We start from the raw sequence: 132500 nt of genomic DNA, 5'->3' as shown, positions 1-132500 counted from the left end.
AATAGCTAGCTTGTTATTAAAGTGATAAATGATTCTTTTGGTGTCTTGTGCTGACCACATATTGAGAGAGAATATTCAGTAGAAGCCTAGACTTGTTTCTGCTTTGACTTGTTTTGTTTTGTTGGTTGTTCGGTTTGTTTGTATCTCTGTCAGTATCTTTTTTTATTTTTTATTATATCTATACATGCTACTGTTATAGTATTAATCACTACAAAAATGAATGCAGTGTCATTGATAACCTGTATTATGTTTACTTTGATTTTCAGATGAAGGACTGCTTAATCGAATCATCTGGAACCATTGCATGGAGAATAGACAAGGTCAGAGTCCAGATTGTCCTTTACATGGTATTAATTTTGTTCAGCTTGAATGAAAACACAAATATAAAATACTGATAAGTGTCATGAGGTTGTACATGTGCTTTTTATAGTGTGTCAAAATGTGTACATGTATTGTTCTGTTTGTAGTGCACATGGGTCATCGTTCAATGCCAGTGGGTGCAAATGACTGGATGGTGAAGCTGTCTCCACAGGAGAGACTTGCCGTTTATGACTACTGTGTTGACCAACTGAAAGCACAAGGGAAGATGGCAAACGTGGAGCAAGATGAAGTACTGACGACTGACTGGGAAAGGATTATCAAGAAGAGTAAGAATTTGTGGAGGGAGAGACTTATGAGGGAGGAAAAGAAACAAGATAGTTTTATTCTAAAGCATGTACTCCCTGTAAAGGGGACACAACAATCTGTTCCTTGCCCTCATTTCCCTTGCTTTTCTTACATATTTATTTTGATTTGCATCATATTTAGATGACCTACACTTTCCTCACTCTGTTCAGCTAATGGACATGGACTCATCAACACTGTTCATTTCTAAACAAAAGTCTTCCACAATGTGCAAGTATGTATAATGCATAAACATGCTCATGCTTAACAATTTTAATTTGCTATTAGATCCATGAATTTCATTTTTTACACAGTGACATTGACATTATCGTGTGTATGCCTTGTTCATTAGAACGGAGGGCAAACACCAATAGTTGTAAGTAATGGATGACAATTGAGCTCTCTGAAGCCCTAGTGTCTTCAATGGAGATGAGATCCAGATATTTGGTGCTAATTTCTCCTCATTTGACATTTGAACATGTTTCAACAGATCTTCTCGAGCAAGGGGGACAAAAGCCCAAGTCCAAGGTTGAGTTACTGGCCATGCTGAGAGACCAGAAACGACGTCGCCAGTCTTATCGAGCCAAAAATGTCCACGTCACTAAAAAATCTTACACAGAGGTAAGCTGGACAGTGTATGAGATTGAGAGTAAAGTATGCATTCTTGCAGGTGCATACACACATGTGAACAAATAAACACACACTTAAACACGTGTATGAAAATGCACACACACACACACACACACACACACACACACACACACACACACAAACAGGCTCACACGCACACATTGCATCACATCACACACACAGAATATGTGGACTGCTTTTCCATTTTGAAACCCTTGGAATGAAAGTATTGCTGTGTTTTTTCACTTTCTTCTCCTTCTTCTGTTAGGTATGTATGTATGTGTGTAGTCCATTCTATTCACTAGACTGTTTTGTTAATTTGCAGATCATCCGAGAGGTGATTCTGAACCAGATTGAGATCATGATGCCCTCCAGTGAGACAGAACAGACATCAAGGTTCGTGGGAGATAGTGCTTTTTCTTCCACTATAGACAAATAAAAGGACAATTCTTGTATTTTTTGTTTGTTTTGTCTTTCACCAAAGACATGTGTGTGACATTTATTTCTCAATTATTAAGCAAGTAACAAAAGTGGAAACTGAGTGTGCAAGTCTTGTAAGTGGAAGAGTAGATGGCTTCTACTACCTGTCAGCATGAGAGCACATCAAAAGATTCATATTACTGAAATTTGTTGTTTGTTCATTAATTGCATTTCATTGATATCTGTTTTTGTGGGATCTTTCTGTTACTGAGCGATATTGCAAGGCTAACAGGAAAATCTAGTTGTCTGAACAGCAGCAAGTTGTAAACTAGGTCAAGAAGGCTCTATACTTAAGTACCTGCTTTACAGCATCAACAAGTTGTTTATGACTTGTACTTGATAGCATCAACATGTTAATTGTGTGCATCCAATTTGTTTATTGTCAGGAATTGTAAATGCCCAAACAGGGTTTAAACTCACCCATCCAATGATGAACTGAGTATTCATAGATTCCTTCTCTTTTCAGGCAAGAGGAGACTCCAGAACATATCCCAGACAAACTGAGTGAAGCAAGCAGTCGTCATCACAGCCCTTCCTCCAGCAGGCATCAATCCCGCCACAGAACCAGAAGCCGCAGTCCTAAAAGAAAACGGAGCCGAAAAAGCAGAAGCCGCAGTCCACGCAGAAAGAAATCCAGAAGCCACAGCCCCAGAGTATCTTCAAGGCATGGAAGGGATGCTTCCGGTTCTCGTGAGACAGAAGATGCGAGAACTGAGAGGAGGTACTCCTGCTACACACAGTCTTCACGTCAAGAAGAAGACAAAGTCAAAGAGGAAGCAGAAGAGGGTGAGGTGGAGAGTGATGACAATGAACACCCTGAACGCCAGCGGAGCTCAAGGAAAAAAAGTTCCAAGCACAAGAAACACAAACACAAAAAGCACAAAAGAAAGTCTTCCCAAGACAATTTGGATGATGGGAACTAGAAAAACTGCGAATAAAGTTTACAGAAATGTTTGGTTCAGTGTCCATGTCTCCTTGCGTTACATTTGTATGTCTGTTTTGATCTGCATGTGTGGATGGCAGAGACTGTGTGAGAGTTGAGCTCTTCATACAAAATTCAAGGATGCAAGATTTTTTACACGCATACACACACAAAGACACATGCACTTGCAAAAAAAACCAATGAAACACACACACACACTCACCCCTGTAAAGCGGGCATCTTCAATATATAAAGTTACATGTACAACACAGCGTTTAGCCATCTTTATTGATTTTTCCCATGACGATGTGTTTTCTTCATTCCTTCAACAATACACCCTCAAGAGTTTCATAAAGATACCTTTCTTCCTGTGTAGAACATGTCAAACAATGTAGATCTGTCCAGGCTTTTATGTGAGATAAGAGAATCTTTCCATTTAGACATACACCAAAACAAAAAATCAGCTGCGCAGGTGAATTTTGTTGTTTTTGTTTTCCTGACTTAATTTCTAAATTCACAACTGACATATGCTATGTACAAAATCATTCTCACACTGTACAGGAAGCGGCCAGGCTTTTTACTTTTGGTATTTTTCCAAGTGAAGGGATGCTCTGATCCACAGGAGCTTGTATCCAACCACCGGTTGATAATTATTTACTCCTGCATGCTTATTATTTACTGCTGCATGCTTACCCTTACTACTACTACTTATTAGTAGTAAATAGTAGTAGTAAGGAGACTGTATGGAATAAGGAGTAAATATATGGAATAAGGAGTAAATAATGATCGACCGGGGATTGGATACAAGCTCCTGTGCTCTGATCCCATGTAAAAAGCCTGGACATATCGGTGGAGATGTACTAGATCGTTTACAGGGTTAAATCCCTGTCACACTAGGGCTGCGTCCTCACGGCATTCCTGTGGTATCCAAGAAAAATGAAGAACGCTGAGGTGCGCGCAGGAGGGTCTCCTACAGCGCCGAAGCAACGCTGTGGCATCTCCATTTGACGTGGTGGGGTTGCCAAGAACGCCATACAACGGCGCGCACTTTGAGCATGCACAAAGTACGCGCCGTCGCTCGGCGTTCTGATATACGCGTGGTAGGAACGGCGTAGAACAGCGTTCTCCATTTTTCTTGGACGTCGCGGAAATGCTGTGAGGATGCAGCCCTAGTGTGACAGGGGTTTAAGGCAGGAAGTTAAAGGTGCCAACCTCTTGACAGAAACAGGGCTGCTATATAGTGTGCTGGGTTGCGTTAGAGCAAGGCTGTCACAGTGCAAAGTGGTCACTGTACTTTGGTGACTGATCTGTGGTATTGATATGTCAGCTGCTAATAAAATCAAAGAGCCTGTGACTCAAACTTCACAACTTTGAAGTAGTTTTGACTGCAAGTTTACACTAAAACGCTTTGACTGTGTTTCAAGTTTGTCCTAAATTGCTCTCCTGCCTTTTTGTGCAAAGTGGTCGTTCTGTGTTTTTGTGACTGATCTGCATTTGTGCTCTATGAACTGCTAATGCTTATATAACCTGAACACATGTGTTTCCAACTTAGCAGCTTAGCAGCAAATTTGACAGCAACTTTGCACTTTCTTCTTCTTGTCGTTCACCTTTGCACTGAAACACACTGGCTTATCTCAAATTATTTTTAAAATGCTCTTGCACAGGTTTTTTTATTGAAGGGACGGCACCTGGGTACATCAGACTGTTGCTGAAGTTAGCTTCTTATCGTTTGGATGGGATCTAACCCTAACATGATATGAAGGCTAATTTAAAAGAAAGAAATACAAATTGTAAAGGAGAATTTAACCACAACACTGGTTTGGTCTTAAGGGCGGGGATATAGCTCAGTTGGTAGCGCGCTGGATTTGTATTCAGTTGGCCGCTGTCAGCGTGAGTTCGATCCCAGGTTAGGCGGAAATTTATTTCAGAGTCAACTTTGTGTGCAGACTCTCTTCGGTGTCCGAACCCTCCCCCCGTGTACACTACATTGGGTGTGCACGTTAAAGATCCCACGATTGACAAAAGGGTCTTTCCTGGCAAAATTGCTTAGGCACAGTTAATAATTGTCTACCTATACCCGTGTGACTTGGAATAATAGGCTGTGAAAGGTAAATATGCGCCGAAATGGCTGCAATCTACTGGCCGTATAAAATTTCATCTCACACGGCATCACTGCAGAGCGCCTAGAACTGTACCCACGGAATATGCGCGATATAAGCCTCATTGATTGATTGATTGATTAAGTTTTCAATTATGTGTTTGTGACACTACTTGATAACCGCCCTGATATGGCCCATCGTGGTCGGCTGGGCATTAAGCAAACAAACAAACAAACAAACAAACTACTTGATAGTTTGAAGTTGCTTGAGTGAGGTTTGCAACGATGTCTTTAACACCCTTGTTCGTGACAGTCATGCATGACTAATCAGCTAATCAACCTTTCTCCATGCATGAGATGTAATCTGGAATTCAAACAACATTTTGTTACTGTATTTTAGTCAAATGCATGGGTGAAACTGATCAGAAATGAAAATAAGGAAAATGAGGCCGGGGTCCAGGGGCCGCCCAGGCCCTGGTGGGGAGCAGGGGCAACGCCGTGCTAGGGGGCCCAGGGGGGCGAAGCCCCCCGGAAGAAAAAACAAGTCGCGTAAGGCGAAAATACAACATTTAGTCAAGTAGCTGTCGAACTCACAGAATGAAACTGAACGCAATGCAACGCAGCAAGACCGTATACTCGTAGCATCGTCAGTCCACCGCTCATGGCAAAGGCAGTGAAATTGACAAGAAGAGCGGTTTAGTAGTTGCGCTGAGAAGGATAGCACGCTTTTCTGTACCTCTCTTCGTTTTAACTTTCTGAGCGTGTTTTCAATCCAAACATATCATATCTATATGTTTTTGGAATCAGGAACCGACAAGGAATAAGATGAAAGTGTTTTTTAAATTGATTTCGAAAATTTAATTTTGATAATTTTTATATATTTAATTTTCAGAGCTTGTTTTTAATCCAAATATAACATATTTATATGTTTTTGGAATCAGCAAATGATGGAGAATAAGATGAACGTAAATTTGGATAGTTTTATAAAAAAAAAATTTTTTTACAATTTTCAGATTTTTAATGACCAAAGTCATTAATTAAATTTTAAGCCACCAAGCTGAAATGCAATACCGAAGTCCGGGCTTCGTCGAACATTACTTGACCAAAATTTGGTTGAAAAATGAGGGCGTGACAGTGCCGCCTCAACTTTCACGAAAAGCCGGATATGACGTCATCAAAGACATTTATCAAAAAAATGAAAAAAACGTATGGGGATATCATACCCAGGAACTCTCATGTCAAATTTCATAAAGATCGGTCCAGTAGTTTGGTCTGAATCACTCTACACGCACGCACACACACACACACACACACACACACATACACACACACACACACACATACACCACGACCCTCGTCTCGATTCCCCCCTCTATGTTAAAACATTTAGTCATAACTTGACTAAATGTAAAAACAGGCTTTTAAGGGGAAAAGTAGGCCTTTCCTGGTATCTCAAACACACAAATTTGCACATTAAGCAATGGTAACAAATGCCAAGCTGCAGTCCGATAATTCGCGCGCTCAGTGAAACAAAGACTCAGCGATGTCCAGTCACTGTGTCAGAGGAAATACCGATCAAATCGCCGGAGAAAAAAAAAAGAGAAAAAAAAGTGTTTTTTTGTTTTGTTTAAAGATTTTTAAAATAAGGAATTCCTTATTTGACCAATTTCATTTGGCGGATTTCCGCCTCAGCCATGCAAATGTCATGTTTTATTGGAGTTGCTAGTGCACGTTGAACTACAACATTCACGCACAGGCACCCCATATCACACACACACAGCATACACTTGCAAGTGAAAATACACTTAAATGCACACACACACGCACACATGCACCCACCCACAAACACCCACACACGCTGTTGGATATTTGATGCTGTCTTTATTTTTTAAACAATATTTTCTTCTGTACAATCCCATTTCCACTTGCATAAAATATATGTCAGGATATGATCATTGAGTACACAACTGTACACCACACGATAGATGTCGTACAAAAGCAATGTGCAAATGGAAAGTGCTTTGCTCTTCAGCAGTTTAGTCAATATCTACAGGCATTCGCAGGCTCATATACAATAAATCATCACTGAAATTTATGCTGAGAATTTACCTCGTGTTTCAGTCACTAAGCAGTATCAGTTTATTAAGACACTCTTCATCAAGTGATAATAACACCATCATAAATATGTTCGATATTCAGATAGATATAAAGCTATCACTTGAAGTGAAACAAAGGTTATGCACAGAATACACTGCCGTAGTGAGTAGTAAAGTTTACAAGATGCAAACGAAATGTGCCTTATTTAACCAGCAGATAAGCACACAATCCATGGATGAAGAACATATCTGGCTTTAAGCTGTAAAATAGGAGAAACAAATATTCACTGTTGAAGATGAAACAAGCAGCTAAAGAAAACTGACAACAATTTGGGAGTAAATAATATCTCTGAACATTTTTTCATCTTCTCAACCCACCAGTGAGATTTTTTTGCATATCTCGCTGTTTCAGTTAAAACACCATCAATGGGTCTGGGCAAAATCGTAAAAGCAAAACCCCATTCTGTAGTCAGAACAATGAGTATTACTGCTATCCCTCTTGTTTACCAATATAATTTTTCTTTTGACAATTTTCTTTCTGAACAAGACTTAATTAAAAAAAAAAGGAATGGAAGATAAACCTAGGCTTTAAAATATTGGAAGCATTCCTCAACAAATGAGATGATAAATTAAACAAAATAATAACATGATACTCTGGGAAAATGCTCAACACCTGGTATCAAGGTAACACGGGTGAGACAGTTAAAATCACTATGGATGTGTAAAACAGCTGGATAAGTGTAAAATCTTCACTCACAAAAAAGAAAGGGGGAATAAGAGCTAAATGCAAGCAGTTGCACACGTACAACTCATTGCAACAGCGTTTGTGAAACAGGACTACAGTGCTTTTCACATGCACAGCTCCAGGTAAATAGTTCAAAAGTTCATCACAGTTTAAATATGTTAACATCTCTGAACTTAGTGTTGCTATGCCGCCTTAACAAACACACAACTCAATAGACTCGTACACAGTGACTTCAAACCTTGCATGAAAAAAAGAGAGAATTTGTGGTCTAAAAGATACAGATATCAAACCATGTTTTCAAGAAAAGTTCAATGTATCCATTACAAAATCCCCCAGTCACAAGACAAATGCTCACGTGTTATTCCTTTCTCAAACATAAAAAAATATCCCTGTGTATACTCTAGCATATTTCATTCTTTGTAAAACTGCACTGTTCACTCTATCTGCTCGTTATTTTTCACAGTCGAACCTCTCGTTAATGATCACCTGCTCACAATGAAAACTTAAGATGTGTAAGTACATGCATTAAAACAAGAAACAGTTGTAAAAGTAAACAATATTGAATCATATCACATCAGCTGGGGAAGACATATGTAACTGGCAAACCTTTGTACAATTATCAAACAAAATCTGATCTTTTCCAAAAGTCTACATGATTATCTGTTTTGCTTACTAGTTAGCCTGCTACACTGGCATAAGCTAGATACATACTTTTAAGGATACTAAATAATTTATACCATTTTCTGTTGTGCACAATGCAATGCGTAACCTTGCAATATACATGGTTGACAGTGATTGTTCTTCTTTTACCAAGTTTCCTTAAATTTATTTCACAATTTCCATGCAACACAAATGATAGCCACTCACTTTAACTGCTTCAATGCAAGAACTACATGTAAACAGGAATGCTAGCCATGTAATATCAGTGAAGGGAGATGAACCCTATAAAACAAAAATCATCAAGACAATTCAACTTGATTTGAAATGCAAATGATTAAAAAAAAGTGACATTCTCCCGATTCTGACATTTAAGTGAATCTTGCATGTTGAAAAACACTGTATAGAATGCATAAATAAATAAATCTATTATTAAACAGAGAAATAAACGTATATAAGATCAAATAATTTGGAAACCCAAAGGTTGGGCAAAATTTAAAGAGTGATTTCTTAAAATGGAAAAGAAACAACGCAAAAGATCAGACAAAGCTGTCATGGGTGCAAGTCCAGTAATGAAATTGTACTTTAACCTCACTGACAAACTTTACGCAAATGTCACACGTCACTGTATGGGCATACCAAACCCATCAAAGCAATAATAATAATAATAATATCATCTGTCTAATGTCCCCTGCAGAAACCAAATGAAATGAAGATCTGATGTCACAAACACTTTCTCCTCATTTATTTTTGGTCATCAGAACACCTAGTGTGTATGTTTTGGTTCCCCAGTGTCTGTTCAGTATCTACAACATATTGTACACTTTCGCTACATGCTGCACAGGAATAATTATGGCTTGTAAAAAACGGAAACTTTGTACATCTTTTTATACAAACTCTATGTACACACATACAAGACTTGAACTTTTACACCTTACCATCGTTTCTGTTCAAATCTGCTTTCGGGATAGAAAACAGCAATGCTTTGGAAACTAGACAGAGCTTGGGAGAGGGGTGGGTTGGAGTGAAACCGACATAGCAATATACACAGCAGATTTGATACGTGTAATTAACAAGAAAATTCTACAAAAACTCAGAGCCAGAGATAATATAATACTTGTACAAAAATGTCCTGAGGTATATATTATTAATACAAGATAATGTGAATATCTTAACACCTTTTGTACAAAAGTAAGAAGCAGTCATTGTTACTACATGTACCTGACACTAAACAGCAGAACCGAACTCCTACATGCAACTTTCTTCTGCGTTTGTATCCCTCTTGTACGTCTTTGAACATTTGAAAAAGACCGAAGGCACAACAGGTCAGCAAAAATTCCCCTTAGACGTATATAATAAAAATAATTGCTGTAGGCAGCCGAATAAATGCTCTTTTTCGTTTTCAAAGGCAACTTGAACAGGTAAAACCAAAGTAAAAGACGAAACATGTAGACATGTGCTTCAAAACTTTGTTTAAAAGATTTCCTTAAGGCAAAGATAGGTGAACAAAGAGACGATCATTTTCTTCCAAACACATCAGTAGATACAGTATGTTTTCCTCTCTGCATGTTTTTAACAAACCTCTCATCTTCACACAAGTACAAAACTTTGGCAATAAGGGTGTGATGGTACAATGATGACACTTCATCCTGAACGAACATGGAGAAATGGCTTGGTGCCGCACATGTACACAGAGCAAAATTAGGCCAGCTTGGACACACCAGTATATCCTCGTGTCTGTGCTTCGGCTACAATCCCACAAACACCTGTCACCTCTGTTTATGTCTTCAAAACAGTGATGCATATACATGTATCATTAAATACCTTGTTTACTTCTTTGAAATTCCACACAGACTGCACTTTGTGGAACCATTCAGTGCCACCTATTTGAACAGTGACATCACAAACACATACATGCATACACACACACACACACACACACACACACTCACCTCTTTGATCTGACATGGTGATAATGTTTACAGGCATATATACCTGATATGCTTCAACGTGTCACAAATACAAAATATTCAAAGCTGAGAAATGTCGGCCTATAAATGATTCAGCGAATCGTTCCTTTACAAACAGTACACACTTTAGTCTTCAACTCTGGATTTATATACACTTGAGATTCCAAAATACACAAATCCATTCAGTCTTCATAGTACCACAATGTATGAGTACTTACTCTCAGTACACAACCCCTCTTGAAGAAAACCTGGCAGTCTTGAAATGCTGGTGTGCAGATTATTTGGAAGGCACTTAAACTGAACATTAGTTTTCAAGCCTGAAGCCTCAATACTCTCTAAAAATGCTTTCTTATTTTCAGATCATTTGCCTTATGCAACTGTTTGACCATACTACAGCGAAGAAAGAAAATATTTCACATCTACATAGTATAGTTATTTCTTTTGATCTGAAAGGGAAACCCCGAAAATAGTACAAAAAATTTGATGTACTACTTACGCCGTCTTTGTCTTAACAATTGGAAGACATAAAACTTATTCCTAAATGATTTTTTTGTCCAAAAACTATATTAGGCATGAAGAATGAAATATTCAGGTCTCTCGATTGTAACACACACTCGCACATAAAAGCAAAGCCTAACTATTTGGTCTCAAACACAAGTTGGTCCCTCAATTTCAAGAACAGTGGCACTGTGAAACATATGATTATAATCATGCTACCAAGTCATGTGAATTATGTTATACATGTCTTACTACTAGTGCAAAATTATGCAGTGCTAACATGTCGTCATCGGGTTTTCCCCCTCAAAAGATGGTACAAAAGCACACTAAAATTGACAATGTGTACCAATTTTGTGTACCGATAATCTGATGCAAACAGAACAATTCAAGTGGTCTGAGTGATCAAGCAAACCATCCTGCACAACAGAACAAAAGACTGAGAGGGGGGGGGGGGGGGGGGGGTGAGGGGAGGGGGATAATGAAAACAATATGGTTACCTTTCAAGGACAGCCAAATCTTTCAGTTTTCCATAACTATTGATATGGTTCAAGATATTAAAAAAAAAAGTAAACAAAACAAAAAGAAAGAAAATAGATGTTGATGCAATAATGACTAACAGCGAACCAAAGACAAGTCGTCCTGTACAATTTCTCTTTGATAAATCATGAATAACACGGTCGTACATAACATCGTATATCATGTTCTAAAATTTGGTACAATTCCGTATACACAAAACAAATCATACACAAGCAAGTACACAAACCAACATTGATATACAGAAACCAAAAGTTTGATTACGAAACACCTCAAACACAGATACACTTTGATTATGATCAGATGTTACACTTCAAAAATCGGAACAGCTACATTATGGAAATATGGTTTTCTGTGATTGAGACAATTATATAATATATATAATTTAGTTTCCAGGCTGGTGGAGGAAAAGGCAAGCAGCTGTTTCTTGTTGAAATATTAAGTACACAGACAGCGCTTTCATTAACACAGCAACTAAACCTGACCAAGCTTCAAGACAGAAGACCCTTTCATCTTTGCGCCGGCAGTGTCCAATGTATTTTTGCATGCAACAGCATTTTGTTCCTTTCTTCATCTTTTCACCCCCCCTCTCTCCTCCCAAAATTCCCTTCACTGCCATATCTTATCTAACATGATACACCAAGAGAAATAAACAATAAAGTAGATCAAGTACGTGTACCTTCAATGCCATTTTATGTACCCTTTTACTCACTTTTGATTCCATATTGAGACTGAACTTTCCGAATGTTTATCTACATTTTCCAGATCAAGTTCTCACTTTTCTGCACAGCTAAACTTCTTCCTATAAACCCAGCAGCTGTAACACTAAGGACATATGTAACTAATTCTGCCCTCACGCACCCTGACCCTGATTTATACAACTATCTCTTCCTGTCCTCTTGCCAATTCTAAAAGTTATACAGTTCAGCAGAAAATCTTTAACTTTGCTGACAAAGCCTTTGAAACTACATACAAAATGTAGTGATGCACTCAGACTCGGTGCTGAACAGTTGACTGTTGTCATAAGTGAACCCAGGCATCCATGTCTTCACTAAAGTACAATGATTACCCCATAATCTTTGAAAGGCATAAATGGCTGGATGAATAAACTAATTTGAACAAAATGTTACAAGCGTATAACTGTGTGTGCATGTGTCTAAGTGTGTCTGTATGCACTCCCACATCAGCATGTTCGCCTTAGTCAGTAACAGAACTGTAAGTGGTTAAACAGAGAATAACAAATAACTAGATCTAAGGAAATAGTAATGGGGTTGGGGTGGAAGGGATGTGGGGGGCAAAATCACAGTTGTATACAAATTCACCTAACTTATTCACAGTAAAAAATAACACCAAAAAAACAACAACAGAGGAATGTGTTTTACGTGACCTTGTGTCAACCCAAACAGCGTAGATTTGTGTGCATGCGTTAACTGTCATCCAAACTAATGCAGAAACTGCTGTTCCAAATTCAAATCAATTGGTCGGGGGCGGGGTGGCCGGTGCGAGACAAGGGGCTGGGTGGCGTCCTGCCTCTGACCCTCCACATCAATGTCCAGCAGCGTCCTCTGGTGCACGATGTGCGGCGGAGTGTTGCCCGGGGAGAGGTGGGATCGCGTGGAGCAGTAGGGCGTGTTGTCCTGGTTCCCTGTCGGAGTGTCTACCGGTGTGCGTGAAGCCGTGCCAGGGTTTGCGGTGGAGGCGGAGGCGGGAGCACGGCCATAGGGGGACTGGGACGGGTACTTGAGGTGTATGGGGCCCTGCTGCCCCACATCCAGCGTGGTGGGGCGTTGAGGGGTCGAGTCCCCTGCCCGTCGCCGTGCGGGAACGTTGGGCGGGGGGTACTTTCCACCGTACTGGTACCAGGCCTCTTGACCGTCACCGCTAGATGTGTTGTTGGGAGACTGTCTGTGGGAAGGGTAGGCTGTCGACCCCGACTTGTAATCCTGAGGATTGAATTCGTCTTCAAAAGTCACAGAGCGACGATGGGGGTTCTGGGAAGGCCTGTAGGGAGGGCTGACAGTGGAGGAGGAAGTGGGGGTCTCGTATGTGCTGCTGTCAGAGATCTGGCGCTTATATATAACTGTTTGTTCTGACGTGGGAGTGCCACCAGAGATCACAGAAGACTCGCTGTCCGCGTAGGAGGATCGGTGAGACGTTGTTCGGGGATTGAAACCTTGTGCCTGTTCTTCGGTTTGATCTGGGCTTGCGAGGTAGAAAGTGGTTCCACTGGGGCCCCCATCTATGTGGAGACTGGGGCGATGGCGGGTGGAGACCCCATGGTACGTGTGCCAGTAACCATGAGGAGTTGCATACTGGTACGACTGAAAATCGTTCTCTGGCTCTATGAAATTGTCTCGCACAGCACCTAAGTAGGCGTCACGTCGATTGAAAATAAACGAATCACGCTTCTTCCCCTTCTCCTCCCCTTCGCTGGAGTGGAGGTTGGGGTGCATGGCCACCGTGTTGGACAAACGAATGTCGAAGCCTGCACCCACGGCGGCCAGTATGGCTGTCATGCGCATCAGCGCCGACTCGTGTCTCTTGCGTTTGGTGCCGTCCCAATTGGGAGAGGTGGTGACCTGTGTGTTTGGAATGCTGCGAGATTTGGCTGTGGGGTAGCCGCCCTCTTCCAGTGATTCTGGTAACGTTTCATCATCCTTGTCTGGTGACAAAGAAAAAGCCTGACTGTTTGAGAAGTAAGAAAGTGAGGCAAAACACGCACAGAGCATATTGGGAGCAAGAAAGACAGGCAGAGCATCAAGCCACAGGGTAAAGTAAGCGTCAGAATGTAGAGCAAGTGAGAATGGTTGTGATTCAAGTTTACAAGAAAGAGACGTGTCAGCCCAATGTCAGTGATGTGCCATACTTTACGACCTACAAGACTATACAACGCATAAGCCTCATCCGTCATTTTTTTTAGATGGATTTGGCAGGGGTTTGACGGGATTAAAACAGATTCACACATGTCCACACTTCAGAAGTTCAAGAACAAACACACACACACACACACACATACAGTGACACACACACACACACACACACACACACACACACACACACACACACACACACACACACACATGTACAGATACACAAACACACACACTGGAGTTCATACTTACAGAGATCATTGAAAGCCCCAGAATTGGAATGTGCTCCTAAAGTGCGGAGCGATTTCTCCAAGTTTGGTGCGCTCTTGGACCAACGGCCGTCAGCAAAGATGATGGAAGATCTCTGGTGCCGATCCTTTTGCACAGAGCTTGGTCCCCATGTTTTGCCTTTCTTACCGTTCCCCACAGCATCTGCATATTGGTGAGTTGGGGTAGGAGGATCTGCAGAGATAAAATGGGTTGGCACAAATGTGAATACATGAGAAACATACAGTGAAAGAGAATATGCATAAATCAAATTAATGACTGGTGGAAATGCAAAATATAAAACTTACAGATTGTACAAATAAAATTACGGAGAATTTATCCGTGTTCACTTCTCTATAACCAAAACTATGACTATCTTGCATTTTACCACACACTGTTCATGTTGAGAAATTGTGTTAAAATGAGAATTTGATGACTTACATGCAATGGCCCTGAAGCGGGGTGGAGGCAAGGGCTGGGCGGGGGAGGCAGGGGGGCTGTCGGGACTGGAGGGATGGAAGCGCTTCTCAATGTCATACGCCATCAAGTCTTCCTTCTGGACAGTGATGTTGTGACGAAAATCTGGGCAACAAAACACAACACATCAATAAGCAGTGTTATATAGACTACAGAAGTGTCCTGCCAAAAGAAAGAGAAAAAAACACCCCTAACACTGTCTGAAGCACAGAGTTTGTTTAGTCACTTATTTCCAGTATTAGAAAGCATAACAGGCCACTTGCACCATTTCGTTTTTCCCAAATAAAAAGAAACTGTCGACTAATACCAATAATTCACGCAATAATAGTAATCATAATAATAACAAGAAGGGCAAAGCCCATACGACTCACATGCTTGACCTTGACCTTTACATGACCTTGACCTTCAGCTAAACCTAGCAATGACATCATACACTAAGAACTGCTTTACACATTTTTCCTACCAAAATACATGTAGGTCATCCAAGGTCATGCAACACAAAGCTGTTAATTCAAGACATAGGAAGTACAATGGTGCTTATTGGCTCTTTCTACCATGAGATATGGTCACTTTTAGTGGTTCACTACCTTATTTTGGTCACATTTCATAAGGGTCAAAGTGACCTTGACCTTGATCATATGTGACCAAATGTGTCTCATGATGAAAGCATAACATGTGCCCCACATAATTTTTAAGTTTGAAACAGTTATCTTCCATAGTTCAGGGTCAAGGTCACTTCAAAATATGTATACAATCCAACTTTGAAGAGCTCCTGTGACCTTGACCTTGAAGCAAGGTAAACCAAACTGGTATCAAAAGATGGGGCTTACTTTGCCCTATATATCATATATAGGTGAGGTATTAAATCTCAAAAACTTCAGAGAAAATGGGAAAAATGTGAAAAATAGCTGTTTTTTAGACAACATTTATGGCCCCTGCGACCTTGACCTTGAAGCAAGGTCAAGATGCTATGTATGTTTTTTGGGGCCTTGTCATCATACACCATCTTGCCAAATTTGGTACTGATAGACTGAATAGTGTCCAAGAAATATCCAACGTTAAAGTTTTCCGGACGGACGGACGGCCGGACGGACGGATGTCCGGACGGACGGACGGGGGGGACGGACGGACGGACGGACGACTCGGGTGAGTACATAGACTCACTTTTGCTTCGCATGTGAGCCAATAATACATGTATATAGTCCTTTCCTTACAGCACAATGAAAAACTATTCACAGTGAAAGAAATTTTTTTTAAAAATGCTCAAGACATCAAAGGTCCATGGACATACCTGAAGGTTCGCTGATGGCCTTGCCACCTGACCTGAGATGCTTCAAGCGAATCTTGCCCTTCTTACGCTTCTTGGGTGTGGGTTTGTGCATGACCTGCTGCAGGATCAAGATGTTCAGCTCGCGCTCCAGAAGGTCGATTTCACGAGACGCCAGCTCCTGCTCTCGCTTCTTCAGCACTTCCTCCTGGAGCTTCTGCTGCAAGGCTGCCTTCGTCAGCTCCTCTTCTCGACACCGCAGCTCCTGAAATGATTCGGTGCTCCGTGAATACCCACACAGACACAGTGGAACCCCATTTTAAGACCTCCAAAAATCGGAGAAAATCAGGTCTTAACTCTTTCCGCCCTGCACCCGACAGTTTGTCGGGCGCTCCTTAGCAGCTTTCAACACCTGCGCCCAACAAACTGTCGGGCGGTGACATGCATCTTCTCTGACCTTGTTTCTGATCTAAAAATAAAAGCAGGTAACGAGCAAGGGAGGTAAATCTGTTCCCACTTCCTTCTTCTTTGTTTGGCGCAATTTGGCGAACGAAAATCGTCCGATTGAGTGTTTTTTTAGCATTTTTCCTGCGAAATATGAGCAACCAACGCCGCTACTCGTTGAGGCAGGTTCTTGACGAGATTTTCCTCGACGATGACAGTGATTATGATCCCGAATGCAAAGTTTCTTCGTCTCAATCGAGTGAAACAAGTGGTGATTTGAGTGCACAAGACCTGTGCGCGGGCTTCGATGCAAATGTGAGACAGAAACATCCTGTGACTTATTGGAACAACTGTGACAGAGTGGTGTGTTTACATACTTTTTGGTGTTGTGTTTGTGACTTGGAAGAAGGATTTCTTTGAACTTTACACACTTCAGAAGGTACTGACTGCTACTCAACAGGTAAGAAGTTGTTTTGTTTTTCAAGTTTTAGTAAGTTTTGTCCATTTTCTGTGTTTGATGTTTTTTGCAACAGTGAATAACAACTAAAATGCTGTCATTTTTTGTATTTGTTTACTTTGTGGGATGAGTTGAGAGTGCAAAAAGGCATGAATGAACATGAAAAGTTACTACAAGTTAGAACATGCACTTATCATACAACACACAAAATTGTATGTGTCTACAACTATTAGTTGCAGAGTTAGAAGCGCTTTAGTGAAGTACCCATCAGATTTGCACTACAGTGCCAAAACCCTCCAGGCTGGAGAGGCTGCTGAGCCTGCACTGCAGTCAGGGCTGATAGGGTTAAAAGAGAGGGAGTCTTAAAATGGAGGTAAATTTACAGACGTTATCAACAGAAAATCTACAGGGTCTCAAAAGTTGTGGCGTTAAAAACGGTTTTTGAGTGATTATTTCTTCTTTTTATTTCTTTGAATATTTCTTTCTTGAAGATGATCATGAGCATTTAAAACCCCTTCATACATCCTGGATTAAATTTTTTTTAAATATCCAGAGAACAGTGCAGCAAGAGTCACCATGAGCAGATATGATTTTCGGTGGTTATGACACCTTACTATTTTCCTGATTAATATCTTATCTGCTCAAATTTCCCTTTAAACATTTCCCAGAAAAACAGTATGTTATCAAACAAAGCTAGTCTGAAGAATGCATTTGACACATATGAAACACTTTCACAGTTACTGCAGTTGGGCATTAGTGATTTCCATTATTATTCTATTTTCCAATACCACCAAGTCTACAAATGTAAAGAAATGCTGTCAACAACAGTTAGTTATTCAACTGACCTTCTCCCTACTCCTCAGCTCATCAAACATCTGCTCAATCTCCAGACGCCAGTCCTCTTGCATGGTGTGAAATGATTCCTGAGGCGTAGTAACAAAGGGAGAGGTACTGATCTCATCCAAGCGCTTGACGATGTTCTGGAATGTAGGCCGTGTATGAGGTTCCTGATCCCAGCAGTCTGCACACAGACAGAAAGAAAGATGCATGAAGTTTACACAATTACAATCTTAAACTTGCAATCTCATCCAAAGACTCCCTGCAACGTCTTTTTCAGCGTTCAACAAAACACAAAAGTTCATCTTGATTCTGCGTACACATTGTTGAGCATCATCCAGGAATTAAGCAGCCAAGAAAACCACAGCTTTGAAAAATATGGCTGGGTTGCAGTGTTCCGCAGAGGATTGAAGAGCAAAAGGCTATACATGTATGACTCATCTTTGCCACAACTGATATGAATCAGAAGCAAATTAACTGCTGCTTGAGCTCAATAAACATTCGATAAACATGATAATGTCCTACTTATCGACCCTACTGTGACCTTGAAATTTGACCTGGATCAGCCAGGCTTGGGTCATATGTAGAGATAATCAAAACCCAAAATTGTTCAAAGCTCTAGCATCAGAAACATTTAAGAAAATGACACTGCTTTCATTTCTTGTGCCCAAACTTGACCCTGCTGTGACCTTGAGGTTGACAAGGGTCAACGAGACCATAGGTCATCAACCCATGAGAGTGTGTGAGGTTTCAAAGCTCTAGCTTTAAAAAATGTCCCCCAAAATTACCATTTTGGTGTTTTTTTTAATTCTAACTCCACCCTGCCATGACCTCGACATTTGACTTTGACCTTGGACATACCTGGCAGTCACCCCACCCTCGGAGTGTGTGGAGTTCCAGAGCTCTGGCTTTAAAAACAGCCAAAAAAGGATACAAGGGAATTTTAAGACTAAGAGACTAAATTTGGCAATGAAAATGTAGAAGGAAGTGTGAAACCTGTGGTGTGATCATACCGTTAGCACAACAAACAACATTGTCATCATTTTCACGAGTTTTCATTCACAAACACCTGGTAAATAAATCTCATGTTCCCCATGCAATAACTCGAGGTGGTGAATAGGTTTGAGCTTTCATGTGAAACGTGGATTGTCAAAGTCAAAGCCAATCAGGCTGATTGTTTGATGTGTGGAACCATCGTGGCTTTGGATTTGTGTTTCCGAGGACAACGATTGTAAGCATTCACTCTCAAAGACCCAATCAATGTTGATAATTACCGCGGCGACTCAATGTCAATTGCAACTTATCTCTGTAATCGCAAAATCCACAACGAAAAGTCATAAACACTTAAAAGAAAAGAAATATGCTCAACATTTACTGAATTCACAGGTATGATCGCAGCTCTGTACATTTTCAGACTGGAAGAAAAGCGTCAACAAGCTACGTTTGACGTCACTTACAAGTTTGACGTGTTATCTCGTGCTACTGTGACGATGCTTTGTGGCCCGGAGTTGGATTCTAAAAATTCGTCTCCCTGTGGGTTATTGTGCATTTTGTTGCACAACCAAAATGATGACAAAAACGATGTTTGGTAGCTTGTTGTCAGACCAGCACTTTGTTGTTGGTCCTCGGGGAGCATATCGCCTTTTGTCTCATATTTATCAACCGCGGCCTTCGGCCTTGGTCGATAAAGATGAAACAAATGACGATATGGTCCCCTTGGACCAACAAAAAAGCTGGTCTGTCAACAAGCTACCAAACATCTTATAATGTACAGTTACTGAAAATGAGAATACCCTCATCCCTTTCATCTTTAACCCAAACTCTCCTTTGTACCATTTAAAAATGTTTACTTGCACAATGTAAAAAATATCTTTTCTCTACATAAATTCTCTCCTGCGCGCAGTGTAAACACAGAGTTCGTCTGCACCACTACCCCCACCCCACAAAAAAGGGTGTGGGGGTGTGCTGGGGAGAGGAGATGTTCAAAGAAGCCAAGACATTTATAGATCCTTCATTCCTTTGACTTTGGCATGCTCCGACCATCCAAATATAATACTGTAGCATTTAGCATGTGCTGCTAAGTCCTAAACAAACAGCTGAGTACACGGGCGGTAAAACCAGATTAAAAAATGACCTATTTGTTTTCAGCCGAGAGTGACAAAAGAGTACACTTTTAGCAAGTGGCAATCTGCACCAAAAAAAAGGGGGCTACAAATACCCAGTCGAGCATAAAAAAACTTGTCATTATTTTTTTATCACTATGTTTAACAGCCTTTCTCAGATTTCTCTAAATCTATGTTTAACAGCCTTTCTCAGATTTCTCTAAGTCAAAGTCTAACTCTAAGTCAATGACCAAAGGAATTGCCAAAATCATGAAACACTTGTCAACACACTTACCTTCTCTCTGCCCCTCCCCCCCCCCCCCCCCCCCCCTTGCCAAATCCCATTCCCATCCAATCCTTCCCACCCCACCCACCCCCATCTCACACACACACACACAAACACTGAGTCACAATCATAAACAGGCAGTCAGACGAACACTAACAGACAGACAAGTCATACACCTATAAATAAGAACATGCTCACAAACACAGTTTTAGAGAACTGGTTTAATAAAGATGTGACATCTTGTTTATATGTGTGTATGCATGTTTGTTTTACATTTACACACTGGTCAAAGAAAAAGGAGCTGGGAGTAGTGGGGGGTGGGGGGGGGGGGGGGGGGTTGGAGGTACACAAGGGGAAACAGAAAGAGTAAGAAAGGAGAGAACACCTGATACACACTTGAGAAAAAAAAGAGAGAAGAAAGTAGGTCAGCGAAAAGAGGCCATGCAAAGTGTCAACTGTTCTACAAAACCGCTAGTGCTCACATATGAACATGCCATACTAGGGGTACTTTCTGCAGATTTAATCCAGGAAAGAAAAAGGCTTGTGGTGGTTTAAAATAAACACTTGGTTGCTTTATTTTTTTTAGATGTTGCTCAGTTGGCTGTAATGAAACACAGCTACTCTCAATCTTTCTGACTATCAGTATCACGAAATAAGCAGCAAAAATTACCCACTTGGAATCTACTCATGCTGAAAACAGTATCAGATTTAGTAAAAGTATCAAGAATGTTTTAACATTAGAAACATTTAGTACAAGTAGTTTACACACTCTTCTTACAGACACACAAACAGATAACATTTTAAAGCTGATAACCTGGATGGCTTCTTCCTTGTTAAGGCATGACAAAAGCAAACAGAAAACAAAACAAGTCGCGTAAGGCGAAATTACTACATTTAGTCAAGCTGTGGAACTCACAGAATAAAACTAAACACACTGCATTTTTTCACAATGACCGTAGTCCGCCGCTCGTGCAAAAGGCAGTGAAATTAACGAGCCTGTTTAGCGCGGAAATGGCTGCGCTGTGCTGCATAGCACGCTTTTCTGTACTTATCTTCGTTTTAACTTTCTGAGCGTGTTTTTAATCCAAACATATCATATCTATATGTTTTTGGAATCAGGAACCAACAAGGAATAAGATGAAATTGTTTTTAAATCGATTTCGGAAATTTAATTTTAATCATAATTTTTATATTTTTAATTTTTAAAGCTTGTTTATAATCCGAATATAACATATTTATATGTTTTTGGAATCAGAAAATGATGACTAAATGTAAAAAGAAACAATCAAACAAAACGAAAATAATGACTGAAAGAAAAAACAAAGAAACACACACAAACCACAGCTAGATGGTTTCTTCCTTGACCGAACAAGGAAATAAACAAAAACCATTCAAAGCAAACTGACCAACACAGTTTCTTCCTGCGATCAGGTGCACGAGAAAGTTACCAACCCATTGGGTGCCAGCTGCAAGATCAGATTACAGTAAAACCTGCATCTAGCGGACCCTTATTTCGGCGGACACCTTAGCATAACGGACAATTCAAGTGAGGACGGATGTATTTTACTCTCAAAAACACCTTAAAAGAGCGAACACCTCAAAGGCGCGGACGCGGACACCCTTTTTTGGTCCCGATTGGGTTCGTTACTTGTCAACAACGGACAAACCCTTGAAGCAGACAGCTTTTAGCAGACGCTGGTCCGCCATCTTGGTTCTGCAAATACAATCTCGCTGGCGATGTGAACGCGCGAGAAGCTTATTTTGTACAGCACTTGAAAGAAGTTGATTTTTGTATGGTGCACGCTCATTGGTCGATGCCGTGAACTCACAAACATTTCGGGTTTCTACTTTCTGTACTGTGATGCATCTTCGTCTCATCCTTCGTCTTCGTCTCATCCTTCGTCTTCGTCTCATCATGCCAAAACGAAAAAATTTGACTTTAGAAGAGAGAGTCGATGTCATAAAGACCGTTCGAAAAGTTGCTGATGAGCTGAATTGAGGAAAAACTCAAATTTCCAACATAAAAGCTGATCGAACACAAATTCTCAGTCAGTGGGACTCCAGTGCCAGATCGACGGCAAAATGTGTTAAGAGAAGAAAAACAACCTATGACGAGTTGAACGAAGAACTCTTCGAGTGGTTTTCAACAGCTCGATCAAAGAATCTTCCAGTGAATGGCCCATTGCTTCAGATAAGAAACCGATTGCACCTCTCTCTCTCTCTCTCTGTCTCTCTCTCTCTCTCCTTTTCTTTGAACAAAAACAAAAAAACAAAAAAAACTTGAGGGCTTCAAAACTTTGAGTTTTAATAATCACTGTGGCAAAAAAGAATCAGTGACTGTTGGGTGTTTTTTTTCTCCAAAAAAATGTTGGCGCATTCATATTCATAAGAAAGGACACCTTGCTACAAAGGACAGTGGCAAGGCTCCCCAAGAGCGTCCTTTGCTCGCAGGTTTTACTGTAGTTAGTTGAAATAACAAACAATTTAAACCAATCAAAAACACTGTGGCTGGCTCACACCCGGTTGGTACATCAGCCCCGTACAAACAAGCTAACAAAAACAACAAACCCCCAAACCAACACCTTCGCTATGACAAGAAGCACCAGTGGAACTCACCTGACATGAGCTTGGAGAACATGTGAGGGCAGGTGGAGGGAATCGGCAGAGTGAGTTTGTTGATGGCTACTCCATACGCCACCCCCAGGGCATCAATGCCCTTGTAGGGGGTTTCTCCTGTCAGCAGTTCCCACAACACTACACCATAGCTGTAATAGAAACACACACACAAAATAAAATAAATAAAACTCATCTAAGTGTAGGGGGTTTCTCCTGTCAGCAGTTCCCACAACACTACACCATAGCTGTAATAGAAACACACGCACAAAATAAAATAAATAAATAAATAAAACTCATCTAAGTGTTAACTTAAAAACCAACACTGCTGGTGAAACTGTCGCACAGATTGAAAGATATGGGGGGGGAAAACCTACTTGATTGAGGTGAAGTAAAAAAACCAGAAATAGAATTAAAAAAATGCTACAGTTGCAAACTCCACCTTCAACCTTTTACGAAGTTCATGATCATGAACTGCTTATTGCCACAAATGTTTGGCCAGTAACATATTTTCCAACAATATCAATAACAAATGAAAAGGAAAGTTGAAAAATGAAAGGAAAAGGGAAATTTAAAAAACCCATTATGATTCAATATGAAATCTACAATTCTGTCTTAAAAATTGTAAGAGGGCAGTCACACACGCGATTCAATCGTGAGATTTACCCTGTCACACGGGCGACTGAGTCGTGGAAAATAGCTACGACAAGACTGCGACTCAGTCTCATGCGATTTCCTTGTAGCTTTGAGCTTTAGAACTTGTTCTATTCCTGCGACCCAGTCGTCAGTCAATCGCAGGGGCAGAGCCAATCAGAACGCGCCGTTGCGGCCTTCACGCTGTGACGTAAAATAATGGCGGACAGTGGCGGACAGCGTCTCTTCGTCGATTCAAAACTTTTTGGAAGAACAGTTTCTTACTCAGATATAAAGGAGACGTTTTAGGCGTGTACAGCGGTCGAGAAACATTAATTGCAACTGTCTGGAAACTTTATTTCTCGCAAAGGCGAAATGCTGAAAGGTATTTTTCAGAAAGGTAGAGCGATGTTCGAACATTAGCGTCTGCTCTCGCAAAGCGCGTTTGCCGTGTTCACTGTGACACGTCACTTCCGCCCCGCTCGCGTGGAGTTATTGTTCGTCAATCGTTCGTCTATCATTCATCGTGTGATGGGTCAATGGCCTACGATGTGATGTGCGATCGGCTCAAGATTGAATCGCGCGATTGAATCTCAACGATTGAATCGCGTGTGTGACTGAAGCTTAACCCATCTTTTGACATTTTTTCCCCATCAGAATCAGCAAAGCTGTGAAACTAAGCAATTTCAGTTACTTGTATCGAGAAGGGACTTATCTATAGGGTAAAGTATAACTATAATGTAAGTTATGCGTTTCATTTCCGCTTTAAAGAATTCAGATGGGAAAACAGCGATAATATAAAGGACAAATTTTTTTCTCTCTCTCTTTTGCTCTGCAAAGAGATCTTAAAGGAAAAGTCCAAGGTTTTTAAATATGCCCAAAAACTTGAAAATCGAATGCCAAATGTTACAAACATCTCTGGAAAAATATTTTAAAAATTGAAAAAAAATTGTTGTTGTTGTAGTTGAAGATTTAGTGTTGCGAGGCTAACCAAGACAAGTCGCCTGGGGTCAAGTAGTGGTCACGTGGTTTTCGGTGCACTGTGACGTCGGTGCACTGTGACGTCACAAGTTATTGTGTTGATTCTACCACTAGTACCAGCTTGATTTTCACACAGAAAAGTCACCACCGTATGCCCGAAACTCGTCAATGTCCCCAGGCATTTCATAGCACACTTTCCCTCATAAAACTCTGAGTCTCTTGTGGAAATGGAAGAGATGTGTGCAGCACAAGCGTGCAGATTTCAAAGTGTCGGGCACTTTCTGGACACAGATTTCGCCATTTTTCTGCAGCACAAAAGTTGGCGTTTCATCCCTGAAACAAATGTTTTGACCCCTTGCAGTGTCTTCCCTTCATAAAAGTACGGAGAGGGCATTATTACGACGAGCCATCGAAACTCCGAGGCGACATACGAACAGCGGATTATCTCACAAGAAGGAATGCGTTGAAGGTCAGAGTACATGCTTTTATTTTCATGCATACGTAAACATTGTTTTGCTGCGCAGCGAATACGAATTGGTGCAGAACAGTGTGTCTGGGTCCAGCTGATATTCGCTGGAGTACAGATGCGCCACAGGCTAGATCTACAGAGTTAGTTACAACTTACAGAACGGTCTGAGCTGAGCTAAGAGTAAAAAGTAGTCAGGGTTGAGTACACGTAAGACAATGAGTGTGTCACGTTATCTATTCTATTCAGTCGCAAACTATCCCCTGATATCAATTTATGAAATTGGCAGCGTTTGCTGGAATCATGGTTTAATGCTATTTTTACCAGATCTAAACTTTTTGTGGATGTGCAACCGGTAAGGTAAACAGACACCTGCATGCTAGAGACAAGAAGATTACGAATTGTGCAGGGAATTAATCTTTCTGCATTGACTTAGAGACGCAAAACCAGTCTAATTGCTACAACATGGATACACATCCAGACGACTTCCAGAGGGTGTCTAAATGTTCAGTGTACTGTATAGATCAGAAGCATACTTTCGAATTGATTTATGCTCACACTCATTTTCTCTCTTCTTTTACTTCCAGACCTTTCATCATCACTCACGGCCACTGGTCAGAACAGGTCACTTGACACTGACACCGTGACCATTCCAGATTTCCCGGTTCTCCGTGATCATAACGCAACTGTTGACCAGTCCTGTTCCTACCGTCCAGAATCACCACAGGAGAAAACCAACGTGCCATTCATCGTAAGATTTTTGTTTTGTTTTGAAAATTAGTGCCTTATTCTAGCTTTGCAAAAAAACGAGAAAGTGTCTTTGACAGATACCATCCAAATAATACATTATGAAAACAAGTACAAGTTCATTTCTACTCATGTTAATCGTTTATGCTTTCTGTGCAACCTGCAAAACTATATCTGTCGAAGTAGTTTCAAATAAAGCTAGTATGCTTCCGAATAAAAAAAATATAAACAAGAAGGGCAAAGCCCATACGACTCACATGCTTGACCTTGACCTTTACATGACCTTGACCTTCAGGGTCAAGGTCAAATAACTAAACCTAGCAATGACATCATACACTAAGAACTGCTTTACACATTTTTCCTACCAAAATACATGTGACCTTGACCCAAGGTCAAGGTCATCCAAGGTCATGCAACACAAAGCTGTTAATTCAAGACATAGGAAGTACAATGGTGCGTATTGGCTCTTTCTACCATGAGATATGGTCACTTTTAGTGGTTCACTACCTTATTTTGGTCACATTTCATAAGGGTCAAAGTGACCTTGACCTTGTTCATATGTGACTCATGATGAAAGCATAACATGTGCCCCACATAAGTTTTAAGTTTGAAACAGTTATCTTCCATAGTTCAGGGTCAAGGTCACTTCAAAATATGTATACAATCCAACTTTGAAGAGCTCCTGTGACCTTGACCTTGAAGCAAGGTAAACCAAACTGGTATTAAAAGATGGGGCTTACTTTGCCCTATATATCATATATAGGTGAGGTATTCAATCTCAAAAACTTCAGAGACAAGAAGGGCAAAGCCCATACGACTCACATGCTTGACCTTTACATGACCTTGACCTTCAGCTAAACCTAGCAATGACATCATACACTAAGAACTGCTTTACACATTTTTCCTACCAAAATACATGTGACAAGGTCAAGGTCATCCAAGGTCATGCAACACAAAGCTGTTAATTCAAGACATAGGAAGTACAATGGTGCTTATTGGCTCTTTCTACCATGAGATATGGTCACTTTTAGTGGTTCACTACCTTATTTTGGTCACATTTCATAAGGGTCAAAGTGACCTTGACCTTGATCATATGTGACCAAATGTGTCTCATGATGAAAGCATAACATGTGCCCCACATAATTTTTAAGTTTGAAACAGTTATCTTCCATAGTTCAGGGTCAAGGTCACTTCAAAATATGTATACAATCCAACTTTGAAGAGCTCCTGTGACCTTGACCTTAAAGCAAGGTAAACCAAACTGGTATCAAAAGATGGGGCTTACTTTGCCCTATATATCATATATAGGTGAGGTATTTAATCTCAAAAACTTAAGAGAAAATGGGAACAATGTGAAAAATAGCTGTTTTTTAGGCAACATTTATGGCCCCTGCGACCTTGACCTTGAAGCAAGGTCAAGATGCTATGTATGTTTTTTGGGGCCTTGTCATCATACACCATCTTGCCAAATTTGGTACTGATAGACTGAATAGTGTCCAAGAAATATCCAACGTTAAAGTTTTCCGGACGGACGTCCGGACGTCCGGACGGACGGACGGACGGACGGACGACTCGGGTGAGTACATAGACTCACTTTTGCTTCGCATGTGAGTCAAAAATGGGAAAAGTGTAAAAAATAGCTGTTTTTTAGGCAACATTTATGGCCCCTGCGACCTTGACCTTGAAGCAAGGTCAAGATGCTATGTATGTTTTTTGGGGCCTTGTCATCATACACCATCTTGCCAAATTTGGTACTGATAGACTGAATAGTGTCCAAGAAATATCCAACGTTAAAGTTTTCCGGACGGATGGACGGACGGACGGACGGACGACTCGGGTGAGTACATAGACTCACTTTTGCTTCGCATGTGAGTCAAAAAAGGGTATTTTCTGAAATTTTTAATTATAGACCAAAACAAAACATTCACGAGTATGTTGTTGACCTGATGGTCTTTATGGTAGACAGCAAGAGTTGCATGTTCAAGAAGTTTAAGCAGTACATTTGAAAGAGCAAGGTAATTTAAGGTGGTATAATTTTAATGGTAGGTTCCACTGTATAAAGGCGACATGGAGGGTATCTTTGACGGACTCATTCAACATTCATACCCATGCACATCACCTCAAACACATAAGCTTTGTTCTTGAGTCAAATTTATTGGCTTCATAAATATTGTGAATTTGTGTCCGTTTGCAGATTGGCTTATCTATGAATTTTTTCGAAAATATCTTGCGATCTACGTACGCATAATGTAACACGTGAAGAAGAACATAAAAAGTTCGTCAAAAGGAATCTAATTTGCATTTCAACCCATTTGCCTTCCTTGTTGTTAATTTTTTCTTCATAAAGACTACTTGAAATAAACAGAATGTTTAACCATTTCAAGGCCTCTGAACACGTTTAAAAAAAAATGCAGGTCTTTGCTCACTATATCAGATCTGCCAAGGCTCAGTTTACACAGGAAAAATCATCTGTCGACTTGAACACATACCAATAATCAACAGCCTCGCTGCTTCTTGGAGCTGGATTTTGTGTGTGGAATGAATTACACATGTGGCGTTTTAGAATATAATTCATAGAAGATGTACATTCGTGCAGAAAGGCTTTAATTTAATAATTAGGTCTTCGTGATGTTCTCTTAAAATAACTAACATGTGTTCCCTTTACCGGGCCTCTGAACCAGTTTTGTGAATATGCAGGTTAAACTCGTGCTTTTTCTGTGTTATCAGTGTATTTCTCATCCAGGCATGGATGCGTCCTCTTAAATGGACAGCCCTTCCCGTGTAAACGATTGAGTTCAAAATCTCAAATCTTACCAGGCTTTTACATGGGATATGGCCATCCTTCCGTTTTGAAAAATACCAGAACTGAACACTCTGTATGGGTACTCTCTTTGGGAATGTAGAATTTTATGACACACGTGTAAAACATTCCCTAAAAAAATCCCGGCAGCTTCAAAAACCAGTCAGGATGTTTATTCCTGGTATATGTTCAAGTCAAGAGATTTTTTTTTCTGTAAAAGTCTTCGCAGATCTGTGTAGTGAGCAATCCTGTTTTGAAAAAGGACGTGCCTTTAAGCCTGTATAGACGGTTTGATTGTTGAGATACCTGGTGGCAATGACCGCACGGGTGGCAAGAGGTAGTAATGCACAGATGACAACAAACCGACCTGCATTTAAAAAAAAAGTTAGGAGGCCTTGATAGGGGGAAACATTTTGTTAATTTTCAGAATCTTTATGAAGAAATAATGAACGAGAAGGAAGTCTGGCCTTGAAGTAAATGCAAATTAAACTATGTATACTTTTGACAAACTTTTTCTGTTCTTATTCACATGTTAAAATGTGTGCAGAGATCGTGAGTTACTTCCGAAAAACCATGTTTCAGGCAACAGGCAACAGGCAAACGGACAATACTGGACACAGGCTATGCTGACCGGCTCATGGACTGACTACCTGATGCAGGAGTAGACCAAACAGTGGAAAAAGTCTGGAACAAAATGTTGCAGAATGTGAACCATGTACTGTACCACGTGACAACCCAGTATCATCTTCAAACCATGCAGGAATCTGTTCAACACAGTCACACGATTTGTAAAAGTATATTTCAGCCTTCTGTAGCTCAGGGAGTTTGAACCCCACTCTTCATCCGTTTGGGAAAGTATTTCTGATTGTTTTGACTGCACAGGTTGGTAATGGTACTCTGATGCTTCTGCCGAGGAACCCCACTCGCTAGCGCACCAGCTGCCTGTTATGGGTAAGCGACGTGCCTGTATTTCCTGCAAAGCAAGACAGAATAAAACAGCAGCTTAGTTTGAGCTTTTAAGACATTCGTACCAGAGAAAACGTGTACGTGTTTGTTTGGAGAGGATGGATAGAATCATAAGACACGCTGTGTCTATGTGACGTAGAGCAGGTTTTCAAATTCATGCTGAAGCACTGTGTGATCGCTATTTTTGGGGGCATATATCTTACCTTGATTTCAGATAGACTGGGAACCGAAATGAGGATGTTTACATGAATAAACTATGCTGATATGTATGTGTTTAGAAATAAAGAATAGTTTTAATGATATATATGATGGTGTTTTGTTTTTAACCCAATGTGATATTTTTGTATTTGAAAACAAATTGTACACTCTGTTGTCAATTTTACTTTCAGATAAATAAATCTATCATAATGGAAATCATCTGTTTGTGTTGTGTTACTTACCCATTTTGATCAATGTTGAGTCGTCCATATTCCTGTGTGTACGCATAGTATGCAGTTTGAAGGTAGTAGATGTCCGAGCAAACATAGGAGGATGTGCTGTTAGGCTGTCTATCTCCTCATCCAGGTTTTCCAGATATTTGAATTTCGTTCCCTCTTGGAGTTTCTGCACTGACACCTGATAAGCAAAATACACGTATCACTCTGTGATCATGGCAACATGTATCATCTGTATGCCCCGTTCAAAAATTACTTTGAGATTCTAAGGTATACACAGAAATTGTACTGGATCACAAAAACAACACGAACAGTAGTACATGTAATGTATATATTCAGTTTAAAAATTCATGCAATGAGAGTCAATAACCCGATTTAACCCCAGGTAGATTCAGGGTCCCACTGACTGAATCTCATATGGTTGCTTTTCAGCACACACCACACATTTTTAATGGGACTGTGGGGTTTTGTTAATACAGTAAAATAATATAGTAGCAACGTACTGTCTGTTCGTGACGTTTGAGAATACCGATCTATGCACTAACGCATTGTCTTTTTGTAGTGTGACTGTCCGACATTGCGTACTCCTAAAAATCAATGATCAAAAAGTTTGAACTGCTGTAATCGTGTTTCAGCATATGTCTGACAGTGCTTATTTGCTTCCAAAACGGCTTGCGATATCACTAGCCATCAGCGTTTCGCCACTGCTCAGAAAATCTTATGATTTCAGATCTAGTTTGAGATCGGAAATCACGTGTGCTCGTTTAAAAAAACTAAATTCATTTATTACTTCCCTTTGACCGTTTCGCAAGAAAAATGTCAGCATCACTATTAGTATTAGCACATGAAAGCAGCCCACCGCCATTTCAAAAAAGTTTCACTGTTTAGTGGTGTCGATGTCATGTAGTGTTTTACTGTCGCAAATAAAAATACCAGGATAATTGCAGTTTTGTCCGCAAGAAACAGACTTTGCGCAATGTTAACTTGCTGTCTACATGTTTTGTTGTGTGACTGAAAAATTACTCAGAATTCCAAGAGAAAATAAGGATAGTCGCGTGTGAACATCACTGTGGAAACATTTATTCTAAACTGGGCAGTTCAAGGACGAAATCCTTGATTAAAGATAGGAAAATAAACAACACCAGATGCCTGAAATAATAGCATAAATCAATAATCTTTACATGCTTACAGATCTGTGGAAGCACATCAACTGATCTGTGAAAAACACAGCTGACTTCGATCTAGCATGCAAGAGGTAGCGACTACGGACTAGTAGATCTAGTGTGTCAACATCTGACACAACAAAGAGAATCACATACCATTTCGTATTGCCGCTTATGCTGGCTCTGTTTCAAGCAGTTCCTTGTGGCCTCGCCAGCATTTTGACGACGAAGAGGCTCAAACGGGCACGCTAAAACCTCAGGCTGGCTGAAAACCGGTCCGTATTCCACTTGTCTTCCTCACTGCTTGAGCCGGCCATGTTTGTTGTTCAAGGCTCGTGACGTAGCACACGTATGTGCACAAGGTCATGAGCCAAGACTGCGCGCGCGATGGAACGATTCAGAACAACCAAAAAACGAGTCAAAGTAAACTTTTTGGATTTCTGAGTTCATTTTTACACACGCATTTGTGGTTGATGAATTAAGAGGGTCAACATATCAAAAGTGACCCTAAACCTTGGACTTTTCCTTTAACAAATCTCAGTAGAAAGTCTCTGCTTCTTCTTCTTCTTCTGCGTTCGTGGGCTGAAACTCCCACGTACACTACGTGTATTTTTTGCACGAGTGGAATTTTACGTGTATGACCGTTTTTACCCCGCCATTTAGGCAGCCATACGCCGCTTTCGGGGGAAGCATGCTGGGTATTTTCGTGTTTCTATAACCCACCGAACTCTGACATGGATTACAGGATCTTTTTCGTGCGCACTTGGTCTTGTGCTTGCGTGTACACACAGGGGTGTTCGGACACCGAGGAGAGTCTGCACACAAAGTTGACTCTGAGAAATAAATCTCTCGCCGAACGTGGGGACGAACTCACGCTGACAGCGGCCAACTGGATACAAATCCAGTGCGCTACCGACTGAGCTATATCCCCGCCCCGAAAGTCTCTGCTGACTTTCAATTGTTTCTTTCACAACTTCTGATATTTTATATTATATACATGTAGACACGTCTGTATGCTTGTGTACATAATTATTATTATCTTTTTTACAGAACTTACCTCCAAACATCACTACTTTTGGAAAAGCGAGAGGACTTGATCACTTCTGGAGCCATCCAGGCGTAGGTTCCTGCTGCACTCATCCGTGTTGTCTTCTCCACTTCTCGCGCCAGACCAAAGTCTGTGATCTTCAGCGTCTTTTGGGTCAAGTTCCCATCGTCCACCAACTCTTTCAGTAAAACTGCACATAAATTAAAGAGAAATGACATTTGCTGTCACTGTAACAAAAAGATCATTCTAGCTTCCATTTCCAATAAACTTATTTTGTTACTGTTGTTGTTCCCAAACCAATGATTTTTCCAACAAAAATTGTCGAATGAAGGAACATTCTTAAGCCATCACATGTATTGTATGATAACTAATGTACTTAGCACACCATAATCCATAATTTCTTGTGCATGAATTGTGCTGTCTTTGTCTTCCTTTTGTTTGTTAGCATTGTTTGTCTCACCATAAGTCAAACTGTTTTGTTTTTTTAAGATATTGTCAAGTCTTTTGTTTTGCTAAAATAGTAAAATCTCTTCTAAGTTCTGGTGCTGTTCTCTTGTAATGTATGCTTATGCTAAATATGAAGTCATATCGCGCGCGTATCTCCAGACTCGGACTCAAGGCGCAGGGATCTAAAAGGGAGCACAGCTCTGTAAAATATACTAAAAATACATGTATGATTTGTATTTTGTTTTAAATAATTTCAAGTTTGAATCTTTGACATTATATACACTGTTCACAAAATTTATTTGCACTGTTTGCTTCAGGCTTTATGATCTTTGATAGTTTACTAACTGTGTCACTGTCAACAGTAACAACAATTAAGTTATTAACACCATATAATTATGTCTGTCAGCACTCAGTGTCATTCTCATTAATGTCAATTGTCCCTGCAAGTACAGTTTTACTTTTAGGGTGGGTAGTGTTTGCAAACATTGTTCAAGCCTTGTTACCTGAAAGACATTTTGATGCTAATATTAATGAAACATGTCAATGTTCAACAAAACACCACGCCCTCTTGATGATTTATAAGTCTTCAGTCGACCCAGCTTGTCATTTGCAACACTGCCACAAAGGTTTTTGTACAAAGTTCTGCAACTATTATTTCCACCTTACAGTTGCACTGACTTCGCCAGGCATTTGCCTGTCATTCAGTACAGAACAAGTGACATTGTCACATGTGGTGTGGTGATCTATCAACTCTTCCTAACCCTTCCCAGGACCCCACCCATTGTCCCCCTAACATTACAAAAGCAGTGTCCCTGCATTTCCACACTATCACAGTATTAGGTTGCATCATGAACAGTGAATCTTCCTTCTTTTGGTTTTCACTTTCTAAGTTCCATATTTTTGGGGCATTATGCATTCTTATTGAAGTTACTGTTGCAGTGTTAGACTTAGAGCGAGTAATAGCAGTTAGGGCCAATACTATTACTATAGTATAATCCTGTATTTCACCTTTTATTTTACAGACTTTACACTTACAGGTTATATATTATTCTCTGGTGGTCCAAATGTAGTAAAACACTCATAAAACTATAGTACGACTAGAAACTAAAAGTAGAATGCAAAAGAGTATCAGCAATATAATTCATAATAATGATTATCAATCATGCCATGGCCGTTATGTCAATTTTGGCTTTGCTCCCTTTTGTTTTGATAAAAACTACTCTACTGGTTCAGTCCTTGGCCTTAATAATGTGCAGCATTGGCTTAACCACCAAGTGAATCAAGTGACATGGCTCGCATTTGGGCAACCAGAAGTCTTTTGATACACACACATCTGTTTTCTAGACAAGAAATTTACTTGCACCTACAGTACTTCCAAAAACAACAGAACAACAGCAGTGGACATTCATCTGGACTTTTGTCACAGTTTGTGCCTGCAACTTCATGACTTATACAGTGGTCGCCGCTTAATAAAGCCACTTCGGGACCTACCAAAAATGGCTTTAATAAGCGGCGGATTTATTAACCGGCGGTCCAGGAATACGTCATTTTCGAAAGAAGAAAAAAATCTTCTCTTTTGTTTACGTCACCTAGTCACTTTCTTTCGTCATTTACACTTGTTTGAATCTAAACAAAACTTCACGAAGGATGTTGAACTTTTGTTTTAATTATGTACATGTACGTGTACTTTGATCACTTTGGTACATCAATAATTTCACTGTCACTGTCACGAATCATTACTCGGCAGAGAAGAACAATTTTATGAGTGTTTGTTGGTCGTCTTCCACATCAGTTCTCTCACTGAATCTGCGAATGGTTCAAATTTCTTGTAAATTTCCAGTTTCTCGTCTGTTGTCAAATCCTGGCGTTTTCTTTTCGGCATGTATGATTAAATACCTCTTGTTGCCAATCCGATAGAAAACAGTAAACTGATTTAATTTAGTCATGAACACAACACGCGATCAAAGCTACACAATTTATGAACTCAACACGTGCGGATTTTATTGACAGACATTCTTTTCTGAACTCGGTTACTTCGTGATACGCGTGAGCATTGACATAAATAGGCCTATGACTTGAGCGATTACAAGAACAAGATAATGTGAGTTTTAGTCACAAACTACGTGATTTCTCTGAGAAAACTGGCTTTAATAAGCGGCGGGTTGGGTTTATTAACCGGCTTTTTCTAATACATAAGATATAGTGATAAATCCGGACCGTCTGAAATCGGCTTTTATAAGCGGCTGGCTCTATTAACCGCGGTTTTATTAAGCGGCGTCCACTGTAGTTATACTAGTAGTACTTATAGAACTCAGGGATGTTTTTTAGGCGTTGGACACTGGACATAGTGCGGTGTACTGCCTCAAAATCAAATGTCCAATTCATATCAGCAGGTGTTGGTCTGATGTCCTATCCAACTCATAGTCATAGACGGCTGAGTCACACTCACAAATTAAAATGTCCTATCGAAATTCATGAAGCCGATCAAATTTCCTACTTTTGTTCACAAGGTAGGGACAGATTTGTCCAATTCACAAAAACTTGTACAGTTGTAGCACTCAGTAGTAGCAGCATCTTTGGAACTTTAGAAATTCAGCAGTTTTGCTGCTATAAGTATCATTAGTATCAATATGACTTGTGGCCTAGCTAGTGCAAAGCTGCATCCTCCAGTCCCGCGTTTCTTTAGTTTACTAAGGCGAGAATTGGCGAGTGAAGTGAGGAAGTACCGTTTCTTGGGCAATTCTCACCACGAGGAACGCTAGGATTAGGCAAGTGAAGGCCAGGTACCTTTGGGGCTGCTCGCAACCCGAGAAAAAATCGCAGCTGTGCAGCTGCCAATCCGATTGGCTGTCCATGTCTGTTTACCGACCAGTGCAGACGACCTATTCGATATCAACCAATGGTGTTTAATTCTTGCATAGCTGCATGGCCATCAAATGTTTTTTCTCTCGCTTCCTATAGCTCCGCGAGCGGCTAGCCGCAAGCATGTCTTATCTTAAACTTGAAGAAACATTCGTCAGGACTTGCTTCATTGACTCTTTGAGTCTTTCGGGCTGTATTTTAGGAAAATGAAACTACATGTAGACTGAACTGAACACTTAGGGTGTGTGTCCCAATTGTATCACTGATGATGATAGAGAAAGACTGACACAATAGCAAAGGCAGAACAAAAGAAAACAATACTTACTGTTGCTTGACTTCAAATCTCTGTGGATCAAAGTCAGGGGAGCCTGCTCATGCAGATAGTGCATGCCACAGGCAATCTGAACAGCCCAGTTCACCAAAATGTCTGGTGGAATTCGCCTTCCAGTTCCATTAAGGACCCTGTTTAAAGACCCACCAGCTGCATACTCCATCACAAGGCACAGATTTGGAGGTTTCAAGCACACGCCCACTAATGCAGCAATGTTCTCATGGTTCAGCAACCAAAACATTTTAGCCTCTTTTCGCACATTTTCAATGGTGACACTGATGGGTTCATCTGGGTCAGATCTTGCTGCTTTCACTGCCACTGTTTCAGTTCTCCATTTGCCTCTGTACACTTTGCCAAACCCACCAACACCTATCACTTCCTCAAGTTCCAATTCCTCGTCAAAATCTATCTGAAAGGGCCTGTCATTTTGTTGTATGTCTGGTGGAATTTTGTCTGTGTTTAACTGTGAATCTTTGGCGACAAAGTTGCTGGGAAAGATGCCAACCTTCCCGTTGACTTTTCCCATCCACCAGCCATCATCCCCAGAGTCCACGTTCAAAACCTGAACCTGGGTGCCCCTCCGCAAGCTCAGCTCATCGTCTCTGACTGCATCGTAGTCAAAGATTGCAGTCCACAAAGGACTGTGTTCGTTTTCATCCCTTTTACGATTATCATTTCGCCTGTAGGGATCCATTGAACCTGTAATCACCCCAGCACTTCTCATTCGAAGAGCCTAGGGTGTGAAGTTCCTCATAAAACTCGGGTTTGTTGATATTTCGGTGCATAGCTGAACCACCCCGAGGTGGACACAATCACAAATACGAAGTTTTTAAACACGATCATGCCATCCAGGGACGATTTTCTCCTCGCCTGTGATGTTCCATGCTTATTGACACCCGTTACAATCGCTGCGGCATATCCGAAAGCGATTTTGATTCATATGTGGCCACACAAAGTCATTTCTATACCTTTGTAAAACCCTGCGAAGCCCAGGCGCCATATTGGTTGTACTTTGACCTTGAACCGCTTAAATTGGATTCAAAAATATGTCTTATCTCTGAATAAACACGGTATTAATGATTTTGGAATGAAATATATGAGGGAGTAAAAATAATTTTGTTCTTTTGAAGTACCTATCTTGTCATGTCATGCGAGAGATGGACAGTTCTCGTGTTTACTCGTGGAGAATGCAATTAGTCGAGAGCAGCAATGGCTGCTCGGTTCCTGAATGTGAAAATAGGACACGAATGTTATTTACTTGCTAGATGATACTTGTAGGAGAGCATCGATGGGGTCCCATATTTTAGACATCCTCCGTCAAGGAATCTGGGCATCCTTGACAGGAGGGTGGTTCTATGACCCCCAGCATAATGTGTTTTGCAACACTGTACACCTCTACCTATGGATGTTCCTGCTGGCATTTCCTTTCGTTCTCTACCTGGTAAGCTTGCTAGCATCCTCAGTGTAGCATTTGATTTAAATAGTTGTCTTTTTACACTACAGGGTTGTTTTTCCGAGCGAATTAAAAGCAGCATTGGACTGTTGAAGTAAACAGCGTCATTTAACACTGTACAGCTGTCCAACAGGACGACTAGCAGTAGCACACTAGCAGACGATAAGATCAATCCCAGTAACTGTTGGTAATGGTATCCAGTGATGTAACCATTTCGACTGTTTTTATCCAGACAAAACTGTATCACATACCTGTCAAGCTCTTGTGGACTCTCACCACAAGATTTTGCTCACAAAACCAGGGGCTCACATCCATGAGAGGTGGCATATTATAGGACAAATGTCCTGGACAATGCAAAAGTGATCTAGGACATTTGTCCCGAACAAAAATAAATGAATAGGACCTTTTTCTCGCAACAAAACGTACACAAACAGCATGGTTTCGTCTGCTTGGAGAGACACATCGCTTCGCAAAACATCCATAAAATAGCAAATCAAATTACTGTAAATTGGAAAGTACTGACAATGTCCAGATCAAATGAAAGCATAATTGGACAATGACCACTTTGTGACAAAAACAATAGGACATATGTCCTCTTGCATGAAAAATGTTTAGGACATTTGGAAAAAATATCCGTGGATGTCCGATGTCGGACGTGGATGTGAACCCCTGCAAAACCATAAGTTTGCACCAAAAAGCATAAGACAACGTGCAAAACTGCAGAAGTCGTTAGATTAATCACCACAAGAACTAAATACATGCACACATACACACACAAAAACAAGAAGAAGAAATCAGCCTTATTTCACCCATAATCAAAAAAAAACTTTTTCAACACTGAACTGCACTGTTTTATGTAATTTTGAAATGCAAAGCATGGTTAAATGTAAATTGTACCGAGAATCACCTAAACTTGTACAAAGACGGCACACGTCCAACCTGGCAGTCACACATTTACACCCCTCACAAAAATGTTACCAGAATGCACAAAAACACCACATGATAGTAAAGGCACAAGGCAAGTGTGTTTTAACAACATTCATTCATTGAGCACAGTGATTCAATCATGAATGGAAACCCCCACCACAATGTGTAAAAGAGAACATTTTAGCCAAACAGAACATGTAAAACACACAAGCTACAAGCCAGAAACTCATACATGTATGTGTGTCGCAACAATCAAGGACAAATACCAGATCAACAAAAATATGACATGTAAATGCTTTAGTTTGAGGTCGCGCATATTCTAAAAACAAGTCGTATATGATTATGATCGGTTGTGACAAACATCCGGTGCTAACTTTCGCTCTCTACCTCTTCGAAAATGCATCACAACGCCCTTATTTTTATTTATATGGCTTCACACTTGGTACAACGTGAGAAAATACTGTGTACATATATACTAGAACAACAAAAATATGACATGTAAATGCTTTAGTTTGAGGTCGCGCGTGTTCTTCTTCTTCTTCTTCTTCTGCGTTCGTGGGCTGAAACTCCCACGTACACTCGTGTTTTGCACATGTGGAATTTTACGTGTATGACCCTTTTTACCCCGCCATTTAGGGCGCGTGTTCTAAAAACAAGTCCGACATGATTGGATGTGACAGAAATCCGGCTCCTTTTGCTTTCGATCGCGAGCTCTTCGAAAATGCATCACAACTCCCTTAGTTTCATTTCTATGGCTTAAAACTACGCACAACATGAGAAAATACCTTGAAGATACCGAGAACAACAACAATAGTACATGTAACTGCTTTAATTTGAGGTCGGTCAGATCTCGCTGACGGTGTGCACATGCGCGTTGCCTTGTACTTCCGCCGGATCAGTTACCGCGAGAGTTTTGTAGCTGTTGCTTTGTTCTCGGACGAACCTTTGCGATCTTTTTTTATTTGACCAAATTGTTTTGTAAAAACCGTAAGATCTTCGGCATACGCCGTAAGACTTCAAAAACATCAAAATTCCGTAAGAATTACGCACCCCCCGCGGGTTAGGGGGAAGAATTTACCCGATGCTCCCCAGCATGTTGTAGGAGGCGACTAACGGGTTCTGTTTCTCCTTTTGCCCTTGTTGAGTGTTTCTTGTATAGAATATGGTCAGTGTTTGTGAAGATTTTGGTCAGGCAGTATGTGAGAAATGTTGGGTCCTTTGTACTGGAAACTTGCATTCTCCCAGTAGGGTGGTATATTGTACTACGTTGCAGGCCCCTGGAGCGATTTTTTGATTGGTGCTTTTGTGAACAAGAAACAATTAACAAGTGGCTCTATCCCATCTCCCCCCCCTTTCCCCGTCGCGATATAACCTTCGTGGTTGAAAACGACGTTAAACACCAAATAAAGTAAAGTAAAGTAAAGTAAGAATTACGCGAAAAACGTAAGACTTAACAGGTATGGTATCAACGTTATAAAGAGATGTCTCTTCATGTGTTGTGTGGTTGAATTAGGACAAATGATTGGGTAGTTGTCCACCCAAGCTAGGCGACAATTTTAAGTGAAACAAGATCCTGCTTAAATTTTGGTGGTGGACACCATATTCAGAGAGAGAGAGAGAGAGACACACACACACACACACATCAAAATCGCACTGGCTACACGCACTCCGAGTGTATACAAGAGTCTGCCCCCTGTATACACTCTGACGTTAACTTCCGTTCGCGAAGCGAATTTGACATTCGACACCACTTTGCGATAGGAACGCAGAGCAGTTGATTATCACTATCAGAGTACAAAAAAACAAAAACAATCTGATGCTGCACGGCCTTTACTGTAACATAGATTACATTCTCGGAGTGCACATAAAAGATCAGAGAACAGCATCAACTCAGAGTGTCATTCGACACCATTGTGCGAAGGAACGATTCAATTTCGATTCATAGTATCAAAGTATACTACTTTGCTAGGGACAAACACACATAATAACAATTAAAGACATAAACATAATAACTGATGCTACACGGCAGTTTATTGTCGGAGTTTAGAACACACTTGGAGTGTGTATCGACCAAGAAGTGGTTGTATACAGTGGAACCCCTCACAACGACCCCCCTCTTTAAGGACTACCCCGCCACAACGACCCTTTTTTTTTTAACCGATGTGTTTCCTTATATAGTTGTCACCAGTGTAGCGACCACCCCGCTCTAACGTCTAAGGACCGACCTAACAGCTTGTGTAACGACTTTGTCAGACAAAGCCAAGACTCAGTCAGCGTAACGCATCACTGACAAACCGGTTATAACCAGTTATAACCGTCTTGCGTAAGCAAAGGCACTAATTAACCGCTGAGAGGTGTGATGGTTGGGTGGGCTGAGTAAACATCACAAACCAATCATCGAGAAAACAAACTCACGTGACCAACACACACCGTTCAATTCAGTCAGAATAGACAGTCTTTGGACAGAAGAGCAGTGGAGATCGACATGGCGTCTACAAAGAAAAGAAAATATTTAACTCTCGAAAATCGAGTGAATGTTGTGAACAGACACAAAAAGGGAGAAACTGCCATCGCGATTGCAAAAAGTCTTGATGTTGGAAAATCGCAAATTCAAAGAATTATCCAACTCCAAGAAAACATTCTGAAAAAGGTGGGGAAGTGGTGACAATGTACTATGTGAGTGTGCACTCCAAAAAATAGATGGCTTAAGTCAGTACATCAGATTGGTTTTCATTGGCTCCTTCCTAACGACTTGTAAGGGCGCATTTCATTGGCTTGGAGTTGAAACAGAGCTTTTCATTTTTCATCGTCGGAGTGTACACAGACCTATTGATCATGTATACACTCGGAGTGCGTGTAGCCTTTGCCAATCAAAATATTCATGGCATATAAAGCCCTTGTCTGTGTCCCTAGGTTTGTGTTTAAGATTGTTCACAACAGATTCAGGTTCATTATATTAGTATGCTGCCCTTTGCACAAATCATATCATTTTAACTATGTTATTATTATATAATTAGGGCTACTACCAACAAAAAAAGGAAAATGTTTACTGCTAGTGTTTACTTTTTTTTACACTTTCAGACTTTGGTTCCAAGCGTGCTGGTTTGGGGTCTCTACTGTGGAACTGTAGGTGTTGTGTTTACATTGGTTAAAATCTTCAACTTCAAGCTGCACCATGTGTTCAACACAGGCGAATTGGTGGAGGAGGACGTCAAGTCTGACAATCATGAATCTGTTGACGAGATTGGGAAGACGTCAGAGAACAGGTGATAATGATCAGTGTTTGTTTGAGACTGCATGGGCATGATTATACAAGTACATGTTGGCAAACAAGCTCGAACTGCTGCTGGAAAAATGATAATGATCTTTTAATGAAACATATATGGGATGATGTATACTGTGACCATGGTTAACGTATGGGCAGGAGTGCCTTCTAAAAAACATGTATGACAATGTTGATGTTCTTTTGTTTGAGATGCATATGAATAGTGTATGATCATAATTAAATGGTAATGATCTGGCTGTTATAACTTCCTGGTACAAGTGATGCGATCATTTCTTTCTTTAAGACTGGGGTTTTCATAAGGGGTAAGTTGTACATGGATACATATCTTTTGTGTCATAGTCTTCATTTACAATTACTAGCTAAATAGATGGAATGTTTGTTCAAATTCAAAGAGTCAAAGATTGAACATCTTGTATGAAAATTAAAAAAACATGTCCATATGACCTGATCGAGTCTCTAATAAGTAAGGTCTGGAAAATGGAATATGTAACATATACTGGTAATGATTATGATACATGCAGTTGGTAGATTTTGAACAAACTCGTGTGTGAACTGTGTGCATTGACAATTTGCAGGAGCGAGAAGGGTGAATGTTATGAAATGACTACACTGTCGGCTGCTGGTGACCACAAAACAGATGATAAGCTTGACAAGCGCGAGGGAAAAGTTCACGGTGAGATTCCAGGAATGCTTAAGCTTCCATTTGAGGTTGTAGAAGAAATGCGTCCACAAAATCCTCGTAGACTTCACAGTCATCAATTGGCAAAAAACAGTAAGTTTGTAACATTACCAAAACCTACTTCTGTGACAGTTGGATTTTTGAGTTCATGTTATTTTGGTGTTTTCAAAGACCCGCAGGGAAGCTTGTAACTGGCAGTCACCCTTACAAAGGACAGGATTTCAATGGCTACGTCAGTATTCCAGGGTTTGTCTGGCACCTGTTTTCTGTTCAGAGATGGTTAATGCCTTCCATTTCATCTTAATCGAGAAGCACTTGCTGTGGCCCACTCAAATCTATTCTTTAAGCATGCTTTCGTTTTTGTTTGTAATTCTGTGAGTATATCCTGGATGGTGTATTTCACAGAAGGATTGCATACAAGTTTGGCTCTGATTTCTTTGCATGTGAATTTTGAACCAACGTTTCAGTTGTTGTAGTTGGTACGTGTGGGTTGATTGGCTGATTAGTTTTTGGATAGAAAAAGAAGTAAAGTGTAACACTAACAGACTTGCCGAAAGCACAGAGAATGTATTTTTTGTGCTTTTTGTTTTGTTTTTGTTTTTTGACAAAGAGTTTCATGGTTGAAACTCGGCTTTAGGGTCTAAATTGAAATTTTTATTTACATTTATGTGATTTTGTACCTAATATTTGCATCTTTTTAACTGAGATCGGTATTTTTAAAGCGCAAAATCAAGAAAAGGAGATTGCGTTCCTTTTGCAAACTAGTATTTAACAAGAGGCGAAGCCTTCAAGGCTCACGTAAGAAATAGACAAACAGTAACACAAACTCAATCACTCCGTCACACATACACACCCACACACACAGTAAGCTTAGGTGACACTGTGCAAGAAAGAGAGACACTAGATCTAGATCTGTCTGTCTGCATGTAGCCTACTTACAGGGACACGACTGCCAAATAGTCTCGGCCCGCTCAAAATAACAATGACCGAGACCACACACACCACGCGAGAGAGAAAGACTACAGGGAGGCATGCCGTCATGATGCATTAATTGACGTCAAACACTTTTGACCGTGACGTAATCTTATGCGAGCTTTATCCATAGTCTTGGATAACCACTCACACATAGACTCGGAAATGTTAAAGTTTCTACCACAGACATACACACACACGCACACACACACGCACACACACACGCACAAACGCACAGACAGACAAAGTTACGATCGCATAGGCTACACTTCGTGAGCCAAAAAATGGAGGAAGCAGATTTTGCAATTTGTAACTGATTTGTTAAGTAGATGATAAACAATCTGTACTGTATTTTGCCAAAGGTCAGTAGGCATTCATTACATTTGACCAGTTGTTAATTATTGCGTACAATATTTGTTATATATATTATATGGTATCCTTGATTTGATATTGTTGGGCTTATGGATTTCATATTTGCTCAAAGGCTTGTTTTAAATTACGAGATCATCTGTACTCAAAACTCAGAGCAGTAAATCACTGAACCTACCATGTACTTTTTAGCAAGTCAGCTGTTATATATCCATTTATCTATACCTATAAGTAAGGTAACTGCAATTATGGGGTGCAGTATCAGAAGTTCCTTGGGCAGTTTTGTGTAATGTATGATTTTGTTTTGCATCGTGTTTTGATTAAAATGGTATAGTATTGAGACACCATTTTGAGGACTGCAGTTCAGAGTCTGATAAATATATATAGTACTTGTTATAACACCCCCAGCTTCAATGCATATTAGTAACGTGCTCTACTTAAAGTGCTGACACATACAGTAGATCATGCTGTATTTAAATTTTAAGAGTACATACATGTAAAAAAGTTCATAAAAATATCTTAAAACGCAGACAACAGAACATGATGAAAAAAAGAACAGAAGCAGGCAAGTTAACCCAAAGGCCATTCATACTTCACTCCTCTCAACAAAAATGTTTTCCAAAATGATATGGTTGCAGGTTTAGCCCCTTTGGCAGAGATAGAGGATGGAGAGCTGGTATTTGATGCATCAGGAAATCAGTTAGAAGACTGCAGCCCAGACAGTAGTTTGAATGGTAAACCTTTGTTTAGTTACTGCTTGTAGTTGTACATGTAATCATTAATCTCTCTGGGTGGACATCTTAAAAAACAGTTACACTTTACTTTTTGCCTAATTTCTTGTTCAGTGATTGTTTTCTCGCCTACTCCCTCCTCCTCTTCTTCTCTGCCTTTTTGTGAAATTTTTGTACCTCTTTTGTCTTGTTCTTTTTGCTTATTATGACAAAGGGGGAGGCGGTATAAGGGAAGGGAAGGAGTTCTGGAACATGCTTGAAATGACCACTGCTGTGTCCAGTCAAATAAAGTTGCCAGCTGTCCTGTTGTTGTATTGTACCTGGAGTATTCCACTTGAGCTGAGAGGCTCTGTTGAAGATATTATTGCATATTGTATTTGTAACATTACTCAGTTTACTGAAGGTGCGTGGACTAAGTCTAAGTAGTATCCACAGGAACTGATCTGGCTGCACTCCAGCTGAGGACTTGTATTGCATTGAGTTTTGTTGATGTTTTATTCTTTATTGGAACAGACACGGGAAATTCCACCACTTGGTCCCAGGGCCAAGACATTCCTCTGACCATCACCACCCAGGCTGACATCGAGGTTCTCCCCCATCGGTCTGGTGCTGGTGCCGGTACTCGTGTCAAAACTTTCAAGGAGGAAAGCGACTCTGATCTCTCCCCTGACCACATTCCACGACTCAGAGCTCGGCGAGAGCGCAAGCCAGTGAGGAGAGCGGTGAGCGCCTTGGAGACCAGCAGCTCACCCATGTTGGGCACCAGCTTCCCCAAGCAGCCCTTCCACATGACTATGCCACAGAGGTTCAAGCCTTACCACTCCAACAGGTGAGAACTTGTTTGTTTGTGGGGTGAGCCTTGCACAGAGTTTGTTCTGAGAGCTCATCGGACAGGGTCATAGCCTAGTGGTTAGTACATTGGTTAAGGGTTGCTCTAGTTGAAGGTTGGATCTCTGGTCAAGGCAGGAGGAGAAATTAAGAAAAGTTTCTCTGACTCAGCCTTGTCATTACAGATTTGAAACTGCCTTCACTGCAGTACGCAGAGTAGAGCCAGTTGACAAATTACAAGCGCAACAGTTTCATTATCAGTTTACAAAATTCAAAATATTACACAAAAGAGCGTCCCCATTTGTGTGAAAAAACTGGTGTCAAGGAATGATCTGTGTGTGTATGTCCTAGCTCCTGAGGAATATGGGATAGAACTGTTTGTTAAAATTGTATCTGTTCATCATGCTACCTATTCTTTCCAGATACATGATAGAATCGGGCACTGTGCACCGTCCCAGCAGTGACAGTCTCATCGTGTCCAGCTCCAATGACCAGTCAAGTCGGCCAAGGGTCAGGCGCAAGATTCACCGAGAGGGGGGCTTTAGGATCAAGAACAAAGGCAGGGCTTTTTCCGTCTCTGACTCGAGGCAAGCTGCTCACGCCATCTCTCCAACCAAACCGAGGAGGGACTCGCCCATGCCCACCAGATCAGAGCGCATGAAAATCTTACGTTCTCTCTCCCTGTCGGCTCTGTCCTACAAGGAAACGGAGCAGAAGCAGGAGCAGGAACGGCAGCATCAGCGTCACTCCAGCGGCAGCGACATGTCAGAGCTGAGCTCTGGTGAAGTGCCCATGGGGATTCCCTGGATCACCGACGTGGGTGACCTGGGGCTGTCTCGCCCTGGGAGTGGCAGGACCACAGACTCTGGCTCCACTCTGGTGGACAAAGTGCAAGGCTCTCCTGCACACAAACCTGTTCTTTCTGAAGATACTATGTTACAAAGGACGTGTAGGAGTGCGGTGCAGCAGGATTCGGGTAGGGGTGGGATAGGGATGGTGAGCGTCGTGGGGGCAGTAGGAGGGGTGGGGGTTAACGGTGATATGGTGATCAGAGATAGGCGGCAACGGCAACACACTGCAGATGATGCCAGAGCAATTCACCACCTGTTCCACACCGACAGTGATTCTCTTAACTCAGGTAAGATGATTCTTTGTCCTTAGCTAATGTTGATGGTTTAGCTTGTGGATGGGTTTGCCTTTTTATTGCCACTTTGCAACAGAATAAGATGTTTTTGTTTGACATAGAAGTATGATGTCATATAAGGTTAACATTTAAAACAAGGATTGTTGTGATATGAATTAAAAACAGTGCCCAGACAATCTGTGCTCAGAACTCTTTACACTTACAGGAACAGTTTAATTTGAAATGAAAAAACAACAACAAAATATTCATTCTCGACTTTTTCTGAAATTGCTCAATAACAAATAGAACGTATGATGTTGAACAAACATGACTAAAATCCAACTTATGTTACAAGTGTTCCTACATATGAATTTCTAACAGTTTTGCAGCAGCAAATATTTGTGTTGCCAAAGTCATGCTGACGATACCATCCTAGTCCTTTCCCTTGTAGACATGACAGATTCCACCAGCACCATCACCAACGAAGCGGAGAGTTCCTACGACCTCAGCTCTCCGGCAGACCCACCTCCCATGAGTAGCTACCAGCCTCTGGTTGGGCTGGAGTGCACCACCACCCCTTCCAGCCCCTCAGCTGACGAACTGGAACTGATGCGCAGTAAAGGAGCCATTCCCAAACGCTACAAACATCATTCCATGCAGCCCCCCTCCTCGACCAGAGCTGAGCACTCTGGCCCGTCATCATCAACTGCTGTGGTTCCATTGCCGTCGGGGAGGAACAGGAGTCAGTCAGGTGAGATGTTGTTACTTTAATTTATTGTCAGTGAGGTATGTTTTTCATGCATGCACAAGGATGTACGCTGTGTGCAGTGTGTTGCATTCTGTGTCTGTTATGTTTCTGTTAGTATGCCTCTGTATGCTGTTTTTACAGCTCTGTGTGGATTTTTGTATCTTAATATCTTTCTGAATCATTGATCTCTTTTTGTCTGTCTGTTTGCAGAAGTCCTGTCAACTAGTCCAGGGTCCACCGATCTCTCAGATCCGGAAGAAATCCGTCGGAAAATAATTGAAATTCTCTGCGACCCTGATGAGTACTCGGAAGAACTCAAACAACTCTCCAAGCTTGTCCGATTAAAAAGTAAGTTTTGGATAACTGCTGGTGTATGTGTGCCTTTTAAAATGTCTTCATTGTTTGTTCTTTTGTTTGTCTACTTTTGCTTCTGTTTCTCCTTGTTTTTGTCATGTGTTGCTTTAATCAATAAAGTTTATGAGATTAGCATGAAGGTATTATTGTATGTTGTTGAACTGAGGTGTTGCACATGGCACCCATCAACTTACATCTGTACCTATAATGTAGGGTCTGTTGATTAGAAGACATCTCCAAATTAATTTGACAGTATGGTCTGCTGGTCGGTTAATTTAACTAAATTATGCCTTGAATAAAAGGACGTCTGCCACAAAGGGGCACTCAGTTAGTCCAAAGGATGTCCTCTCTTGACAAGTACCACTACATGGCTAGAAGTATGCAAGTTCCTGTCGCCAGTTTTAGCAGAGCTTCTTAACACTTTCTACCCTACCTATGTTGACCAAGTTTTTTTTTTTAGCCGAGACCAGCTGTGCTGCAGCAGGTCACTCAGAAATTGTAGTAACTGTGTAGGCACTGTGTATCAACACGATGGAATGCAGGCGTTAGATACCCCCCGCGGGTTAGGGGGAAGAATTTACCCGATGCTCCCCAGCATGTCATAAGAGGCGACTAACGGATTCTGTTTCTCCTTTTACCCTTGTTAAGTGTTTCTTGTATAGAATATAGTCAATGTTTGTAAAGATTTTAGTCAAGCAGTATGTAAGAAATGTTAAGTCCTTTGTACTGGAAACTTGCATTCTCCCAGTAAGGTAATATATTGTTCTACGTTGCAAGCCCCTGGAGCAATTTTTTGATTAGTGCTTTTGTGAACAAGAAACAATTAACAAGTGGCTTTATCCCATCTCCCCCCCTTTCCCCGTCGCGATATAACCTTCGTGGTTGAAAACGACGTTAAACACCAAATAAAGAAAGAAAGGCGTTTGATCGACGTTACAGGAAGCGACTGAAGTGACTGTGTGTACGGATATATCCGTACCAGGTTAGATAGAGCCATATGAGTGGGTACGGATATATCCGTACCTGGGAGACAATGAGTTAAAGAGCATTTTTGATATTGGCTGTTTCTTAATTACATTGCTTCCAACTAATTGGTATGGTAGAAACAGTCATTCGCTTTTTTTGCACAAAGGATATTCAATGTATAAGAAACTAAAGATATAGCATGCTGAATATTATCTGGTGTATTTCAAGTACAAATGATTGCTGTGCATTTACAGAGAGTCACACAGCAGGCTACGAGGAGCCTCACAGGGAAAAAGGAGGAGAAAGTAAGACTTTCACAACATCTTGTGTCTGCTAGTATACATTAGTGTTACTTTAAATAGATTCTTCAAGTTGAGTGCAGGGCTATATCAAAGATTTGGATTTCTTGCTTGTGCATAGTAAAGATGCCAATTTAAGTTCATAATTTTGTATTTTCTTTGTTCTTAATTTTCTTAACAGCTATGGTAGCCTGGTATTACTGCTGTAGGAATGATTTAAGAGTGGGAATCAAACTATGTCTGAGCTAGCATCTAAACATTTGATTTTTATGAGTCATGTAAATACCTGAGTTAGAAAGTTAAGGATTGAAAGATAATGAGGCAGGTGGAGAGAAGGGGAGGAAGTTATAAATTTAGGAGTCCGATTGTGCTGCTTATCTGAGAGCCCCTCCTGTCGCTTTGGCTTCTTACTCTGCCTCTGTGCAGTGTACTTGTACATACATTTTCTTTCTTCATTATTTCCATTTTCTTTTCATTTTCTATATTTTCCTAGTTCATTCTATGTTCTTTTTTGGGTTTTTTATTTTATTATTAGATATACAGAATTTATAATGAAAAGACTGTTTTTACAGCAGTCTTCTTTTTTTTTTAAATCAGTTTCTGTAGTGTGTGGTTTTTTTTAACAGTTTTTTTCTCCAAATTCCCTGTTTGTTTCATTTGTTATCAGTGATTAGAGAGTGGCGGTGAAAAGACAGGTTTTTTTTTGTGCTTCAGGTTTTGAAATGTTCATAAACACCTTTTGTTTAGATAAAGGAGTTTTGTCAATGGTAAATCAGATGACTTTTGTTTTGCTTTCAGTTTGGTATTAGACATTACTTGCATTGAATCATGTTACATTTTTCTTCAGGTCTAGTAGGACATAGTTCTGTCTGTACAAAGTTTGATCTGTTTCCCCTTTATGATGTTTGGAATTCTCTTTGTGGCCTTTCAACAAAATCTCCTTTTTTTCTCTCTTTTTCTCTCTCTATCTGAACCTTTTTCTCTGTGGCTTGATTTGCTTTTTATACACACTTGCTGGCATACTTCTGTTTTACAGTGACACTTGCTGTGAGCAGCCTTTATTCAGACAGTCTCTGTTTTCAGTCATGGTTTTTTTTCCGCATAACTTAGAGACATCTGTGGGGTTTTGTTTCACACACTGCTAATTCAAATCCTAAAGGTATTACTCAAAGTAGCTTTTATTGAGAGTTCCTAAAACTGAAGTGTTTTTGCAAAGCTGTATCAACAGTGATGAATGGGTGTGTAATATTAATCTCAGCAAGACCTTAGCCATGTTTCTGGTGCCAAAATTCCTGATATAATCATGGTTGTGAAATGCATTCATTCAAGACACAAAAAAATTCAAAAATGAAATTCCAGGGATACATATTGAAAAATTATGCGTACCCTCTTTATAGTAAACCACAATATCTAATATAACGTTTATATCTTGAGAAAAGTGGTGCAATGCTCTTAGCAGGTGTCACTGCACTCACCCCAAACACATGCTCAAAAAATGTGAAAAAAGACACACAAAAAGAGCACAGTGGTGACTAGCTGCCCTGCCCTCCCCCTTCTAGCCAAAGCTTGCTCTGAAGACCGGGGGCCGGGGCGTGGCAGCAGGTCTGGGGGGCGGGCTAAGACCTCCCCGGCTCTGCTCGATACCCAGGAAGAGTCCAAGGCTCCCATTCCAACCGAGTTATGTGCCCTTCTTCCAGGCGGCCCCAGCGACAAGGCCGAGCCAGAAGCCGGTGCCACCAAGAAAGGAAGGTGGGTGGTGCTTTTTGTGTTGGTACAAATTGGTTTCGTTGTTTTGGTGCTTGGAGCTATTTATTGAAGTAGCGTCATAGAAAAGCTATTTGTTATTCTCAGAAATGAGGGGGGAGAGGTTTACAAATTACTGCCACAGTTTTGTAATTGTAGTATGAATTATATGTGAAATGGATGTGAAGATGATATTTTGTGAGTGTTTTAAGAATCTTGATACTTTTATTACACATTTTCATTATTTAAATGTGTTTGAATTGTATTTGGATTGCTATTTTTGTCATAACTACTCTGTGTGTGTGCTTGCGTGCGCTCATTCATGTGTGTGTTGTGTGTGTGTATGTGTTTGTTTGCTTCATTAAAGTAAATGTATCCACATTAAATTACATATACTCTACCAACTCACATATAGCAATTTACCTCAGTTTAGTGCTAGGACGCTTGTACGCATCACCTTGGTAACAAGGGAAGCAACCCTAAAAAAGAACGGCCTTGACCCTTTAAAGGGCCACGTGACCGGGGTCACTTCCCGTGTGCGTGCGCATAAAGCGACGCCATGTTATCATTCCTTTCCAAGCGTTTACATGCGGTGGACATGTGCTGAATACGCTCGAGCTTTTTAGCTCACGGTTCTGCTGTTTACTTAGCAGAGACTGTTCACCTTGGTTCCCGACCACTCTCTCTACCTACGGCTGTTTTGGGTGAGATAATTCCAAATTTTACTGTTGTAATTTGTTCGGTCTGTGCGTCTTTGCCTGAGTTTGCCGTCTTTGTTTTTGTTTTGATAAACAAGTTGACTTACAGCGGCAAGAAGAAGAGCTTAATGAAGCAGGCAGCTGCTGAGCACTCGCCTAAGTAAAGTTATAGAAAGCCTAAACCATCTAGTGTTAAGCTTTTTGATCCTACTTCTTCGAAATCGTTCGACGTACAGATTAATGCACCCCCCTCCTCTTTGCTTCCCCCCGCCACCATGCCTACTCTGTCGGCGGAGAGGGCTCGGATGTTGCTTGTAGTAACCCCATTGTTTTCTCCTGAGGTTTCTTCTATTTTGTGACTGAGCGCGCAATTCAACGTGCTGTCTGCGGATCTCAAGTCCACGCGGGAGGAGTTTTCTCTCTTTACCGCAGGGGGTGAGAGATTCTTCTTCTCTCGCCAGGGTTAAGGTTCCCCCCTCGGCGACTGTGACAAAGGCTGACGTTCACGCTTGTCAGTCTCCCGGCGATGGAGGGGTTCCCTGGCGTGCTGCTTCTTCTGGCCACTCCGGCCAAAAAGGTATTTATGCTTCACCAGTAGCGGGGTTCTCCCGCCAACGTGAAGCGCGTTTACCGGAGAAAGTGCCTATTACCTTTCATTCTCGCGGTCGGGTAGAGCAGGGAAGGGACCCGGAAACGCGAAGGGATCTGTTGTTGTTGTCCCCTTCCGCATACGAGTTGGCGGCGACACAACAATCTCAGCTTCCGGCCTTCGGGCAGCAGCAGTTTCAGGTTACCATCCAAGCTGACTCACGCGCTTGCCGCGTCTGCAGCTAAAGTGGCTTTTCACTATTTCGAGAAAGGGGTGGTGTCTCCGGAAGGTGTGTCCGTTCCGCCACCTTCGGCTTTGGGAGATTTCCGTTTTCCGGAAGATGATTCTCACTTCTTTCGTTTTCGGGAATCTCCATCCGTTGCTTACGAGATGTCACGGGTCTTGGGCAAGACCAAGTCTCATGCCAATATGAGTGGTGTTACTGTGCCGCTTTTGGTAGCACATAGTGCTGCTCCGGATGTGGTCAAGCCTTGGCTTTCTTCCTCTCAACAACCGACTTCCGCTGCCCATGCTGGCAGGAAGTTTACGTTGAACTCTCAGTCGGTCAACCTTATTGACTCGTTTGCTCTTCCGCGGGCTACACTTCCGGTGACTTCGGAATTAGCTTCTCTCCAGGAAGACGGGTACAGTAAGGACAGAGCTGTTCCGTGTTCAGAACTTAATCTTTTGTCCTTAAAGGAAACGGGCAGGTCTTTGCTGGAACTGTCATCCTTGTCGGAGACAATCCAAAGAGCTCTCTCGAGATCTATTTCTACCTCTCTTGTTCCGTTTGAGTTTCGGAAAGATGTGGTGGAGAACGATGTAGCGACTTTGCTTTCTTCCTCTCAGCAACTGACTTCCGCTGTTCAAGCTGGCCGGAAGTTTATGCTTAACAGTCAGTTAGTCAACCTTTTCGACTCGTTTGCACTTCCGCGGGCTACACTTCTGTTACTCTGGAGTTAGCTTCGCTCCGGGAAGATGGTTACAATAGGGAAAGAGCTTTTTCCGTGTTCGGAATCTACTCTTTTGTCCTTAGAAGAAACGGGCAGGTATTTGCTACAGCAGGGGAGTGGCCATGGTTACCATCAGTTCCTCCCTCAGTTTTCAGATGTCTGGGGGTACACTTCCTACTCCATTGGAGAGGAAGAGATCTGCGAGGCGGTTTAACGCTCAATTTTGGTTCACATCTGCAGTCGAGATAGGTTGATCGTCCGCGGTAGGCGTCTTTTCTTATGTCACTTTTTCCGCCCTCTGGGACGGAAGCTGTTTTAGCTCGATCACTACCCTCTTCCTCCCATGTGGCAAGGAAGAGACGGAGCTACTGCGGACTCAACTATTTTCTGTGTTCAGCAGGGGGTCGTTTTGCACGTCTACGCTACGTTGCAAACCTCCCCATTTACGGGCACGAGACCTAAAACTGCTGCAGTTTTCCTCCCACTGCCTCTAACGAGGCAAGATACCGGGAAAGCTAGGCAAGCACACTTAGGGTCAAGCACCCTCTGGCTTAGGCTACATTGAGAGTATGTACTTCCACTTATGATGTTGCATACCTCTCCATTTCCGCTTTCTCGGATGAAGCTGCGCTGAGTTCCACCAGTGTTCGTCAAAGCTGCGCTGAGTTCCACCAGTGTTCGTCAAAGCTGCACTGAGTTCCACCAGTGTTCGTCAAAGCTGCGCTGAGTTCCACCAGTGTTCGTCAAAGCTGCGCTGAGTTCCACCAGTGTTCGTCAAAGCTGCGCTGAGTTCCACCAGTGTTCATCAAAGCTGCGCTGAGTTCCACCAGTGTTCGTCAAAGCTGCGCTGAGTTCCACCAGTGTTCGTCAAAATTGCGCTGAGTTCCACCAGTGTTCGTCAAAGCTGCGCTGAGTTCCACCAGTGTTCGTCAAAGCTGCGCTGAGTTCCACCAGTGTTCGTTAAAGCTGCGCTGAGTTCCACCAGTGTTCGTCAAAGCTGCGCTGAGTTCCACCAGTGTTCGTCAAAGCTGCGAAAAACAAGTCAAGCGGTAAACGCAGAACACGTTTTTGGTTTACGGATTCGCGGGCTTTCTTATAGGGTTTTAACTGTGGTTTTCCATCAGCTCCCCAGAGCATGGCCAACTAACAGACCGTGCACATTCTGCCTAAAAAACCTTTGGTTTACCGAGCCTTTGTCCTTTACCTTTCAGACGGAACTTTTTTATGCAAAGACTACCCCTTCAGGTAGCTCCGTTCCGCCTAAAGCGTTCGCTACTCCTTTTCTTGCAACTGGGCCCCTACGTCAGACAGCTTATGGCTAGCCTCAGACGTACAAGCCTCTTTGTTTAAAGATAAACGGCTTCACAGTCGCACATCAGTAACTTTTGCCGGACAACATGAAGGAATCTCAATTCTTCTGAAGTTTTCAGCGATTCACAGTTAGTGTTTGGAACAGAACTTAGAACACCACTATGTGGCTACTCTTACGTTCGGCACTAAGTTTGCTTTTTTCGCATTTGGGGATTTTCTTTTCCCACACGCAAAAGATAGTGAAAGTTTATGTTTTTGACAATAACAGATAGAAACACTTACCTTTGGTTAAATGATTCTACTTTGGCATTACGTTCCATAGGGGTTTTCTCTACCGCGGAACAAACTACACTCTTACTGTAGTCTTCCCAGCGGCGGCCCCCGGGTTTTTTGCAACTGTACAATGTGCTAGGAGTCCTCTCCTACATTGCAGAGTAGTATATTCAGTTTTCCGCCTTGTCAAAATTGTAAGCCTCCTCGGCTAAGCCATCCAAGTGACGTCGCACTCGTCACCGTACAGATGGTATAGACTTCCGGCTTTGCCTCGGATATCCCTCTTTTCCTCTGGATTAAGCTCAATGAGTCTCTTCCACACAAAGGCAGAGGAAGGTTCTACTTGCCTTTTACCCTCAGTGGGTTTCCAACTTCAGGTTACCAGCACTTGAAGTTTCAGTAAACGAAACCTTGGCTATACAGCGGCCTCCTTTAACAGAAGCCACCTCTTTTCCAAAGCTAATTCTCTTCCCTTGAAGATGCCATACAGTCTTCGGGAAGGGGAAAATCATAAGACGCTCTCTCACCCCTCTTTCGGGACGGGGATTGATAGGAGTATGGTCCGCGAGCGGATCAGGTTACTGATAACCGCACGTGTCATTCCCCATTGCGGGCTGGATTAACACAGAACTAACAAGCAACGAGGTTTTCAATACTCCCGTCTTTTTCACCCCTGCTTTTGCAACAGGGAAAGTATACCCTCCTCCTTGCAGCCAAGGCATAGATTTTCTTGTTTATAGCCTGAGGCAGCAACACGGTCGCGTCCGACCACTGAGGTTAAAGAGCATCGGGCCCGGTTAATACGGGATGGGTGACCGTTTGGTACACGGGCCCGGCCGGCAATCTTTTTAACATGCAAGCTGCGGCTTTTGGGCTTCAGCTAATGGTACTGTCCTTTACTATCAGCAGTACTTTGCTCACACGAGGGGTCCACTTTCGGTTTCACCGTAGTTTCGCTCTCCCTTTCTTTCAAGCCACCACTTGGGGACACGGGTATATAGTTTGCACTGATACCACTCCCGTAGCCATGGAGGACAACGGTTGTCTTCTTTGGTGCTTGATTGACACTCAGAACTTCCATCTTTTTCTCTGTCCAGACTGGGCGAGATAGAACATGGACCTACTACTAGGTCTTACCGGAGTTAGGAATTTTTTTCTTCCTAATCTTATCAGTGTGACTTACTTAGCTCGCACTGTGAGATTACAGGTCTCTCTTTAGCAGAGAGACCATATGCTAGATAGGGTTCATAAACAAAAGGGTCACAGCAGGGCAAGTCCGAGTCTTTTTGGTGCTGGATTTTCTAGCTCCTCAGATTTCGAACTGCTACAGTCCGCTAGCCTTCATAAACCTGACGAGCGAAATGCTCTCCCTTTTTTACTTCTAGGTACAGCAAGCAGAGGTAGTGAGTTTCTTGCACTCTCTGGCTTACCAGGAGACATAGTTTCCATTACAGGCGCTCTATTTCACTCTTTTTCCGGCCAGTCTTCTGGCCAGGGTTCAGAAGCCAGGGCAACCATCTCTGATGGTCTAAGTTACTCCTCTTTGTTGGATCCTCGCCACTGGATTCGGATACATATGAATCTGTCCAGTTAGATCACTTGCTCTTTCCTGTTTAACAAAAGGAGTTAAAATTCATTATCAAAAACTACCTTTATCGTCTTTGAACACAAAGAGGGATAAGGACATATCTAAGTGGGTGCTAAAATCAGAAAGATTTCCTGAAGTCCTGGACTCCTCCTTTTGGAGGTCGGAGGACATATTCCTGAATTATTACCTGCGCGACGTTGCCAGCCAGCGTCAGGATGGGAGTAACGCTCTACCAGCTATGGTAGTGGCGGGGCAAGTTTTGCCTTCTTCTTAAAGTGAGTTTTCTTCCCACCACCTATAGTAGCAATCTGCTATATGTGAGTTGGTAGAGTATATGTAATTTAATCAAAAATTTTAGTAATACATTTTCATTTGATTAATATACTTACCAACTCACATATCTGAGTCCCTCCCTCCTACCCCGCTATATATATAAAAAAAGAAAGGCGGTTTTTAAATCGCTGCAAAGGGAATGATAACATGGCGTCGCTTTATGCGCACGCACACGGGAAGTGACCCTGGTCACGTGGCCCTTTAAAAGGTCAAGGCCGTTCTTTTTTAGGGTTGCTTCCCTTGTTACCAAGGTGATGCGTACAAGCGTCCTAGCACTAAACTGAGGTAAATTGCTATATGTGAGTTGGTAAGTATATTAATCAAATAAAAATTTATTACTAAAATTTTTGATTTTACACTGACACACATATCCTGAGTATCTATGTATATTTCAGGCGGAAGCGCACACGACGGCCGCCTAAGAGGAGAAAAGATTCTCCACCAATTGCTGTTCTGTCCAACATGGTGGCGGGAACAGGCGGGCATCTGGCTGTTTCCCATGATGACACCACGGATGGAGCCATACACTGGTTTCAGGATGAATCAGGTATGTAAGGAAGGTTCTCGAGATGGATGGTGTTTCTGTTAATTTTGGTGAAACAATATTAAAAATATTAAGGTTAAAAAGAAATTAAGGTTCAGTAAGCAAAGTTAGAGATTCCAAGTGAGAGAATGTGTGTGGGTGTGGCTATGTGCACACATGAACGTGTGCACATGCACATTGTATGTGTGTGCTTGTGCACATGCATGCATGTGGGTATATGCCAGAATTTTTTTTTTTAACCTGAACATTATGATCTTCTTGATTTTACATCTTGACTGTTCTCATTGACTTCCTGCCTTTTATTCTTCTCCACTCAGCTGGGACAGTAGCTCTCAACTCTTTTCCATTTCTTGGCTGTCAGCGCTCTCCATTTTTGAGTATGACTCTTTTATGACCACTGCACTTAAGAAACGTGTGTCATCTTGCTGTACATAGATCTGATTGACACTGCGCCTAGCTTGCTTTTCCCTCCCCCAAGCCACACCTTCCTCACCCCCAACCCTAAGGGACCTTCGCTTTTGGTTGTCTATTGAATTTTAGCAGGACTTGTAGAAGTCAAATTTACTCAGGTGTGCATTAACATAGTGTTTTTGTTGGAAGTTCTGTGGACTATTTTAACGCGAGTTTAGTCTTGAAAACTTACAGTCTTTATTTTTTATTCTTTTATTTTTATTTTATTGCTTGGTGGGGGGGGGGGGGGGGGGGGTAGAAATGAAAGTGAATAAAATATGGCATATTTGCTGTTTCGCCAGGAGTGTGGATGTCCTATTCTTTTGGCGAGAACAGTGCTGGGGTTGCTACCGGCATCGTGGAGCCTGAGCCTTGGAATGAATCCCTCTCTGACAAGTGAGAATTCACACGATTAAAAAGACATTGAAATCGGACATGATGTTATGATATCATTCATAAGGAGAGATTTCTTTATTTTTTGCAGTTTTTGTTTTGTTTTGTCTACACCTTTTTCCAACTTTGTTTTTTTCCCTTATTTCATTGTTTTTAAAGATTGTGTTACATGGAACATGTTGAAGTAACAAGGGGCTGATGTTCTGTTTAGATATGTAAACGTTTTGGTTTGACAGATACTGCGTTTTAAGGGCTGCAGCGTACTAATTTTTGAGTCGGGTCAGTCTGGTGACAGGAAAGGACTGCTTGAAAAATAAAACATATTTGGTTGTTATGCTGTTGTGTTTGATCAAAGTGTAGTGTTCTGCTGTGTTTGATTGAAGTTTAGTGTACATTCTCAAGGGTAGCACATACATCTTCATGGATGTTCTCCATAATTGACTTGCTCACTTTGGCTGTTCAGGTGGTCGGTAACCTCTACAGAATCAGGGTCTACGGACATGGTAGAGACACCGAAGTCAGACACAGAGCAGAGAAGTAGCGCACCTCTCAGCAACAACCAAAGAGAGCAGTTTCCCATACCTCTCGACCGCAGGGCTACGCAAAACATTCTGCAGTCTTATGTACAGGTATGTGGAGGATGAGAGCCAAGTGGTGGTTGTGGAATTCAGAAGTGATTGGTATTAACATAGCTGTTAAGTACATACGGTATTTGTATAGAGCAAACTTTCGTGTATACTGTGTAGTGAGTTGGTTTTACATATCTGCCTGTCCTTCTGTCTCTCCGTCTGTCAGTGCATGTGTACAGTGATGTATTTATGGGCTACCTGAAGGCAGATTAAAACTAAAGGAAGATAGCTCAGTTAACGTTTTTCAGTGGTTTACTTTAATATGTATCCAAAGGTTTTTGTTTGTTTTATTTCATGGGTTTTAATTAAGTTGGGGGGTGGGAGATGTTATAATTACATGTATATGATGTAGCACCGGCACGGTTGGCCTAGTGGTAAGGCGTCCGCCCCGTGATCGGGAGGTCGTGGGTTCGAACCCTGGCCGGGTCATACCTAAGACTTTAAAATTGGCAATCTAGTGGCTGCTCCGCCTGGCGTCTGGCATTATGGGGTTAGAGCTAGGACTGGTTGGTCCGGTGTCAGAATAATGTGACTGGGTGAGACATGAAGCCTGTGCTGCGACTTCTGTCTTGTGTGTGGCGCACGTTATATGTCAAAGCAGCACCGCCCTGATATGGCCCTTCGTGGTCGGCTGGGCTTTAAGCAAACAAACAAACAAAATATGATGTAGCGGTATTATGGGAGGATTTGCTGTTGTGGATGTGTTGACTCAGTATAGAAGTCATCAGGATTGTTGGTTCCAGGCGCTGCTGGAGCGGAATCGCACCATGGGGCAGTCTGAGTGTTCCACAGACAGCGACACAACACACGCAAACACCCACCACACAGACAAACCCAAACACTTCTACAAGCTTTGGTGGAACAAGGAGAACTTCCTCAAGGTTCGCTTTGACAGGCTGGCCCTGTTAGCACTCCTCGACAGGTATGGCAGCTGTTGTCTCTGTCTGTCTCTCTCTCTTGTCTTTGTCTCTCTCTCTCTCTCTCTCTCTCTCTCTCTCTCTCTCTCTCTCTCTCTCTCTCTCCATCACTCTCTCACACTCTCTCTATGTCTGTCTCTCTCTTTTTTTCTCTCTCTCTCTCTCTCTCTCTCTCTCTCTCTCTCCATCACTCTCTCACACTCTCTCTATGTCTGTCTCTCTCTTTTTTTCTCTCTCTCTCTCTCTCTCTCTCTCTCTCTCTCTCTCTCTCTCTCTCTCTCTCTCTCTCTCTCTCTCAAAAATTATCTTGCTCCCTTTGTGCTGGGTCTACTTTCACTCTGTTGTCACTATGTTTCCATGGTCTGTTTGCTGATATCTTCAGTTTAAAAAAAAAAAAATGTTTTGCTTCCATTCTGTCTTTATTTCAATACTTGCTTGCCTTTAAGTCCGTTAAAAGCATCAGCTAGTTTTTCCCTCTTGAGTACTTGGGGAACAAAGAGTACTCCAAGCTTCGCTTGTTTTGCTGGCAGTTTTTGTCTCTTTACAATGCATTCAGTTTGAACTTTTCTGGTTGAGTTTACTTCAATGAGCAGAAAGACTGCATTCAAGTCAGTGTTATTTGGGGAGGGGGGGGGGGGGGGGGGAGGGGGAGTAGGGAGCAGTGTATCTATTATTTGTAACACAATACATTTCATGGCAGAAGCCTGTCAATCATTTTCAGCCAGTAAGTCTATGAGTATTCTTCGAGGGTACTGGAACTACACTTGACACACTTTTCATGTTTGTTTTTTCTTTTCAGAAACTTGTCATTGATAGAGTCCAGTGTTGCCATCCTCATGGCGATAGTTGTGGGTGCTTTGGGAGCCCTGGTGTTGACAGCCAACTTTTACCACGACCTGTGGATCTTCTTCTTCTGCTTCATCATGGCTGGCTGCCAGTACTGCTTGCTCAAGGTCTGTGCACTGTGGAGTCTTAGATCTGGTACAAGTGAAAGTATTTAACTTAAAAGAAACAGACGTCTTCCATAACAAATCAAACAAGAGGCGAAGCCTTCACGGCTCACGTAAGAAATCGACAAACAGTAACACAAACTCAATCACTCCGTCACACATACACACACACAGTAAGCATACCGTCGCGATATAACCTTGAACGGTTGAAAACGACGTTAAACACCAAATAAAGAAAGAAAGAAACAGTAAGCATAAGTGATACGGTGCAAGAGTGCGAGACACTAGATCTAGATCTGTCTGTCTGTAGCCTTCTTTTTAGTACTTACGGGGACACGACTGCCAGATGGCCAGATCGACACTGCGCTTTCGACAGCGCTTCCTCGCGCAAACACTGGAAACACGCTGTGCAGATTAACCTGTAGGAAATCTCCTTTGGTATCTTCTTTATCTATTTTTCTGGAGCTACGAAACCGAACAATGTGAAATCGTGTTCTCCGAATCGGCGAACTGCAGCTCGGTGATAACTGTATCTATACCACAATCCTTCACGCGATCTGACCTAACCTTGACCCCTGACCTGGTCTACATACCATACACGACACAAACCAGTCAGCTGTTTTTACCCCCCCAAAACCCCCCACCACCCGTTTTCTTTGGATACACACTTTAACTACATACGTGCCGACGAAATGTTGATCATTGCTTCAATACTTTGAAGCTGTTGCTTGGATAATAACCAGGTAAAATTAGTATTTCGGTGTTCAGTCAAATGTTAAAGTTTCTATCACATACACACACACACACACACACACACACATACACATGCACAGACAGACAAAAGTTAGCATCGCATAGGCTACACTTACGTGAGCCAAAAATTAAAATAAGGAAAGATGAATACAAGAATCAAGTAAAGGGAAGTACAGCCTGTTTTGTTGTTGTTTTTTGTCATTGAAATGCACATGTAATAAGACTCACATATTATGTGTTTGTGTGTCCAAGATTGCTAAAACTGTGTGATGTTGGGAGATATTCGTTGTACATTGTAATGTGTTGTGTGATGTGAGGCATGAGTTGTCATGTAAAATATAAAAAATGTTTTTGTGTTCTTCAGAGTGTCCAACCAGATGCAGCTTCCCCAATGCATGTGAGTAGTCTGGTGTCATTATACTTGTGGAGCTGATAATTGAAGAGAGAGGGTATTCAGACAAGTTATATTGTATCATTCTTTTCTTTTTTCACTGTGTGGCTCAAGTGTGTGTGTGTGTGTGTGTGTGTGTGTGTGTGTGTGTGTGTGTGTGTGTGTAGTTCAGTTCTCTTTTTCTTCATTGTGTCATTGCTGTATACTAAACTAACTTCATTATGACAATGCCTGATCCATACAGAACATGAAAGTTTGGGTGGATTTTTCAGAACAATGTGCTTTATCTAGTGACATTGAAGTCAAGTTGTACAATGGTTACCTTCGTGTTTTTGCAGGGTTACAACCGTCTGATAGTGTTTAGCCGTCCATTTTACTTCTGTGTGTGCTGTGGGCTGGTGCTGGTGCTGGACCATGCCAGAGAGTCCATGATGCCGGCGCCAATCTATCTGTATGGGCTGCCCTTCACCACACAGCAGTCGCTCGTCTTTGCCAGAGACTTTCTTTTAGGTAGGTGCTAGTCAAGTGTTTCTTCCAGCTTTGACCTGTGAAAGCATACATGAGCAGATGCAGTTCGAGTGATGTATTCTTTGTTCAGGCCCCTAAAGATAATGTGTGTCTTTTCGATGGAAAATCAGTTAAAACAAAGGACTGCTGCGGCTGTAATGTGTGTCAAATCATTTGTATCCAGAAAGTAGTGACATTTGACTCCCTGCTGCAGCTATTCAGTTTTTCTTCACAGTAAGCGAAAGGCTACCTTTTTGGGTATATTGTATGAGCGCTTGCTCTAAGATGCGAGTGCTCTGCTTTTTCCTGTGATTACATTCCTGCTTTTGTGTTGCTCCTTTCAGCCACAGATAAGATGAATGAATATGAGATGAGTATATCCGAATGGAGAGAGAAACTTGTCTTTCTTTCTGATAGTGTTGTTGTTTTATTTCAGTGTTCGTCTTGTGTTTTTCACTGCTGTTCATGGAGGATAGAGAAACTTGTCTTTTTTCTGATAGTGTTGTTGTTTTATTTCAGTGTTCATCTTGTGTTTTCCACTGCTGTTCATGGAGGATAGAGAAACTTGTCTTTCTTTCTGATAGTGTTGTTGTTTTATTTCAGTGTTCATCTTGTGTTTTCCACTGCTGTTCACGGTGGGTCTGCTACCTCAGGTCAACACATTTCTCATGTACATCTTTGAACAAGTCGACATGCATGTCTTTGGGGGCAATGGTGAGCATTTCTGTTTTTAAATCTTTTTAAATCCTCACTCCCCTATCACCACTAACAGCTCTTCAAGTATTGATTTTTTTTCTTGCGATAATCATATTCTTTGGAATAAATCAGTCTTTTGTGCTAAAGATATAGGCATGTTACATTTGAAAGAAAGCATTAAGACTTATTATTTGGAGGAAGTTTTGGCTGAGAAGATAAATGTGAATATTGTAACCAGAAGCAGGCTTTTCGTTAGAAGTTTTATTTGAACTTAGAAATGGTAACTTTTATGTAAGTTTAGCTTTTTAAATAAATCTTTTTTTGAGCGTAAGCATTTACAAAGTAGTTTTTATGATCTGTGTATTTTTCTTTCAGCTTCAACGAGCCTGGTTGCATCAACATACGGTGTGTGCCGCAGCATTCTGTCAGTCGTCATTTTGTTCGGCCTTGCCTATGGGGCATTAGAGGTGAGCATCCACATTACAGAACAAATCAAATCATTAAGACCATGGTAAGTTATGAACATGATCAAAAGTGGGAGAATAAATTGCATTGGACAGTTATTCAAGAATATTGCAATATTTATATTTTTGTATGCACACACCAGATCCAGATTTATCTCCCGCATATTTTTAAAATGTTGTTCTTCAAGAGTCTCAAGGGTTGGTTGGCCCTATTTGTGCTTTCTTTATTTTTAGTGTTTCTCACTGACGGTTGTATATTTGTCAATTTCTAAATGCTTGCTTACATCAATCTTCAGCAGTTTGCCTGTGGGAGGTGATAAAAGAATGTGTCTTTTTTTTCAGGGCATAGGCAGTGAGTACCCGTGCACAGGTGAAATCAGCCACGAGGCGGCACAGAACGTCCTGTTTTCCATCCTGTGTGGGCTGATGGTGGCCCTGTCCTACCATCTCAGTCGCAGCGCCAGCGACCCCTCGGTTCTCTGGTCAGTAACAATGCACTGCTCGTATAATGGCGTGATTTTATTTGCTTGATGTAGCATGTAAAACCGTTTCTCTGACGTCACATATTTTAGTAGAGGTTACAAAACAAGCTTGAGGTATAGCACAGGACTGACTGGTTGTCGCATGATCTTCAGCTAGACAAGTTGTTGAACATTTCACCTGAGTTGTACTTGAAAGACTATTTGAGCTGAGATGTTGGATCAAATACTTAATTATTAGACTGTTTAAGGGACATGAATGCGCGGGAGTATGAATAGATCCCTGCGCCTTGAGTCCGACTCTGGAGATACGCGCGCGATATAAGACTTCATATAACATATAACATCTTTTTGAGCTAAAAAATGGTTAAAAAGAAATGTTTAAGATGGCAAACAGACAATTTGAGTAGCATCTAGTGCGTCAAGAGTCGGTACAATCTACAGAGAAAGAAGCATGGTGTGGTGAGTACCTGTGGGAAGGAAGTTGAGACAGGAAATCAACAGCTAGGAAATGAATTGGTAAATTGGCATGTTGGGGGAGGGATTTAAGGCATAAAGCTAGAAAACAACTGACGACATGGTGACGAACAAGATACAGTGACACAGTGTGTTAAATGTGATTGTGAGACAGTCTGAGTGTTTTCAGTGACCCTTGCTTTCACTCATTCCTCTTTATATGGTTGAATGTATTCAAGACTTGCTTCCCTGGAAAAGGCTGACGTTCAGTTGGAAAGGAAACTTCTCTCAGCCAGTTTTGCTTGAAGACTGTTTTCTGTTATCCTAGTTAATAGTTATCCTAAAAACCATGTATTGTTTTTGTCATGATAAAAATGGAATAAAGTTTTGTTTAAACCAGGACTGTTTTCTCTTCAACGTGACAATTCTTGATATATCCAAAACTTTGTGTGCAGTTGAGCCGAGAAGAAAGTCAGTTAAAACAAAACCCGCATTGCCTATGATAATGTTGATATTTGCTTTTTTCAGGATGCTAGTCAGAGACTTGGTGTGCAAACAGGAACCAGTAGACCCAGAGTCTGGCACGGCAGATGAGCTTGTCGACCCACTGCCAGAAAAACTCAAGTCTTGTGTGGTAAGTTACACCATTTTCACATCAACAGACTTGTGATCCTTGGAATGCATTGTTGTGGCTAAGAACGGGGATAGGATTAAATGATTCTTATTGTCAGAATCTCTAGAACGAAGTGTGAAATGTAGCAGTAAAGAAGCTGATGAAACAGGAATGTGTTATTCTCTGAGTAGTGTAATGATAAAGGATTCAAAGGTGAGATTCTTTCTCCTTTTTAACTCATCCGGTTACTGGTATGAAAAGTTTGAGAAATCTCATTTGTTGTGAAGCAGTAAACAGCACCATAGGCATGTGTGAATTATGGCCGGTCTTCTCTTCATTCAGGAATAAGACAATCTTATGCAATGCTTGACATTTTTTTTTCAGATTTTGAAACTTGTAAACCATTTGTATTTGTCTTATTTTTTGCCACTTTCCATTCTAATCTGGGGATTCCTGTTTAATGTGTTTCAGTCTCAGCGCTTACAGTCTGACCTCATAGTTTGTGTGGCTGTCACCATCTTTGTGTTTGCTGTCCATGTTAGCACTGCCTTCACAAGTCCAGGTCTTCAGGTAAAGTTAGCTTTTTTTTCTGTTCACTGAAACTTGGTCAACTTTGAATGAAGGTAACAATGCTTTGTAAAGCTCACCCAACTGACAGACAGGGTCTGTGCTGACTTTAGAAACAAGAGTGCACTCGTGCTTGTGTTCAAACACACCAAACAACACAAATTACCTCTCAAAAACTTTTGAGAACTTCAAGTATGTCAGCATAAAGTTTTGAGCACAGAAAGGAAAAGTGAGGAATGTGTTTCAGACATTCATGATGGATGTATGGTTATACTGTACTTAATTTTTGTGAAGCATTTCTATGAACACTGCTTCTTCTTTGATTGAGTTGTGTATTGAATGGTGTGCTGTGTGTTTCAGCCTGTGCTGAGCGATGTGCTGTACCTGCTGACAGCATCGCTGGGTTTCATCATCCATTACATCATCCCTCAGCTACGCAAAGAGACGCCGTGGCTCTGCTTCGCTCACCCCATTCTCAAGAGTCGCGAATGGGATTACTTTGAGGTCAAAGGTAGGCTTGCATTGGTTTTGAGAAGATTTTACCTTGCGGCTTGTGTATGAGTTTGTTGAGAAGTTTTTTTTGTTAGGCTTGTTATCACATGTTGGAAGGGGTACCGTTGTAAGGTTCTTCCTTGTGCTGAAGTGCATGTTTCAAGGCATTGACTACTGTTATGCTCCTTACAAAGCTAGTCAAGCTTGTTGATTAACACAGGTCATGTCAGTTATGTCTGCCACTTTGTTTTTACACCCCCGGTATAGGGGTGTGTATAGGTTTCGTTTGAGTCAAAGGAGGAACACTGGGTTGCTTCTAAATATTAAGCATTCAGTTTTAATGATGGTTTGTGCCAACAGAAAATTATATTTCAAAATGAGTAATGAAATTCATAGAAATAATAAAGTGTAAGAAATGGTTTTCAAACAGCATCTATTTTTTTATGATTGCAGAGCCTGCCAGAGTGATGGTGTTTGAGAAGTTGTTCCTGGCGCTGCGCTTCATCGAGCGTAATGTCTTGTACCCTGTGGTGTTCATGTGTGCCGTCACCACCTCCGCTCCACACATTGTCTGCAAGTTCAAAAACTTGTAAGTTTCACATTTGGTGTGACTTCTAAGATGGGCTGGTGAGATGGATGGTAGATATCTTGAAGCTGTGTGTGTGTACGTACGTACGTGCGTGCATGCATGTGTGCATATGTATTTGTGTGTGTGTGTGTGTGTGTGTGTGTGCCTTTCCATTAAGTTATAAGTCACTTGCATGGGTGCATGCAGAATCCTGTGGCTATGTGGAATTGGTATGTTTTTATGGACATTAACAGATTGTGATTATCTGCGTGTGAGGGTCTGAATTTTTTGGTCAACATAATCAAGGTGTATTCATGGAGTGAGTTTGAACAGTTACAAAAAGTTTATGGAATATTCCCAGCCTTTGTGTTTGTGTGTGTGTGTGCAGTGTGGGTCCACTGGTGGTGGTGGTGTGTGGCATGAAGATGCTGAGGTTTGCCTTCTCCGACACGCCGCGCCAGTACATGATCATCACCTTCACCTACTTCTTCTTCAAGTACGACTACCGTGCCGCCTCAGAGACATTTCTCATCGACTACTTCATCATGTCAATCCTTGTCTGCAAGGTGAGTGTCATCTGAGAAATGTATCTTTTCTGCACTTCTGTTTGAACAAAAATGGCTTATTTGTTTTGTACTTTTAGTAAACTTTTTATTCAGTTTGTTTAATGCATAAAAGATTAGGTTTGATTTGAGAACAATTACCATCTGCGTTAGTCCTATTTTACGGAATCAGTGAATGCGTGTGATCTTATGTCAAGACAAGTTTACACAGCCCTTACTTCGTTGTAACAACTGTGATATCTGATTCTGAAACTGTTGTTATCAATCAATCAATGAGGCTTATATCGCGCATATTCCGTGGGTACAGTTCTAGGCGCTCTGCAGTGATGCCGTGTGAGATGAAATTTTATACGGCCAGTAGATTGCAGCCATGTCGGCGCATATTTACCTTTCACGGCCTTATTCCAAGTCACACGGGTATGGTAGACAATTATTAACTGTGCCTAAGCAATTTTGCCAGGAAAGACCCTTTTGTCAATCGTGGGATCTTTAACGTGCACACCCAATGTAGTATACACGGGGGGTGGTTCGGACACCGAAGAGAGTCTGCACACAAAGTTGACTCTGTGAAATAAATTTCCGCCGAACCTGGGATCGAACTCGCGCTGACAGCGGCCAACTGAATACAAATCCAGCGCGCTACCAACTGAGCTATATCCCCGCCCCATAAAGTTGTTATAATAATAGTTATTTGTCTGCCTGTCCACTGTAAAGACCATTGGGTCGATGTACTTGTGAATGTCTTGTTTTGTCAAAAATTGAATGTTCCAATAACTTACCTTCGTTGTTTTTTTATTATGGATTTTGGAACCTTTAACAGTCTGCCTGTTGATGTTTTTGTTATTTTTGAAGTTGGTAACACATTGATCTTACAGTTTGTTTGTTGTTGTTGGTTTTGCCATCATGCTTTTAATGCTTGATGTTTGTGCGAACAGTTCAGCGACCTGATGCTGAAGATGAAGTTCATCATCACCTACATTGCCCCGTGGCAGATCACATGGGGCTCTGCCTTCCACGCCTTTGCTCAGCCCTTCAGTGTGCCACGTATCCTTTTCTTTAACCCTGGCATTCACTGTGTTCCTGTTTTGCCTCACTTTTGCATTGTTTTATAAATGTTAACGTAGTCCCCTAAAGGTCAGTTTTTGATTAAGTGTTAAAACATTTAGTTGCCACATCGTAGGGTAGACATCAATTCAGTTCTTGAAGTATCTCACTGCAACGTACATAGCTGAATTTTAGGGTTAGCTTAGAATGTGAAGGTTAGCTTCTTCTATTCTCTGCTTGTGAAGCCAAGAAACTTTTGTCTCTCTGCGACATGAAAATGAGAGCTAAAGACACAAAACGGGGAAGAATGGAGGACAATTTGCTTATTGAGACTGACTGTCTGCTACAGAATGTTCAGACAATATTTATAACCCTTGTGATTCCTTAACCAGCTGCAGACTCTGCCATGTTGTTCTTGCAAGCTGCTGTGTCGTCTCTCTTCTCTACACCTCTCAACCCATTCCTGGGCAGTGCCATATTCATCACCTCTTACGTTCGCCCCGTCAAGTTCTGGGAGAGAGACTATAAGTGAGTTTCACTTTTTTTTCGCGTAACATTGTATTTGTACATCTAAACATGCATGCAGTCTGTGCATATTCAAGGCATACAGGGATAAAGTTTCAAATGTCAGGCTTGTTTGGAAAAGTGTTGTGTGTGTCTGTGTCTGTGTGTGTGTTTCTCTGTGTGTGTGTGTGTGTGTGTCTGCTTTTGCATCTGTGTGTGTCTGTCGGACTGTGTCTGTCTGCTACTGCATGCGTGCATGAATGCCTGCGTGCGCGTGCGTGTGTGTGTATGTGTGATGTAATATTGAGGATTAATGCCAGCTGAAGGTTTTGACAACTCATTCTTTGTGTTTTAGCACAAAGCGTGTGGACCACAGCAACACTCGTCTTGCGTCACAGTTGGAGAGAAACCCTGGTATGGAAGCGTTCACATTTACTTGTTCTGTAATGTCTTTGTTGCTTTAATCAGAGATGTGTTGTGCTAGATGACAAATGACCTCTCCACTTGAATGTTATTATGAAAACTGTGACATGCTTGTGTCAAAGCCTGGTAATGTTACCTACAGTAACCCCTCTTCTAAGACCCCTGATTTACACACATTTACCTCCAGTTTAAGACACCCTCCATTTCAAGACTCAATTTTCTCAAATTTGGGGAGTTCACAAAAGGGAGGGTTCACAGTACTGAAAATACAATCTAACTTTTTGTCTGTTTCTTGCATGTAGGAGCTGATGATAACAACCTGAACTCTATCTTCTACGAGCACCTGACTCGCTCGCTGCAGCACTCGCTGTGTGGGGACCTGCTGTTGGGGAGGTGGGGGGGCTACACTCAGGGCGACTGTTTCATCATGGCCTCCGACTACCTCAACGCTCTGGTCCACATCATTGAGATCGGCAACGGCCTGGTCACTTTTCAGCTGCGAGGGCTGGAGTTTAGAGGTGAGGCTGTAACACCTTTTGCTTTTTGTGTGGGTTGGGGTGTAGAGATTACGGATTGTAGAGAACGGGTGGTAGTTTTATGCTTTTCAAGACAACCAAAGAGAAATGAAGACAAGGAGATAAGAAACACAATACATGTAGCTCAAGGATTCAATTTTGTAGGTATAGTTTATGGGAATCAAAAATGCGAAACTTTTAACAGTTTAGTGGTGCATTCCAAGAGACAAGAATTTAAAAAATGTAGATGTTAAAAGAGGGTACACTACTTTGTGAGACTGAGGACCTATGCTACATGAAAATGTCTTGTCAGATTGGAAAGGACTATGCTAGAAACTGACTGAGGAAGAGCCGTTCTGATAGATCTCAAAAATGAATGCCAAAAATGCCTATTGTTCCTTTCAGGTACTTACTGTCAGCAGCGAGAGGTAGAGGCCATCACTGAAGGCATTGAAGACAACGAAGGTAAGAGCATAAAAAGAAAAAAGTTGACATCTGTCGAGGAGATAGTTAGCTGCCTAGGTATACTCCAGATATAGCCCCGTTGGAGTGACATCACATTACTGAAATAAGAGTGAACAAATATTTTGAGATTTATAAAGCTTTGAGACCATAAAGCTCACACATTGCTTAACCTGGATTGTGTCGCAATCTTATAGTTGCAGCCGCAGAGATATTGCTTATTTTGTTTGTTTGTTGTAATTCCGTGAAGAACCTTGTTTTACCGACAGTAACAGTCTTGCCTTATTCATTAGCAACTGTTGAAAATTGATAGACAAAGACCACTTTGTTGATAGACAAAGACCACATTTAACAAAGGATCTTATTTGAGAGAGAGAGAGACAAATATAGAGAGAGATTAAATTACATATTCTTACTCCGAATCACATAAAGCATTGACGCAGTCTGAGATGCTAAAGTCTGAAAAGGCTACCCGTCTAACATTTTTAAAGGGAAGCAACCCCACCACAAAAAGTGTAAATGGAGCCTTGGTAATGACCACAGACCCGGGGAGTTACCTCCCATTGGTGTGTACTACGTCACTACCGCTCCTCAACACGTGGTCAAGATCATACGACTTTTTCAGCTCTGAGGAGAAGGTTGTTGATTTTTGGGCTCTCTCTCGTGGCTGTGCTGTTTGTTGTTTGTTTGACACCCACCGGCCACTTACCCGTCTTTCTTGCCTTCTGCTTCGTTAGTTGGTGAGCTCTTTCCTTTTTGGTCATTATTTTGACAAGAATGTTGCTGTAGTTGCTGACTTTTCGTCCGTTTTTGGACTTGTAAATTTTTCAGTAACTGATTGTTTGGCCGCCATTTTTGTTGGTCAGCATGGCTGACAGCGATAAAATGTGGCAAGGCCGATGTAATGGTGAGGTAAACCTTATATTACCTTCTTACTTGCCTTCTCCTTTGTTAATTGGTAAGCTCTTTCCTTTTTGGTCATTAGTTTGACAGGAATTTTGTTGTAGTTGCTGACTTTTCGTCCGTTTTGGACTTGTACATTTTCCAGTAACTTATTGTTTGGCCCCATTTTTTGTGGGTCAGCATGGCTGACAGTGATAAAACATGGCAAGGCTTATGTCATGGATCTACCAGACCATTGGTAATTGTTGTTGTTTCGGACTAAGCATGTAATACCGTTATGTCCGTCACTTATTCTGCCCCAAATGAACATGTGTTTTGGGGGCAGTTAAGCATGTCTTTGACTTCTTTTTCTTCTTGCTTTCCCTCTTTTAGGCATCGGAGCATGGCGCTCTGGTGTCTATACTGCTTAGCTCTTTATTTCCAGAGTTCCGCAGTTTGGGAGAGAAGAATTGCAGCATCCCACGGCGCCTGCCGGTGGTACGTGTTTTCCCCCCCTTCATTGGGTGACGCTCGCTTTTTGGCGTCGTTGATGGCCGTCGGCAACGATTTCCGGGGAGGATCTCCTTGCTTCTTTGTCTTCTGCCTCCGTGGTTGACACTGCGGTAAGTCGAACTGGTCCACCGGCCCTCGTGAGGCTACCAGATACTCCCTTTTGGGACACAGTTCTTTGGTGCAGGATCACAACCTGCAAACTTCTGTTCTGACTCCCCCAATTCACATTGCGTGCACAGGTGTTTCAGAGCAAAGGCGGCTTCCGTTTCCGGTAGTCGCGCTTCCGGGTTTTCCCGGAAGCGAAGGTCCTCCATCTCATGTACACGCAGAGGTCTTGACTGGAGTTGACCGTGGACTGGCCTACGGGCGCTCGGGCTTCCGGCCCCAGTCCACTTCTGTTCTGACCTCACCTTTGCCTCGTTGCGGGCATTGGCGTTTTCAGAGCAAGGGCGGTAGCCGTTTCCGGCGCTGCGCTTCCGGTTTACCGGAAGCGTAGGTCCTCCATTGCAAGTACACGTTGCGGTCTTGACTGGAGTTGACCGTGGACTGGCCTACGGGCGTTCGGGCTTCCGGCCCCAGTCCACGCAACCTTCACTTCCGCATTGTGCGGCTTTGTCTGTTGCGTTTCCGGCTCTGTCCGGATACACTGTTCCTCTTCCTGACGCTTCCTCTCGGATGTCAGTGAGTGAGGAACAGCGGCTGGCCTACCGGCATTCAGGCTTTCAGCCTCGGCCGGGACAGTCGTCACTTCACCTGTTGGGTGTTGCGGCTACTGCCTATTCTGTTCTGGTGGCTTCGGATGTTACCTCCTCTTACTCTTACCCTCTTACAGTAGGGGTTGAGTCAGGACGGTTTCCGGGTGGACGGGTTTCCGGTCATCCCGTTCATTAGTCTTCCACTGGCAACTGTGACTTAGGTCCGTGTCCGTTCGCTTGGCTATTCTGATGTACAGTCTTTAGCCAGCGATCAGACATGTTCTGGATTTCCGTCGAAGCTCTTGGCTGCTCTCGAAGCTGCGACGGAGGTTACTTCCAGATACTTTCCGGAGGGTACATCAGCTTCGCCGGCTTCCGCTTCGGTTGCTCAGTCGGCGATGTCGGACTTCCGTTCCGCGAAGGAGGAGGATTCCTACTTCCGGTTCGAGAGTCACCTTCGGTGTGTACCACCTTTTGCAGGTTTTGGCTAGACCATCTCCTCCCGGAAGTGGTATCCCCAGTGTTCCGGTTCTGCTGCTCGTTCCTCACGGTTCAGTTCCGGAACACGCTCAGCCTTGGCTGGCTTCGGCTACACAGGCTTCGACTTTTGTTCCTTCTTGTCATAAAAAGTTCACTTTGCCGAAGCCGGGTCGGAACTTGTTGTCGTCCTTTGCTCTTCCGCGTACACCTTTACCGGTAACGCAGGAACTTCTTCCTCTGCTGGTGAAGCGGGTTTTAGAGGGACTTGGGTGTTGTGTTCCCAGACCACACCCTTGTTGCTTCGGAGGAATTTGGACGTCAGCTTTTGGAACTTGGTCTATCTCGGAGATGATCATCAGAGCGCTCTCTCGCTCTTTCACGGAGTCACTGAATCCTTTCACACTTAGTGTGGATCAGGACGCTGATGACATCTCCACTCTTTTGGTCAGCCCTTGCTAGGGTGAATGAAGAGCAAATGAGGCTGTTCTCCCTTCACTACGCTCATACAGTCATGTGTCGGAGGGACGTGTTTCTCTCGCATTCTCAGTTTACTGAGCAGACTAAGAGAGACACCTTGAGAGCTTTTGCCCGTGGTAGAGGGATCTCTTTTGAACATCTGGTGTTTGATACCAGAAGAAAGGAGATCCAGTTGAACAGAGATCAGCAGTTCTCTGACTTGTCTCTGCAAGGGTTGAAGCAGAGCTAGCCTCCTCAGGAGAAGCAGGCTCAGGCCTCTGGCCAAGCTAAACCGGCTGTCTCTGACTGGTTCTCGAGTTTCGAGGAAAAGATCAGTGCGGGCAGGGGGAGGGGCAGCTCTAGCAGCAAGCCTCACCCCCCAATGAAGTGCTCCCGATCTCACCCCCCCCCCCCCCCCTTCGCCCTCCACTTTGGTGATGGCGGGGGTCCCCTCCCTGCACTTTCTCATTGGATGGTCTCTGTACACGGTTTACCCTGTACACAACCAATGGATGATGGGAGTGGTGAGGTCGGGCGACTTCAATCGATCTGACGGATGCATATTTTCACATTCTTATGCATCAGTCCGATCTTAACACAGCGAACAAGGTCCATCAGCTCGAGCACCCGCCGAGGTCTCTTCTGGTCGGATCTAGGGCTGGCCTTCCGGCATTCTGGCTTCCGGCCTCAGTCAGTGTAACAGTCGTTTCAGCCACGGGCTGCTTCTTCTGTCGCACTTCCGGTTTTAACCGGAGAGGTTGTTCCTCTCACCGACGGTCAAGTAGGTACATCAGGGATTTTGGAACAACGGCTGACCTAAGGGCATTTAGGCTTTTAGCCTCAGCCTGTGCAACAGCCATTCCACCTGTCGGCGGTGGTGGTTGCTTTCTCTGTTCTTGTGGCTTCGGATTTCGACAATTCTTTCCTTATTTCTCTTCCTATGCAGGAGATGAGGCAGGACGATTTCCGTTTGGGTGGGGTTTCTGTCTTCACGTTACCCCGTTCATCCTTTTTGCCACAAGCAACTGGACTATGGTCCTTGTTTGTCTTTCGCCGAGTTGGACTCGAGCGAGCGGACGCGTTCTGGTGTTTCGTCCAAACTTCAGGTGCGCTTGAGTTGGCCTCGGAGGTAACATACAGATTTTCCTGAGGGGGCATTGTCTTTGGCAATGTATGTTTGAGGAGTCATCCTTTGTGGCTTACCACCTCTCTCAGGTTTGGCTAGTCCTCTTCTTCGGGCAGAGGGTTAGCTAATGTTCCGGTTTCTTTGCTGTGGGCTCATAGCCCAGCATCTTATTTGGCAGCCGAAACTTTCGTTTCGTACGTTTACCTGCATACTGTGGGTACTTCGGAACAATGGCTGTCCTACGGGCATCACGGCTCTCAGCCTTGGCCTGTGTGTGGCTCTCAGTCTCCTGCCTATCGCTGTTTGAATATGGCGTTTCCGGTTCCTGTGACTTCGGATTTCGACTCTTTCTATCTTCACCCTCATCCTAAGATGGGGTGAGTTAGGACGACTTCCGTTAGGTCGGGTTTCTTTTTACAGTCACCCTTCTACCACAGGCAACTATGACTACGGCGTTTGCCCGTTGTTCTCCGCGTCTGGCCCTCAGTCTTTCAGAGGTAGACAGACGCGTTTTGGTTTTTCGCCCAAACTCAGGAAGGCTCTTGATTTGGCCGCGAAGGTTAACTTCCAGTTTTTTTCTGAGAACTCTTGTCTCGGGAGTCTTTTGACTGGTCGGCTTCACGGTTTTTCGTGTATACTTACCAGTCTTGTTTTCTGTTTTGGGGTTTTTGATTCACATTCCCGGGAACGCAGAAGAAGAAGAAGAGAAGAAGATTCACATTCAATTACCTGCAAGCAGACTGAACTGCGGACACTATGGCTTTTAGCCATTTTTTTCATGGTCACCGGTCACACCAGGCTTCGACCACTGTGACTTCTGCACTTCCGGTTGCTTACGCACAATCGTAAGTCGCTGCTTCCTCGTACTATCTCTGCTTTCGCAGGGACTGGTAGAGGATAACTGGCGACCATCTCTTTTGAGGGCAGCTAGACTGCTGGTTACGGCACCCTTCTCAATCATGATTTATGGATGACGATGTCAAAGATAGCAGCCAATTTCTTTCTTTGGCGTTTTTCTGTCACTACCCAGGAGTTTCTTGTCTTGGTTAGACTTGGACTCTAACGCAGAGAAGCAGTACAGCGTGCATTGGAGGGTGAGCGTTTCTTGACGTTCTTGGAATTTTAGGAACGCTTTTGCTCTTTATTTATCTTTTCCCATCGAGTTGGACTCTGGTATCTTGTACTCAGGCGTCTCTCTCTCTCTCTCTCTTTGTTTGGAGATCGGTCACTCTTCTCTTGAGCTGATTGTTTGGAGATCGGTCACTCTTCTCTTGAGCTGACTTCTATCTCACAGGCCTTTTCGGTCTTCACTCCATCCCAAGATTTGCATACTTTGGCATGATTGTCTTACGGTCACCTCGAGGGTTCGTCCTACTCAGCACTGAGTGGACAACCTTATGCACGGATCGTTCCAGGGGATTGGCATTTCCTTCCAATAGAAAGGAGGGGGGGGGCAGCTTGTCTTTCCCCTCGACTCAGCTCGGGTTCATTAAATCCAGGGCTTGGGTCTCTTCCCGGGCCGTTTTACGGTCAAGGAGTTGGACAAAGTGCTGGGCACAGCTTACTGGCTCTCTGAAGTTGTCTTTAGCAAGTTTTGCCTGAGAGACATCGCGGCTGTCAATTAGGACGGTTCTCGGGTCCCTTCCTGACTTGTTGGCAGCGGGCCAGTTCCTGGCAAGGGTTTTAGAGTGAGTTAGATTTTTGTTTCCCACCGGGCCCTTCCTGACTTGTTGGCAGCGGGCCAGTTTCTGGCAAGGATTTTTAGAGTGAGTTAGATTTTTCTTTCCCACCGCCTTGTTGAAGCTATCTGCTTTATGTGATTCGGAGTAAGAATATGTAATTTAATCGAAAATTTTAAGAATAAATTTTCATTTGATTAATATACTTACCCGAATCACATAGTTTATGCCCTTCCACCAACCCCGCTTATGGTTTTTTAGTTTCTTTAAAGCTGTATGATCTTGACCACGTGTTGAGGAGCGGTAGTGACGTAGTACACACCAATGGGAGGTAACTCCCTGGGTCTGTGGTCATTACCAAGGCTCCATTTACACTTTTTGTGGTGGGGTTGCTTCCCTTTAAAATTGTTTAAGACCTTAGCATCTCAGATTGCGTCAATGCTTTATGTGATTCGGGTAAGTATATTAATCAAATGAAAATTTATTCTTAAAATTTTCGATTTAGAGAGAAAAGGCACAATGAATAAGACCTTTTTGAAGAAGAAATTCTTGATAAGGCCAGCATGCATTTATTTGTGCAGGTTTCTGTTGCTGCGAGCCGGGCCACCTGCCCCACTTCCTGTCGCTGAACGCAGCCTTCAACCAGCGGTGGCTGGCGTGGGAGGTGGTGGTGGCCAAGTACGTTCTGGAGGGTTACTCTATCTCCGACAACTCGGCCGCCACCATGCTGCAGGTCTTTGAGCTCAGGAAGGCTCTCATCACTTACTACATTAAGGTTAGAGGGGTTTGGGGGTTATTTTGTTTGTTTGTTTTAGGTGTAATGACAGTAACGTTTTTTGTTGTTTTTGTTTTTTTTACATTTTACAGATCATGGGATTTATGCTACTTCTGTCCTGCCTTTTGCACTTTGCAGATATGATAGCTTTGTGTGCCTCTACAGACCGTTCTGCAGTTTGTGGCAAAACTGTGACATGCTTTGAACAGATGTAAATGAGTTTTCCCATGCACAATAGAACCATATTGTGTTTTTTCCTGATATGCAAAGGAAAATGTAAAAATGAAAATAAAAAGAAAGAAAGAAAATGGCAAAGAAAAGTTAAAACTGATACATGTACCATCAATACAAAACACATGACTGTGCTTGATCGTTGAGATTCTGTCTTGGTGTAGTTTACATATTGGAAGAGATGCTCCTTTTTCCCTTTTCAGAGCATCATCTACTACACAGTAAGGTCACCTCGTCTGGAGCAGTGGATAGAGAATCCCAGCGTGCGGCAAGCCCTGGAGGCCTCGTCTCAGGAGAGCTACGTTGACCTTGACCCCACCTTCAGCAGTCACGTGGACGAGGACTACGACCACCGGCTGTCCGGCATCTCGCGCCAGTCCTTCTGCAACGCCTATCTGCCCTGGATTCAGGCCTGCGCCTCCAGGCAGGACAGGGTACCTCACCTTGATTACTTGTCTGTGTTAGAGAGAAGGAGAGAGATGAAACTTTGTTTTTGTTTTGCTTGGATGGAAGTTTATTTCAGAAGGATATGTGTGTATAAGAGAGAGTAAGTCACTAAGTGAGAGAGAGTGAGTGAGTGTTTGAGTGAGTGAGTGTCCGGAATAAGAAATACTTAATTTTACAGGACCGAATATAAGGTCTTTTTTTTTAGGGAAATTCAGAGTATGAAAAAGAGAAACAGCTAATAACTGTAAGATAATAGTAGCTGTGAATAACATTGCATAACTGTAACACTCCAGGCAGATGCACAGCTAATTACTCATGATTGTCAGCTAATACGTTAAACCAGCTTTGATGCATGGTATCAAGCTGTCTATAAAATTGCCAGAGTTGTCTAAGCTCAACAATTGTGAAATGATAGCAGTGCTTACCCTGGAGACATAGTATTATACCCTGAAGACATAGTATTACTGGCTGTGTAGAAAACGCTCATTAATACATGAAAGTGCACTTGTTAGAAACTGAAGATAGTTGTGCACAGCTTACAGGCAATGTGTGTACAGTGCCAGTGATGCAGGTTTTGTTGTCACACACACAGATGGTGGACAGCGAGAAGTCGTCCATGCTGGTGTCCCTGTGCTTTGCCCTCAGTCTCCTGGGACGTCGCGCTCTGGGCGCCGCCTCCAACAACTCTTCTGGGTACGATCTGTGTTCATTGAAATGCATGCATTGGAAAGTTTGGGGAGTATTCAAATTTCGAGTCCATTGCTACACTGAAACCCACATTAACGACCAGGGTAAAATTGTGAAAATTAAGCCTTGAATGGTGTATTAGTATTGCAAAGCCGAGTCTATTAGGCGAGTGACTGCATTGTTAAGAAGCATCCTGACCAGTTTCTCTGATGTTGCATTGATAATGTTTGTGGGAGGAGGGGAGAGGAAGGATGGGTTTCCACAGATAATGGGATTTGTTGTTTAAATGCTTCTAATTTTCTAACTCTTTTGTTTTCTCTTTATTTGGTCCATATAAATTAAAGTTGCTGATTACTCTGTACGATATGGTTTGCAAATTTATGAAACTGTACTACTCACAAAATCTGCATTGTTGACTGACATGTTTTGACTCTTTCTATTTAAACAGCATTTTGCTTTGCAGCGTGGATTTCTTCCTGTATGGGCTGCATGCGTTGTTCAAAGGAGATTTCAGGATCACGTCTCCGCGGGATGAGTGGGTCTTCGCCGATATGGAGATGATGAGGAGAGTGGTGGCCCCTGCCATCCGCATGTCCCTCAAACTGCACCAGGTAACTACTCTTCCACAATAGCAAATGAAGTTGTGCAATACTGTGGAGTTCAAACAAATGATCTGTTGTCTGACCAGAAGGCTTTCCTTGATTGTTCTAACTCATTTCTGTGAGAATAATCAGATGAGGTTACCCAGTTAGTGTGACAGATCTGAAAGGAATACAGTGTCGTTTTAAGCAGTAAACTTAATCTCTGTATACTTATGTGCATGGTTTTTAGTTTGTTTGACTGTGTCTTTATTTTTTCTTGACCATGTTTTATTCAGGCAAATTGTGTATTTGACTGTGTCTTTTTCCATCTGTGTCGGTTTCATGTACATGTGTGCCCGTAGACCTTGCCCTGTTGCAACTGCTAGTTTACATCTGTCCATGTTTCCCATTGGCCAGATGATTTGTCAACCTGTCTTACACACATTTCTTTTCCCATAGGATCACATCACATCCCCTGATGAGTATGAGGAGAGCAACGTTCTGTACGACGCCATCACACTGTACGAGGAGAGCATGGTTATTTCCCATGAGGCGGACCCTGCCTGGAGAAACGCTGTCCTGTCCAATGTGCCGTCCATGCTGGCTCTCAGGTGTGTACAACAGTCTGTCATGATGCTACTGTGGAACGCTCCTTTTAAGACTCCCCACAGTTTAAGACCCTGTTGTCTCCCATTTTCTGTTCATAACCTCTCTAAATTTACCCCCCTTTTAAGACTCCCTCCTTTTTACGTTTAGTCAAGTTTTGACTAAATGTTTTAACATAGAGGGGGAATCGAGACGAGGGTCGTGGTGTGTGTTTGTCTGTCTGTCTGTGCGTGTGTGTGTGTAGAGCGATTCAGACCAAACTACTGGACCGATCTTTATGAAATTTGACATTAGAGTTCCTGGGAATGATATCCCCGGACGTTTTTTTCTTTTTTTCGACAAATACTTTTAATGACGTCATATCCGGCTTTTTGTAAAAGTTGAGGCGGCACTGTCTCACCCTCATTTTTCAATCAAATTGATTGAAATTTTTGTAAAGCAATCTTCGACGAAGGCCGGACTTTGGTATTGCATTTCAGCTTGGTGGCTTAAAAATTAATTAATGACTTTGGTCATTAAAAATCTGAAAATTGTAAAAAAAAATTTTTTATATAAAACGATCCAAATTTACGTTCATCTTATTCTACATCATTTCCTGATTCCAAAAACATATAAATATGTTATATTCAGATTAAAAACAAGCTCTGAAAATTAAAAAATATAAAAATTATGATCAAAATTAAATTTCCGAATCGATTTAAAAACAATTTCATCTGATTCCTTGTCGGTTCCTGATTCCAAAAACATATAGATATGATATGTTTGGATTAAAAACACGCTCAGAAAGTTAAAACGAAGAGAGGTACAGAAAAGCGTGCTATGCAGCACAGCGAAACCACTACCGCGCTGAACAGGCTCGTCAGTTTCACTCCGTTTTGCACAAGCGGCGGACTACGGTCATTGTGAAAAAATGCAGTGCATTCCGTTTCATTCTGTGAGTTCCACAGCTTGACTAAATGTAGTAATTTCGTCTTACGCGACTTGTTAAGACCTAAGTTTCTCAGATTTGTTTGAGATCTTAACAGGGGGGCTCCACTGCACTACGAAGCAGAAAACTATACCAACAGAAATAACAGAAGGGGAGACGACAGAAAGAACACAAAATGCCCTGTGCCAGGCATGGACTAGCTCAGATATTAAGTGCCATCCCCTGTTAAAGATCTGGATTGTTTCAGATACTGGGTGACAACACTGTGAAGTTGTCAAGTACATCTGCAGTATTTATTTGTCGTTGTTCCTTTGTCTTTGTTGTTGCCTTTATTAAAACACTAGCAGTCAGGCCCGGCTTTGCCCGGGTGTTTCTGATCTCCCCTATCTCAGAAACCAGTAGAATCTTATTTCAATGAGGATAAGAATAGATGAAAGTGTGAGGTAATATATTGAGATTGAAAGGCTGGGAGACAGTGTAAAAGAATTATCATTCGCACAATCTTCTTGTTGAAAAATAACTGACTTGAGTTATCTCCCTTCCTTAGGAAAATTCTAGATACTTGAGAAGCAGGTCTAACATCGACTCTTTGTATTCTGTAAAGACTGATCATGCATGCCTGCACGAGAAGAGTTATCTCCCTTCAATGCATAACGAAGTAAAAGTTACGTCCCTTTACTTCTAGAAATTTCCTGAACTGTCCGGTTGATTGTTCTTCTTCATTTCTTCTCCTCATATGAGCGATAGAGGGTCTGTTATATCACTGGCATTATGTGCTTGCTGCATGTGAACACCAGGCCCTGAACTGGCCTTGCACTATATATGCAGTATTCAATAAACGTGAGGTTCATTATCTGAAAAAGGAAACAATGAATCAAGAAACTAAAACCGAGGTGCACATCTGCGGATCCTAGGATGTGTCCATGCACACAGGTGCACATCTGCGGCTCCTAGGCAGTGTGATTGCATGCTATCTTGTTCCTCCTACCTCTTGCCATCTCTGAGGTATGGCGACCACAGACAGGCGGAGGAGGATTGGAGGGCTGGCAGCGCAGCGGCGGTGGTGGTCAGGTGCACATCTTCACAGTCACAGGAGTGCACATGCACAACATCGTCTTCCTGCCCCCTCCCTTCTCGGAGCTTTGGCGATCACAGACAGACAGACACACACACACATACACAGACAGACACTCTCTTTTATTTATATGTATAGATTTTCATTTGTGTTTACAGACATGTGTTTGATGAAGGATCTGATGAGTACAAGATCATCATGCTGAACAAACGCTACCTGAGCTTCAGAGTAGTCAAGGTGAGATAACAGTTCATATATGAAACCATGCATTCTTTGCGAAGTTGACATTTACAGAGTGAGGTTTTTAGCTCATCTTCAGAGTTCAGGCGGCTTGACGTAGAATCAAAAATCAAATATATTTTTGAAATTGGAGATTTGTGACAGGCCATTGTCCAGGAAGATTTAATGGATTCAGTTGACTTGATAATCTGGACTGTCTTGTGTGACTTTTAGCTTGTTTCTGTTACACTTTGTTTTAGCTTGTTTAACCCTTTAGTGGATTCCTTAACAAACTAAGGACTGTCCTGTATCACTTTTGCTCGATTTTGTTTTGCCTTGTTTAGTCGTTTGGCATAAACAGTTATTGTTACTGGCCAGGTGAACCGTGAGTGTGTGCGGGGGCTGTGGGCGGGGCAGCAGCAGGAGCTGATCTACCTGCGTAACCGCAACCCCGAGCGCGGCAGCATCCAGAACGCCAAGCAGGCGCTGCGCAACATGATCAACTCATCCTGCGACCAGCCCATCGGCTACCCCATCTACGTCTCCCCCCTCACCACCTCCTACTCCTCCACCCACCAACAGCTCTCCACGCTGCCCATCGTGGGCGGGGAGTTTGGACTCAGCAGCATCAACGGCTTCTTCAAGTCGGTGTGGCAGCGGTACGTCAACAGCTAACCTTGTGACAGATTTTGTACCTCCACTGAAAGATTCATTTTATTCAAAGTATATATCAATCAATCAATCAATCAATGAGTCTTATATCGCGCATATTCCATGGGTACAGTTCTAGGCGCTCTGCAGTGATGCCGTGTGAGATGAAATTTTATACGGCCAGTAGATTGCAGCCATTTCGGCGCATATTTACCTTTCACGGCCTATATATGCCCTAGAAGCCCCTGACCAGGCTATCTGGCACAGTTTTTTGACTCACATGCGAAGCAAAAGTGAGTCTATGTACTCAACCGAGTCGTCCGTCCCGGCGTCCGTCCGTCCGTCCGTCCGTCCGGAAAACTTTAACGTTGGATATTTCTTGGACACTATTCAGTCTATCAGTACCAAATTTGGCAAGATGGTGTATGATGACAAGGCCCCAAAAAACATACATGGCATCTTGACCTTGCTTCAAGGTCAAGGTCGCAGGGGCCATAAATGTTGTCTAAAAAACAGCTATTTTTCCCATTTTCTCTGAAGTTTTTGAGATTTAATACCTCACCTATATATGATATATAGGGCAAAGTAAGCCCCATCTTTTGATACCAGTTTGGTTTACCTTGCTTCAAGGTCAAGGTCACAGGAGCTCTTCAAAGTTGGATTGTATACATATTTTGAAGTGACCTTGACCCTGAACTATGGAAGATAACTGTTTCAAACTTAAAAATTATGTGGGGTACATGTTATGCTTTCATCATGAGACACATTTGGTCACATATGATCAAGGTCAAGGTCACTTTGACCCTTATGAAATGTGACCAAAATAAGGTAATGAACCACTAAAAGTGACCATATCTCATGGTAGAAAGAGCCAATAAGCACCATTGTACTTCCTATGTCTTGAATTAACAGCTTTGTGTTGCATGACCTTGGATGACCTTGGGTCAAGGTCACATGCATTTTGGTAGGAAAAATGTGTAAAGCAGTTCTTAGTGTATGATGTCATTGCTAGGTTTAGCTGAAGGTCAAGGTCATGTAAAGGTCAAGGTCAAGCATGTGAGTCTTATGGGCTTTGCCCTTCTTGTTGGTTTAAGATTTCTTTTACATGGTAGATCAAAAGCTAACCTTCTTCTTCTTCTTCTTCTGCGTTCGTGGGCTGAAACTCCCACGTACACTCGTGTTTTTTGCACGAGTGGAATTTTACGTGTATGACCGTTTTTTACCCCGCCATTTAGGCAGCCATGCGCCGTTTTCGGAGGAAGCATGCTGGGTATTTTCGTGTTTCTATAACCCACCGAACTCTGACATGGATTACAGGATCTTTTTCGTGCGCACTTGGTCTTGTGCTTGCGTGTACACACGGGGGTGTTCGGACACCGAGGAGAGTCTGCACACAAAGTTGACTCTGAGAAATAAATATCTCGCCGAACGTGGGGACGAACTCACGCTGACAGCGGCCAACTGGATACAAATCCAGCGCGCTACCGACTGAGCTACATCCCCGCCCAAAAGCTAACCTAAACCATGCCAAAAAACTAAAATTGTGCCACACAGTGTTCAGGTTGAAGATTTCTTTTTCATGGCTCGTGTGACATCTGCTCAAAAGACGGTTCCCACAAAATCGAACAGACCAAAAAAAATATGGTTACATTTCAAAAATTTAATGTCACAATATTTTGTTTTGCACAGTTTATTCTGTTTATGATGTTGTGTGAGATTTTTGGGGTTGAGGGCGTGGGACAGGGCAGAGGGTGATTTGGTGGTGGTGTCATGTGCGTAGCCTTCTGGACTAAAAGTCGTGTTTGGCATATGTCAAGCACTTTTTGAGTCACTTGAGAAAAAGTGACTCTATGTAATCGGTCAGTGTTAGTCTGTCCGGCCGGCCGGCCATCCGGCCGGCCGTCCGTAGACACCACCTTAACGTTGGACTTTTCTCGGAAACTATCAAAGCGATCGGGCTCATATTTTGTTTAGTCGTGACCTCCAATGACCTCTACACTTTAACGATGGTTTCGTTGACCTTTGACCTTTTTCAAGGTCACAGGTCAGCGTCAAAGGAAAAATTAGACATTTTATATCTTTGACAAAGTTCATCGGATGTGATTGAAACTTTGTAGGATTATTCTTTACATCAAAGTATTTACATCTGTAGCCTTTTACGAACGTTATCAGAAAAACAAGGGAGATAACTAGCCTTTTCTGTTCGGCAACACACAACTTAACGTTGGGCTTTTCTCGTGTGTGTCAGGATGCGGCGGCGATGTGATGCCACATGTGCTGGAGGCAGCTCTTCCCTGGACATGGATCACGCCTACACTGTGGGCCACCCGGCTGCCGCCACTGCTCTCAGTATGTTGATCTTCCTTTTAGTACCCTCAACTTTAACTTTTCTTTGGGAAACCTCATGAAGCAATGGTTGTCTATGTTGTTCATAACTTTGAGGTTATTTAACGGAGAACATATTATTACGGGAAGCAACACACACAATGTCATACATTAACGTGCACTCTCTCTCTCTCTCTCTCTCTCTCTCTCTCTCTCTCTCTCTCTCTCTCTCATTAGTAATAGAACACTTTTGGGGGATTTACCTTTGATTTGATGACAGAATTTTCAACAACAACAAAAAATTGTGTTTGACGAAGTTTGAGCTGGTATTTCTGGTGGTGTTTGTTCTTACACCTGTTCAATAACTCACCATGTTTTTTCTCTACAGGTCAGGCCTGCTTTGCCCCTGGCAACAGCCCTGCAGGACAGGGGGTGGGTGGAGGAGGAGGCCTGGGTGCCGACATTCCTCTGCAGAGCCTGGGTAACCGTGGCAGCCTGGTCTCCACGGCATCCAGTGCCAGCAAACCCAGCGCTCTGGCCTCCCTGGCCAACCTCATCTCCGACCCCACCCCTCCTCCCCCTCCACAGAGAGTCAGGGTAAGTCAGCTGAGTGTGTGTGTGTGTGTGTGTGTGTGTGTGTGTGTGTGTGTGTGTGTGTGTGTGCACTGCATTCAGACCTGGTGTATCCGGATCTGCTGCATGGTGCAGTGGCATGTGATGAATTATGTATGTGTGTATGTGTGGGGTGATGGTGGTGCGTGTGTGTGTTGTTAGTAGGTTTGTGTGTGTGTGTGCATGCGTGTGTGTGTGTGTGTGTGTTAGTGACCTACTTTTAAAAGATTGACTCGCATGACCGCAGAGCACTCGTATTGACACCAGACCATGTTGTGTGACAGATCACAGACCTCAGTCAGGTGTACGACTCCATCAACCTGGGACAGATGCAGGACGTGCAGTGGCCCAAGGAGGAGTGGCGGCTGAACGGCGGCAAGATAGGCTGGGGCAAGTGGGTGCCCCGCTCAGGCATGGAGGGCACCGTGGTGCACCGCTGGACCCCCAACCACCGCGACATCTTGCGCCGCTCAAACCTGGACAAGACCATCCTGCTGGTTCACCTGCACGACCACTTTGTGCCCATCGCTGAGTCGGGCGTGCAAGACCTGGGAGCTGAAGTGTGAACCCGGCTTGCATAGAGCTGTGATGGAAGTCTGCTTACAACTATCCAGCTTCTTTCTTCCAGCTTCGGAAGTAAAGGACACAGAGTAAAACATCTTTTCCTTACAAAGGAAAGGCTTGAAAGAAGCTTGAAGTGCGGAGAATTGTGCAAGACTGGACCCAGAGTCTGCATTCTCTTGTACTGTAGGAGCGTGGAGAAATGCAAGATATTGAAGCTGGTATTCATCATCTCTTCCTTGGGGAGAAGGACAGAGAGGTAAGCGTTGTTTTGTGAGAAGAGCCAGAGAAAGGACACAAAGTCAGGCTGTTTTCACTTTGTGGTGCTATCTGTGATAACATGAACTTCAGCTACAGCCCTTCTTTCCCTTCCTGTCTGCAGCTACATGAGGTGCTCAACAGGGCACCAAAGTCTGCAAGTGTCATGTTTCACAGTTTGAGACAAGCTTAGCAGTTTAAACACCTACCACCAAGCAGCTGTTATCAGATGATCTGGTCTTTAAAACCATCACTTGGCTACTGAGCTATCACTTGGTGTGACCCTAGAAAGGATCATTGACAGGTGATGGTCAGCAGGTGGTTTCAGCCCTTGGTCAGACCAGCTTGAAGACACAGATGTGCTGTACCCACCGACTGGTCATTCTGGCAGATGGACATGTGCTAAAGCTGAAAACTGGGGGGGAACAAGGCCAGCATATTATTCACACCTCAGGCATGCGGAAGGGAAGTGAAAGCTGTGGGTATGGACTCGACAGAGAGAAGGAGAGGAGACACAGTATTGGTGCTGGCTGCTCCTGCTTGCCTCCACAAGACATGAAGTTACCAGTGTGTGTGCATACAGCACTACACCACACACTGTGTACTTCTTATACTTGTCAATTCACTGTCATCCCACTCTCTCTGTCTCTGCTGCCTAAAGCTCTCGCCCGTTTTGCTTCTTCACAAAAATGGGCAAGAGAAACTTGAAGCATCATAGTGCAATATTTATCATGTCAAAAAGTTGAGAGAGAGGTCTTCTCTTCCTTCTCACGAGAAAAATAATAATAAAGGGGGGATCTGGTGCTCAAGTCATCACGAAGACAGTGAGAGCTGCTGTAGTTATTTCAGGGTGATTTTGTTTTGTTTTTAGAAATTACATGTACTGATAAATGGACTTCTTCACGAGAGTGTGCTGTGTATATTTGTGTTATGACAATAATAATAATAATAATAAATGAGCATTTATATAGCGCAACATCATAACTTTACAATCCAATGCCTGTGGATGCTTTCTTTCATGAATCAGGTTTAACCAAATACAACTTTTTAGAGTGGCAACATGAGACTGAACAAAATACAAGAACTAAAGGACACAACTTTTTACTTGTGGATGTATGAACAAATAATAACAGATTTTTCAGAAGAAATCAGGTTTGAAAAAGCAGAAGATTTTAGCAGGTTTGGTTTGCCTTTCAATTTATTTGTTCATTTTAGAATTAAGACTGAGGATGGAGAAATGTTAAAGAGAAAATGTTGCCAGTTAACCTAAATTATGTTTTAGTTGAGGCGTTCAATTGTAAATTCCATCTGTTAAAGGCACACTCCTTGTGAAAAGAGTTGAGCTCACCTTCTCAGATCTGGCCAGGCTTGTACACCGTGTTCACAAGAAGGAGAATGCCTTTAAGGCAAATGGTGCTTTTTGTGTCGGAAACCACCAAGCCACATTATTGAATCTTCTGCGTTCGTGGGCTGAAACTCCCAAGTTCACTCATGTTTTTGCACGAGTGGAATTTTACGTGTATGACCGTTTTTACCCCGCCATTTAGGCAGCCATACGCCGCTTTTGGAGGAAGCATGCTGGGTATTTTCGTGTTTCTCTAACCCACCGAACTCTGACATGGATTACAGGATCTTTTCCGTGCGCATTTGGTCTTGTGATTGCGTGTACACACGAAGGGGGTTAAGTCACTAACACATAAGTTGACCTGGGAGATCGGAAAAATCGCCACTCTTAACCCACCAGGCGGCAGCGACCGGGATTCGAACTCACGACCTCCCGATTAGGAGGCCGACGTCTTACCACCACGCCACTGCCCCCGTCATGAGAGATTATTGAATCAAAAATGATGTTTTAGCTATTGTGAAATATTGAAAACTGTGAAGCTGGATTTCGCTTTTTCATTGCATCAGTGTTTGTGACTGTTGACAGTCTGTGGAATGGCAGTGATTGTGTGAGTGTGTGCTTGCCAAGGATGTGACAGTCCAAGTCCCAGTGGTCTTTTTGTTCTAGTTCAGTTTGTGTTCAGATGTGATGACAACATTATCGACCCAGTGTGTACTGTACAATCAAGCATCCAGTGCTTATCTCACAAATGGAAGCTCAGCATGATTCATCTAGTTGTATAATAACTACTGCAATGTTCTGATGCCGTTTGTTTGTATTTAATTGTTTTTGTTGAGTTTTTGACATTGATGCCAGCTTGCCATTCCTCACCATAACACATTGTTAGATGCTGTCAGATCTGGTTTTGTTTCCATCAGAATGTGGTCAGATATTTGCACATTGCTCATTTCTCTCCTGTTCAGTGTGGCCTCCTCTTTGCCCCTCCCCCACCACTTCACCATTAATATACTGCAGCAGCTTTTGCCACACAATTGCATATGTAGTTCCGTTATTATCAAAACTTTGATGCATCTCACAGCACACATTCTTTCTTTACCTTTTGTGCGCACTGTGTGTGTGTGTGTGTGTGTGTGTGTGTGTGTGTGTGTGTGTGAGTGTGAGAGAGAGCATGACACTGTTATGTGCATTATTATTTATAGCTGTATGATGCTTTCTCTGTGCAAAATGATCATGTGTTCTGTTCATCTGAACAGTTGAAATGTGACAAGTGTTATTTCATTGACAGTTGATGCAGGGTAAACCGCTGGAGTGAATGACATCCTGTTGCGTAGGCGGTAATATGCTCAGTGCTGTCTCCCATTAGCTGTGTTCATCATCATGACGCCATTATAATGTTCAACAGGATGTTTTCAAAGAATAAGGCGTTTGAATTTTTGATATTTTTTGCAGCAGGCATATATGTAAAGAGTCATTGTGCCTTTTGTTTTGTCTTTTTGTGCCTGATTGGGAACAAACCAAAATATATAAAAATATAATTTTTATTAGGCGGTTATTAGGTAGAACATTTAAATGAAGGCAATGTAGCAATTTTTGTGTCAATAAAGATGCTTACCAAGAAGTGTTATTTACTCTTCACCGTGCTCATTTTAAGGATTCAACATGAAAGTATGGGTTGTACATAACCCACGCCATCTGAATAGAAATACACTTATACTGCCGAGTACGTGGGTCATGTATAACCCATATTTTTTATGTTGAATCCCTATTTAAAAAATATGGGTTGTACATGACCTGCATCATCCGGACTGTGTAGTCCAAAGCATCATCCGGTGAAGGTTAGAAGTGTCCTCTCTTTTAAAAAACCCACAATATTCTAATAATTAAATGTTCTGCAACGTTCAGGACTAGAACTGCAGGTGATTTTGTTCTTTCCCACTCTTTATATTTCTTTATTTGGGGTTTGTGCAGGAATAGGCAGACAGGAGGCAGGGCTTTGTAATCATATATTTTTTTTAACTTTCAGTAGCGTCTGATCTAAGAATATGCTGAATACAACTGGGGGAAGAGTTGAAACATTTTTTAACATTCCACAACCACACAACCATGGGAAGTTGTTGCTGAATTAATTTTGCAGATTGCTGTACTTTTCAGCTATAAAATGACTTCAGCAAAAAATGCCCACTCTGCACAGAAAGTAGCCAGGCTGTAGAGTTGAGTGATTGTCTGAGTGAAAGGATGCTCTAGTGGAAGGATGCTCTTTTTCCATGTAAAAGCCTGGACTGATCTAGAAGACGGTTTACACACGCCTGAATGCATCTTCAATTAAGCTATTGGATTTTTGTTTTTATGCTAGTCTGGTTAAGGCCTTGGTGTTAAAATGTCTACGCATGTATTCCATGAAGTGTTTGACACTGCTTGACACTGTTTGTATTTTTGATTTGTCCATTCATTTCTTGTGATGTGTTGTTCAGTCTGTGATATATCATGCTGAACCTGTAATCAGCCATCCTCTTACAACTTGTGCTTTATGTATCTACTGTGCTGTGCGTCGACGTTGTCTTGGTCTGCTTGACGAGTGCTTGAAGACAATTTGCCAGGAGCTGGTAATGAAGTGTGGGTATGTCATTTGCAGGTTTATTCATTGGCTATGTTGAAACCCCCAGTGTTTGAGAGTGCGATTTCATTGTGTTAATGACCCCCCGCGGGTTAGGGGGAAGAATTTACCCAATGCTCCCCAGCATGTCGTAAGAGGCGACTAACGGATTCTGTTTCTCCTTTTACCCTTGTTAAGTGTTTCTTGTATAGAATATAGTCAATTTTTGTAAAGATTTTAGTCAAGCATACTGCATACAGAAATGTTAAGTCCTTTGTACTGGAAACTTGCATTCTCCCAGTAAGGTAATATATACTACGTTGCAAGCCCCTGGAGCAAATTTTTGATTTTTGTGAACAAGAAACAATTGACAAGTGGCTCTCTCCCATCTCCCCCCTTTCCCCGTCGCGATATAACCTTCGTGGTTGAAAACGACGTTAAACATCAAATAAAGAAAGAAAGAATTGTGTTAATGTGTGCTGACTAGGAGATGTAACAATTATGAAAGTTGTTAAAATTTGAATGCTGGTTGTATGTAACTTCAGTACTGTGTAAGAATTCATGAAGAGCAGACAATTCATGCTGGACTTCCCCAGCATGTCGTAAGAGGCGACTAACGGATTCTGTTTCTCCTTTTAGTTTTACCCTTGTTAAGTGTTTCTTGTATAGAATATAGTCAATGTTTGTAAAGATTTTAGTCAAGCAGTATGTAAGAAATGTTAAGTCCTTTGTACTGGAAACTTGCATTCTCCCAGTAAGGTCATATATTGTACTACGTTGCAAGGCCCTGGAGCAATTGTTTGATTAGTGCTTTTGTGAACAAGAAACAATTAACAAGTGGCTCTATCCCATCTCCCCCCCTTTCCCCATCGCGATATAACCTTGAACGGTTGAAAACGAAGTTAAACACCAAATAAAGAAAGAAAGATGCTGGACTTTCAGTCGATGTTAGATTGTGTAGAAACTGTCTTCAGCAGATTCCATTATGAATCTTCAACAAATGTAAATTTTGATCAAAAAGACCCTCTTATTGCATCAATTAACAACCATTGACCAGGTTCTTATTCTTTAGAAAGTAAGGTTGTATATTTATGCTAAAATAAGGCAATTATTTTCCGTAACAAGTCTAATCATAATATTTGGAAGTCACGTTGTTCAAAGGTTTTAGCATATTTTGTTGACTTGGACTAAAGTAAAGATTAATTATGTCTGTACAAACTATAGGATTTTATGTTTATCTCGTGTGCAAAATAACAAACTAGTTTTGATTGGGTGAGAGTGAAAGGGTTCATTCTCACATTGTGTGCATAATGTACGCTTTTTCTTTTGTTGATGTCAAAATGTGTGAACAAGTGGTATTGATTGTCTAATTGAATAAGCATATTGAACATATGAAATTCTATATTAAACATATCATGAAGATGAAGTGGTTGTACTTTTTCTTGATTTCACTGACAGCAAACAACAACAAATGTACGCGTACCAGGCAACCGATCATTCTAGCATGTTTTTATTACTTTTAACAAGGAATAATAAGGAAAAACACAATGCAGAATACAATCTAAAAATGAGAAGCAATTATAACATAATATACAGCATCAATCAAAAGACACAAATTAGCTTTCTATATATATATATATATATATATATATATATATAGATGACAGTATTGCCCAGACTGATATAGTCAGCAGAAACCTGGCCATATATCAAACAGGTTTTCAGTCCAGTTGGGGACATAGGGTGGAGATGGGAGGTGGGGGGGGGCTCAACAACTGCATGGCGCATATGGTCCACCTCTCTCACAAGGACAAAAACCGGCTCCTCCCACCCAAAGATACCATAACCATCCAACTTTAAGATTAACCTTCCATGGCATTATAAGTCAATCAAGCAGCCTCTCTTTTCAGTTACATAACATTAATAGATCAGTGTACAATATTTTTTCTGAAATAAATGAAAACTACAGGCAGAAAAACAATTACATCAGAAAATTAAATGAATACTAGGGGAGGAATGGGGTAGGGGGAGTAAACAAAAAAAGAAGGAAAGAAGAGATGAGGCAAAGAAAACTTATTCATATTTTTTAATTGAAATGAACAAAAAGTAGATACATGAAACAAGCACTGAAACATGTAAATGTTAACAGAAAAACGTAAAAAAGACAAAACAGGAAATGAATCCAACTGGTCAACTGCACAAACATTCTACAACTTATTAGTTTCATTTTTCAGATCAACTTCACCATTCAATCATGAGTGTCCATGTGTTACAATGCAGACCAGAGGTGCCAACACTTAGTTTTCCTCTTTGCTTTTAAATCTATGTTCTCAAACTGGAATGAAAACCTTTTTTTTTTTTTTGTAATACACACACAGAAATGATCAGCACAACTTTACAATGAACTCTTTACTGTTATTGCTGAAGAGATACTGAGAAACTAACAATCTAAGGACCGTTTAGTATTTGTAGATGTGGTATGCTTTCATCAATGATCACTGTTGCAGTCAGTCACATTTGCACAATCATGTGTACGTGGTTCTGCTTTCATCCGATGAGCAGCTGTTTGCAGTCTGCACATTACCACATCACATCACTGTGGATTAAAAAAAAAAAACTTGGGGAAACGACTTCCTTTTTCCTTATCTCAAAAAGCTTCTTCAAATACTCACAAACATGTGTCAAACTCAACCAATTCAATGGTTGGCACCTCTGGAAGACTGCAATAATTTACTGAAGGCATCAGATATTCTACGATGTAAATGCATAACCTTACCAACAGTACCCAAACCATACCTGGACCCAGGCAAGTGTAATCTGAATCCAGAATCATAAAACTGTGTACCTTGAGTTCCTGCTGCTTGGTTGTACAGAAAGTCCTAGCAAGTGCTGGGCTTGAGAAGGGACAACTGTCAACGTGAAACTCAGGGGTAAAGGCAAAAGCGTCCACTAGTCCCCAAGAGCAGAGCTGCACTGTTCTGATAGCCACTTGTTAGACTTCAGTACCGGATGTGGTAGTGCTTGGCTCCACGGACACATTCAGTCTGGTGCAAAAGGGAAAAAAAGGCTGATACAAGCTACTGTAACTTGTACAGAGTGAAAACAACCCACCCACCCCCCAAAAAAGTTTTAAAAAGTAAAATAATAAAATAAGATAAAGAAGAAGAAATAAGAGAGCGAGAGAGAAAGAGGCAAGTTACATCAGACCATGCCAGGTACTGTCAGACAGAAGTAGCCCGCTTGTCCCCTGCTGTTTACACCAGTGTCATTTTTTTGACATTATCCCTGGACAGTGCTCCCTTCCTTCATTCAAACAGCAAGTTCCTAGTTGTTAGTTTAATATTACACACCTAAGCAGACAAAAACAAGACGAGGAAAACAAAAATGATGTAACTAAATGTGAAATCACCCAATTCACGCCACTCTCTATGTACAACGGTATGTACAAGATTTACTCAAGAATGATCATTTCTAGCATCTCAGATATACAGTGAATGAAGTTGTCGCTCGACACTTTACCCCTTTCAATAAATATGCAGAATGCTTCATGAGTCTCAGTCACAAGAAGTACACAAGTATAATGCATGTCTCATGTCTACAACTCCCTAATCACCAGTGCCTGCAAATCATTTACTAAAATTAGTCTTCAGTTTTCCTGAGGATGGTACAAGAGAAGAATCGGTGACAAAACTATCCACATTTCTGAAACAGGAGGAAGAGAGAGAAACCACAAGAAAAAGAAAACACAAACAAGAGCAACACATGACCATGTTTGTTTGACATGCATGTCAAGTAATATGTCCTCTCTCCCTTTGCATTATTTAGGTGATGTCCTTGTGTGTGAATTCTGTACTCTGTGTGCTGTACTGTAAGATCACAAAACACGTCAGCCACGAAAATAATGCTGTTGCAAACAAGTTGTACCACTATTCTTTATTTCCCTAACTTATACATAGCTGAATGTCAACAAAAAGCAAAGATGGTTCATTCAATAAAAAAAAAATTAAAAAAATACAAACATATAAACAGAAAAAACACCAGATGACGAATACAACTATTAACTACCTAAACATAACATAGTATGCTAAATTCTGCATGTCCCCCCAAAAAAACACCATTTCCTCTCCATTAGCAGTCCTAAAAATTGGACACTTGCTACCTCCCAATTACATCCAATCAATTTCTTAAAAAAAGAACCCAAAAAAACCAAATGAATTTAGAGCATCTCTTGAAATCGGGACACAAACAGGAGAAACTAAAAAATCAAAACATGATAACTCTCCTCTCCCATGATGAACCACATCAAACAACAAATTTTGTGATAGTGATACACAAACAAAAATGCTTATACAGGAAGTGGTAAAGACAAAAGCTCAGAGGAATCACGCATAAATCAAACAACGTGAATTAAATAAATGTCCTGTGTAACTGAAGTTCTGCATATCTTCTTTCTCATCTCAATCTGAACAAAACGGCTCTAACGTATGCTGACAAAAGTGCAGAATGTGCCATGCATTAAATTCTTGAAGTCGACCTTAAACAAACATCTTTGAAATGTTTATCACACGCTTACCAATACCATGTTATTGGGCAAGCAAAGCCAATTAACTATAGGTAGCAGAGAATGCATACAAATAAAGAAGTTCGATCTTGCACTTTATTTAATATAGGGTTGCCTTCCTTTAACCGAAGCATGTTAAGGATACCATATGACAATGAAAATTAGGACAGGGCAACAGTGAAAGCAAATCACTGCAGTCTCGTATTTTACCTTATAAACAACAACAGACATTATGATCTAAACAGATATGCACTGCATATTAATGCAAGACACAGACAACATGAACTTATATGAACCCAATTACATTGGAAGCATAGTCAACTTTCAGAACTCCAAATGGACTGGACACAAAGCCAGATTACATTATTTCAAAGTTGGCCGGGTATTGCTTTGCTTATGACAGACTGTACCTAAAACCCAGCTTGCCAGTAGCTGCCTGCATTAAAAAAAAAAAAATTCAGTGAGGGGCAAACATGTAAAACACATGATATAAGCTCCAGCAAAGAATCACTTTCTGCCTGAACATCTCAAGACTGAAATTATAGAACAAATTCTTCACAAACAGCAAAACTCTTCTCTTTGTCTTATCTTTGTGACAACCTAATCAATCCATGATACTCCTGTCTATAAAGTTAAACTTCTTGAAATGGCAGTAACACAAAAGGGAAAAGACAATCATTGAATAATTATATCAAAAAGAAACTTATAAAATAACTTTTTTTTTTTTAAACAATACAAAAAATTAATATGGTAATGGAGGAGGAAAGAATATTGTAGTATGAACAAAGTCAGTAAAAAAACTTTAAAAAAACTCACACAAACAACTAAAACAACACGCCCTCCCCCAGTAATTAATTTCGAAGCCCACAATACCAAAGGATTACATTCTGCCGGGAAGATAAATAGTTCTTCACAAATAGCCATGTCTTTGCATGCTGTGCCAATGGCCATGGGGTGGGGAAACGAAACGCAAGGTGGACCAAAAGGGCAAACTTCTGATCAGGTAAGGAATCTCGCACGAGGGACCTTGACCATAGCTTTTCAGTTCATGGTTAACAAACCTTTCATGCCAGCAATTTGATATACTTCAAAGAAATACAGACAGAAAACAAAAAGAGAAAAAATACCACTGGAAAGCGACACTCTGTAAAATACAAATTTAGGCACACACACGGATACTCATTCACAGCTTCCTTAAATTCTTTATATTTTCAACATTCCTTCAACCACGAGACTAACTGCTCACTGATGAACCATGAAAAGATGATTAACCTGAAAATATTAACATGCACACTTGTCCACACACAAATGTGATAGCATCAATGTAAGTAGCCATGTAACTCTAACATTACAAAAAATCAAAATGACATAATAGTTTTGATGCAAATGTATAACTCAGAAAATACCACGGTACACATCAGACATAGACAACAAAGCCGGGGGAGTATACAGAAAACTCCTATTTCGGTCTGAATATGTATCTACACTGTACATAACAATGCAGTCATAACCATCTACATATTCATTATTGAAATAACGCACACACATACACATTTTTATCTTAATATGCTCTCCCATAAGTCACAGTAACAGGCACACACACACCGATGCCAGAAACCTAACACAGAGTAACAACTTGACAAACAACCTTGAATAAAACTTCACATACCTGGACAGAGTATCTATCCACATTTTGCAAACAATTATTCATTTTTTTGACAAACTGATAATTATTTTCATGTTAATCATATCATTCCAAACACAAACTTGAACAAGACAATCAAATCTAGTTAGAAGATACAAAACAGTGATTATTCAGGGGCATATAATTACAAGTATGCACAAAGCAATGTGATTTACTCCAAAAATGTATGTCATTTCTTACATATGAAGGATATTTCTAACAAGCACATGCACATACAAATTAAATGACAGGCAAACAAATTCATGTGAAAGTGCAAACACTGTCCTTTTAATGACAGACTAAAATAATGTTCTCCCATTTCTTGTAAATGCACAAAAAGAAACTATTTGAAGTTGTTGAGAGTGAACAGAAACAAAAACTTGACAGTGCCCTGTTTATTAACTAATTGTGAAAGAACAATGGTATGAATTATACTCTGAAAAGCAACTGCTAACAGACTCAAGAGACACATTTGAAAAAAGAAACAACTTAGTTACAGATACAACTTTCAAATCCCTATCCCAAAAGTGAAAAACAAATATTTTGATTTCTACTTTGTCCATGCGCGCTGATGTGCACAAATTATACACTTTCTCTCTCTCCTCTTTCTCTCTCTTTTTCAGATATACAAGTTGAGAACCATGATCTTGATGTGTCCTCATGAGCAAGCTAACAAGCTGGCCAATGAGAAAGACATAATTAGAAGGGCGATGGCAGGTCAGCCAGTGTAGAAGTGGTCTGTTACAATGGATGGTGGTCGGCCAGACAGGTTGGTGGGTGGGTGGGTAGTGGCACTCAAGATCTACATGAGGGTAGGTGATGGGTCCTCAAGCTCCATCCGTAGTGATGCAAGTCTAATGTCTAGAAGAGGGGCAGTCGAGCCGCCATGTTTCAACATACTTCCTCCACATTCTCACTTTCTCTCGGACAGGGCCGGATTAGGGTACATCCTCCTGCACATGAGCCATCACATATCATCAAATCAAAGCAACACTTCTCTTTGCAAGCAGCACAACTTTACGCAAAGATTAATGAGAACATCTTCTGTACCAAAACCATACACATTAAAATGCATGTATCACCTGCAAGTAATTGTATGAAAAGTTTTGAAGAAGTGCTGGAGGTTGGTGAAATGCTTCTATGTTCAGATTTGTTTGTTACTAACCCTAGGAATCCTTATCATGAAATTAAGAAAATAAGGAAAAAAGAAAACTCATTAAAAGGTGTGTGTGTGGGGTTTTTTTTTACATCCTCACCTTTACTGCCCAATTACTTGAAAAACGGAATATATGCTCTACACACAAGCACATCATACCACAAAAAGACAAAAAAAACTACAAAAATCATCCTGTTTAAAATTTGGTGGATCATTTACCTGTAACTTAATCTTTTTCAGCTTCTCTTAATTTGTTAAAGGGCAACCTTTGACCTTATTTTGTAAGATGAAGCTTGTTCCAGCATTAGTTCCCAGGGTTAGAGGGTTCTTTCAAGCCAATGTTATTTTGGTGCAATAAGACTTGTATACAAGTAAGCGGGTACATGTTTGTAACATAGAAGATGGACACAGCTGATTGTTGGCACGTGAGAAGATAATTCAATAACACTTTTCCAAACCAACATTACAGCAAAAATGATGTTTTACTACTCAACACCTCCAGTAAGTTCAAACGGCTTCATTACACAAGAAGCTACCTACTTTCATGACAGTCACAACCAATGGTATTGTCTCAAGATGAGAAAAGAACTGGTCTAGCACTGATTCTGCTCATGTAAGGACTGTGGACATTTTCTGTTGAAACCAATAAAAGTGATTCCTGATATTGTCCAAAATGTGTCACCCTTACTGAAATTTCCAAAACTTTCTCAGACCATGAAACTCTTGGTAAACACAAAGTAAGAACTGCAAGTGTTATACTTATAGGCAAATGTATGCCTCATTCTATCCAGAGAAATATGTTATAGGCAGAGAGAATATAAATGTATTGGAACAACCTTCTTCTTCTTCTGCGTTCGACGGTTGTGATTGGAACAACCAATATTCAGCAATAACTAACAATCAGAGGAAATCTGGTAAACCTTTTGTTGCATTACGTATTAGTATGCCAATATATTCAATGATAAACAGCCAATATGAATTTGCATACTTAATACTAAAAGAGCCCACTGAAGCTGTAAATGAAACAACTTTTTAATAGCATCAGAAAAAAGAAGAATGATGAATACTGTGATTCAAAGAAAACAAGGCTGCCACTAAAAGGTGAAGACTTTTTCAATTTCATCATTGACCGAGCAAAATGTTCAACATATAGAGGGATCAGGTGAAAACAAGATGAGCAAATGCTCATACAACTCATCTTCGTTATTCATGTACCTGCTATGAATGAGATGCAAATTAACTACTGCTCTTAGTCTTACTCCATAAACGTTCAAGAAAATGATCATTTCCTACTTATCGAACCAATTGTGAACTTGAAATTTGACCAGGATCAGACAGACTTTAGTGATGTCTAAAGGCCATTAAGGTTAAACACTCTTAACTTCCAAAACGTTCAAGCTAAATATTAAATTTTCATATTTTCACTGACATTCAAATTTGACCATGGTTAAACAGACTTGAATCATATCTGGAGGTCATCAAACCCTGAAAGTGTCTTAAGTTTACATATGAGAAATAATAATTTTCCTTTTCCTTTTTTTTTTTAAATCCAAACTCAACCCCAATATGACCTAAAAAAATTGACGATGTCTGAAGGTCATGAAACCTTAGACGTGTGCAAAGTTTCAAAGCTCTAGCTTTAATAACACCCAGGGATGTCGTTAGGCGTCGGACATCGGACATAGACCGATTAAGAGGCTCAAATGTCCGATTCACATAGCCGCATGGCGGTCAGATGTCCTATCGTTTTGAACTGAGCGCTGGCATTGTCCGATAAGAACTCAATTCCTTCGGACAGCGCGATATTCATTATTGTCATCATTTTCACAAGTTTTCATTCACAAACACCTGGGAAATAAATCTCATGTTCCCCATGCAATAACTCGGTGGTGAATGAGCTTTCAGGTGAAACGTGGATTGTCACAGTAAAAGCCAATCAAGCTGATTGTTTGATGTAAGGAACCATCGCGGCTTTGGATTTGTGTTTCCGAGGACAACGATTGTAAGCATTCACTCTCAAAGACCCAATCAATGTTGATAAATACCGCGGCGACTCATGGTCAATTTGCAACTTATCTCTGTAATCGCAAAATCCACAACGAAAAGTCATAAACACTTAAAAGAAAAGAAATATCCTCAACACTTACTGAACTCACAGGTATGATCGCAGCTCTGTACATTTTCAGACTAGAAGAAAAGCGTCAACAAGCTACGTTTGACGTCACATACAAGTTTGACGTGTTATCTCGTGCTACTGTGACGATGCTTTGTGGCCCGGAGTTGGATTCTAAAAATTCGTCTCCCTGTGGGTTATTGTGCATTTTGTTGCACAACCAAAATGATGACAAACACGATGTTTGGTGGCTTGTTGTCAGATCAGCATTTTATTGTTGGTCCTCGGGGAGCATATCGCCTTTTGTCTCATATTTATCAACCGTGGCCTTCGGCCTTGGTCGATAAAGATGAAACAAAAGACGATATGGTCCCCTTGGACCAACAAAAAAGCTGGTCTGTCAACAACCCATCAAACATCTTATAATGTTCCTTTCAAGATACACATTTTCAAAAAGCGACCAAGCACTCTCGCGTACAGGTGCACTGAAGTTGTGCAGTGCGGATCTTGCGTTTGGGTGACACCCGTCTGCAGCACACTAAAGTTAGGAGTCTGGGAGACAACTCCAACTGACTAAGTCTTGTGTCTGCTTTTAGTTCGAGTCATTTCGACGAAGCGCACTGAGTTATGCCACCGAAAAATAAAACTAAAGCCTGCCAAAGTTAAACAAAAGCTGAACACGTTTGGCTATTCAACGGCATCCTGTGCTACATTAGGGTCAAAAACAGGGGGGAACACGGCGAGCGTCATTCTTGAAAATGAAAAAAATCTGACGTCCTATTGAAATTTTTGAAAGCAGTCAAATATTCTATTGATGCAGAAGAGCTAGGACATTTGTCCTATAGGTATGAATTTGTAGCAACATCCCTGAACACCTGAGGAAACCAACATTAAGTTTTTCATCTATGCACGGCTGGCCGGGCAGCAAAAAGACTAATCACTCCTCATTACTCAAACTAATCTGATAACTCAGGTGAGTCAAAAAGGAAAAGAAGTCAAATACTTTTCAAAGCAGATATTCAACACATACAGATCATCAAAGGACAGACAAATGTGAAATGGACAGAGTTCAGCGATGCCTCTCTGCCCAACCTCTGTTAAAAGCAGAGGACAGAAAGACACACCCACAAAAGGAAGAAACAGTTTTAGTGCCCCACAGCTCATGGCTTCCAGTATTTCCTGTATTGTTTACTCTAAGAAAAAAAAAAGTAAAAGAGGGAGAGAAAAAGAAAAACATTCATGAAGATGTCTAAAATCACATTGGCTTATTAAAATGGACAACTTTTCTATGATGGTGTTTTAAAATAATTGCATCGTTTCAATCAAACAATTTCAAAGTTCACAATCAAAATTTATATCAAAGAACCATGGTTCCTGGCTGGTACTAGTAGAAGATAAAGAGCAAAGGCAAAATGTTAGTAACTTTCTGTTTGTATTGGCAGGTGTTTTTTTCAAGTAGAAAAGCATATTAGCAGTGTTGTTCTCAGGCCTCGGTCTTTGGGCATGTGCTCATGTTTTTGATCTGACGCATAGATCTAACCCCTGGCCTGTCAACCTTGTGATAGTTTTGATACGTAGATGTTCTGACGAAAAAAATGGTAAACACAAAACAATGGTTTTGTAGCCCACAAAACAATGGTTTTGTAGCCATTTGGACCTACACATATTTTTAATCCAGATCCAACTGACTTATTGTCATCCAAGTCTGGGAACAACACTGTGTTAGTCATAAGCTGTCTGGAACTGGGAGAACCTCCAGTCAAGATTGCAATTGCCACACTTGTGAGTTCCATCCTGCTAGCCCCCTCGCCCCTTTGCAAAAAAAACACCTCCAGTCTAGATTGCAATCGCCAGACTTGTGACTTCAATCCTGCTAGCCCCCTTGCCCCTTTGGAAAAAAACACCTCACTGCAACTTAGTTTACAAATTACATTGTTCTGATCTCACAAACCTTTGGTCATCACTCTTTAGTCTCTCCTTCAGTAAATCTTACACTTCACTCTTAGTCATCATTTTTCTCTCTTTACAACATGTGGACAGGAATCAAGCATTTTACTTCTGCTGTTTCAGAATCATCTTTTATTCAAGGGAAAAGTTTCAAAACTACTGAGAGATGAAAAAAACCAACTGGCCCATACACTGACACAGCAAACTAAAACAGATCATGTATAACCAACAGATGACAAGACGCAACCCGCTTGTCACTTACAATTAAAATCAGTGGCAAAAAAGTTACAACTGCACTGTATTAATAAGCCCTGCTTTTCCCTGCAAAGCAACATAAACATCTACACAAAAATGAAGGACAGAAAAGGCCTTGATCGGAAGCAAAGTGCTACAGAACAATATGTACAAGTTACACCTGCATTCATCTTGTGTATGGCGTACTTACTATTAATCCCAGAAAGTACATAAGAAGATGTATGAGATCACAATAGGCTATGCACTAATGCGACAACATTCATGTTCTGACATATTGTTGTCATGTAATTTCATACCATACACAGCATGTGCAGAGATTACACACAAATGCCCCATGACCGAATTACAGTCTGACCACAGAAAATGTGAGACTGAAGACCGCCAGAATAATTTGCTGCAAAATTTTGTTGGGATATATCATGTGACCAGCCAATCTTAATGCCATCACTAATACATAGCCTAGCCACCAGTACAGCTCAGAGTTATTCAGAAATCTTGACTATGAAACCAGATAGCACCAAATGCAGCTGTGTAAGTCATTGTCTTGAAGGCATGACCAACCAGGTGATTTTGTGTACGTGCAAGTTATTTCACCTATTCAGCCGTGAACTGGCAAAGATCAGCTCACTAGAACAAAGCACGGTCATGGGATATAAATTCAAAAGTCCTCCTATACTCACTTTTGTCATAGAGGAAAAGGGACCAGTTTCATGACGAGGAAAGCTAGAAGATTCCTCCTGAAATGTGTGTGTTTATTTTTTTTAAAAACACAAAAAAATCGCATCCCCTCATTTCAAGATAAATCAGTTACAACATACTGAGATAGCAGTTTTATATACTCACGGAATAAAATAACTTAACATGTTTTAAAATTTAATATCTCAAAATCGGAAAAAGTTGCAGGAGAGCGAGGTGGTACGATCATAGAACCATCAATTCCTGAGAAGAGGAAAAAAAACGGAATGTTCTCGGTTGCTTAGTTTTTTCACAATTGGTCCTCAAAGACGCATGGTGTCATTTTGGAGTTTACTAGACTGACGCCTAAGCTTGCCGACGCTGCCGACAGCCAGTGCACGCTGTGTGTGTTGTAATCAGGTAGGCCTGCACTCTTTGACTCTCGGGGCACGTCTACCCGTACTTGAAACCTGCAAAAGGTCTGCTGCTGATCCACGAATATTACATGAAAGTACTGCCTTTGGTTTGTTTGTTTGTTTGTGAGTGAGAACAACTCACTAAAATGTTTCTTTCTCTTTGCCCAAAACTGTCCACTCTGTCTTTCTCTTTCACCATGCCACGAACGTGTGTGAACGATAGACTCGTCGCAATAGTGATGTTGAGAGGAGGGATGACTTATACTGATGTTGCTAGGAGATTCGGAGTGACCAGGCAATCAGTTGCCTTGTGGCGAAGAAGGTACCAGCAAAACAACGGTAACGTTCGAGACCTGCCTCGCCAAGGACGGCCCCGTGTCACCAATCCTCAGCAAGACCGCTTCATTAGGGTGCAGCATCTGCGTAATCGATTCCACCCGGCTACTGTGAAATGAAATTTGTTTTGTTAATAAACGTATTGAGGCTAACCTTCACTGCTCCTGTGTAATTTAATTGCGGCTGCGATCAACCAGTGCACGCACAGCGCTGTCAAACACACAGTGCTAAGTTTGTAAACTCCAAAATGACACCATGCGTCTTTGAGCTCAAATTGCAAAAAAACGGAACAAGCCAGACTATTCCGGTTTTTTGCCCATAATGAGCAATTGAACAAGCTTTACGTTGGTACAAAAATCACTCCTGTAACTTTTTCCGATTTTGAGATATTAAATTTTAAACAATGTTAAGTTATTTTATTCCGTGAGTATACTAAGAAACATTGTAAAAGGGCTTCATTTAAAAAAACGATCAACCTGTGTATCTTTGCAGATCTTGCTACTCAGGAAAAGGGTAAGATGACAGAAATGGAAGAATGAAACTGAAAGGAGGAAAACATACACACAGTGACACACAAAACAATTGTATCCGCCTAACTAATGTTAAAGTGATGCGCTCTGAACATTTGAGCACTGTTATTATATCAGTCTTCTTTTTGACTTTGTTTTATTTGATAGCTATGACCATTCAATTTCAGTATGTCACTTACACTTAGGAAATTGCGCTGGTGTTAAACAAAACAACAAAAAGGCCTGAAAAATTACTCCATGAAGCTCAGCCTCTTCAGTACAACTGTTCGAACAGCTTGTACAAGGAAATGAATCTTGTATTAATAAGTTTATGTGACTAAAAACTGACACTGAAAATGTCTGCCCCTGTGTCGAATACAGCCAGACAGCAGATCAGACATTCAAAATAATATGCATATGTTAATCTGAAAGGTCATCAAGATACCAAATGTAGATTTTGTGTGTGTTCTGTACATAACATAATTAAAAAGCTGTACTTTTAATGTACCAGCCTACCTTCCAGTCTGATGAATACCTGTACACTCAACATGTATGCACCTCATTCTGAAATTGGCCAAAACAAAAACTAATGCACAACAAAATAAATAAATAATTATAATGAAATAAAACAAATCCACACAAGGAACACGAACGACCGAAATGAACAGTCAGGAACCATCTCTCACCTCTCGATCGGAATTTGGCTTCAGCTTGTGATAAACAGCTTCGATGGTATTTTTCCTGCAACACACATATTTGGATTGTTCATGTGTTTCATACCAAAGATCAGTGATGACCGAGATCAGATTTTGCTGTAACCGTTGGTATCAACTGCATCAATAAACAAGTCACGTAAGGTGAAATTACTACATTTAGTCAAGCTGTGGAACTCACAGAATGAAACTGAACACACTGCATTTTTTCACAATGACCGTAGTCCGCCGCTTGTGCAAAACGGAGTGAAACTGACGAGCCTGTTTAGCGCGGTAATGGTTTCGCTGTGCTGCATAGCACGCTTTTCTGTACCTCTCTTCGTTTTAACTTTCTGAGCGTGTTTTTAATCCAAACATATATTATCTATATGTTTTTGGAATCAGGAACGGACAAGGAATAAGATGAAATTGTTTTTAAATCGATTTCAAAAATTTAATTTTGATCATAATTTTAATATTTTTAATTTTCAGAGCTTGTTTTTAAATCCAAATATAACATATTTATATGTTTTTGGAATCGGGAAATGATGTAGAATAAGAGGAACGTAAATTTGGATCGTTTTATATATAAAAAAAAAATTATTACAATTTTCAGATTTTTAATGACCAAAGTCATTAATTAATTTTTAAGCCACCAAGCTGAAATGCAATACCGAAGTCCGGCCTTCGTCGAAGATTGCTTTACAAAAATTTCAATCAATTTGATTGAAAAATGAGGGTGTCACAGTGCCGCCTCAACTTTTACAAAAAGTCGGATATGACGTCATCAAAAGTATTTATCGAAAAAATGACAAAATCGTCCGGGGATATCATTCCCAGGAACTCTGTCAAATTTCATAAAGATCGGTCCAGTAGTTTGGTCTGAATCGCTTTACACACCCACACGCACAGACACAGACACATACACCACAACCCTCGTCTCGATTCCCCCTCTATGTTAAAACATTTAGTCAAACCTTGACTAAATGTAAAAATAAAACAACAACAAGAGTTCCCATAATTTGATGAGCTCAAATATTGATAAGAAAACATCAGTTTTGGCTCAGTTTTAAAAGCAACAAATCTCCCGAAAGCGGCATATGGCTGCCTGAATGGCGGGGTAATATTGGTCATACACATAAAAACCAACTCGTGCAAATGCACGAGTGAACGTTGGAGATTCAGCACATAAACGAAGAAGTAGAAGAAGAAAAGCAACAAAGAAATGCTTTGAGAGCTGCTAGTGGAAAAAAACACCTGAAACTATAGGTGGTGGTAAAACAGTTTGCACCTGTGAAATCAGTATTAGAAAACAGTTTACAAAAGAGTGAGGCACACATATGGCTATGCACTGAACCTGTTTGTACTACAGCAAACTAAACAAGTCGCGTAAGGCAAAATTACTACATTTAGTCAAGCTGTGGAACTCACAGAATGAAACTGAACGCACTGCATTTTTTCACAATGACCGCCGCTCGTGCAAAACGCAGTGAAATCGACGAGCCTGTTTAGCGCGGTAGTGGTTGCGCTGTGGTGCATAGCACGCTTTACTGCACCTCTCTTCGTTTTAACTTTCTGAGCGTGTTTTTAATCCAAACATATCATATCTATATGTTTTTGAAATCAGGAACCAACACGGAATAAGATTAAATTGTTTTTAAATCGATTTCGGACATTTTATTTTAATCATAATTTTTATATTTTTAATTTTCAGAGCTTGTTTTTAATCCGAATATAACATATTTATATGTTTTTGGAATCAGAAAATGATGAAGAAGAAGATGAATGTAATTTTGAATCGTTTTATAAAAAATAATTTTAATTACAATTTTCAGATTTTTAATGACCAAAGTCATTAATTTTTAAGCCTCCAAGCTGAAATGCAATACCAAAGTCTGGCCTTCGTCGAAGATTGCTTGGCCAAAATTTCAATCAATTTTATTGAAAAATGAGCGTGTGACAGTGCCGCCTCAACTTTTACAAAAAGTGGGATATGATGTCGTCAGACATTTAATGAAAAAATGAAAAAAACGTATGGGGATATCATTCCCAGGAACTCTCATGTCAAATTTCATAAAGATCGGTCCAGTAGTTTACTCTGAATCGCCCTACACACACACATGCAAAGACAGACAGACACAGACACACACACCATGACCCTCGTCTCGATTCCCCCTCTATGTTAAAAGTACATTTAGTCAAAACTTGACTAAATGTAAAAAGATCATGTATACAATGGGAATAAGCCATTCTCTGCCAGAAAACCTTTGAATAACATTTAACTTCTCATTACACACACAACTGGCATTTCAGTATTGATCCGCCAATTTCTGTAAGGTGAATCCTGAAAAGGCTTCTGAACTTTGAGAAAAATTACACAGCATTTAAACCACAAAGCACTGAAAAAATCTACAATTCTCAAAAACCCTGAAAAGAATACTGGACAGAATGACCCTTAAAAGTTAAATAAAAGCATTGTTGTTGCCAGACTTTGAGAGCAAAAGGTTACTTAAACCTGCACTGCAAACATGCATAGGTCCCACTGTTCTTGCTTTGTCCACTTTGTAAGGAAATTGAAGGTCAGAAGACCTCTTACCTGTCAAAACTATTATACAATTGAACGGCCAGTGGTCACACCGATGCGTCAGTGACAGAAGACAGAGGTATAAAAACAACACTGCATAAAGCATGTCCTTAATTGGGCGAAGTCGACTTCGTGAAGCTGACCGCACAAAGCTTTAGCACTAAGTTTTTAGTAAAAAGACTTTGTGAAGTCTTCACGAAGTTGACTTCAGACTCAATTAAGGACCGCCTTAAGGAACTCAATGCACAGTGTCAGAAATGGACTCACTTGCACTGAAATCCCCCTCCAGGTGGGAACTGCCCCACAAGTTCATCTGCCACTGCATGCAACACATAGCCAAAGTCATGGTTCTCCTGGGGCTCTTTCTGAAGAATTTCTACAACAACAAAGGTCAGACAATCATGTTTTCACTTTCAGCTTCACTTTTACTGTTTATCTTTATATATAGGCTTGACTCACACTCAGTCACATGTCCTTTTCACATCCATAATTCTAAATCTAATTAATGTTTCTTTATCACATTCTTGTTATCTTTCTTTCTTTCTTTATTTGGTGTTTAACGTCGTTTTCAACCGTTCAAGGTTATATCGCGACGGGGAAAGGGGATAGAGCCACTTGTCAATTGTGTCTTGTTCACAAAAGCACTAATCAAAAATTTGCTCCAGGGGCTTGCAATGTAGTACAATATATATGACCTTATTGGGAGAATGCAAGTTTCCAGTACAAAGGACTTAACATTTCTTACATACTGCTTGACTAAAATCTTTACAAAAATTGACTATATTCTATACAAGAAACACTTAAGGGTAAAAGGAGAAACAGAATCCGTTAGTCGCCTCTTACGACATGCTGGGGAGCATCGGGTAAATTCTTCCCCCTAACCCGCGGAGGGAATTCTTGTTATTCACGCAATAAAAATGTGAAAAGCACCTGCTGTTTTCTCTAAAAATCTTGCAGAAAACCCACAAACTTTTGCAAGCTCATCAAACAGACAATACTGTACTGGCTATACACCGCAGTTGTACCTTTAATCTTTTGTTCTATCTTTTCATCCAATTCCTTTTCCTTCTGAACAGCTTCTTCAGAAACTGTGGGGGCTCCTTCAAACGCAACCAGAACAATACTCATGTTGTCTCGGCTGCCCTGAAAATGAAAACAGACAAGTGCATCAAGCAGACACAAACAGAAGCATACAAGTTATTACTATTCGGTATTCCAGCTAAGATCATAAAATCAAGTCTAAGTTTAAATAACAAGTAAAACTTCTTGTCATATTACTGATTAAAGTTTAAACAAATAATATATAAAATGCAAAAATTTTTCTCCACAATTTGTCGCAAAAAACATTTTCATGGAAACGGCCCAGGCTTGAATAAAGTGGAAGATTTGACTATTTTAGTCACAAATAAAACCAGTGCTTGTGCTACCATACATTCTGTCCCACAGAGCGGTCACTGGGGATCAGATGGTTTCTACTCAGATTAACCCAAACCACAGCAGCATACAAGGGTTGACTGTCCGCTTCCAGACAAGGTGAAATTAATACATTTTTACCAAGAATGGTTCCAGCATGGTTGCCTTTCTACAAATTTATACAACAACAAGCCACATCTGCTTGTGCTTGTAGGTCAAACAGCATATGGTGTGTCCTACTGAGATTGAGAAGCAGTTGCAAGTGCAACCCAATTGTTTTACTGTGAAACTGCATGTGGTTTCTCCCATGAAAGTAATGAAATACATGTATGCAGGAACATTTGATGGATAATGGTATCAATTTGTACAACTCTCAATCACAAGGGAAGACTTTATTTACTCTTAAAATGCAACTTAGCCCAGGTGTTGTTACATTTTCTTTAATTAGTATTTCTCAGAACACAAACAGACAACAGGAAAAACACAAGACATGACTAAAAAAAACCAAACATTTTAACTCTACAGCACAAGCGGAAAAACAAATGCAAGCCTTAATTTGAATTTTTTATCGAGGATAATCTACCAAAAGCTTGTTGATGATTGCAAAATAAGTTTTCGAAAGTGATGGACTTTATCATAATTCTCACACCAACTGACACACACTCACACTGTTTACTGTGAAAATTCATTCCACTGGATGCAGAGACAGTTATCACATGCATATTAACTAATTACCTTGATCAAGCATGTGTCGACCACTTGGTTACACACTTCCTCTAGACTCGGGGTAATCTTCATGCGATTTGCAACGAATGCACACAATTCGTCATTGGTCATTACATCCCAGACGCCATCACAGGCCAACACCATAAACTCGTCATTAGGAGTCCGTTCCTCCATGAAAATCTCAGGCTCTGGCGAGACCAGCTGCTCACAGGGACCCTTCCCTTCAACATTTTTGTATTCATAGTCTCCCAGCGCTCGAGAAACTGCCAGAGAGCCGTTTACCCTCTGAATCATAACACTGCCGCCTGCATTCTGAATGCGTTCTTTCTCACCAGGGTTAATGGGTTTATGGTCTGTAGTCGAGAAGGCACACTTGCCTCGGCGGCACAAAACAGCGCGAGAATCTCCGCAGTTGCCGAAAAATAAGAACCTTGGTGACACGATGCTGCATACTGCCGTCGACCCACTCTTATCTTCACCAGACAGCATTTCTGGTATGTTGCGCATCTTCTCGTCAAGGCTCAGGAACCCTGTCTTAATCCCCTTTTTGACATCCTCGAAGGAAGGCTGGATCTCTGTGCCATCTGTCAAATCTAGCTTGAAATCTTCATTCTTTATGATGTTGTTCAACAGCTCTTCGGCGCAGAAAGCAGACACCCTAGCCCCAGCATGACCATCAAAGACCGCAAAGAATGACCAGTCCTTTAGCCTTGCATGAGGGATGCTGACCACAGCGGTGTGGGCATCCTCCATCTCAACCCGCCAGCCTTGCATGCTGCAGAGACCATAGCGTAGCTGGTTGCCGACACCTCCTTCATTATGCTTCTCTGTCTTTGGCTTGTCTAGAAATGCACCCATTCTGCTCTTTGTAGTTCACGCGTCATCAGACCTACAGGAAAAAGAAAAAGATTACAGTCACTGAAATTCTTTCCTGCATTTGGCACAATCAGAGCAGCCACATAACATTAGCAGACCAGGCATTACAATAGAAAAGACAGAAACAGGTTACAGAAAAGCAAATTCAACACATGCAGAAAAATGCAATTAAAAATAATTTAGAACTCTTTGTACTTTACACACCAATTATCTTCTGATGTACCTTTATATTATTTATTAACTACTTTAGTATACAGGGAACACATGCATTGTCTTTTTTTTTTAAATCTGAATCAGTGAATGTATCAACCACCATATTCACTTTTGTAGCAGCATCACATTTTCTGACATACAAAGCCAAAACTAGCCAAGGGTGAAAGAATGTAATTTGTTTTCCCCGGCAGACAATATAAACATCTGTATTGGAAAGTTATTTCACATACTTTCAATTGGCATCTGATCACAAGCAACAATAGTTTACAAAAATAAAATGTGCCAGTTCTCATAGGTAAACTGTAAAACGTAAAAGTTTTTTAAAACACTGAACTTTGACTTTGAGCCTGTCAGTGTCACATGCTTCAACTACAGTAAACAACTGCCTGTCCTGTCTCACGACTACACTGATTTTGAGTGTGATTCAGTATGTTCACTTCACACAGTCATTCAAAATCACAAGCATATGAACAGACACAAGCGAGCGAGCCTTGCTATCCTTAAATTTGACGCCTGCTATCAGAAAGTTACAGCCTCTTTGCACATGACCTAGAGTAGCGGGTGCTTCTTGGAAGGGAATCCCGAGTCCTTACGTCACATAAAAGCGTTACCGAATGGCATACTCAACAAATTTTACAATAAACACGGTCATGTTGTCTGTTAGATGACATATCATCCACTGCCAGGGCCCGTACTTAAAGAAAATGACAGGAAACCCCTCTGAGAGTGGCCTCAAAACCTAGACACCAAGAATCAACAGCAATAATTACAATGGCCCTTTCATTGAGGTCTGTCATTTGCCTATACGAACGGCTATTTTGAGAGTCAAATGGATGGCTGACGGGCTAAGGCTCATGCTTCAGCCGTGCAGAAAAAATACATAGGTGCCAGGTGTGCTAACAAAAAGAGCCAACACAATCTTTACAGACAGCATATCCTACAGCCGATTTGCCCGCCAAGGGCGGGTATGCATGAATTGTGACCTCACACAACAGACCTCGAAGAACATTGGTCAACAGGACAGTGATGTTATTAGGTTGCAGTCCAGCACTTGTTTGTGGACAAAAAGGCTCACCCCAAACCAAGACCTGTTGAAATTAAGTCCCATACTGAATGAACTCGAACCATTTCTAGTTCTTTCAACATACAGTTACTTCCACAGGTCAGAGTGCACACTGACAGAAATGCTTAAATTTGAGCAGACCACGGACAGTGATAAAAACAGCATTCTTCTCACCATCAGACTATTTATTATAATTTATATATTATATAAAAATGGATGTAAGTGTGTGTGTCTATCTGTGGTCGCCATAACTCAGAGACGGAACAAAAGGCAAGGACAAGATATTTTGCATGCACATTGCCCAGGAGCCACTGATGTGCACCTGGGTTTTAGTTTCTCGATTCATTGTTTCCTTCCTCAGATTATGATCCTCCCCAATGTTGAATACAGCCTATACTGTGCAAGCAGGCATGGGAATTGAAAAAAGTAAAAAAGACTGAAAATTTGAAAGTAATAGCAATCGAAGACGCGAAACGTCAAGTCGACGGCGCTACTAGGCGTGGGGAGTCCGGGGGCATAATGGATGTAAGTGTGTCTGTCTGTGGTGGCCATACCTCAGAGATGGCAAAAGGTAAGGACAAGATATTGTACATGCACAGTGCCAAGGAGCCACAGATGTGCACCTGGGTTTTAGTTTCTCAAGACATTGTTTCCTTTCTCATATTATGGACCACCCCTTTATGGAATACAGCCTATAGTGCAAGACCAGCTCAGTGCCTACTGTTCACCTGTAGCAAGCACACAATGCCAGTGATATTACAGACTCTCTATTGCTCCTATGACTAAGAGGAGAAGAAATGAAGAAGAAAAAAACCAACCGGACATTTCAGGACATTTCTAGAAGCAAAAGGAGGTAACTCTTACTTTATTATACATTGCAGGGTGGTAACTCTTCTCATGCATGTTCCTAAGGAAGGGAGATAACTCAAGTCAGTTGTTTTTCAGCATAAAGAGAGTGATGATGGTAATGCTTTTACACTGTTTCCAGCCTTTTAATCCAAATGTACGAGCTCACATTTTCATTTTTCTTATCCACATTGTAATAAGATTCTAGAGGTTTCTGAGAGAGGGGAGATCAGAAACACCCGGGCGAAGCTGGGACTGACTGCTACTTATTATTAAGATATCACAAAGAAGAATTGAAACTGAAAGATTAAATTATAAAATAATAGCTAAACTCAATCCCCAACCACCCCAATAATGGTCTAGAGCACTACCCACTGTACTACAGAGGTAACAGTCATTTCAGCAATTCAGACCTAAAAAGCATCCTCTATTTCAAGACCTAGTCGTGTGTGCCAGTTCTCACGTCCGGGGGCTCCGTAACCCACCCCTTGGTTCCCATTTTCAAGCCACTGGCACTGTTTGCGATACATTATACATTTTCCGCTTACAAGTTACACTTGAGTCTGTCAACAGGAATCCTGCCTTCTCTAGAAAGCATCACAAGATATTTACAGTTACAGTTTACACAGGCAGTTCAAAAACATGAAAACTGATAGCCATTATGTCGACGTAAATATGATGTCCAACTCAGCTAAACTTTGAAAAAAGAGAAGTCCTCTCCACCGAAGTTACTGCCCCTCAGTAGCCGCTTGATATGCCGTACAGCACTCAGCAAGTACAGTAGTCAGTGACGGTTGGTGGTGGACGTAAACGTATCATTATTAACTTCCAACGACAGTGTAGCATGAAACTCCGACAGCAATCACCAGAAAACAAAAATGCTCGGAACATGCATATGACCTGTTCTGTTACATTCATTCAGGTTACATGCAGAGGCGTGTTCGGTGAAATCATGAGTTCTCTTTTTTCATGTCACCAAGGACACATCCCACAAGTGCCATACACTGTCGTGGAATCAGTATCCTTGTATACTCCAACCTTGTTGGTTACTTTCGGCGAAACCTTCCATAACATGCGAGACACATATTCGAGACAAATTAGGAGAGCCACGTTATACTCTGATTCAGCAGTCACAAATCATCGACGTCTCTCCCAGACCGTTTTTTGCCTGCGATTGGTCTACACGCTGAACCACGCAGCCGCCATTACTTAATTTTGGGGCTAGTTCTTGTTACTCATTTGAACTAAAACAATATTATGTACACTCACGAATACGTTGGAAAGTGTTTCACGATGTCAAACCAGAGAAATCACCATTGCCATGTTCTCACTCAGGCGATCTGTTAAACACGGTGTGTTCGAAACGCAGAAAAACATGAATGACGGATGTGGGCATGCGTATCTGCAGGCCCCGGATGAAAGTCTAAAAATACTTGACACCAATGACATCACCGCGTAAGCCAGCTAAAAACACAAAACACGCCGCGCAAAAAAATAAAACGGGACAAATGCAATTTTTCATTTCAGCGACAATGTGTAATTATATGAAATGTCATTTTAGTCATAAAAGAACAGCAAATAAAAAGTCAGTACAACTGGAGACGAAAAGTATACTTTGAAAAATCTCTCTCCCTCTATAATCTTTACTCGCGTTCTCACTCTCTCTCTTTTTGAAAAACACACAGACGCAAGGGTTACTTCCCTTGATACTTTCGATCTCTATCTGGCCTTCGCTGATACTCCGCGGATAAGATGGGAAATATCGGATGTAAAGGTGAAAAAGAACAAAGCTTTGGCAGAAAAACAGAGTGGCAGAGTTTTTTTCCCGTGGAAAATGTTAGCATTTCTCACAAAAACGATCACTTTTCTAGATAAACACTTGAGTACTGCCGAGTGCATGTCAGTCGACGTCAGTGTTGCGCCATTCATAAAAAGCGGGCTGAGCCGTACTGCTGACAGTGACCGAACTTCTGCTGCGTTCGTGGGCTGCAACTCCCACGCTCACTCGTGATTTTGCACGAGTGGTCTTTTCCGTGAATCGCCGTTTTTTGTCTCCACCATTTCGGCAGTCGTACCAATCTCGGAACGGTATCATAAGTCCGTCTCAGTGACGTTTGCTTATCATGGATCGAAGCCCGCACGGTCTTCGCCGGACGAGATGACAGGCTCGAATTTTGTGTGTGCTGATATACCAGGCTGATTTTTTGTCGGCATCCACTGACTGCACTGTGACACGTGTCTTGACATACCTGAAAATCTTTCTGATCATTCACTGAGATCATCAGCCGAAGGCGGCCCGCGTAGTTTAACAGTAGCCTTCTGTCACTTCAGTCAAGCCAGATTGTGTGCCGTGGGCCGCGCAAATCAGTCAGTGTTTGTCAGTGTAGGCCGCCTTGAGTCTCAGTTTTACTGAACTTAAAATAACTGTGTGTGTGTGTGTGTGTGTGTGTGTGTGTGCCACGGTGTGTGTGTGTGTGTGTGTGTGTGTGTGTCACGTGTGTGTCACGACTGACTGTCCGACTGTGTGTCTGTCTGTGTCAGTTTATGGGTTAGTGTTTGTGTGTCACGTCAATAAAACGAAGCCCTCGGCCTCGTGGTCTAAATTTCGAGAAGAAGAAAAAGAGCCTTAGAATGATCCCTACCACGCCTCGAGTCAGTCATCTTTGCCATTGGTGCATTTTGTCAGCTATTCGTTTGTTATGAGTCAGTATTGGTGTTTTTGTTTTTGTTTGGATTTGTTTCCTATCATGTTACGCCTTGCTTACTGATATTTATGTTTGGCAAACGAGAAATGTAAACGACTGAATGCATAGTGCGAATCCGCATTTTCTTACCGATAGGCGATACAAATATGTATGTATATACACAAGTCATATTTCCGCCTATTGTCAAGCCTTCTTTTCGGGTCACAAAACCCAGCACGCTACACCATTGATAATACAATGATTATGGACAAAAGTGACACGTCTTTGACTTGAAGCAGAAGTGGATCAAACTGCTTGTAGTTCTGAAGTTCACTTGTGCTTGAAGTCCGAATTCAGTAATGAGGGAGTCCCCCCCCACTCCTCTTCGATTGATTTGGGTGTGCAGAGATTCATCGTGTTTACTCTAGCTGGCAGCTGACTGAAATGATCGACACTAAATTTGACCTGAGCTGGAAGTATTTAATGACGACAATCATAGTTAGGCCTTCAGTCCATTGTGTTCTATTCTTAGGCCGGTGAGTAATTGCACGAAGAGTCCATTTATACTGGCTTAGGATTTGTTTCAACAAGCTAAGTCCGCGGCAAAATACCCGGAAGGACAGTTCGATAGAACACTGAACTGGTAAATGACGTAACGCGTTGTATCAATGGCGATTTACAAATAACCCCCCTTTTCCCCCTAGCCTACCCATGTACAGACAGACAGACAAACAAAGACAGACACAGAGACATACACACACACACACACATACACACACACACACACACGCGCGCGCGCGCGCTCGCGCACTATGCCGGACGGCGGGAAAACAGAAACGATCACATGATCAAAGCCTTTACATTATTGAAAACAAAAATTCAGCAAAATGCAAACAAGCCCCCGCCCCTCCCCCCACACACACAGACACAATCATTTCTCGGCCAGAAGGCGTACTATTATATTTAAAGTTTAATTCCAAAACTAGATATTGCTTGTTGGGGTTACTTTTTGACCTTATTTGTACAGTTCTGTTGACCGCGAAACAACACAAGGTGTTTGCTGCGTTTTAAATCTTTCTTTCTTTTAATCTCAACTCACACATTTCATGAGATGTTGTGATTAGGCTGCGCTGTACACTTACAATAGTAGTGACAAGGACTGTGATGTTAGTATAACGAAGGCAACGAAGTGTCTGGGCCAGTCCAGTATAGCTTACCCACTAAATAGTGCAGTCTAAATCGGCCAAGGACATAATCATGTTATACAGGGTGTAGATTATGCTTAGGGCTAGCAAACATATGTCTACAATACTGTAGATGAAAATTTTGACATTCTAACTGACAGTGTGGTGACTTTATGAAACATACGTTTGAGTTGATTAGACACACTGACTTGGTTGTGACACTGCATCTTCATACTCTGTTATCAGGACTATTGTAGCGGTTGTTAATGTAGGACAGGACCACACTTGTATTGTGTGACAAGGGTTGCCCTCTGCCCCTTGTGGTGCGAAACTAACCCCAGACAAACTTGACTTGAAACTGTCATCGCAACCGCGGTATTTCAGAATTTTTTGAAGACTCAAATGAATATCTATTCAGATTTTTTTTTTTTTTTGGAAGAAAAAGGGACGACTGTAGTACTTGGAGGTGAATGGTAACGATGCCATTTCATTTCAGTATAATATTAGTCTTGAGACGCCGAGCCGGCCCCTAATTTTAGCTCTTCGCTGTTGGTGTGTGCACAGTGTGTTATTTTATCTGTCGGGGCTATGTTTCGGAAGTTTTAGCGGCACTAGTCTCTTGTGTTTTTCAGTCTGAAAACTTAGCAAATCCGAGTGACCTTTGGCCAGTGTTGGGTTTTAGTGACTCTCAGTGGCAATAAAGGATTATAAAAAAGAACTTAGTGTTATCTATTACGGCCGATTAGTAGGGTAGCTCCACGGTTTTAGATTTCGCGCTCGTGGACAACCTTCGTCGGACTTGAGTGTAGCACTTGACACTAAACCATGGCCAGTCTTGAAGCTTGGGGCGAAGCCGGCAAAAAGTATGAGGTTCACGAAGAAACTCTGTCATACTTCCGAAGGTCGGCGGAGATCAGTGCGAAGACTTACGAGGAAATGGCACCGGAAGAACTTCGGGCAATGTCCTTGCGAAAGGGTGAGGTGTTCGCGGGTCATGTGGATTTCGATGGCTCCGCGAAGGAAATCATCGTACCGGCGACTGAGGGCAATGAGGGTAAGCCGGGACAAGACTGATGAGGGTAAGACAAGACTGATAAGGGTAAGACAAGACTAGGGACAACGATGGTAAGACGGTCTGAGGGGGGTCTGAGGGGACAAGACTGAAAGGGAAAGTAATGAGGATAAGACAAGACTCAGTGAGGTAACGAGGGTAAGATAAGACTGAGGGCAATGAGGGTAAAACAAGTCTGAGGGGAACGAGGGTAAGAGCCAGGGAAAGACGAGACTAAGAACAGATAGGGTAAAACAATATTTAGCGTAGACAACTCTGAAGGCAATGAGAGTAAGACAAGGCTGAAGGCAATTAGAGTAAGACAAGACTGAAGGCAATTAGAGTAAGACAAGACTGAAGGCAGTCAATGTGAGACCGGTGTCACGAACTAAAACCTCTGCTGAACAATCCTTCAGCATTGCGGTCAATGCGCACGCGCCAATCTTGGACTCAGTTAAAACTTGAAATGAGACCCTTTGACCGAACGAACCATGGGTTAGGGTTAGGGTTAGGATTAGGGTTAGGGTAAGGGTTAGGGTTAGGGTTAGGTTGTTCATGACCTGAATAATCTCCCCATGTTAGCGCATGCGCATTGACCGCAATGAGAAGGATTGTTCAGGCAGAGTTTTCAGTTCGTGACACCGGCAAGACAAGAATGATGATTTTTTTTTTAGCCTTTGAAATCTGATTCAACGTGTACTGACGATCGTTTAACTCGTGGTTTTTGTCATTTATATTGTCACTATTTTTGTAGACTTATTAGGCCTACTAACCTTTTCCCCTCTCGGCGTTCTCGACGCGTTACTGGCGTACGTCGGGACTGAGATGGTCACTTCAAAGACGATCGCGACATGCACTCAGTCTGCTCAGGTCTAGTAAGCGGCTTACACCAACTGGTTCATTGCGAGAGTTCAGTGGGAAAAAGACACAGTCATCTGTTTAGTTCAAATTGATTGATTACAGCTATCTTTTAAGCCTATATGAGCACATAATGAGTCAGAGACTGATAATACATGTAGCTAAACTGAGCGAAGAAAAAGAAAAACAAGAGCTTTTGAAACCACGCCGAATCAGGCTGATACGACTGACTCAAGTGAAAGCTCCGCGAAGCTTCACAGATGACAAAATGATATCAGTGCGGGTCTCAGTTTTAAACAATAGTCTGTCACAAGCTGTCAGAAATACGTATAGTAATTTTGCTTTATTTCTCAGTAATGCTTTACTCGACAGTGACAAGTCTTTACTGACTTCAAGTGCCGTTTCGAATTCTATATCATACCGCGCCGCGTTCACCATGTTTGATAATGCGGTGATAAATGTGATGGCTAAGAGGTCTGCACACAGTAGCGCATTGCCCTCAGTTTGACACAGCAACGCAGCGCGAGTCAAGTTATACTTTTTGCTGAATCAGTCCCCTAATATTCTTCTGCAACTCTGTCACCCAACACTCAACCAGTTTTGCCGCCATGTTTGCGGTTTGAGCCAGTGACCTCGATCCACTCTGCACTGAGCTGATATCAATCCACTGAGCTAAGCCTCGGACGTGAAAGATTACGCGTGTAGTGGCTGCGAGTGGCAAACGTTAGACGTCCTTGTCCTTCATTCTCCTTGTAACAGGCTTTATGAATTAGGATCATACCTGAAAAGGGAGGGGGGGACGAGGGGGAGGGGGGGGGGATTGTAAGGGGGAAAAACTTATCCATCAACCCTTTCAAAGGCAGACCAAACTTGACTTTGTTTCTTGCCCTATAATATAAGTCTAACGCTTGTGCTACGACCTCATCACAAGCGTTCACTCACAGCCGCACGGGTTGATAGATAAGTCCCCCCCCCCCTCCCACTTACTGAATCCCCTTGGGCCAAAGTCTTAGCGTTTTGAAAGACAGGAGTTATGTATGTATCTGACATCAGTTGAGCTACTCTTTTATTATTTATGGCATGTTGTATAAAAGAGCAATAATGTAATAACAATTAAAACTTATAGGAAATAAGACAGTGTTAAACAAAAAACTATGTGCGACTGTAACTTACGGTATGCCAAAGTACATTCTTTCCACATTATCAGTTTTTTGGTTATTTTACGAGAATTGTGGAATTCTCGGTTTCATTTTTATAACCCCAACCATGATTAACAGCTTCATTAGGGTAAATCATAGTTCACAAATACTGAGGTTGTATTTTCAACTGCCACGTCTATCATTGGACGTGATAAGCTGAAGTAAGTAGAACTAACACGGGTAGCTTTCCTTTACAAAAAAAAATCAGCAGTGCACCCCTGACAGGCATACTTCGTACCATGCGTACCCAGGCTTTGCTTTGAAAGCGAAGACGCGTGTACCTGTAATCCCAACGATTCATTGCGCAAGTCCCTGAATGAACTGACTTTTAATAGACAGCGTAATCACTGCAAGGCGGTACGCTGTTTCTATCTTTTAAACGTTTCGTTATACATGTAGGCCTACAAGCTCCAATGCGGCCCCAGTGGAATTGAGGCCGGTAAAGCCAGTTGATCAGTTGCTGATATAAACGCAGCACTTTACTTTTTCTTAATTATAGTCACAAGGTAGAGTACTGATGAGTCGCCTTCATATTACCAGGGACCTAATATAGGTCTATGAATTGATATTACATTTTAGTTGTGGTCGGCAGGGCAGGTTACCCAGCCAACCCAAAAGAAAAACTCTACAGGCAGCTAAGTGGTGAAAACTAAGCTTCAAGTTGTATAGATGGAGTTACGTGAACGGTTGCACTCCCAAAGAGTTATACGACTGATTGGTAAAGAGTGATTGACAAACCATAAGTTTTTATTATTTGTTCTGTTTTATCAGATGGAGTGCCCGTGTCCGTGTACAAGCCCCGTGACGTCAGCAGAGTGCCCGCCATCTTGGTTTACTTTCATGGGGGTGGTCACGTGACGAGCAGCAGAACTTCTTACGCCACGCTGCTCAAAACACTGGCCAAGTAAATTTATTTTTATTTTACAACGTTAGACTTATTAATGATATGTTCTCTCCCGCCTCTCTTACTCTCAGACTTACACACTGGCACACACACACACCACACGCACGCCGCGGCGGCACGCCGGCACTGACGCACGTAAGCACACACCAACAGTGACAAACCACGGCAGCACACACACACACACACACACTGACACGCAGTAAAAACACACGTGACACACACAGTGGCACACACTGACACACACACACACTCACACACATACACTGGCACTGACTGACACACAGTACACACACAAACACCACACACACTCCCGTGACACATACACACACCGTGACCGGGCCGCAAACACACACACACACACTGACACAAACACACACACACACACACCAGAAGAGAAGCCATATTAAGACTAACTGTTGCAGGGGAGGGAAGGAATGTGTGAAGGAGGATTAGAACAAAATCATGGCTGAAGGAATTCATGATAGTTTGGGACGAAGGTGGGTCAGTGTTACATCTGTAATTTAAAAAAAAAATCAGAAACTATTAAACTTCAAACACTAAGAGAAAGACAAACATTCAGGAATAAACACGTTAATTCAGTAAAACAGTTGTGCTGAATGACAAAAGAAAAGGAAGACAGGTACTTGAAAATAAAAAAAAAGCCGCCAGGCTATGTCAGTCCACGTGTATTTTGTTCTAGTTGTGAATTCTATTGTTGAAACACAGACAGTTTAAAATTATTATCTAAATTCTTTATTTTGATTTGATATTCCCTGCAAAGGTAATAGTATTATTGGGATCTTGACAGCACTTGTAGGCCTACAAAATTATTGTTTGAATGTAAATACTGACATGGTCTCAATTTATATAGGCAGAGCTTGTTGAGCCCTATGTGATTCTGTTGTAGTATATGTCACCCTATTTAAAACAAAAAACACACGTTCCAACCCCAAAACAGACGAGCGCAGTGCGTTGTGGTGAGTGTGGAGTACCGACTGGCCCCGGAACACAAGCTCCCTGCCGGTTTCAACGACTGTCGGGACGTCACCAGATGGGTTCTTCGCAAAAAGGCCCTCGTGGGTTCGTACATGGATACTGAACACATAATCTCACTCACCGGGTCGTGCTTACAATGAAACTGAATTTGGTTTTATGTGCTGAATTACTGTTAATTAAGGTGAGAGAGAAAGAGAGAGAGAAAGAAGAAAAGAAAAAAAAAGAGAGAGAGAGAGAGAGAGAGAGTTTTAATCAGTGTGTGTGTCCGCCTGCCTATCTGTCTGTCTACCTATTTGTCCGTCAAACTGCCCGTCTGTTTGTCTTTCTGCCTGGGCGGGGATGTAGCTCAGCCGGTAGCGCGCTGGATTTGTATCCAGTTGGCCGCTGTCAGCGTGAGTTCGTCCCCACGTTCGGCGAGAGATTTATTTCTCAGAGTCAACTTTCTGTGCAGACTCTCCTCGGTGTCCGAACACCCCCGTGTGTACACGCAAGCACAAGACCAAGTGCGCACGAAAAAGATCCTGTAATCCATGTCAGAGTTCGGTGGGTTATAGAAACACGAAAATACCCAGCATGCTTCCTCCGAAAACGGCGTATGACTGCCTAAATGGCGGGGTAAAAAACGGTCATACACGTAAAATTCCACTCGTGCAAAAAACACACACGAGTGTACGTGGGAGTTTCAGCCCACGAACGCAGAAGAAGAAGAAGTCTTTCTCGCGGCCTGCATGTATGTCTGTCTGTCTGTGACAAGCGTTCCAGTCAAGCAGAACTTTGCATCTGCGCGCTGTGTGTTCAGGTGGAGAGGAGGAGAGCCAGGTGGGGGTAGGAGGGGACAGCGCAGGGGGACACCTGGCCAGCAGCATCAGTCACGACGTCAAGGGACTGGCTTTTCAGGTAGGACACTGGTAATTAATTAGACCATTATCACATCACCAGTCACGTCGCACGAACGAAGCGATGATCTTTCAAGGTGTGCGAGTAAGAGTACAAAGGTGTGCATGTGACCCTTCACGGAACGAAAACTTCGTAGACGGTGAGGTCTCGCTGAGATTTCCAATGTATAGAAACTCCATCCACAAGTGCGCCTTCCTTAGCTTACATTTCGGTGACTTCAAACAACAAATTAAATTAGAATAAAAAATGTTAAACCCACCACCTAAGGATGTGTGTTTCTTGAAGCTCGCTTAGACCGTTATAGCAAGTCTCTGATGCTTTACTTAAAGCTGTAACTGTTTCTCTTGCCGTGTGTTTGGTATGTCTCATGGTCTTCGCTCTTCGGATCGATATACTAGAGAACATCTAACGATCTATCACTGACTTATACATCTTCGAAATGAAAAGTTTGGTCAAACCAAGATGACTGAGGTGAGCCGCGCGACTGTTGCTAGGCTCTCAGTTATTCCTAATTTGGTAACCATGAACAGGTGAACAGGGCCGAAGTACACGAATCAAAAGTGCGTGCCACCCAACCGGGAGAGAACAAACCGCGGCGTACTACAAGAGGGTTCTGGCCACGAAATGTGCACACCAACTTATTCTTCTAAAATGAAACACTGACAAAATAATACAATGTAGCACCATGCCCCTGTGAGGATAACGGAGCGACTTGGATAGGGCAAGGGTAAATGGATGGCTACAACATGTTGTTGCTGCCAGGAAAGTGGCTCAGAGTGTTGCGGTGTCTCTTTCCAACATCATCAACGATTGAGTCGTGCGTGTGACTGATGCTTTAAGGCAGAGCTTTAAGTATTTGGGAGAGCTTAGTAACGACAATGTTACGGTCGGCCTACAGTCACCACAACAATGGAGGATCGTTACATCCAAATGAAGGCCATGCACCAACGAATAGTTACTGCTTCTTCTCGGACCCTGCTCATGGACGTATCATGCAGAGTCTGGAGGCGTCGTAGAGTAAGAGCGGTTTGCAGATGGCGCTGTTCTGGAACGAAATCATTTGATGGAGGCTCTTTGACGGTCTGTGAAGGGATCATCTCACGTCGTATGACATCTCACTACCATGCAGTGGGCCGTTAAACTGGTGGTCGCAGTCGGGATCAGATTTAGACGTTCTTCGTTGTAAGACTTGAAACACTGCTGTTGTGAATTTGAAATCAGGGGGTTGTCGAGAGTAACAGCCTCCAGCATTGACTTAGCTGCCGTGTTTGAAATGGATTTTTTTGTGGACAGTCCTCGGTTGTTTAATAAAACAACAAATCAAAAAAAAAAACCACGTTCAATCTTGTCGTTTCTGTTTGGCATGCGTTTGAAAAAGTGGTCCTTAACTTTTTGTGTGAACATTATAGTTCGAGCGATCCCGAAACTCTACACTTTTTGGTGAAAATGAGTTTTTTGTTGTTTTTGGTATGATCTGCTGCAGCTGCTGGTGTACCCCCACACCGACATGACGCTGTCCACACCGTCCTACGCCGAGTTCGCCACCACGCCCGGCCTCAGCACCAGCACCGTGCACTGGTAAGGCAAAAAAAAAAAAAAAAAGGTCTGTTTACGGTAACCCGACCGACCCTAGTTTTTTCGCGCGACCCTAGACTTTTTTTTGGCATATGGGAAAAAAAAAAAAATCTTGTTTTTTTTTGGCAAAATAACGTAAAAATATGGCTTTTTGGAAAAAAAAAAAAAAAAAAAAATCCCGACCTACCGACCCTATTTTTTTGGCCTATGTTACCGTAAACAGACCTTTTTTTGGGGGGGGCCTAACACTTTTACTGACCTTGTGCTTGTGTAGGAGCTGAACAACAGCGGAGTCTGCCTCACAGTTTTCCCATCTCCCTGCAGAAGATTGCCAATAAAATTATTTGACTTCGAAATCACTGACCGCCACTGTTTCTTTCTCTGTTCTTGGTCTGCCTGTTGTCTTTTTTTGCGTACATCAACCCGGCGTGTTCACGCAGGAAGCTGTCCTGTTCAGTTTTCTCACAAGACTTGTGTTCTGTTTTAATTTAACAAACTTGCATGAAATTCGCTACCGTGAAACGGTCTTTTAGCAGCGAACTGGAGTCTGTAATTCAACTGATAGAGATTCTCGCCTAGATTCCATCTGACCAGGACGAGATTAGGGTCATGTCATGAGCTTTATGGTTCGGGCTGACTGACTGATCAACCAATTGTTGTTGTTTTTATGCCAGGTTTATGGACAAGTACCTTGCTAGCGATGCCCAGAGGACAGACCCGGTGGTATCACCATATCACCGTCCTTCTTTCACCGGCCTGCCCCCCGCTCTCTGCATCCTGGCTCAACTCGACCCGCTCAGGGATGACGGATTAGGTGACCCAAAAGATATTTGTCTGCCAAATTGCTTTCATACTCGTCCTTCTCTTGCCCTCTTCGTCTGTCTATCTGTCTGCCTGCCTGCCTCTCTCTCCCTATCTCTCTCCTTAGCCTATCTGTCTGTCTGTCTGTCTGTCTGTCTGTCTGTCTGTCTCTCTCTCTTTTTCTCTCTGTCTCTTTATGTCTCTGTCTCTATCTCTGTCTCTCTCTCTCTCTCTCTCTCTCCCTGTCTCCCTGTCTCTCTCTCTCTCTCTCTCTCTCTCTCTCTCTCTCTCTCTCTCTCTCTCTCTCTCTCTCTCTCTCAGAGCATATTTCTTGTTGGTTATGAGCCCTCCTCTAAAGAACTGTGGTTGAGTTTTACTTGGTGCTTCATATTTTCTTTTTCTTTCCTGAATGTTAATGTTTCGGTATATATAGTTCACTGCACCCACCAGCAGTATCTCTATCTCTACATTATCTCTTTCCGTACATTATTACCGGAAACATTTCATCGCCTCCTGAACGGTTTAACGTGACTCCCGGGTTCAATTAGCAAAGAGAAAAACCCAGGAATCAATCGCATCTTGATTGGTGTCACACTGGGTTTGACGATTATGGTTCAGGATGTCTGGGGAATCGTTCCATGTTTAATCTAGTGTGCGTTTCCGCGTACTGTGACACATCGAATAAGGCGGGGTGCAAATAGAAATATTGATGGGCAAGGGATGGGTTCATATCTTTGGGCATGGGGGAATCAGTCAGTGATTAAAGCCGTACCGGTTTAAACAAATCGTTATCGTGACATACAATATAATTATGACATATGGGATCCGAACTCAAGCATACAGCTTATACTAACGAATCTTAGGGAAAACATAAAAGAAGTAAACACGATGGCGGACACAATCAAAATACCAGTTTGAGAATATTTATAAATGTAAACAGAAAAGCAAGCTACCAAAAAAGTGATTAAAGCACTGTGTGTTTCAGCGTACTGTGAAAAGCTAAAGAAGGCCGGGGTGCCCACAGAAGTCCTGATGGTGAAGGGCGCACCTCATGTCTTCTTCCATCTACCAGGTGAACACAGCTAAGACCTATCAGAATTGTACAATTGACATTTACTCTATGCACGAAGTGTTTTCTATTGGTTCTAAACTAAATCCTGAGCACTGTTTCAACGCGGGTGATTTATTTGACTTGAACTAAACAGAGAAAGGGTTTGGCATGGAGGGACAGAGTTAATATTTAGCCCATATTTGCGATACTCTTTTGTGTGTGAAGATGCAACCTGCTTTCTCTGTCGTTGGTGTTCAGTTTTTGAGGCCTATATGTAGCTTCAGTGTACAATAAGCTGTTATTTTATGTGTGAGTAGCAGTTTCTCTGTTTCACACAAGTTAATTAATTATACTCGTCTCTCGCTCATCTGTTTCAGGCCATTTTAAGGAACTAACCAAAGAACCTTATGAAAGGAGCGTGCAGTTCCTGAAAAAGTTCCAACCGGCGTCATAGCGTCAACATATTTTGTATTACCGTTGTAGTCTGCTTCTTTATCTACCACGTGACGGTGAACATGAGTTACAAATGAGTATTTCAATCTTAAATGACCCTCGACCCCACCGACGTCACTATTAACTACTAAAATATTCAGAAAAAAGCATCTTCCTATCGTCCTCAGCGTCAATAAAGACATTTTCCACCAACCTGTGTGTTGTCGCTGTTAAGTCGAGTCCAGTGCAAGGTCTTCGTGCATCACTCTTTCTTTTATTTTCAACAACCAGTACTATTATTTAGTCTGTGCTGCAGGCAGTACGAGTTACTGTTCTCCTTGCACAGTCATGAACTGTTTTCTGGTCACGTCAGTCTATCATCCAGACATCTTTTAAAACATTCTCATGGGTCGTAACTCGTACAGCCTGTAATCCGCGTAACATAATACACGAGTTTTTCCCCTTGTGTTTGCGCCAATGATGCTGTGGACACTGACAATTGGTGTAGCTTTCTCTCATCCGGAAGGAAATGTCGTTTTTCATCTCAGGTCAGTTGAGTACCATTATCAAAATAAATAGATATTTAGGTAAAGTTGTGAGTAACACACACTTATTGTATGGAGTTCAAATATTGCCAAGTGCCATCTTCTCTGCCAACAGGGGAATGAATAAAACATTCATATTTTTCTTTATTATATACATGTGTATATATTCTTTTTTTTACATGTAGTACTTTAATGAAGAGTAAAACTAAGGCAAAGCATTGAATGAAGGGTAAGAACAAGTTCCGTTTATACCACCACCACCACCACCACCACAACCACAACAATAACAACAACCAAAACAACAACACAAAAACAAACAACAAAAACCGGTCACTTTGTTTTCAGTCAACCAATACAAAAACCATAAGACAAAGAAGAATGCTACAGATTAAAGAGATATTTTTTTCTCCATTAAAGCAGGGACCTATATCTAATGCAGGTCTACGATTCAAGAAAGCTGCGTTTGAAGAAGACACATTTAAGCCAAACTCGGTGACCAACTGCATTTGAACCATATCACAGCAACAGCAAATGAGATGGAAATTATAGGCATTGGATGGCGAATGTAGAAACACCAGGCTGACTAAGAGGTTTTCGTTCAGCATTATAGGTGCGAGCCCTATTGAGTCTGGAACCGCTGAATAAACTCAACCGTCTTTGTGTAGGCTTCTTTCGTCAGCTGCTGAAAATGTGCTGCAAGGAAAAGATGTCACCCAGTTATACAATCGACCAGCCGCGGGACAAAATAATACAGTTTGTACAACTGATTTACAGAGTGAGTTCGAGGTTGGTAGGGGGTGGTACGGATGCGATAGGGGGGGGGGGGGGGTAGAGAAAGATGGAAGAGGGGGGATAGTAGATTTACTAAAAAAAAAAATAGGGATATAAGTTTCGTCTTGACAAGCATTCGGAGAACAGCAGTACAAGGGAATTTGTCTTTTCTATCGCAAACCTTGTAAAGAGAGTGAGAGGGGAGAGGGGGCGGGGGTGAGAGAGAAAACAAGAGCGTGTATGTTTGTGTGTGTGTGTGCGCACGCGTGCACGCTTCTGCGTGTGTGTTTGTGTTTGTGTGTGTGCGTGTGCTTGTGTGTATTCAGCCCCTTGTACGTGACCAGGGAGAGAGAGGGAGAGAGGAGGGGGATAATCACCATGCGACCACTGAATACGACTTAATCCAATGTCGAATTAATTAAAGCGGGCAGACATCATACGAATGCGTCTGAAAATGGGCCCTGAATGACATTCTAGCATGCCTATCCCTCTCCCAACGTTCTCTCTTTTGCGTTGTCTCATCCTTTAAAAGTTCGGGAATAAAAAACGCTCGCGCTGGACCCGAGTACTCTTCAGACTGGCTCGCTCCCCCAGTATGAAAGTTTTTGTCTTGTGCAAGTTTAAGATCAAGTGATTGCTCTGTGTGAATTACAGGCATTCCCTTTGCTATATAACTACATTGCGGCATGCGAGCCGAGGATGTGCGTGGTGACTGGCCTTTCTCTTTTATTTGATCACAGTGAAAAATATACTGCCGACCCTCTTCATAACTGGTGAACTGGTGGCCCACGAAGTTCTTTTAGGGGAAGGGCTCCTAATATGGACCGGCTCCTAATATGGACCACCTCCTGTTCTGACAAACTAACGGCGCTAGAGCGCTCAAAAAAGTTTTATTCGCTGTATTCACCCTCTTTGGATAACTTGCACGTGTCAAAACACAGAAACACAAATCTCAAAACCGTTAGGCTTTTTCTCTTTTTTTCACTTTTGGCAGCGTTCACTCTAAATTTGCCGCCTAAAACGGACTCGTCTCTGTCCACAGCCAAAGCTTTTATCACACAAAAATTGCTATATATGACAGCTAGGACCGCATTTGTTACATTTTAGCAGTGTTGACCCCGAGTTTCTACTGCAAACAAAAAATAATAGCAACATCTCAAAGTATGTGCGAGTTCCCTAATATGGACCACCTTCAACAAATCGAAGAAAAAAAACCTAAAGGCTATTTTCATTAATTCATAAAGAAGCTTGCTGGAAATAACCTATAACTAGCCCTCGAGATTTCAAAAAAATATTACAAAAAGTCTTCTTTTCGTGGAAGTTGATAATTTCACTTATTTTCACTCTGTTTTTGATAAGCTTCTTTAGTTTCCTGGTGTGCTTCAAATAATGCTCTCATCAACCCGAAACAGATCAATCTAAAGCATATTTGAATTAGTCTGACTTGTACACTAAGTTGTATCATGTTATTTTGAAGTATAGGGGGCTTTTGACAGTGATTCGTGAAGGCCGCTTCACTGGTCCATATTAGGCGCCCAGGCTCCTAATATGGACCATTTGTGATTTTTTCTGTATTTAATTTTTGCTGAATGTCTATCAAAGCTATTTCACTCTAATTAGGCCTAACGGTTAACCTAAGAGAGAAGGACTACCAAACACAAAATGAAACTTCTTCGCAAGAAAACAAGCTAGTTATCAACATGAAACAAAAAGTGGTCCATATTTATAGGAGCCCTTCCCCTACTGTCCTGGCTCGCGGATTCTTGCATTTATCACGCCCCAGGTAGTTTTACCAAATTCTTTAATGTAAAGTGAAGGTAAAAGATTGAAACATATGTAAACAAAGGAAACCATAAGAAAAAATACAAATTAATATGAAAAGAATCAAAACACAAAATCGCGACCTCTAAACCACCGCAGTCGCGACCGAGCAACCAACGCTTGGTAGAAAATGGGGTACACAAAAAATCAAATTATTCAAACACACAACGCGCAATGCGATACGCATGCTTTTTACGACGCAATATTTCTCGTCACTTGTGTGACGCGTTCGGCTGTTCTATCAGCTCAATGGCTGGCTGCCGCTCCGTCTGAATTCGTCCAACCGCCAAGTCGTTTTTGTGATTTATTTCGCATTTAGGTCCCATAGTAGTAGTCCTTGGTCCCAGGTAACATTATGAAGTTTTAATACGATCAATCGGACCTATTATCAAGTTAGTGTATCAACTTTTGAACGAACTGCGCCCAGTAGCTTCCCAGCAATAAGCTGTTAAGTGGAGAAAGACACACACACACACACACACACACACACACACACACACACACACACACACACACACACGATTAAAGTCTGCTGAGCCCAAGTACTAGCGTACTCGGGGATAATAGAGTAATGATACAGGTATACCGTGCAAGATTGTCACCTGGTAGAGAAAAAAAGTTATGAGGCGCTCCCTCCACTAACATGACTTCTGTTGGAACACCGGCTTCCTTCAGCTTGTTGCAGTATGCTGAAAAGATCGACACAGACATGTTCATGTAAGCAAATACATGTTGGTAGGCCTACAATGTTAATGGCTCTAAAAATCATTGAAGAGCAGAAGTCTGCTCTGTGCTTACATTTGAAAAACACGCACACTCTCACACACGCGCCTTTACTATTTTTTTTTTTAATAGAGAGAGTACTCTTACTCCAGATCGATAGAGTATGATGAATATCTGTCCACGCTTCATGAAGCATGGTCTTGCAAACAACGGTTCTCAATAACATGTTCAGTCATGCAAGTCGGTTCATAATTGCACTCACACACACACACAAACACACACGCACACATATGCGTACACACACATATACACACACACACATACACACACACGCACAAACACGCACAAACAAACACACACAACAAACACTCACACACAACTCCCTTCCCCCCCCCCTCCGTAAAACACAGCATCCCCCGCTTATTCTCCTCCTCCTTCTCCTCCTCACCTAAGCCATCATCCCTGAGCGGGTCGAGTTGAGCCAGGATGCAGAGAGCGGGAGGCAGGCCGGTGAAAGAAGGACGGTGATATGGTGATACCACCGGGTCTGTCCTCTGACCCTCGTTTGCGAGAAACAGGCCAATAACCCTGCGTCAACATTTTAAATAAAGAATGCAGCGAAACATCTACCTCAATAATGGTAGCCCCTATAGTGTTATTCTTCAATGCTGCAATCTTTTCATTTAACGCAAGGTCTGTTTTCTTGGAGCGAATTCAAATTTAAACAAGAAGGATAGTTTCCTCTCTCGGGGTCTCTCTTCATATGTTTCTTTTTTTGTAGGCCTACCACACTCTAAATCAGAGCCATTGCGAGACGTACGCATATTCGAATTGCATTTCTGGGATTATCACTAAGCGTAGCTGTGGTTGAAATTTGATGAACACTTCTTCAAGCAAAGTTTCAGGATAATTCAGCTACGCATGGATTTGACAGAAGAAGTGCTTTACCATTTCAAAGCGGCAGTGTCAGCGAACTCCTCATAAGACTTGGTAGAAAGGCTCAGGTCCGTTAGCGGGTACACCAGAATCTGCCATCCCAACCAAACACACATTATGCATGGAAAAGTAACCGAGTCACTAAAAAATAAAGGCTCAAGATTGTCCCTAAAAATGAAAGCTTTTTTAAAAAAAATTAATGTAACCTAATTTTAAACTTTATTTCTTGTTTTCTTTTAGATTTGCATATTCTCAGATGGCACCATATTGCACCATTGGCATAAGATGATTGATTACCCGCTTCGCCGGGTACCGGCTTCGCCGGGAAGAAGTAGAGCCGAATACCAGGCTGCGCCTGGGACCCGGCTTTGCCGGGTGAACGGAAAGGAGATAAACGCGCAAAACACTGGAGACCTTCTAAAAATAGTAACGTGCAGTGACCTTCTAAAAATAGTAACGGGAATATGGATTGACGCCACACGGAGGAAGGGAGATAATCGCGGCTGAAAACACTGGAGAAGATAAGGAAGAGTTACTGGTAGTGGATCCCGACAAAAAACAAAAAAACAAAAATCGGTTCAGCGCGCACAGCGCTTCGCGCTGAGAGCACGTGTTGAAATATCTCATCGATGAGGTTGTGTCCGGGGTGTAGCTGAATACGGTGTCCAAATTTGAAAAAGATCCACCGAGAACTTTGGCCGTGCATCGCGAACAGACAGACAGACAGACAGACAGACAGACACTAGTCGTATATATATATAGATGTGCCTGAAACAAAAACAATACAGGAGCAGACTTAATTTGACATTGTTTCAGCAGAATGAATGCCTCTCCTGGGTGACGTGTTTCTGTTAGTTCAGCAGGTGCTTACTATTCCCCCGATGCAGCCCCGTTAAAGGAAATGTGCGTGCTACTTACATACAACACAACCGCCCTGTTGGTGCCAGACACTGACCTGAAAGTCCAGTCCCATGACGTCATGGGTGATGCTGGCTGTCAGCTGACCCCCACAGCTGTCCCCTCCCAGTCCAACACAGCTGTCTGCGTGACCCCCTGCCACAGCGAATAACTGGTTAAATGTGTTAAAGGACTGTAACAAATCCACTATGTCTGTCTATCTGTCTGTCTCTGTCTGTCTCTCTATCCTTCCCTCTCTTCTCTTCTCTCTGTGTCTGTCTGTCTGTCTCTGTCTGTCTCTGTCTGTCTGTCTCTGTCTGTCTGTCTGTCTCTGTCTGTCTCTCTATCCTTCCCTCTCTTCTCTTCTCTCTGTGTCTGTCTGTCTGTCTGTCTGTCTGTCTCTGTCTGTCTCTGTCTGTCTGTCTGTCTGTCTGTCTCTGTCTGTCTCTCTATCCTTCCCTCTCTTCTCTTCTCTCTGTGTCTGGCTGGCTGGCTGTCTGTCTGTCTGTCTGTCTGTCTGTCTTTCTCTGTCTGTCTCTCTATCCTTCCCTCTCTTCTCTTCTCTCTCTGTCTGTCTGTCTGTCTGTCTGTCTGTCTCTGTCTGTCTCTATCCTTCCCTCTCTTCTCTTCTCTCTGTGTCTGTCTGTCTGTCTCTGTCTGTCTCTGTCTGTCTGTCTCTCTATCCTTCCCTCTCTTCTCTTCTCTCTGTGTCTGTCTGTCTGTCTGTCTGTCTCTATCCTTCCCTCTCTTCTCTCTCTGTCTGTCTGTCTGTCTGTCTGTCTCTGTCTCTCTATCCTTCCCTCTCTTCTCTTCTCTCTGTGTCTGTCTGTCTGTCTGTCTGTCTGTCTGTCTCTGTCTGTCTGTCTCTGTCTGTCTGTCTATCTCTCGATCCTTCCCTCTCTTCTCTTCTCTCTGTGTCTGTCTGTCTATCTGTCTGTCTGTCTGTCTGTCTGTCTCTGTCTGTCTGTCTCTCTGTCTCTCTGTCTCTCTCTCTCTCTCTCTCTCTCTCTCTCTCTCTCTCTCTCTCTCTCTCTCTCTCTCTCTCTCTCTCTCTCTCTCTCTCTCTCTCTCTGAAGCATGTCTTACCTACAAGGACTTTATTGTGAAGAACCCATCTGGTGACGTCACGACTGTCGTTAAAAGCAGCAGGAACCTTGTGTTCAGGGGCCAGTCTGAACTCCACGTTAACCACAATGCATCGCGCTCGTCTGCAATACACGTCATCTTGAGTGAAAGTCAACCGAAACACGAAAAGGTATGAGACGATAATTATGTAATACATGTGACAGGGGAGGCTACCGCTCCTTTCACAGCAGACTCTGCACCCGAGTTGTTGGCCTTTAAGTCAACACCGGTGAGTTGTGGAATTCTGTTTGTGATGGGGTCTGGTGGTTTCCGATTGTCTGTATGTTCATGGAAACATTCGGGTTTGCATAACAGTTTTTATAGGGCTAAGAAATTAGCCCTAACATTTTCAATCCTGTTTGATTGCACTTCGCTTCCCGAGGTGATCGTAGTGTTTCGGCACTCGGTTACATACAAAACAGCCATCTTCCTATCAACCCATCCCCGCTACTTGTTAAAAGTAGATCAGGAGTTGTCCCATAAGAAGAACTCCGAAGGCAGAATAAGGAATTTAGTCTATACAGTTGTTCAGCGTGCACTGAACCTTAGAATAACGTAACTATAGCTGGAAGTCTCTTGTGACTAGATTGCCTAGTAATGTGACACAAACCTGGCAATGATTTTGAGCAAGGTGGAGTGTGTAATTCTGCTACTTGCTACCAGCCCCCCTCCGTGGAAGTAAACCAAGATGGCTGGCACTCTGCTGCAATCGCTTGGCTTGTACACAGAGATCGGTACTCCGGCTGAAAGAAGGAAGACACGTAGGCCTACATAAGATGGGTACCAGGTTGACAATTATACATTATTGTCACAGTCTTGTTGTTTTCGGCCTTTTAGTCTTTACTACTTGTACATTTATGGCCCTC

The 132500-nt window shown here is 41.8% G+C and overlaps 6 protein-coding genes and 2 long non-coding RNA genes across 12 annotated transcripts in view; 4 read left to right on the top strand and 4 right to left on the bottom strand.

Annotated features, from left to right (window-relative positions):
* LOC138952309 (U11/U12 small nuclear ribonucleoprotein 48 kDa protein-like) overlaps positions 1 to 2728 on the top strand; it is a 6350-nt gene extending 3622 nt beyond the window's left edge. The window contains exons 4-8 of the mRNA XM_070323946.1: positions 267 to 320; positions 468 to 647; positions 1154 to 1284; positions 1619 to 1689; positions 2240 to 2728. Coding sequence (XP_070180047.1) covers positions 267 to 320; positions 468 to 647; positions 1154 to 1284; positions 1619 to 1689; positions 2240 to 2696 — 893 coding nt within the window. The 3' untranslated portion in view covers positions 2697 to 2728. The remainder of the gene's footprint in view (positions 1 to 266; positions 321 to 467; positions 648 to 1153; positions 1285 to 1618; positions 1690 to 2239) is intronic.
* Positions 2729 to 11225: 8497 nt separating this feature from the next.
* LOC138952741 (mitogen-activated protein kinase kinase kinase 10-like) lies at positions 11226 to 36790 on the bottom strand. Its single transcript, XM_070324458.1, has 8 exons — positions 35786 to 36790; positions 32161 to 32341; positions 22917 to 23065; positions 17921 to 18096; positions 16199 to 16439; positions 14872 to 15012; positions 14416 to 14625; positions 11226 to 13955 (listed from the first exon to the last, which is right to left on the bottom strand). Exons 1-8 carry the CDS (start codon positions 36513 to 36515, stop codon positions 12736 to 12738), a joined length of 3048 nt encoding a protein of 1015 aa, XP_070180559.1. The 5' UTR covers positions 36516 to 36790; the 3' UTR covers positions 11226 to 12735.
* Positions 24694 to 29255, top strand: LOC138952217 (uncharacterized). Its single transcript, XR_011451330.1, has 3 exons — positions 24694 to 24996; positions 25581 to 25744; positions 29130 to 29255. It is a non-coding gene; the product is annotated as an uncharacterized lncRNA (long non-coding RNA).
* On the bottom strand, positions 29136 to 31546 carry LOC138952216 (uncharacterized). The gene is made up of 3 exons (XR_011451329.1): positions 31260 to 31546; positions 29947 to 30121; positions 29136 to 29513 (listed from the first exon to the last, which is right to left on the bottom strand). It is a non-coding gene; the product is annotated as an uncharacterized lncRNA (long non-coding RNA).
* A 205-nt stretch (positions 36791 to 36995) lies between the features above and the next one.
* LOC138952934 (pecanex-like protein 1) lies at positions 36996 to 90545 on the top strand. Of its 4 annotated transcripts, none has more exons than XM_070324690.1 (40): positions 36996 to 37232; positions 41253 to 41437; positions 42033 to 42130; positions 44116 to 44211; positions 44722 to 45037; positions 45459 to 46174; positions 46611 to 46910; positions 47118 to 47255; positions 48482 to 48532; positions 50224 to 50275; positions 56410 to 56561; positions 57311 to 57404; positions 57865 to 58030; positions 58774 to 58952; positions 59747 to 59900; positions 61015 to 61047; positions 61380 to 61551; positions 62152 to 62262; positions 62620 to 62711; positions 63051 to 63190; positions 64172 to 64277; positions 64728 to 64826; positions 65184 to 65334; positions 65769 to 65904; positions 66272 to 66449; positions 67382 to 67490; positions 67889 to 68018; positions 68350 to 68408; positions 68720 to 68935; positions 69338 to 69397; positions 75807 to 76000; positions 76435 to 76665; positions 77271 to 77371; positions 77814 to 77976; positions 78406 to 78557; positions 80714 to 80792; positions 81153 to 81433; positions 83674 to 83774; positions 84139 to 84347; positions 84647 to 90545. In XM_070324690.1, exons 1-40 carry the CDS (start codon positions 37080 to 37082, stop codon positions 84926 to 84928), a joined length of 6435 nt encoding a protein of 2144 aa, XP_070180791.1. In that variant the 5' UTR covers positions 36996 to 37079; the 3' UTR covers positions 84929 to 90545. The 4 variants fall into 4 exon arrangements, with proteins under 4 accessions (XP_070180791.1, XP_070180789.1, XP_070180788.1 ...); XM_070324688.1 differs by having other exon boundaries at positions 50086 to 50275; positions 77829 to 77976; XM_070324687.1 differs by having other exon boundaries at positions 50086 to 50275.
* Positions 90546 to 93033: 2488 nt separating this feature from the next.
* LOC138952935 (protein phosphatase 1B-like) lies at positions 93034 to 112602 on the bottom strand. 2 transcript variants are annotated; one of them, XM_070324691.1, is made up of 7 exons: positions 112454 to 112602; positions 108196 to 109075; positions 107073 to 107190; positions 106315 to 106423; positions 103458 to 103512; positions 101516 to 101572; positions 93034 to 96317 (listed from the first exon to the last, which is right to left on the bottom strand). In XM_070324691.1, the coding sequence occupies exons 2-7, from the start codon at positions 109042 to 109044 to the stop codon at positions 96303 to 96305; spliced, it is 1203 nt and encodes a 400-aa protein (XP_070180792.1). In that variant the 5' UTR covers positions 109045 to 109075; positions 112454 to 112602; the 3' UTR covers positions 93034 to 96302. The 2 variants fall into 2 exon arrangements, with proteins under 2 accessions (XP_070180792.1, XP_070180793.1); XM_070324692.1 differs by lacking the exon at positions 101516 to 101572.
* Positions 112603 to 115217: 2615 nt separating this feature from the next.
* On the top strand, positions 115218 to 125208 carry LOC138951747 (ethyl acetate hydrolase-like). Its single transcript, XM_070323301.1, has 8 exons — positions 115218 to 116106; positions 118932 to 119064; positions 120023 to 120144; positions 120860 to 120957; positions 122441 to 122535; positions 123207 to 123346; positions 124319 to 124405; positions 124762 to 125208. The coding sequence occupies exons 1-8, from the start codon at positions 115878 to 115880 to the stop codon at positions 124836 to 124838; spliced, it is 981 nt and encodes a 326-aa protein (XP_070179402.1). The 5' UTR covers positions 115218 to 115877; the 3' UTR covers positions 124839 to 125208.
* Positions 125209 to 125695: 487 nt separating this feature from the next.
* The window catches only part of LOC138953206 (ethyl acetate hydrolase-like), an 8046-nt gene continuing 1241 nt past the window's right edge, over positions 125696 to 132500 (bottom strand). The window contains exons 2-8 of the mRNA XM_070324999.1: positions 132245 to 132377; positions 131596 to 131717; positions 130568 to 130665; positions 129625 to 129704; positions 129125 to 129264; positions 128556 to 128642; positions 125696 to 126054 (exon numbers count right to left, since the gene is read on the bottom strand). Of these exons, the coding sequence (XP_070181100.1) occupies positions 125981 to 126054; positions 128556 to 128642; positions 129125 to 129264; positions 129625 to 129704; positions 130568 to 130665; positions 131596 to 131717; positions 132245 to 132377 (734 nt within the window). The 3' untranslated portion in view covers positions 125696 to 125980. The remainder of the gene's footprint in view (positions 126055 to 128555; positions 128643 to 129124; positions 129265 to 129624; positions 129705 to 130567; positions 130666 to 131595; positions 131718 to 132244; positions 132378 to 132500) is intronic.

The sequence above is a fragment of the Littorina saxatilis genome, linkage group LG17 (genome assembly GCF_037325665.1).
Source record: "Littorina saxatilis isolate snail1 linkage group LG17, US_GU_Lsax_2.0, whole genome shotgun sequence".
Lineage (NCBI taxonomy): Eukaryota > Metazoa > Mollusca > Gastropoda > Littorinimorpha > Littorinidae > Littorina > Littorina saxatilis.
The sequence above is the reverse complement of the archived record's forward strand: the minus strand, read 5'-3'. Positions and strand labels throughout refer to the sequence as shown.

Bases quoted from the DNA above. Each gene is read 5' to 3' on its own strand.
- LOC138952741 (XM_070324458.1), bottom strand. From the start codon at position 36,515: ATGAGAAGTGCTGGGGTGATTACAGGTTCAATGGATCCCTACAGGCGA. The intron at 15,013-16,198 runs GTATGTCCATGG...TTTGTTGCCCAG, and splicing joins GGCCATCAGCGAACCTTCAG to ATTTTCGTCACAACATCACT. The intron at 14,626-14,871 runs GTAAGTCATCAA...TTATCTCTGCAG, and splicing joins CCGCTTCAGGGCCATTGCAT to ATCCTCCTACCCCAACTCAC.
- LOC138952934 (XM_070324687.1), top strand. From the start codon at position 37,080: ATGGGGTCCCATATTTTAGACATCCTCCGTCAAGGAATCTGGGCATCC. The intron at 58,031-58,773 runs GTATGTGGAGGA...TGTTGGTTCCAG, and splicing joins TTCTGCAGTCTTATGTACAG to GCGCTGCTGGAGCGGAATCG. The intron at 62,263-62,619 runs GTGAGCATTTCT...TTTTTCTTTCAG, and splicing joins GCATGTCTTTGGGGGCAATG to CTTCAACGAGCCTGGTTGCA.
- LOC138952935 (XM_070324691.1), bottom strand. From the start codon at position 109,044: ATGGGTGCATTTCTAGACAAGCCAAAGACAGAGAAGCATAATGAAGGA. The intron at 107,191-108,195 runs GTAATTAGTTAA...TTTCATTTTCAG, and splicing joins TCGACACATGCTTGATCAAG to GGCAGCCGAGACAACATGAG. The intron at 106,424-107,072 runs GTACAACTGCGG...TTGTTGTTGTAG, and splicing joins GATAGAACAAAAGATTAAAG to AAATTCTTCAGAAAGAGCCC.
- LOC138951747 (XM_070323301.1), top strand. From the start codon at position 115,878: ATGGCCAGTCTTGAAGCTTGGGGCGAAGCCGGCAAAAAGTATGAGGTT. The intron at 120,958-122,440 runs GTAGGACACTGG...GATCTGCTGCAG, and splicing joins TCAAGGGACTGGCTTTTCAG to CTGCTGGTGTACCCCCACAC. The intron at 122,536-123,206 runs GTAAGGCAAAAA...TTTTTATGCCAG, and splicing joins AGCACCAGCACCGTGCACTG to GTTTATGGACAAGTACCTTG.